General features: G+C 44.5%; 1 protein-coding gene across 4 annotated transcripts; it reads right to left on the bottom strand.

Annotated features, from left to right (window-relative positions):
* Positions 1-4,278: 4,278 nt before the first annotated feature.
* On the bottom strand, positions 4,279-85,241 carry LOC137541170 (agouti-signaling protein-like). 4 transcript variants are annotated; one of them, XM_068262341.1, is made up of 5 exons: positions 65,320-65,479; positions 62,095-62,126; positions 19,712-19,855; positions 15,384-15,445; positions 4,279-5,787 (listed from the first exon to the last, which is right to left on the bottom strand). In XM_068262341.1, the coding sequence occupies exons 3-5, from the start codon at positions 19,851-19,853 to the stop codon at positions 5,617-5,619; spliced, it is 375 nt and encodes a 124-aa protein (XP_068118442.1). In that variant the 5' UTR covers positions 19,854-19,855; positions 62,095-62,126; positions 65,320-65,479; the 3' UTR covers positions 4,279-5,616. The 4 variants fall into 4 exon arrangements, with proteins under 4 accessions (XP_068118442.1, XP_068118440.1, XP_068118441.1 ...); XM_068262339.1 differs by lacking the exons at positions 62,095-62,126; positions 65,320-65,479 and adding an exon at positions 84,980-85,241; XM_068262340.1 differs by lacking the exon at positions 62,095-62,126.
* Between the last annotated feature and the right edge of the window lie 58,938 nt (positions 85,242-144,179).

The following is a 144,179-nucleotide window of genomic DNA, read 5'->3' on the forward strand; positions in this document are numbered from 1 at the left end:
GGAAGAACAGATGTAACTAATGCACTGGCGAATTGATAAGGGGGGGTCTGAGGGCAATCTGAGCGTGTAGGCGGGTGATTGGGTGCCCGCAAGGGGAAGATTAGGGTCTGATCTGATGGGTAACAGTGACAGGTGGTGATAGGGGGTGATTGATGGGTAATTAGTGGGTGTTTAGAGGAGAGAATAGATGTAAACACTGCGTTTGGGTGGTGATCTGATGTCGGATCTGCGGGCGATCTATTGGTGTGGGTGGGTGATCAGATTGCCCGCAAGGGGCAGGTTAGGGGCTGATTGATGGCTGGCAGTGACAGGGGGTGATTGATGGGTGGCAGTGACAGGGGGTGATTGATGGGTGATTGACAGGTGATCAGTGGGTTATTACAGGGAAGAACAGATGTAAATATTGCACTGGCGAATTGATAAGGGGGGGGTCTGAGGGCAATCTGAGCGTATAGGCGGGTGATTGGGTGCCCGCAAGGGGCAGATTAGGGTCTGATCTGATGGGTAACAGTGACAGGTGGTGATAGGGGGTGATTGATGGGTGATTGATGGGTAATTAGTGGGTGTTTAGAGGAGAGAATAGATGTAAACACTGCGTTTGGGTGGTGATCTGATGTCGGATCTGCGGGCGATCTATTGGTGTGGGTGGGTGATCAGATTGCCCGCAAGGGGCAGGTTAGGGGCTGATTGATGGGTGGCAGTGACAGGGGGTGATTGATGGGTGATTGACAGGTGATTGACAGGTGATTGACAGGTGATCAGGGGGGATAGATGCATACAGTACACAGGGGGGGGGGTGGGGGGGGTCTGGGGAGAATCTGAGGGGTGGGGGGGTGATCAGGAGGGGGCAGTGGGCAGGGGGGGAGATAAAAAAAAATAGCGTTGACAGATAGTGACAGGGAGTGATTGATGGGTGATTAGAGGGGTGATTGGGTGCAAACAGGGGTCTGGAGGGTGGGCAGGGGGGGGTCTGAGGGGTGCTGTGGGCTATCTGGGGCAGGGGGGGGGGAATCAGTGTGCTTGGGTGCAGACTAGGGTGGCTGCAGCCTGCCCTGGTGGTCCCTCGGACATTGGGACCACCAGGGCAGGAGGCAGCCAGTATAATACACTTTGTAAACATTACAAAGTGTATTATACACTTTGTATGCGGCGATCGCGGGGTTAACATCCCGCCGGCGCTTCCGTATAGCCGGCGGGATGTTGCAGCGGGCGAGCGGTGACAGGCGCCGGCGGAGGATCGCGTCACGGATGACGCGATCGCTCCGCCCATGCCCTTAGAAGGACCGCCGCCTCTGTGGGTGAGCCGGTCCTTCAGGGCTCCACTTCCCGGCCGCCTCTGTGCGTTAGGCGGTCGGGAAGTGGTTAATAGTTTATGCATAAACCACTTTTTATTTTTTTCCTCATTCGCGAAAGAACTCCTTTAAACGGATTTTAATGATTTTACTCTAGTTTAGCGCCTCTGTTATACCGGTTTTGCAATATGGCCGCTTTAGCCTTGTTTCTCTCATTCCTATTTTTGCAAGTGATTATGGCAGGCTGATACTCATATCTAGCATTTCCTGTTAGGAAGCTTTTCCGAACGTTGAAAAATAATCACTGCTAAAAATCCACACAATGTACAGAACTGCATTTTTCTATTACCTCTCAAGTAAAAATTTCCACAAAGACCACAAAACCTACTGGGCTATAAACGTTACAAAAGTAATTTGAAGTGAAAGAAGGCTTAACAGCCTCCACAGCTATGTACAGTATGTAATGGGGCACCCCCAGCTGTGCAGAACCACATTCTGACATTTATATGGCAGTGAGTGCTCTGTGTGGTTTATGTAGGCTACTGGAAAAAGGCTAAAAGTGATGGCTGATTATACTCGGTGGATGACCTGTACAAGACAGCAGAGACTTGCAAATAGTACCCCCACTGTCATCTGCTAATCTGCTCTAAGTCGCGTATGATCTATGATGTACTTATGAACTCCTTTACATAATACCAGACCTGAACTCGTTTACATAAGACCAGGCTTTTACCGCAGTGACGTCCGTTACCTTTAATGGCCCATTCAATCCGTTTAGGCAGGCTGACAGCTCCCAGCTGTTAGGCTAGGTTCCAACTCGTGTAGAAAACGTACTCATTCAGTACATTCTCTACACCTGGGCCGGTTCTAGACTTTTTAACTCCTGAGGCAAGGTTGTGAGGATGCTACCTCCCCCCCAGACTTTTTAACCCCTGATGCAAAGTTGTAGGGATGCCGACACCCCCCCCCCCCCCCCCCCGGTGAGTAGCCTGGAGGGTGTAGCAGCCAGGAAGGGGGAGCAGTGGGCACAGCGGTCCAACTTCAGTGTACTTCAGTGGGCGGCATTGCAGGAAGTGACACGGCGAGTGGTGGAATGCAAGGAAGTAAGTAGGTAATTGCTTCCCCACTCACTGCTGGCTAATTTAAATTAAGCAAAACTAACTCGAGGGGGCACGGATGGAGGAGCCTCAGGCCACTGCTGTGCCCACTGCTCTCCCTTCCTGGCTGCTACCCCCTCCAGCCCCGCAGCCCCCCCACCCACAGTCAGACGGGCACCGTCCCCCACTTCTGCTGCCTGAGGAACCTCCCTCACCCCGCCTCATGGGCGGCCTGGGGCTAGATCCTATTATTAAAGAGGGATAAGAGGAACACAGTTAAAATAGAATGGGTGATGTGGCTTATCTCAATGAAGACAAGGTCAGATAATGAGCGCCTTCAGCTCTGGCTATAGATATCTCTGGCACTGTATTCAGCCTGAGGAAGTGGGCAGAGACCCATGAAATGTGTTGCTGAGTGCTTATTAAAGGTCTCTGTCATTATTTGATTTTTTTCGTCACTGAGGTAAGCCACCTCACTCTTTCTATTTTTAACTGTTTTAAATGCAGTTTTTTCACCATTTGGGCGCCTCTTACCCCCTCTTACCCCCCTTTTGTGTCATAATCCCTCCTTCGGGAGGGGTAGTCTTTTTGGTTAGGGCCTTCTACCCCTGCAACCATTTAGAGTGATTTGGTACCAAGAGAGCGACCACGTCCAGCCCTGTTGGACACCCGGGTGAAGTCGGGTTTGTGCATCTCCACCCGCCTGCAGTGGTTGGTTGTCAGCCTGCAACCTCCATTCGTGAATACCTATTCTTCTCCACCGTTTGACATACTACACTATTGGGGCTCCCGGTCTCTTTTTTTTTTCCTTTTGTTTTCACTCCAGGGTGCTCTCAGATCACCCTACCTTCCCATATCCTATTATTAAAAATAGTATCCGCTATCATCTGTTTTCCACAAAAGAGTCTCGACCTTCAGCATCTTTCCATAGCAGACCACAAAACACTGTGTGCACAGACACAATGCACACCTATGACAAGACACAGAAAATTTACTTTGTGCTTTTTTCGTGGCGGACTCAAAGCGCTTCAGGGTTGCAGCCACTTAAGGGCGCATTCCACCAGTATCATTAGGGAGACTTGCCCAAAGACTCCTTACTGGGTTTACATACTGGCTTGAGCCAGGATTCAAACACTGGTCCAATTTTTCAAATCCCACATCAGAGGCAACAGCCTTACCAGTACGCTATATGGTCCATTCTCACCAGACTGGTCACCACATGTGAAGTGCAAATACTGACGTGTCCCGTGGATTTGGTTCTGCCTCCGCTGGCACCCACCACTCGGTCCACTGCAAGGGAGAAGTGGTCTAAATAGACTGGAGCCTGGCAGAAGCACAGGGCCGCCAATGGATTGTAAAAAATCAATCCTCCTAAGCAACAGAGAGGATTTTCATTGGTTCATGGGTTTGTAAACAAATAAGCAGCAACAGGCAAAGCAGATGCAAAATGGCAGGGAATGTGACAATGGTGTGGACATGCTGAGTAGGGATGATCATAATCTGCTTATTATGATTGCGCAAAGTTTCTCATTATTTTTCACGCTTATGGCCATACGCAATTACAATTTGGACATGCAATTGATTTTGCATAATATTTTCCTAATTTTGCATAATTTTGTGCAGACTTTAGTCGGTTAATAGCAAAACCCCCATACATGCCGCCACCACCAAAATTGCTATGCAGTTAGTGGGAACAAGGCAAAACTATACTATTTTCAAAGAACTTGTAGTTTTGGAGATATCCATTTTAAAAATGCAAAGGAAAAAACGGTTTTGAAACTGTAATTTTTCAAAATTTAAAAACCCTTTCTTTGCATCTTCAAAATCTATTTTCTCAAAAACTACAAAGTGTTTTTAAAAAATATATATTTTTTTCCCCTTATTCCCGCTATTCCCCTTAACACACCTCACAATTTTGCTCATGATGGCATGTATTATAATTATTATAAATTGGATTTCTAAAGCGCCAACATATTTTGCAGTGCTGTACCCGTGGCGCTCCTATATAGTGCTAATGTAGCATGAACTAATTCCCGCAGGGCGGCGGCTTTGCGGTATTGGTTTTTTGACCCTGCATAGTTTGGCATGCAAAAGCGAATGCATATTTGCATGAGCATTGCCTCATGAATAGCCAATTAGGCCAGATTTGCAAAGCCAGACTTGCTAGGGTTAAACTTGGTGTTTGAGCACACATACATTTTCTCATGGAAAGCATTTTTTGCAGTTGTATCCTTTGGAGGCAGGTGGTGGATGGCTTGCTTTGGTGGTGTGAGCCCTGGAGTGAGTTGTCTGCGCCTGTCCTCCCCCCCCCCCCCCCACCTCTGGAGGGTTGTATGTGAGCCAGCCCTGAGCTCTAAAGCTCAGGGTGACCCATGCTTCACTTCTTTCTCATGTGGTGCCCCCAAGTTAATGCGCATGTAGCAGAATGCAATGGACGTTAAGGTAAGTGCCTGTTTTTAATATTGGGAGGTGGGTGCAGATGGTTCTCCCCGGCACTGGCCACGCTTGGGGGGGGGTCGCCTGCACCACCCAGCCTCCCCCTCCGGGGTGCCGCTGTGGTTCCCAGGCAGTGAGAGAGCCTGGGACCCCGCAGTCCCCCGGTTGTATGGGGGCATTGGGAAGCCTCCCCGTGGCGCTCCTGGATAGTGCTAATGTAGCATGAACTTATTCCCGCAGGGCGACCGCTTTGCAGCATTGGTTTTTTGACTGTGCATAGTTTGGCATGCGAAAGCAAATGCATATTTGCATGAGCATTGCCTCATGAATAGCCAATTAGGCCAGACTTTCTAGGGTTAAACTTGGTGTTTGAGCACGCATACATTTTCTCATGGAAAGTACAATAAATAAGGTTACAGACATTGATAATAGGGGTGACAGTCAACACAACAGACAATAAGCAATCTTTTGCAATAAGCAACAGCAGGGGACCTCTCTTTACAAGGGGGAAGGTTAGGTGAACTGAAAATGATCAGATCAGGTGATGCTGGGTTTTTGTGGTCCCAATTCAGAAAGCCCAAGCTGCCATTGTGTGTAAAGTGGACTGTGTTGGAGCTATATAGCCAAATTTTAAAGAAAAAAACCAGTGCCATGTTACTAATACCTTAGTGGGCGTGTCCCTGCCTATCCTGAAAGTCATGTCAGCAATAATGCTGTGTAATGGCATGAGTAGTAAGTAATTTGAGGATAGCGGTAGTGAACAGAACTCCTCTGTGCAGAGAGGCCTGGGATCAGCAATGCGGGTTACCCATCCTGTAGTAGCAGACCGTCTGGAAAAGGTGGCAGAAACAGAAGGCGCAGGGCTCGCAGCAAGGCGGTGCCGGGGGCTTGCAGCTGGACTGAAGCGGCGCACAGTTCGGTGGTGGTGGTAGGTGTGTTTTCTTTTTAGGAACTTTTTTCATCTGGAAAACACAAAATATAAACAATGTACTTTTAATGATAACATTTTCACTACCTAGAAAATAGTTCTCGAGAGAGAGGGAGAGAGAGAGAGAATATGATACATGTAAGCATTACTAGAAAGACAAAACAAATGGGCAAGCACCGTCCACATTCTCATGGAATCTTAGTAAATAGGTAGATAGATGAGGAGTGTGCAGAAAGGAACCAAAAACCTACAACATTACAAGAACCAGAAGTTCCCTGAAAAACCGCACCACTCAACTCAGAGGTACAAATTTATGACATCTTTATTCAGTACACAAAACCATAAAAACAATTAAGATCAACATCAAGGAGCACTCCGCACAATGTATAATCATGTAGTTAGTAGAGTTGGGCCGAACGGTTCGCCGGCGAACGGGGTTCGCGCGAACTTAGGTGGTTCGCGTGCGGGTACCGCACGCGAACCTTTTGCGGAAGAAGTTCGGTTCGCCCCATAATGCACCTGAGGGTCAACTTTGACCCTCTACATCACAGTCAGCAGGCCCAGTGTAGCCAATTAGGCTACACTAGCCCCTGGAGCCCCACCCCCCCTTATATAAGGCAGGCAGCGGCGGCCATTACGGCCACTCGTGTGCCTGCATTAGTCAGAGTAGGGCGAGCTGCTGCAGACTGTCTCTCAGGGAAAGATTAGTTAGGCTTAACTTCTTCCTGGCTGCATACCTGTTCTGTTCAGTGAGCCCTCAGCCCACTGCATACCTGTACTGTGATCCTGCCACTGCATAGCTGTTCAGTGATCCTGCCACAGCATACCTGTTCTGTTCAGTGAGCCCTCAGCCCACTGCATACCTGTACTGTGATCCTGCCACTGCATAGCTGTTCAGTGATCCTGCCACAGCATACCTGTTCTGTTCAGTGAGCCCTCAGCCCACTGCATACCTGTACTGTGATCCTGCCACTGCATAGCTGTTCAGTGATCCTGCCACAGCATACCTGTTCTGTTCAGTGAGCCCCCAGCCCACTGCATACCTGTACTGTGATCCTGCCACTGCATACCTGTTCAGTGATCCTGCCACAGCATACCTGTTCTGTTCAGTGAGCCCTCAGCCCACTGCATACCTGTACTGTGATCCTGCCACTGCATACCTGTTCAGTGATCCTGCCACAGCATACCTGTTCTGTTCAGTGAGCCCTCAGCCCACTGCATACCTGTACTGTGATCCTGCCACTGCATAGCTGTTCAGTGATCCTGCCACAGCATACCTGTTCTGTTCAGTGAGCCCCCAGCCCACTGCATACCTGTACTGTGATCCTGCCACTGCATACCTGTTCAGTGATCCTGCCACAGCATACCTGTTCTGTTCAGTGAGCCCTCAGCCCACTGCATACCTGTACTGTGATCCTGCCACTGCATACCTGTTCAGTGATCCTGCCACAGCATACCTGTTCTGTTCAGTGAGCCCTCAGCCCACTGCATACCTGTACTGTGATCCTGCCACTGCATAGCTGTTCAGTGATCCTGCCACAGCATACCTGTTCTGTTCAGTGAGCCCTCAGCCCACTGCATACCTGTACTGTGATCCTGCCACTGCATACCTGTTCAGTGATCCTGCCACTGTATACCTGTTCTGTGAACCCGCCACTGTATACCTGTTCTGTTCAGTGGACCCGCCACTGTATACCTGTTCTGTGAACCCGCCACTGTATACCTGTTCTGTTCAGTGGACCCGCCACTGTATACCTGTTCTGTGAACCCGCCACTGTATACCTGTTCTGTTCAGTGGACCTGCCACTGTATACCTGTTTAGTGAACACGCCACTGCATACCTGTTGTGTTCAGTGAACCTGCCACTGCATACCTGTTCTGTGAACCCGCCACTGTATACCTGTTCTGTTCAGTGGACCCGCCACTGTATACCTGTTCTGTGAACCCGCCACTGTATACCTGTTCTGTTCAGTGGACCTGCCACTGTATACCTGTTTAGTGAACACGCCACTGCATACCTGTTGTGTTCAGTGAACCTGCCACTGCATACCTGTTCTGTGAACCCGCCACTGTATACCTGTTCTGTTCAGTGGACCCGCCACTGTATACCTGTTCTGTGAACCCGCCACTGTATACCTGTTCTGTTCAGTGGACCTGCCACTGTATACCTGTTTAGTGAACACGCCACTGCATACCTGTTGTGTTCAGTGAACCTGCCACTGCATACCTGTTCTGTGAACCCGCCACTGTATACCTGTTCTGTTCAGTGGACCCGCCACTGTATACCTGTTCTGTTCAGTGGACCTGCCACTGTATACCTGTTCTGTTCAGTGGACCTGCCACTGTATACCTGTTTAGTGAACACGCCACTGCATACCTGTTGTGTTCAGTGAACCCGCCACTGTATACCTGTACTGTTCAGTGAACCCACCGCATCAGTGCGCATACCTGTGCAGTTAAGTGAACCCACCTACCTACGTGAGTGCACGCAGTGTGATATACCACTCCGTGCATACCCGATATGGACAAAACAGGTAGAGGAAGAGGAAGAGGTAGTGGCAGAGGCAGAGGAAGGCCACCCGGCAGGTCTGCGCGAGGTCGTGTAAATGTAATTTCGTGTGGACCTGGCCCACAGTACAGTGCTCGGAAGAAGGCACGTCCCATCACCTCCCAAGATTGTCAGGACGTGGTTGAGTATTTAGCGACACAGAACACCTCATCTTGCTCAGCCACCAGCGCTACTACTAGCACCACTTCCGCTGCATTTGACACTTCGCAAGAATTATTTAGTGGTGGTGAAATCACTGATGCACAGCCATTGTTACAGCCAGATGAATTTTCACCAGCTCATATGTCTGCGTTACGCGACAACACTATGGATGTAACGTGTAAGGAGGATGAAGGACCTACACATTTGGATTTTTCTGAGGCAAGCGAAGCTGGGCAGGATGATTACGATGATGACGATGATAGGGATCCTCTGTATGTTCCCAATAGAGGAGATGAAGAGGGGGACAGTTCAGAGGGGGAGTCAGAGAGTAGTAGGAGGATAGAAGTTGCTGAAAGAAGCTGGGGCAGCTCTTCGTCAGAAACAGCTGGTGGCAGAGTCCGGCACCATGTATCGCCAGATTCGCCACCTATGTACAGCCAGCCAACTTGCCCTTCAGCATCAGCTGCTGAGGTGCCCACATCCCAGGGTGGCTCAGCGGTGTGGAAATTTTTTAATGTGTGTGCCTCAGATCGGACCAAAGCCATCTGTTCGCTCTGCCAACAAAAATTGAGCCGTGGAAAGGCCAACACTCACGTAGGGACAAGTGCCTTACGAAGGCACCTGCAGAAAAGGCACAAACAGCAATGGGATGGCCACCTGAGCAAAAGCAGCAGCAGCACACAAAAGCAAAGTCACCCTCCTTCTCCTCTTCCTCCTTCAGGTGCATCATCTGCTTATGCCGCTCTCTCCCTTGCACCTTCACAGGCACCCTCCTCCACTCCGCCTCTGCCCTTGAGCGGTTCCTGCTCCTCTGCCCACAGCAGCAGTCAGGTGTCCGTGAAGGAAATGTTTGAGCGGAAGAAGCCACTTTTGGCCAGTCACCCCCTTGCCCGGCGTCTGACAGCTGGCGTGGCGGAACTGTTAGCTCGCCAGCTGTTACCATACCGGCTGGTGGACTCTGAGGCCTTCCGTAAATTTGTGGCCATCGGAACACCGCAGTGGAAGATGCCAGGCCGCACTTATTTTTCCAGAAAGGCCATACCCCAACTGCACCGTGAAGTTGAGAGGCAAGTGGTGTCATCTCTTGCGAAGAGCGTTGGGTCAAGGGTACACCTGACCACGGATGCCTGGTCTGCCAAGCACGGGCAGGGCCGCTACATTACCTACACAGCCCATTGGGTGAACCTGGTGGTGAACGATGGCAAGCAGAAAGCGGCGGACCAAATTGTGACACCTCCACGGCTTGCAGGCAGGCCTCCTGCCACCTCCTCTCCTCCTGCTACATGCTCTTCGCTGTCCTCCTCCTCCTCCTTGGCTGAGTGGCAGTTCTCCTCTCCAGCTACACAGCCCCAGCTCCGCAGGGCCTATGCTGCATGCCAGGTACGACGGTGTCACGCCATCTTAGACATGGCTTGTCTCAAAGCGGAGAGTCACACTGGAGCAGCTCTCCTGGCTGCTCTTAAGAAACAGGTGGATGAGTGGCTGACCCCGCACCACCTGGAGATAGGCAACGTGGTGTGCGACAACGGCAGCAATCTGCTTGCCGCTTTGCATATGGGGAAGCTGACACACATACCCTGCATGGCACATGTCATGAATCTGGTGGTTCAAAGATTTGTGGCAAAGTACCCTGGCTTAGCGGATGTCCTGAAGCAGGCCAGGAAGTTCTGTGGGCATTTGAGGCGCTCTTACACAGCCATGGCACGATTTGCAGAAATTCAGCGTAAAAACAACATGCCGGTGAGACGCCTCATTTGCGATAGCCCCACTCGCTGGAACTCGACCCTCCTCATGTTCTCCCGCCTGCTAGAACAGAAGAAAGCCGTCACCCAGTACCTCTACAACTGGAGTAGAACGAAACAGTCTGGGAAGATGGGGATGTTCTGGCCCGACAACTGGACAATGATGAAAAATGCATGCAGGCTCATGCGGCCGTTTGAGGAGGTGACCAACCTGGTGAGCCGCAGTGAGGGCACCATCAGCGACTTAATTCCCTACGCGTACTTCTTGGAGCGTGCTGTGCGTAGAGTGGCGGATGAAGCTGCGAATGAGCGTGACCAGGAACCGTTACGGCAGGAACAGGCATGGGACCAATTTTCATCAGACCCAGCTGTTTCCTCAACACCTGCGGCAGCACAGAGGGGGGAGGAGGAGGAAGAAGAGAGGTCATGTGCAGAAGATGAGTCAGACTCAGAGGATGATGAGCAAGGTGTTTCTTTGGGGGAGGAGGAGGAGGAGGAGGGGACAGCGGCAGGAGAACAACCGCAGCAGGCGTCGCAGGGGGCTTGTGCTGCGCAACCTTCCCGTGGTATTGTTCGCGGCTGGGGGGAGGAGGTTGACTTACCTGACGTCACTGAGGAAGAGCAAGAGGAGATGGAGGGTACTGGATCCGACTTTGTGCAGATGTCGTCTTTTATGCTGTCCTGCCTGTTGAGGGACCCCCGTATAAAAAACCTCAAGGGGAATGAGCTGTACTGGGTGGCCACACTACTAGACCCTCGGTACAGGCACAAAGTGGCGGACCTGTTACCAACTCACCGGAAGGTGGAAAGGATGCAGCACATGCAGAACCAGCTGTCAACTATGCTTTACAATGCCTTTAAGGGTGATGTGACGGCACAACGCCAGCAAGGTACCACTGCCACTAATCCTCCTCCCGTGTCCACGCAGTCAAAGACAGGACGCTCCAGCGATCTCATGGTGATGTCGGACATGCGGACGTTCTTTAGTCCAACGCCTCGCCGTAGCCCTTCCGGATCCACCCTCCACCAACGCCTGGAACGGCAGGTAGCCGACTACCTGGCCTTAAGTGTGGATGTAGACACTGCTGTGAACAGCGATGAGGAACCCTTGAACTACTGGGTGCGCAGGCTTGACCTGTGGCCAGAGCTGTCCCAATTTGCCATCCAACTTCTCTCCTGCCCTGCCGCAAGCGTCCTCTCAGAAAGGACCTTCAGCGCAGCTGGAGGCATTGTCACAGAGAAGAGAAGTCGCCTAAGTCACAAAAGTGTTAAGTACCTCACCTTTATAAAAATGAATGAGGCATGGATCCCGGAGGGCTGCTGCCCGCCCCAAGACTAAGTCAGTCCCCGCACATACAGCATCTCTGCCTGCACGCCGTGTGACTGGCTGCCTGGCCTGCCCCAAGAAGACTAAGTCGCTCCCAGTCCCTCCACACAGCATGTCTGCCTGCAGGCCGCTTCACTACCTTCTCCGCCACCACCAACAGGGTCCGGGACTCCAGGCGGATTGCTGAATTTTTTAGGCCGCTGCTAGCAGCGGCCGCTGTAATAATTTTTCGGGTGCGTGTACATGACTGCCTAATTTTTCTGGCTGCACTGCGGGCAGCTGCAACAACAAAAGAAAAGGCATGAACATGCGCCCATTCCCCTTCGTGATCATTACCTTGCCGTGGTGAAGGGGCTTGCGTATCACAATGGAGCAATGACCGGCGCCTAGATGAGTGTCTCGGGGGGCACACCCACGATAATAAGGTCGTTGCCTCATTGTGGTCAGACCAAATTTGATCAGCTGGACAGTCACTGTTCTGTCATTCAGCTACATCAGCCAGGTGACTGACCATATGGGCTGTAAAGCCACCAAAACCTGCACTCTCGCCATGGTGCGCACCAGTCCAGCACGGCCGTCACTACACAAACAGCTGTTTGCGGTGCGTTACACGATGAGTTTGGTGCGTCAGTGTGAAGCAGTACCTTAATTACACTACCTGATTGATGTATACACATGCAAGATGTTTGAAAGCACTTTAGGCCTGTCATTTAACATTCAATGTGATTTCTGCCCTTAAAACGCTGCTTTGCGTCAAATCCAGATTTTTCCCGGGGACTTTTGGCATGTATCCCACTCCGCCATCCCCCCCTCCAGGTGTTAGACCCCTTGAAACATCTTTTCCATCACTTTTGTGGCCAGCATAATTAATTTTTTTTTTCAAAGTTCGCATCCCCATTGAAGTCTATTGCGGTTCGCGAACTTTAACGCGAACCGAACCTTTCGCGAAAGTTCGCGAACCCGGTTCGCGAACTGAAAATCGGAGGTTCGGCCCAACTCTAGTAGTTAGTAACAATCAACTCACAAACGTCCTGCAATATTAACATAGTATATATGTATATGATATGTACTCACACCATTGTGAGATATGAATGGTTAAATAAATACATAAATGATTCCCCGGATGATCAGGTACAGCCCCTCAACTAATAAAGTGCAAATGCATATAGTGTATAAAGGGACTGACAAGTCCTATATAAACAATGAAGATGGAGGGTCAATGAAAAGACCTCCACGTAAGACAGTGTGTGAAAGATCTGCAGCCGTGAAAGTGAGAGATGAAAATGAGAGATAAAAACCACTACGTGAAAACAAACCCCCCAAAGAAGAGGGGAGTGAAGAAAGTGTCTGGAGGCTGTAGCTTACCGGGTGGCAGAGCAGTGAGATGGCAAAGAGGAGAGCGCCCCCGTGATAGGCCGTCGCGATTCGCTGCCTGGGATGTGCAGCTTCGTCTGGGCAACATGTAAGGGGGTAACTACAAATCATGGGGCCTCCCAGCAAAACTTTGATAGGGTCCCCCGATGTTGATACCCCTTCCCTTGCCTACTCCTGGTGAGCCTGGGGTTCCATCTTCACAAAGGATTGGACCCCAATATTGGAGGGAGTGAAGTAATAGTTGGAGTCCCCTTACAGCTCTAGGACTCCCTGTGGTCCCTGTAGTCACACCCTGGGCACAGGCACAACACAGTGTCTGATAAGATGATCGATGAAAGGGTTATTTTTCCAATTACAAAGACACCAGAACACCAGGTCAGGATACCATAATCAGCACTGAGTTCTGAGTATGGAAGGCTCTTATAGACCCCCAAGGAATTTCCTTCACATGTGTTGGGGTAGTTATAACAGAGAAGGTTGAGGCACTGTATATTGCAAACTTGTACTTGTATGGCAATCATGCATATGTGCAACGAACCTGTCTGCAACCACACCTGTCTCCAGAGATGTATAGAGTACCTAAGCCAAAGCTCGGGTACAAAATTAGATACTTAAAGAGAGGGAAGCCTCATGATCCAATTGAGGCTCCCCTCCCTACTCTAAAGTCCCCCGTTGCTGAGTGCGCCCCCCAGAAGATTAGCGACAATGCTGTGCAGCTCTTCTTCCTCCAGCGTGGCCACGCAATAGCCGAATCGGCCCTGATGCACAGTAAGCTGGAGCTGTGAGCTCTGTAGTACTGCGCATGAGCGGGCTAGCTCTCGCAGCTACTGCGCGGCCCCGCTTCAGGAAGAAGAGCTGCGCAGCCCTGATGTGAAGGGGGGCAGCGCTCTGCAATGGGGGCTTCAGAGCAGGGAAGCAGGCTCGATAGGATCCTGAGGCTTTCCTCTCTTAAGGTATCTATTTGGTTTTGATCCCAAGCTTCAGCTCAGAATCACTTTAACATGTTCCAGGAACCTAGGGCATAACATTTGGGCGGTTTGATATACAGAAAAGCGACCACTGAAACAGATTATTGCGTATACAACAAATTCAGAGTGGCGATGCAAAACTCCTGTTTAAAAGGTCTTTTCACCCAGCCGGGCGCTTTTACCTATCTTGGGTCACCTGCACACTGCAAATCCGATTTGCGATTCTGATTCGAAATTCCAATTTGTGATTCCAATTTTCCCTGGATGCTATCAAAACAAAAAGAAAAACGCAGAAAAAACACAGCACGCAGTACCGATTAAAAACGCAAATCAGAATTGCATGCAAAACCACGTCAAAATCGCAAATCTGAATCGCATGTAGTGGGCAAGAGGCCTGAAACTGATCACAGTGGTTGCAATTTCTGCATCTAACTTTTCCAATTAGCATATGTCTCTGCAACCAATTCTGATCCTGTATCACTCTAAATTCACTACTAGTGACAATGTCACCAATCGTCCATAGATACTAAAAAAGTTGAGGCCCGAAGGTAACTATTTATATATTTTAAAAAAATGTTACTTATGTGTGTGTGCTTTATTATTATTTTGGTTATTTATTTTGGTAACTATGGGAGAGTGGGGGAGGCAAGGGGTTGATTACTGTGGGAGTTTATGCATTTTTATTCAATTTTACATATGTAGGTGTAGTTTTACCATTTGGCCACTATATCCCCCGCCGCCCTCTCTTGACGCACTTCCGGTTTACATTTGAAGTCGCGTCAAGAGAGCGCAGAAGTACCACGATGACATGAACGAGGGTACGCGTCATCTACATGATGACACGTACCCTGGTACGCATCATCGCGGTACTTCTGCGCTCTCTTGACGCGACTTCAAATGTAAACAGGAAGTGCGTCAAGAGAGGGCGGAAGTACCAGATGGTACTAGCGCCTAGCATCTCTGGCTGCCCGCTTCCTGCCCTCCTCCTCAGGTACTTTTGGGGGGCTTAAATTTAACGTTATAGGGTACCGGCAAAAGGGAGAGCTTAGCGGTGAGGGGTGGGGGGCATTTCCGACCCCCCCGCGCTCGGGGCATGCTCTCCCTTTATGCTGGGACCCTATATGTGTTCGGCCGAACAAAGAAGGCACGTTCGGGCAGCGTGGCCGAGCACCCTCGGGGGGTGCCGAACCAAACCCGAACAGGCCAAAATCCGGGCGAACCCGAACAGTGGCGAACACTGTTCGCCCATCACTACTCTTATTGCCCTGGCAGGGGGAATTTTATTACTGATGTACAAGAACAGACAATCAGTCCTGCCAAAAGAGACTTGAAGCTGCCAGGCCCCCCTTATTGGTGGGTCAAGGGTGTAGAGCACTGTTTAGTTGTATATACTGGAATTCTTGATTACCATGTGAGATAAAATTCTTGTACTGCTTATTTATTAGAGAAATGTTTAATACAAATATTGTAACAGAAGTGGAGATATATTATAGAAACATTTCCAGTTACCTTGGCCAGTTTATTTCGTTCTGCATCCACCCTGCTCACTCGCCGTGATGCCCTTGTTAAATCTGTGAGACGGAGAGAGAGGAGATCACATCGGTTGGCATTTCACAACAATCTTCTTCCTGAAAGACACATCAGATGATAACATCTGTTCCTTGAGAATCAGAGGCGTATATACCAGGGTGCACATACGGCACGTGCCAAGGGTGCTTCCTAAAGAACTGGAGGTGCCTCAATGAAGTGTTTATGGTGGACTTCACAGAATTTCCTCCTCCTTTCCCTCCAAAGATTGGGTCCTTGCAATGGCTCAGCCCCAAGCATCATGTGACATAAGGAGGGAAGCAGAGTCAATATGGAGACTTAAAGGGAATCTGAAGTGAAAATAAACTTATGAGATAATGCATTGTATGTGTAGTACAGCTAAGAAATAGAACATTAGTAGCAAAGATATGAGTATCATATTGATTCCAGTACAGTACTATTTTCTGAAGCACTTATGCATCAAAGAAACAGTGAAAGACAACTCCAAATAAGATTTTACTGCAGGGAAGTTCAAAGGGTCATTAGCGCTGCTCCATTTCATAGTTTAAAATACACAAGTGGGGCTTGCACTCTCTTGGAGGTAGGCACTTATCTGTTTTTAAGTAGCGCTGTTCATTTCCTTGCCATATTAAAATACAGAGGGCCTGATTCACAAAAGCCTGCTAACTTAGTTAGCACACCTAAAATCTTTGGCCGTGCTAACTACAGTGCTAAGTAGTAAGCACGCTCACAGCTTTTACTTATCGTGCGCAAAGGTTAGCGCCACGTGGTGCGTGCGGAACGTCACACCGGGTGTGCCACGTCGCACCGGGGGCGCTCGAAACGTTGCACGGTGCGACGGTTCGGACGCACCCGGTGCAACGTATTTTTGAGGCATCCGGTGCGACGTTTCGCGCACACTGTACTGCGCTAAACTTTGCTCACAATAAATTAGCACATGAAGCTTAAAGTGAACCTCCGGACTAAAAATCTACTCAGCAGAACTTAAAAAGGCTTGGTGTTTTTTTAACAGTTTCACAGCATCAGAACTTTGTTTTTCTTACCAAAGCATCATTTTTAGCTGCATTTTTAGCTAAGCTCCACCCATGAAAGAAGAAAAGCCCAGGCTGTTTTTTTTCCCTGATGCTGTGCAGAGCATGATGGGATTTCCTATGTTGTTAATCACGTTGCCTAGTAACTGGGAGAGGTGCTCAGGACACAGGACAGTTGGAACTGTGTCTCATGCTCCCTGTCACCTCCTTTCAACCAAAAAAGATGGCAGCCATCATGAAATCAAACATTTGCCTGTTCTTTTAAAACAGGGTGGGTAAGAGATTATATAACCTATCTATTTTAATTAACATAACTAATGTAACTTAATGACAGTATGTTTGTTTAGGTTGGAGTTATTCTTTAACGTGACCTAAAGCTCTTTAGGCGTGCTAAGGGCCTTTTCACAGGCGTGCTAACACTTAGCACGCTTTTGTGAATCGAGCCCAGAGTGTCATTTGTAAACTACATATATTAGAGAATGACACAAAAAAGCAATATAACTGAAAATAAAAATATGAGACTCCTCTCTTTGCTACTAATGTTCTATGAATTATCCGTATTACACATACCATTTATTATATCATAAGTTATTTTCCACTTCAGTATCACTGTAATGCTGGACAGCATGGAGGCAGGTAAAGTTATGAGCAGACAGTGGTGTAGCATTAGGGGGTGCATAGGTTGCAACCTCACCAGGGCCCCTGGACCACATGTGGAGGGGTCGCCAGTCACTGCATTAGCTCTGTATTGATGCTGCAGTGGTAATGATCACCTCTGTATGTTCATAAATTATTGGTAATGATTAACAAAGCATTCCTTTTCTTCTGGTTATGTATCTCTCACACACTGGCTGTCCTGGGAAGGTCGGTTTTAGAAGCATGTATCATGTGATTATATAATAATCCCAACTGGGAGAGGGCATAAGATAAGAACACCCCTGCCACGCCTCTAATCACTCCCCCACCCCGAACACAAATGTCACAAAGAATTCATAAGTTAAAGGATACCCAAACTGAAATGTGACATAATGAGATAGACATGTGTCTGTACAGTGCCTAGCACACAAATAACTATGCTGTGCTCCTTTTTTGCTTTCTCTACCTGAAACAGTTAAACATCAGCTATGCAATTGGCTGACTCAGTCCAGACTCAGTCCTGACTCAGACAGGAAGTGACTACAGTGTGACCCTCACTGATAAGAAATTCCAACTATAAAACACTTTCCTAGCAGAAAATGGCTTCTGAGAGCAAGAAAGAGGTAAAAAAGGGGAATTTCTTATCAGTGAGGGTCACACTGTAGTCACTTCCTGTCAGGACTGAATCTGCCACTTACATACCTGATATTTAACTCTTTCAGGGAAAGAAAGAAAAAAAGGAACACAGAATAGTTATTTATGTGCTAGGCACTGTACATACACATGTCTATCTCATTATGTCACATTTCAGTTCAGGTATCCTTTAAAGATTTTAGTTCCCAAAGAACTAGTCCCTTTGAAACTAGTCCCTTTGAAACAATAACAGTTGAGCGCTATCCATAGAGTGGTGCGGGAGAGGGTGTGTGTAAAATTTGGACCCATGGCTCCATAGCTACGCCACTGTTTGCAGATTCCTATAACGAATCAGTTAATTTGGGCGCCGGTGGTCAGCTGGTAAAATGGGCACCACATTTATGTCATAGACCAAAATATAAATTGCGGATATGCCAGTGCCCAGATGTTAATACGGGCACCAGCGTTACCCCTTAATTATCATAATTAGATGCACTTACTGTATATTGGTGAAGATTGCGGAGGACTGAGTCATTTATGGTCAGGCATTGTTACAGGTCATGAAAAACCCAAAATTCCTGTCTCAAAAAATTAGCATATTGCATCCGACCAATAAAAGTAAAGTGTTTTTAAAACAAAAAAAGTCAACCTTCAAATAATTATGTTCAGTTATGCACTCAATACTTGGTCGGGAATCCTTTTGCAGAAATGACTGCTTCAATGCGGCGTGGCATGGAGGCAATCAGCCTGTGGCACTGCTCAGGTGTTATAGAGGCTCAGGATGCTTCGATAGCGGCTTAAGCTCATCCAGAGTGTTGGGTCTTGCGTCTCAACTTTCTCTTCACAATATCAGACAGATTCTCTATGGGTTTCAGGTCAGGAGAGTTGGCAGGCCAATTGAGCACAGTAATACCATGGTCAGTAAACCATTCACCAGTGGTTTTGGCACTGTGAGCAGGTGCCAGGTCGTGCTGAAAAATGAAATCTTCATCTCCATAAAGCTTTTCAGCAGATGGAAGCATGAACCCACTTTTGAACCAGAAACAGCAGCAGAAGCGCCTGACCTGGGCTACAGAGAAGCAGCATTAGACTGTTGCTCAGTGGTCCAAAGTACTTTTTTCGGATGAAAGCAACTTTTACATGTCATTCAGAAATCAAGGTGCCAGAGTCTAGAGGAAGACTGGGGAGAGGGAAATGCCAAAATGCCTGAAGTCCAGTGTCAAGTATCCACAGTCAGTGATGGTCTGGGGTACCATGTCAGCTGCTGGTGTTGGTCCACTGTGTTTTATCAAGGGCAGGGTCAATGCAGCTAGCTATCAGGAGATTTTGGAGCACTTCATGCTTCCATCTGCTGAAAAGCTTTATGGAGATGAAGATTTCATTTTTCAGCACGACCTGGCACCTGCTCACAGTGCCAAAACCACTGGTGAATGGTTTACTGACAATGGTATTACTGTGCTCAATTGGCCTGCCAACTCTCCTGACCTGAAACCCATAGAGAATCTGTGGAATATTGTGAAGAGAAAGTTGAGAGACGCAAGACCCAACACTCTGGATGAGCTTAAGGCCGCTATTGAAGCATCCTGGGCCTCCATAACACCTGAGCAGTGCCACAGGCTGATTGCCTCCATGCCACGCCGCATTGAAGCAGTCATTTCTGCAAAAGGATTCCCTACCAAGTATTGAGTGCATAACTGAACATAATTATTTGAAGGTTGACTTTTTTTGTTTTAAAAACACTTTTCTTTTATTGGTCGGATGAAATATGCTAATTTTTTGAGACAGGAATTTTGGGTTTTCATGAGCTGTATGCCCAAATCATCAATATTAAAACAATAAAAGGATTGAACTACTTCAGTTTTAATGAATCTAAAATATATGAAAGTGTAATGTTTATCAGTACATTACAGAAAATAATGAACTTTATCACAATATGCTAATTTTTTTTAGAAGATCCTGTAGTAATAACTGGACCAGATTCTTACTGACCTACAATGGAAACAGGTGGAAGAAGCTCTGACAGCCGGACAGTGCTCCCGGTATTGTCTCTCTCTCTTTCTTCTTCCAATACAATGTGCGAATAGGCCAGTGCCATGAACCAGCTGAGGACAATCACAATAAGGCCATTCATTTCTGCAAAGGCAAAAAATAAATTAATGTCATGCGTTGTGTACTTTAACCACTTCACCTCCAAGGTTTTTTTTCCCCTTAAACACCCGAGCAATAGCGCTCCTTCCATTCATTGGCCTATAACTTCATTACTACTTATCACAACAAAACAATTTATATCTTGTTTTTTTCGCCACCAATTAGGCTTTCTTTGGGGGGTACTTTTTGCTAAGAATTATTTTATTCTAACTGCATTTTAACTGGAAAAATAAGAAAAAATGTAAAAAATGTATTATTTCTCGGCCATCATACTTTTAAAACCCACACATTTTATTTGCCCATTTGTCCCGGTTATTGCTACGTTTATGATTTTTCCCTAGTACAATGTATGGCGCCGATATTTTATTTGGAAATAAAGGTGCATTTTTTCAGTTTTGTGTCCATCATTAATTACAAGCCCATAGTTATAAAATTAACAGTAATATACTGTCTTGACATACATATTAAAAAAGTTCAGTCCTTAAAGTAACTATTTATGTATTTTTTTTTAAAATTGTATATGTTTTTTTTTAAAAAAAATTTGGGGGGGGGGGGGGGGGGGGTAACTACTGTGGAGTGTGGGTGGGGGGGAGGAGTTAATTTCACATGTAAAAAAAACAAATAAAAAAAAAGGTTGTAGATGTAATTTTACTATTTGGCCACCAGATATCCTCACGCATAACCTCTCTATGCGTAGTAATACTAGGAAGTAATGTGTGCACGTGTAAGTATCAGTTTTTGTGAAAGACGGCACCGCCTCAGTGGCAGTAACAAGCACGGGGGGGGGGGGGGGCACAGGGGGGTGAACGGGATTGCGCGGCAGTAGGGGAGAGGTAGCTTCGTCCCTGCAAGGTAAAGCAGGGATGTAGATATTGGTGCCTGGGGAGGTGAAGTGGTTAAAGGACTACTATCGCGAAAATTTGTAAAATGCAAAACACAAATAAAAAGTACATTCCTCCCAGAGTAAAATAAGACAAATTATTTTTTTCCTATGTTGCTATCACTTACAGTAGGTTGTAGAAATCTGACAGAACTGACAGGTTTTGGACTAGCCCATCTCCTCATAGGGGATTCTTGGGATTTTCTTTATTTTGAAATGCACTTCGTGAATGGCATTTGCTGAGTCCAACTGCCAGCATAGTGTGCAAATAGTGTGAGAATCCCCCATGAAGAGATGGACTAGTCAAAAGCCCGTCAGTTCTGTCTGATTTCTACTAACTACTGTAAGTGGCAGCAACATAGGTATAAAGTAATTCATAGCTCATTTTACTCCAGAGGTAACATACTTCTTATTTGTATGTGTTTACAGGTATTTAAAATTTAAAAAAAAATTGCAACAGCGGTCCTTTAAAGAGAAACTCCGACCAAGAATTGAACTTTATCCCAATCAGTAGCTGATACCCCCTTTTGCATGAGAAATCTATTCCTTTTTACAAACAGACCATCAGGGGGCGCTGTATGGCTGATATTGTGGTGAAACCCCTCCCACAAGAAGCTCTGAGTACGTACTCTTGGCAGTTTCCTGTCTGTGAACCCTGTTGCATTGTGGGAAATAGCTGTTTACAGCTGTTTCCAACTGCCAAAAAAGCATGCAGCAGCTACATCACCTGCCAACAGTAAAAATGGCACCATGTAATAAATGTCAGAATGTAAATCAGGGTTCAAGATTTTACAACGGGCAAACACTGACTAAATCATTTATACATAATTATTGTAAAAATGAAGCACTTTTTTTATCACATTATTTTCACTGGAGTTCCTCTTTAGGGAAACTTTATTTAAAAAAACAAACATCGCCTTATAAGTCAGTGCTGCACAAGCCATAACATAATATAATGCTACTAGTAAAAAACCCCGCCCTTTAAAAAATGGGCGTTAGGCGACGGGCGCTCCCCCTCTCCCCCCCCCCCAGCAACGCGAGCACAGATGCGTCCAGCTAGCTCGTCCTCCATCGCTGACTGCAGTATATGCACACAGGGAGATGTTGCTTGCTTGCCAGTTGGAAAAAGCTGTTATTTCCCACATTGCAATGAGGTTTACAGACAGCAAACTGTCAGGTCTGGAAGCAGGGACACACATACACAGGGACAGGACGCAGAGACACAGGGGATTGATTATATAGGACTAGTTGATCCATGGCCGTTTAAAAACGGGCTCTAGGTCCGTCTTTGCACAGTGTGCATGCGCGCGCACCAACCGCTGAAGCGCGTGATCACACCCACCGCTCGCACGCACCTGCTGCTCGCAGGCGCGCACCTGTCCGCCCGCGCACACGCCTGCCCGGCTCACTGACCCTGTCTTCAAATCCCAATGACTGTCTGGGTTAGTGCTGCGTACATTCGCAGTAGCTGAAAGCACGGACCCAGAGACAGGTGTACGCAGAGACACCTGTCTCTTATTATATAGGATTTGGGATTAACTATAATAATAACAACTTATTTTGTGCTTTTATGCAACCATGGTAACAGAACTCTGGAGTACAAAACAAAAACTCCAACTTTGCTGCATGAGTAATTAGTTGCACACAGCAGAGACAACTGCTAGGTCTCTTATGACACCTGCACTAATACAGTGACGGTTCAAAAACTCTGGACACTTGACAGTTTCTTTTTAAAACATTGTGGAATGTCTGTGTTTTTCAATAATAAATAAACATAGTAGGCAGGTGGAAATAATACTAGACATTAATGCTTGTATTTTATAGTACTGGAATAAATACAGGTGGATATTGGTATTTCTATTTCTGTTAAAGGGTACCTGTGAGGCGTACGTATGCACGAATTGGTGGTGAGTTCGGTGCATGGAGAGCCGAATTATGTCTCGCCCTGCTGCCGCAAAACTTCCCGACGGCGTTGTCACAACTCGAAGGGAGAGGTCCTTCTGGACCCAGCAACTGCCAGAGCCCCGAATTACCGCTGTGTGCCCCGCGCAGCATTACATTGCTACTAAGGGGCGCCTGGTTTCGGTGAGCTCTGTGCGCCGAAACCACCTGTTTCGCCTGTGAGGAAAAAAGTTCCAAGTTAGATACCTCAATAGAGGGAACCCTCTGAATAATCCATATACCCGTCCTGACTCAAACTCATTCAGCTGCTCCTTGTTGTACTTTGCCTGAGGAAGCGGGCATCAGACCAGAAATGCGTTTCAGATGTTATTGGAGTAAGAAATAAATGTTGAATACGTTTTAAAGAGAATCTGTATTCACAAAATGAAGTATAAACAAACATACCTGCCTGTTTGGGGTGATCTCCTAGCCCCCTCTGTAATATTTTTGCTGCTCTCCGCTGCAATAAAGAGGGTAAAAAAACAGTTTTATAAACTGTTTTGTAAACAGAAAAGATGGCCACCAAAACAGGAAGTACATCAGCAGAGCAGTGAACTCAGTTAATACACAGTGAGTACACAGAGAATTCAGTGAGTTACACATTGAATTCAGTCTCCAGAGGTTATGTGCAAGTTTTGAAAGAGCTCTGTGTCAATGAAGCATGACAAGCGGTGTCTGCTCTGCACTGGTGTCAGCCTGACAGGCAGCTTCCTCCAGCTATTCTTTGTTCAGTTTATCAGTCTGTGTTTATCAGCCTCACAGATAGCAGACAAGCTGACAGTGAGAGCAGGGACATTGTCTGTGAGGAATAATCATCACAGGAGCACTGGAGGGGCTTGGAAGGAGTTAACTTGTTCACATTACTGAAGAGTTGGCAGCCTTCCAGACACAGCAGACAAATCTGACAGGGGCAAGATAAGTTGATTTATTACAGAGATGGTGCAAGTAGAAAGTGCTGCAGTAAGCCAGAGCACAATGGAACAGCCTTAAGGCCCATACACACGTCGGATTTTTCTGAACGACGGGTCGTTTGAACGTCCCGTCGTTCAGTCGTTCGCACGCGGAATCAGACATGTGTACGGACTATCGTTTGCGTGATAAGACTGGTTTCCAGCGATCCGCCTGGCGGATTGCTGGAAACCAGTCTTATCACCCGAACGATAGTCTGTACACACGTCGGATTTGACGTGCGAACAACTGAACGACGGAACGTTCAAACGACGGGTCGTTCAGAAAAATCCGACGTGTGTATGGGCCTTTAGGAACTTGTAGGATAGGAGAAATACTGCTAATATTTTTGTTACAGAGTCTCTTTAAAGATACATTATTGTTGTGTCATCTATGGGGAGGTAAGTCCACCAGTACCCTCCATTTTAAACGATTTTTAATATATTTTATACTTTTTGGTGCCTCTGTATACACAAGAATATCCATCTGGTAGATGTGTGTTTCTGCCCTTTTTCTTCCTATCTACAGGTAACAACTTCTTAGCCTGAGTGGGGCCAGGATAATCACCACATCTGCGCATAGAGTGGCTGCCTGTAGCAGCAGCCCATGTTTGTGAGTAAAATTTCTACTATTCCTTGCTACTAATACCAATCAACAGTATTACACTATTCGAGGTTCTCAAATTTTTATTTTTGTCTTACGTAATGGATGTGAAGAAGAATGGGGTCTGGGTGAGTATTGGTGGGGTGAAGAGGGATTGGAGATGCCTCTGGACCATCCATAGGCTTCCCTCTCCTGAAGTAAGTATCTATCTTGAATCTTTCTTCTCCCTACAGGTTTGTTTTAAGGTTCCTGACACACCCCTTTCTCCCATGTGATACCTGCTGGCTCTGGCAATAGGCTGCTTAGGCTCCATGTCTGACAAAGCAAGTCACGACTTGTGAAACAGCTGTCAGGCTCTGACACCCTTACTGTTCTGTACCACTGTGTCAGGCAGGGCCTTTAGGAAGCGGTGCCTTGTTCTCTTTTTTCTCCACATGATGATATCTACATGAGAGCATGCTCCTAGCTGCCTACACTGACTGCTCCTGTCCTTGCTGCATTCTGGTGCCAGTGGGCTTTGCTTCTTTCCACATATTGAATAGTTATTAGATGTTCGTAAACATGCAAACCGCCATAGACTTCAATGGGCAGGCGAGTTTTAAAACCTACAAAAAATGTTTCTAGCCACAAAAGTGATGGAAAAGTTGTTTCAAGGGGTCCAGAACCTGGACTGTGGCATGCCAGAGGGGATCCATGCCAAAAGTCCCAGCAAAAATTACGGAGTTGACGCAAAGTCAGGTTTTAATCCCTAAAGGGAAGAAATCACATTATGCACAGCTCTGGATGTCAGTGGGCTGTGAAGTGTCTCACACAGAGAAATACAATAGTACTATCAGAATACAGTGAAATAATAATGCACAGGAGTGGTACTGTGTCTGCAAGGTAATGTAGCAACAGCAGTATGTGCACACAGCTGTGGGTGTCAGTGGGCTGTGGAGTGTCACACACACACAAAACACAGGAGATCAATGTACTAGACCTCAAAAGGGCTGTTTCGGGTGCTTTCACAGCAAGCGAGGAACAAGAACACAGGCCTAGCTAATGCTTTCCCTACCTATTAGCAGCAAGTCTGACCCTGCTCTCACTAACAGTCAGCAGCCAGCAGAGAATGAATCCAATATGGCCAGGAGGGGGTGCTGCTTAACTGCCATGTGTCTGCTGACTGTGAGGTAAGGGGTCAAAGTTTGGCTCCATGATGATGTATAGGGGGCGGGTCGAACACATCATATGTTCACAGTTCTCCAAGAACGCGAACAGCAGAAAATCGCCGGGAACTGTCTGCCGGTGAACGTCTGTGGCCACCCTAAAGATACTTTGGCCCAGCTTAACACTCCATGCCACTTTGAAGCAAAGAGCAGCACACATAGAAACTGCCCCATGGCTTCCAAAGGAAATTTGTGGCACAAGGTTCAGGGAGCATTTTATGAGGTTCAAAAATGAACACCAAAAGTCTGTATTTGAAGTCCACAAATACTTATCATAATAGTAAACACCACTCTGTTTACATGTCATCTATTGCTGAAAGCAATTTGCACAGTTATGCTTGTCCACTAGGCTGTGCATGTGGACTACAAAAACTTTTTGTCTTCGATTAACTGTAAAGACAAAACACTGCAAAATATTTACTCACTTAAAATGTACCCGATGCATTATGTGACATGCTGAGATAAACATGTGTATGTACAGTGCAAAACATATTAATAACTAGGCTGTTTTACTTGTTTCATTTTGCTGCCTGAAAGGGTTAATTTGGAATGCAAGTGACAGCTTCTGTATTGTCCTTAGCTTGTGGGGAATATAGTAAACCTTGCCCTTAAGCAAATTACAGCCATAAAAGTGTACTTGGCAGAATTCAACTTCTGAGTGCAGGGAGAGCTAGAAAAAGGTCAATAGTTCATGTATTTTCACTCAGGGACACTTAATAGGCTGATATTGAGCAGAGACAACTAAACATTCAATCTACTTTGTAACTGCTTAAATATAAAATAAAGCCATGGGATAAATACAAAATAAAAAAAAAGTCAGGAGGATAAATACAACTGTTTATCTCATCAGTTGAATTTCACCTCAGGTTCACTTTAATAATAATTGTTGCAAACACTGGTGCACATAACAGGTGGGGGCCCCGAGCAATGCCGCTTTTCAGAACCCCCAAATCTGCATGCAACACAAAAAGAGTGGAGGAGCGCATTACCCTCCATTACCCACTTTACATACCAAACACAAAAGGATTGCTCACTCCCTCATAGCATTCTGCCACTTATAAAGTCTGCAAACTGCTAGTCAGCCAATAAGAAGTGCAAATAAATTACACCTAGTCTGCAATACCTAATTAAAGGATACACGAGGTGACATGTGACATGATGAGATAGAAATGGTATGTACAGTGCCAAGCACACAAATAACTATGCTGTGTTCCTTCTTTTCTTTCTCTGCCTGAAAGAGTTAAATATCAGGGCCCATATGCAATTCACTATTTCACCTGTGTTTTCTCCTAGGAGATAATTTTTCATTTTCTATTAAAAGTCATTTTTCAGCACTTTGCAATTGAAAAAGTACCGAAAAGTAGGTGAAAAGGTACTATTAAAATTATTTTAAGTATTTTCTTGCTTGCTGATAGTTTCAAAGACATTTTATTGACAAATTTCAAAATATCACCTAGGAGAAAACAGAGGAGAAAAAGGGAATTGCATATGGGCCCAGGTATCTAAGTGGCTGACTCAGTCCTGACTCAGACAGGAAGTGACTAAAGTGTGACCCTCACTGATAAGAAATTCCGACTATAAAACACTTTCCTAGCAGAATATGGCTTCTGAGAGCAGGAAAGAGATAAATATGATCAATAGTTCATAGATTTTAGCTCTGGCATACATCTATGAATGTGTCATTGAGCAAAAACAATAAAGCAGTTAAAACTTAAAAAGTAGATTTAAACATAAAATAAAACTGTGGAGTATCTTAAAAAGTCATTTTTAGGAGAAGGAAGATAGATACAATTGTTTGTTTCATTAAATTTATTTTTGCCTCGAGTGTCCTTTAAGCAGAGGCTGAGCAATACCACCATATGTTGGAGAGGGTTCAGTCGCACATAGTCATAGACTACATGACCATCAGGGGGCACCTCGTGCAGGAACTTCCCTCTCAATCGCCCCCCCCCATCCTTAACTAAAAGAGAACCCGAGGTGGTTTCTAAGAATGATATCCGCACAAAAACAAAACCCGCTGGTGTCAACGATTTCGATTTTAGATGTGAACAAAACCTCAGTGTGTGGTAAATAATAATTGTTGACCTGAATGCTTCAGCAAGTCCAAAATGCTGACAGTACAGGTAGTCCCCGGTTAACGTACGAGATAGGGACTGTAGGTTCGATATTAACCTGAATCAGAACATTGTGCCATCTCTGTCCCCTGTACCTCCTCTGTGCCCCTCTGTGCCTCCAGTGTCCCCCTCTGTGTCACCTCTGCCCTCTGCACCTACTTATACAAGTTTAAAAGCCACTTTTTCTTTGAATTTTTTTAAAATCGATTTTCTCAAAAACTACAAGTGCAATTTGAAAACTTTTTTTTTACTTGTTCCCATGGAAACACAAAATCCATGCCGTTCATATCGGCTGGTCGTTCGTAAGTCAGCAGCATTACAGCAATCCAGTCATTATTCTCACACTGCTGTGATTAAGATTTTAAAGGGATACTGTATGGGGGTCGGGGGAAAATGAGCTGAACTTACCCGGGGCTTCTAATGATCCCCCGCAGACATCCTGTGTTGGCGCAGTCACTCCCCAATGCTCCGGCCCCGCCTCCGGTTCACTTCTGGAATTTCTGACTTTAAAGTCAGAAAACCACTGCGCCTCTGTTGCCATGTCCTCGCTCCCGCTGATGTCACCAGGAGTGTACTGCGCAGACACAGACCATACTGGGCCTGCGCTGTGCGCTCTTGATGACATCAGCGGGATCGAGGACACGGCAACGCAGGCGCAGTGGTTTTCTGACTTTAAAGTCAGAAATTCCAGAAGTGAACCGGAGGCGGGGCCGGAGCATTGGGGAGTGGCGGCGTGGGCACAGGATGTCTGCGGGGGACCATTAGAAGCCCCGGGTAAGTTCAGCTCATTTTCCCCCGACCCCCCTACAGTATCCCTTTAAAACCAATTTTGAGCAAATAATTTTGGTAAAGATGATAGATGGAATTCCCAAACTTTCATCATATGTTATCATATATCATCTGTTTATACACTTAATTGGAACCACCTGGAAGAAGATTGACTCTTGGATGCTTGCTGTGGTTTCAAAAGTAAATTTTTATTCTATCAAAAAATACCAATAAAATGTGTACACACACACATATGTACACACACACACACTTTACCAAAATAACCCTCAATCCCTAAAAACAGTAGACAAGGTGACCGCAAACAATGCATACCATATTTTTTGCACCATAAAGCAGCAGTTATGAAAAACAGCACAGTCCAGACAGCCCTGGCTGACCCCACTAGCAGATCAGTCCAAGCAATGCAAGGCTGGGATGATGTGCACAACGCATACACAGACACTGCGGGAAGCTGGAATGATGTCAATAGCACATGCAGGATTGCTGAGGCTGCTTAGTAAGCAGTAAGAACAGATAACACATGCAGTTCATTAGTGCTGGAGGCTGCAAGCATAGATGAAACATTCAGTTCACATATAGAGTAGTGGAAACGATTATTACCGCTTGGATGCTCCAGAGGCTCATGCCATGCAGTGAAGATATACGCTAATGGAAAACTGGAACAAGAGAGTAGCAGTGTAAACTCTGGGGTGGGACATGCAACAGGACACCGGTGGGGGCAGCTGCAGGACATGTGACCACGCCTTTCAACCTGGCACAGTCCCAGGCAAGTTGGGAGGTATGATTTTACAAAACCTTGCCAATCGGAGCATCCATCATTTAATTCTCTCCCAGTGCCAAACTCTAACCTCTTCCTAAAGTCCACCTCTTAAAACTAGCCCCTCCCACATGTTCTTTAGATTCCGCCCCCAATGTTAACCCCTTCTTGAGACCAAATCCCACAGTCTTGAGCACACTAGTGCGCTTCTATCCACTTTTCAGCAATACGTAATTGTTACAGTGGCTGAAAAGTGAACAGAAGCAGTCACAAGCGGGTTAGTGTGCTCAGGCCCTAACCTACCCTAATAAAATTTACTCCTTTCTATTCGCCCCTTGCTAGAGATTTTCAATTCCAAGGGATTTCCGCTTTCTGACAAGCAGAGCCGGCTTTACCATGCAGCCACGTGAAGCTATATTTCAGAGCGGCGTTTTTTGTAGTGTCCGTAAAAAGAAAAACTGCTCTCTGTACCATTGTTCTAATGACTACATTTACCTACAACACAAATAAGGAATTATACAAACTTTGAAATTTGTACTCTCCCTACTCAGTCCACTCCCTCCTCCCTTCACTTGAGCTCCCCAGGGATCGTAAAATATACCTGTCTCAGTCTGGAGCAATGTTCTAATGACTGGATGTACAAAGTCACAGGTAAAGTAGACACAGGTTGAAAAACTTGTAGACTGCCCCTACTCAGTTAATCTTCAGAAAACAGTCCTTGGATAATCATAACACACAGGGGAGTGATCTTATGGTGCCTGATTAGGACACAGTGGAGGGTGAGAGCAATCTGTTTTACACATGTCCGCATGCACAGCTATACATATTCTACTGTGATTCTAAATCATTTTAAATATGCAAATTGCCTGGCGGATTAATTAACTCATATGATTTATTGAGCATGCTCCAAACCAACATTGCAGTATTGGGAAAATTGTCTGATCCATTGAGGTTGAATTGGGTTCTTTGCTTGTGTGGTGTAGGCAATTGTGATTGTTAGAGGTTTGTGGTGTGCCTTCGCAGCAGGCTGTGCAGTGATCACCAGCAAGTATGCACTTATGTTTTTAAAGGGGTTCTGTTGAAGGTAAGTGTCACTTACCTGGGACTTCTACCAGCCCCCTGCAGACATCTTGTCCCGGGCCATCACTCAAGGATCATCATGTCCCATGCCGCGAGTCACTTTCCAATTATTCGTCTAACTAGACGAATGCCACTGTGCCTGAGAAAACTTTGTACTGCGCCTGCGCCGGAAGCTCCCGGAGACGAGAGTGGCATGAAGGACGCACGCGGCCATGGCCGTGCAGACACAGTAGCATCTAGTTAGACGAATAATTGGAAAGTGAGCCATGGCACAGGGATGGGAGGATCGTTGCGGACTGGCGCAGGACAAGATGTCTGCAGGGCTGCAGGGCGCCGGCAGAAGCCCCAGGTAAGTGACACTTTTTGTTTTTAATCACCACTACAGAACCCCTTTAAAGAGACACTGGAGCGAAAAAAAATTATGATATTATGATTTGTATGTGTAGCACAGATAAGAAATGAAACATTAAGATCAGATACATCAGTGTAATTGTTTCCAGTACAGCAAGAGTTAAGAAACTCCAGTTGTAATCTCTATGCAAAAAAGCCATTAATCTCTACGACTTTCAAAGTCGCTGAGAGGGCTGTCTTCTGACTTTTATTATCTCAACTGTAAGTGAACAGTTTTCTTTTTATCTGCCAGAGGAGAGGTCATTAGTTTACAGATTGCTCTGAAATAATCATTTTGAATGCAGAGTGTTGTGTAATTTGCACATATTAGAGAATGATGCAATGTTAGAAAACACACTATATACCTAAAAATAAAAATATGAGAATATTTTCTTTGCTGCTAATCTTCTAGTAATTATTCATAGTACACAACCAATTTATTATATCATATTTTTTTTTCGCTTCAGTGTCTCTTTAATGGATTTTATTTACTGTGTTTTTTGCAATGATGTTTAACAAAAAGTGTTATTTGTGAATTGGATCAAAAGTCAAAAATCAAAATCTGACATTTTGTGAATTACATTATCACCTTGGCTTGACCAGTGTGCCCCATAACACATGGAGTGCCACTATCACTATATTTACCCTGAGGCTGGAAGCACACTTTGCAGAATTTAACACTGCACCACAATGCCCCACTGTGAATGTAGCCTAAGGGCCCTTTTACACTTAATCAGTTGCTCTCAGTTAAAACTGAAATAAAACTGAAATGATTTTCAAAGTAATGCCCATGTTTTCCTACTGCACAATTCCCACTATACGCATTTTAACTGAAATCTTTTTCACAATGCACTGCTATGGAAAAATGCATACCAACGTGTACTAACGCGCACTAACACGCACTAACGCATACCAACTGATTAACCTGCTGAGCGTTCTGGATGAGCTGAGCTCGTCCAGAGACGCCGGAGGGTGCCGCTCAGGCCCTGCTGGGCCGCTTTAAACGAAATAAAAAGGAGCACACGCAGCCGGCACTTTGCCAGTCGCGTGTGCTACCTGATCGCCGCCGCAGCGGCGATGCGCCACGTGCAGCGGCGAAAGAGGGTCCCCCCAGCCGCCCGAGCCCAGCGCAGCCGGACCAAACAGTTCCGGCCAGCGCTAAGGGCTGGATCGGAGGCGGCTGACGTCAGGACGTCGGCTGACGTCCATGACGTCACTCCGCTCGTCGCCATGGCGACGAGGAAAGCAAAACAAGAAGGGCCGGCGATCAGAAGTGCGGATTAGGAGCGCCCTCTAGTGGGCTTTCATGCAGCCAACTTTAAGTTGGCTGCATGAAATAGTTTTTTTTTAATTAAAAAAAAAAACGTCCGGTCGCCAGCCTGGCGAACTTAATAGAACGCCAGGCAGGTTAAAGGGACTCTGAAGTTTCTTTTTTTCCCTTCTTTTTTTTAACATTCCCCTTCAGCTTAATGCCAAAGTGAAATCGCCACATCCCTGCGGCAGAGAATTGATTTATTACTTAGAAAACAACCTGCAAAGTTCTACGACTTTGCAGGTCGCAGATCATGCTGCCCTGGGCTTCTCTTCCTGGAGAGGCTGAGCTTTGAGCTATAATTCTGCCTCCTCCGCAGTCAATCTCTGCAGATCTCCGCCTCCTCCCCGCCACTCTCAATGAAAGAAGACTGAGAGGGGCGGGGAGAGGTGGCGATACGCAGAGATTGACTGCAGAGGAAGCAGAGCTACAGCCTAAAGCTCTGCCTCATTGAGGAAGTGAAGCCCTGTAAGTCCCTGGGGCTTTGCAGGGCTTATCTCTAGTAATAAATCACTCCTCTGCCACGGGGATGCGGCGATTTCACTCTGGCATTAAAGCTGAAGAAGAATGTTAAACAAAAGAAGGGAAAAAAAAGAGACTTCAGAGTCTCTTTAAGTGTAAAAGGGACCTTCTTCAGGCAGCAAAAAGTCTACAACCTGCCCCGCTGATATGTGTTTTCTCAATTTCCACAGAAAAACGCCTTTTTTTGTGGATGTAAGCTATGCAGAACCCACATCAGCAACATTGGCAAACTTCCGCATTGGGTCAATGTACGCTATTATGCAGAATCTGTATTATTGATTGGCAACAGCAGTACACTTCTGCATTGGGCCATTGTACGCTATTATACTTCTGAGTCTTCTGATTGTCCTAAAATTTCCCACATAATCCAATTTCTGTGGCAGAATATTGATTCTCTTATTAGTCCAATGCTTCAGAGCCTTGCGATTGGACTGATATTTCCATGTCTCGGTAATGCGGTATTTCCGCGGAAATCAGAAGCTCATCCCTACTCCTTGCTTTACCTTAACCTTTTAACTCTAGCAACTTAATGAGAACCCGTGACTAGAGTTGGGCCGAACGGTTCGCCTGCGAACGGTTCCATGCGAACTTCAGTGGTTCGCGTTCGCGTCCCGCAGGCGAACTTTTGCGGAAGTTCGGTTCGCCCCATAATGCACCATGAGGGTCAACTTTTGACCCTCTACATCACAGTCAGCAGGCCCAGTGTAGCCAATTAGGCTACACTAGCCCCTGGAGCCACTCCCCCCCTAATAAAAGGCAGGCAGCGGCGGCCATTAAGCTCACTCGTGTGCCTGCGTTAGTGAGAGTAGGGCGAGCTGCTGCAGACTGTCTCTCATAGGGAAAGATTAGTTAGGCTTAGCTTGTTCCTGGCTGCATACCTGTTCTGTGAACCCACCACTGCATACCTGTACTGTGAACCCACCACTGCATACCTGTTCAGTGAACCCACCACTGCATACCTGTTCTGTGAACCCACCACTGCATACCTGTTCTGTGAACCCACCACTGCATACCTGTACTGTGAACCCACCACTGCATACCTGTTCTGTGAACCCGCCACTGCATACCTGTTCAGTGAACCCGCCACTGCATACCTGTTCAGTGAACCTGCCACTGCATACCTGTTCAGTGAACCTGCCACTGCATACCTGTTCAGTGAACCCACCACTGCATACCTGTTCAGTGAACCCACCACTGCATACCTGTTCAGTGAACCCGCCACTGCATAGCTGTTCAGTGAACCCGCCACTGCATACCTGTTCTGTGAACCCACCACTGCATACCTGTACTGTTCAGTGAACCCGCCACTGCATACCTGTTCTGTTCAGTGAACCCGCCACTGTATACCTGTTCTGTTCAGTGAACCCGCCACTGTATACCTGTTCAGTGAACCTGCCACTGCATACCTGTTCTGTGAACCCACCACTGCATACCTGTTCTGTTCAGTGAACCCGCCACTGCATACCTGTTCTGTTCAGTGAACCCGCCACTGTATTCCTGTTCAGTGAACCCGCCACTGCATACCTGTTGTGTTCAGTGAACCCGCCACTGTATACCTGTTCTGTCATTCAGCTACATCAGCCAGGCGACCATATGGGCTGTAAAGCCACCAAAACCTGCACTCTCGCCATGGTGCGCACCAGTCCAGCACGGCCGTCACTACACAAACAGCTGTTTGCGGTGCGTTACACGGTGAGTTTGGTGTGTCAGTGTGAAGCAGTACCTTAATTACACTACCTGATTGATGTATACACATGCAAGATGTTTTAAAGCACTTTAGGCCTGTCATTTAGCATTCAATGTGATTTCTGCCCTTAAAACGCTGCTTTGCGTCAAATCCAGATTTTTCCCGGAAACTTTTGGCATGTATCCCACTCCTCCACCTGGGGGTCCAGGTGTTAGACCCCTTGAAACATCTTTTCCATCACTTTTGTGGCCAGCATAATTATTTTTTTCAAAGTTCGCATCCCCATTGAAGTCTATTGCGGTTCGCAAACTTTTACGCGAACCGAACCTTCCGCGGAAGTTCGCGAACCCGGTTCGCGAACCGAAAATCGGAGGTTCGGCCCCACTCTACCCGTGACCAAGAATTTAACTTCATCCTAGTCGGTAGCTGATACCCCCTTTCCCATGAGAAATCTTTTCCTCTTCTCAAACGGACCATTAGGGGGCTCTGTATGGCTGATATTGTGGTGAAAGCCCTTCCACAGTGTGATGTCAGGACCATGGGCCTGACAGTTTCCTGTCTGTGAATCTCATTGCATTGTGGCAAATAACAGCTGTTTTACTGTTTACAGCTGTTTCCAAGTGCCAAAAAAGCAAGCACCGGGGAGGGCCGTCCGCACCCACCTTCCAATATTAAAAACAGGCGCTTACCTTAACGTCCATTGTGTTCTACTACATGAGCATAACTTGGGAGCACCACATGGGAAAGGAGTGAAGCATGGGCCACCCTAAGCTTTAGAGCTCAGGGCTGGCTTACATGCAACACTCCAGGGGGGGGGGGGGGGGGGGGGACAGGGGCAGACAGCTCACTCCAGGGCTCACACCAAGGAAACAACTATGAAAATACTTACCACAAGAAAATGTATGCGTGCATCAATCACCAAGCCGCGGTAGATATCCTCCATTATTTGCCTCATGAAGCGTGATTGTTACCTGCAAAACGCGTTGCACTGTGGAGCTTCCAATAAATGTTATTTTTTAATTAAAATAACGGTCTTATGTCTGTTGATCTACAAGGGAAGTAAGTCCACCATAGCTTCCCACTTTTAAATGGTTTTTAGACGTTTTTATCCTTTTTTAACGCCTCTGCTCAACTTTCTACATATTACATCCAAGTATGTTGCTCTTGCTAGGGCCTGGGGGCTCCGTGAAAATTCCGCTATTGCTCCACCTTGGATCGCATGTACTTGTTGTTGAAATGTTTTCCGTGTTTCACTGATTTACCACTTCTTGTAAAAACACAGCATGTGCAGTCTAACCAGCGAGACCCCGTCTTTGGTTTCTCCAAGAACCTCTGTCCTCGCTGCCAGCGCTTTGATACACATGTTTAATGTAGTGCTCAGCAGGGGTGATATCAGTTAAGCAATACTTCACTCTGTCCTAGCAGATCATAAATACCTTCTTTTATACCTGGGCCAGTAAAATGAATATTGGCGTCCCCTTGTACTGATATATAAAAAAAAAAGTAGTGGGATCTATTGATAGAAACCCTCACTGCGATTTCAGTTTAAAATCTTTGGGGATAAATTGTAAGCAATATTGCATCGTTAAGGCTGTAATGCGTATTGTACTTTTTTGTGATCTTTAAAATTGAGATATGAAAAAAAACACATGTACACTACATATACTAGCTAGATATTTTTGCCAACTCTTAAGAAACACGGTGGGAAACTAAGGTCATCTGTAACCTATAAAGTACACATATAGAGGCAGGGAGCACCTGCATAATGCTTATTGGAGGAAGACACTGGCTTGAGCCCCTGGAAAAAAAATCACTATGGTTGCCCAGATGTCATAGCCATAAAAGTAATCCTTTGTATTGGCAATTCTAGCTTCCCCCTGCAGGAAATTGAGACCTCACCCACATAGAGAGGAAATTGAAGCTGATAAACAGGAGCACAAATCATGTGAGCAAATCTATGGGCTTTGCAGTTGTGACTTTACGTTTAGAGTACTGCTTTAGTGTAGATCCACACTAGAGCCGTTATAGAGCAGATCTGTGTGAAATGATGAAATTTTTCTGATGTATTTAATTTAAAAATGTTGTTCCACTTTAGGTACACTTTAAAGGGAGTCTGAAGCCAACCCCCTCTCCCCCCCCCCCCCCCGAAAAAAACCCCCACTACTCTCCTCATATATACAGAATATTGCACCAATCCTACCTACAACTTGTTCATGTTCACTTTTTAATTTTGTTTCATTGCAAGGACTAATAACCTAGTGCTTTAATTGTGTTGATCAAGTGGCAGCTGCTGCAGCTGTCCACAAGCTATAACACTTTTGTGTAGCTGTACAAACACTCATGATAGTTCAGCCACTTAGTATGTTTAGCATAAAGCAAAACTACAGACTAGCCTCATATATGCCAAAAACATTATCTCCCAACTCCTTATTGTCCTCATAGTTATGCTACCTGCCTTTGGCTTATGGTCTGGGGCGTTTTTAGGCATAGGCATTACCGGCCACTGCCTTGATTGCCATTGGTCCTGGAGGGCACCATTCCCCTGATTAAGCACCCCCAGCTAAGCCCCGCCCCACAAATGAAGCCATGCCTTCTGAGTGAAGCCACACCCCATGGGTGTTTGTTCCTCCTTCTGTCTCCTTGTGCCACGTACAGTCCCCCTGTGCCACCTCTGCCCTCCTGTGTGTTCAGAGATGGATTCAAGTGAAATGGTGCCCTAGGCAAGCAATGACTTTGGGCCCACACTTGATGGCCACTTAGCTTTTTTTGGCAAGATTTGTTGGCGGCTAGCATAAACCGGGCCTCTAGACTCTCTCCAGGGCTTTGGAACCTGCCTAAGTTGCCTTGTGGATGATAGGGCTCTGTGTGCATCCCTCTGTGTCTCCCTCTGTCCCACTGTGCCTCCTTCTGTCCCCCTTTGTGCCTCTCTCTGCCCCTTTGTCCCACTCTTTGCTCCCATCTCCCTCATGCGCTCCCGCAGTCCAACATGTAAAGTTAGAGTATAGCACAGCTTTGAGAAAGGAAGGCGGACCTTCTGAAACATCAGCAATTGGCTACACTACGTGTGACATCACACATTACCGGGAAGGCGGTGTGTCCATCCAGCGTTAGCCGGGAATACCGCAATCTAGATGGAGCTCCATCAATACACTTCATCAGCGGGAGGCGCCCCTTCACACCCAACGGGAGCCGGGAAAGCTGCCTGAAGCTGCAAATTCTCATCCAAACAGCCAGTCTAGTCTTTCCCACTCAGCTGCCCGCCAGAGCGAGTAGGATCGAGCGGCTCCCATAACAACCGTTCTGCAAAAGTGGGCAATGAAGGAGCGTGGGTATTTGTCATTAGAACCAACCAAGTTGACGCGCAGTACTTACTCTTAAAGGGAAGGTTCAGGGAGGGTGGGTTAAAAATAAAAATCAAATTCCACTTACCTGGGGCTTCCTCCAGCCCGTGGCAGGCAGGAGGTGCCCTCGCCGCCGCTCCGCAGGCTCCCGGTGGTCTCCGGTGGCGCGCCCAACCTGGGCAGGCCGGCTGCCAGGTCGGGCTCTTCTGCGCTCCAAGGCCCGGAACTTCTGCGTCCCACGCCGGCGCTCTGACGTCATCGGACGTCCTCCGTGCTCTCCTGCGCATGCGCAGTAGTTCTGAGCATGCGCAGTAGAGCCCGGAGGACGTCCGATGACATCAGAGCGCCGGCGTGGGACGCAGAAGTTCCGGGCCTTGGATCGCAGAAGAGCCCGACCTGGCAGCCGGCCTGGCCAGGTCGGGCGCGCCACCGGAGACCACCGGGAGCCTGCGGAGCGGCGGCGAGGGCACCTCCTGCCTGCCACGGGCTGGAGGAAGCCCCAGGTAAGTGGAATTTGATTTTTATTTTTAACCCACCCTCCCTGAACCTTCCCTTTAAGCAATTGCTACAGATTTAAGAACACCATTGTCATCATGCTGCATGTGAAAACCTAAGAGCAACCATACTAAAATTGCTACAGATTTGAGAATATCAGTGCTATCGTATTGTGTGTGATATTTTAAGAGCAATCACACTAACATAAACGCATTTTGCATCTTTAAGGAGCCGGGTATTATTCTGGCAAGCATTTTTTGCAAAAACATCAAAAATTGCACAAGAGCAGAGCAAGTTAAATAAGGAGTCCTACCACCATTGCACAAGAACTGCATATCTCTTAAAAGAGCTGATCCGATCAATATACAAGGAGCCGGGTATTATCTGGCAAGCATTTTATGCGCAAACACTAAAAACTACACAAGAGCAGAGCCAGTTAAATAAGGAGTCCTATCATGATTGCACAAGAACTGCATATTTCTTAACAGAGCTGATTCGATAAATATTTTTATTTTTATTTTCATTTTTATCATTTTACCTATTTCTACTGGCCATTTTCCCTACTGCAGAGAGGGTCTCGATGTTTTAATGATTATTGCATCTGATTTATAATTTTATATCCATTGATACTTGAATAAAACAGGATTTGCAAAAATCTAGCGCAGTCTGATATTACATGTGCATTAGAGTATAGCACAGCAGAAGCTCTAACCTCCAGTAATGTGCCTATGTGACCATCCTGTGTGTTTACTGCTCCCTCTAGTGCTGGCTCTCCGCATGTAGCGTGTAATCATGCCACATGCGGTAGGAGATGCTGGGCACTAGGCTGATTGGAGAGGCAGACCCGTAGCCACTTAGACTTCACGCCTCGGGAGAGCCCATGCCAACCACTAGTAGCGGAGTCAACAGTATCTCCTCTGAAACTTAACACTAACACTGCTACTGCCTATAGAGCGCACCCTAGTGGCTGCAGCTCTGGTGCTTTGAGTCCACCAGGAGGAGAACGCTATATGAATGTTCTGTGTCTTGTCTGTGTCAGTTCCAGTTTCAATTCATAGCCATGACTCTGTCTGCATGGAAATTGTATGGTTCTCTGGTTTCTTCCACATTCCTGGTAGGTTAATTGACCTTAGACAATAGAAGGGGCTTGATTTGTGGGACTTTTATATTATATTGTTAGAACTTGAAATTCCACATTTGACGCAGAGCCTTGTACTAGATGGTATAGTACAGTGATCTGCAAACTTGGCTCTCCAGCTGTTAAGAAACTACAAGTCCCACAATGCAATGCAGGAGTCTGACAGCCAGAGTCATGATTCATAAAGGCAAATGCATTGTGGGACTTGTAGTACCTTAACAGCTGGAGAGCCAAGTTTGCAGATCACTGGTATAGTACAAGAAAAAGTCTAGAAGACTTTACAATGAATAAAGGTAAGAGAATGTTTTTTATCCGATTTCATTTTAAAGCAATTCATTTTCCAGGAAAAATATGGAATTTGCTTTCAATAATCCTCTTGGCAAGATGAGATCTGCAGACAACTTATCCTTAACAGAACACAATTGCAGCTCTCTGTCCAGTATCTTATAAATGCTTTTACTGGGAAGCAACCAGCACAAAATGTTCATGTAAATAATGACACACAGCTTTTTTGGGGGAAGCTTCTTACAAAGGCGACAGCTACCCAGGGCTGGAACTTCTATAAAGGCCAGGGGGGCAATTGCCCCCAGGCCTCCGAGAGCTGCCAGGCCCCCCATGCTGCCAGACCACTGATCTCCCCCTTAAAGGACAAGTGAAGTGAGAGGTATCTGGAGGCTGTCATATTTACAGTGGGTTGCAAAAGTATTCGGCCCCCTTGAAGTTTTCCACATTTTGTCATATTACTGCCACAAACATGAATCAATTTTATTGGAATTCCACATGAAAGACCAACACAAAGTGGTGTACATGTGAGAAGTGGAACGAAAATCATACATGATTCCAAACATTTTTTACAAATAAATAACTGCAAAGTGGTGTGTGCATAATTATTCGGCCCCCTTTGATCTGAGTGCAGTCAGTTGCCTATAGACATTGCCTGATGAGTGCTAATGACTAAATAGAGTGCACCTGTGTGTAATCTAATGTCAGTACAAATACAGCTGCTCTGTGAGGGCCTCAGAGGTTGTCTAAGAGAATATTGGGAGCAACAACACCGTGAAGTCCAAAGAACACACAAGACAGGTCAGGGATCAAGTTATTGAGAAATTTAAAGCAGGCTTAGGCTACAAAAAGATTTCCAAAGCCTGGAACATGCCATGGAGCACTGTTCAAGCGATCATTCAGAAATGGAAAGAGTATGGCACAACCGTACACCTACCAAGACAAGGCCATCCACCTAAACTCACAGGCCGAACAAGGAGAGCGCTGATCAGAAATGCAGTCAAGAGGCCCATGGTGACTCTGGACGAGCTGCAGAGATCTACAGCTCAGGTGGGAGACTCTGTTCATAGGACAACTATTAGTCATGCACTGTACAAAATTTGCCTTTATGAAAGAGTGGCAAGAAGAAAGGCATTGTTAACAGAAAGCATAAGAAGTCCCATTTGCAGTTTGCCACAAGCCATGTGGGGGACACAGCAACCATGTGGAAGAAGGTGCTCTGGTCAGATGAGACCAAAATGGAACTTTTTGGCCAAAATGCAAAATGCTATGTGTGGCAGAAAACTAACACTGCACATCACTCTAAACACACCATCCCCACTGTCAAATATGGTGGTGGCAGCATCATGCTCGGGGGTGCATCTCTTCAGCAGGGACAGGGAAGCTGGTCAGAGTTGATGGGAAGATGGATGGAGCCAAATACAGGGCAAAATTGGAAGAAAACCTCTTGGAGACTGCAAAAGACTTGAGACTGGGGCGGAGGTTCACCTTCCAGCAGGATAATTGTTAGGCTTGGTGGTGTATTCTCCACGGTCAGCACGCGATGCATAAGCTGACGTGAAGGAGGTACACACACCAGCACAAGGAATCAGGATATCCCCAGTTTAGTGGAGGAGAAGACTGACTCCAATAGGAGATTGTGGCGCACAGAGCCGGTGCAGATCCGAACAGCCACAAACAATACTTTCGTGATAACGTCTCAGCGCAAAGTAGCGCTGAGCGCATAACCAGAACTGAGGAGATCAGGACAGGTAGACAGAATGAACGCTTGCTTAACTAGCCACTAATTAGTGACAGCAAGCGTCCACAATAAAACAGACTGGAATGAGGCAGCCAATGCGTTGCGGCGATGGCGTGCCTCACAAAGACAGGACAGGATAGTCAGGAAATAGCAGGATCAAGATAGATGAACGTAACACAGATAAATATACAATAAGTATGATTTCCTAGCGTATTACAATTACAGCTATCAATGAAACTATTTGTAACGTCTGACTAACATATGTATATATCGGCAATGAACCGATATATGACATAAGCAGGAACACTGACTTAGGACTGGAACGATACAGGGAACAGGACTCAGAAGGATTCGCTATCTCTTCGCAGAGATGAACGCAATCCACAAACGGTAACAGGACAGGATTCAGAAGGATTCGTTATCTCCTCGCAGAGATGAACGCAATTCACAAACAGGACCAGGAACAGGATAACTAGCTCAGCACGGGTGATCACGATACGCGCAACCACCAAAACGTGCTGGAACTGACTAACTGAACACAGGATATAAACAGTTCGTGTACGTATATATCAGCGTCACTGATGTATCAATGCAACACGAATACAAGGAAAATAATAAACGTGCTGGTATGCATATATATGGGCAATGAACCAATATATGATGCAAAACCAGCAAAGTATCTTTAGAACAAGAAACACGGTCTGGGGCTGAGCAACAGCAAGACTAGCTTACACTGAAACTATGATAGCCCGAGGAAACCCTGCAGGAAGCAGATCTTTATACTGAGGTCATCCAATGGGAGCAGACATGCAGATTCCCACACAGGTGAATGATAATCAGTCACAAGCTGACAGCAGGGAAAGGCAGACAAAGCTATGCAGCTTGCATAGAAAGAGATCAGAAATGCCTGAGCTGCAGCACTACTACTGCCAGCAATCCCTGCTGCAGCAGCGATCATAACAATAATGACCCTAAACATAAAGCCAGGGCAACAATGGAATGATTTAAAACAAAACATATATATGTGTTAGAATGGCCCAGTCAAAGTCCAGATCTAAATCCAATCGAGAATCTGTGGCAAGATCTGAAAACTGCTGTTCACAAACGCTGTCCATCTAACCTGACTGAGCTGGAGCTGTTTTGCAAAGAAGAATGGGCAAGGATTTCAGTCTCTAGATGTGCAAAGCTGGTAGAGACATTTCCTAAAAGACTGGCAGCTGCAATTGCAGCAAAAGGTGGTTCTACAAAGTATTGACTCAGGGGGCCGAATAATTACGCACACCCCACTTTACAGTTATTTATTTGTAAAAAAAATGTTTAGAATGATGTATGATTTTCGATCCACTTCTCACATGTACACCACTTTGTATTGGTCTTTCACGTGGAATTCCAATAGAATTGATGCATGTTTGTGCCAGTAATGTGACAAAATGTGGCCGAATACTTTTGCAACCCACTGTATTTCCTTTTAAACAATACCAGTTGTCTGGCAGCCCTGCTGATCTATTTGGTTTATGGCTAAACGTATTAGGGGCCGAGATTCAGCAAGCTAGCCAGGACACTGGTATTGCTTAAAAGGAAATAAATATGGCAGCCTCCATATCCCTCTCACTTCAGTTGTCCTTTAACTCTGATGTGCTCTCAGAGACTCCTGAACTATACCTATACTGGGGGCACCTATGCCTGGCTACCTATAATGTTGGAAAAAGTAAGTTTTGAGGGAGCACGAAGTTTGGAGAGTGACAGATGTGATTGGGAAGGGGATTCCAGAGGAGGGAGATTTTTTTTCTACATGGCACTAAATCAATGCGTTTTTGCTTGCAGAACTTGTTTAACTAAGTTCCTAAGAGTAAAAATTTCCTATGTAAAATCAGTTTTTAGTATTGGACAAATACAACAAAATGGTAGAAAAACAAAACATCAGACGTTCCCCCTTAAAGAGAACCCGAGGTGGGGTTCTAAGAATGATATCCGCACACAGAGGCTGGGTCTGCCTATACAGCCCAGCCTCTGTTGCTATGTAGTGTCCCCCCAGGCCCCCCCTGCGCTCTGCTATGCCCCCATAAATCACAGCTGTGCTGTCGACATGTAGCGTGCCGCAGCGTGCTGTGTTTACCTATGTAGTGTCACTCTCGCCGCTTCCCCCGCCTTTCCTCCGGGAACCCGCCCGCGTCCCTTCCCTCCAATCAGCGGGGAGGGAAGGGACGCTGGCGGGGACCGAAGCTATACAGGAGGCGGGGGGAGCGGCGAGAGTGACACTACATAGGTAAACACAGCCCGTTGCGTGTCGACAGCGCGGCTGTGATTTATGGGGGCATGGCAGTGCGCAGGGGAGCCTGGGGGGACACTACATAGCAACAGAGGCTGGGCTGCATAGGCAGACCCAGCCTCTGTGTCAGGATATCATTCTTAGAACCCCACCTCGGGTTCTCTTTAAAAACAAAAGTTTCCTTTCTTAAAACAGAAAGAATCTGCGATAATTCAGGTTGGAGTGAGCTTGAGATGTCTCCCAGTGCACCACTGCTGAATATATGCAAATTAACCATTCTACCCTTAGAAGCTAAACACACCTCCAGAACCGCTGGAAAGCAATGATGTGTCAGCTTGTTAATTTGTACAGAGCCATAATAATCCAACATGCATAGTCTGTTTCGGAAACAGACCGAAACAGACTGTATGCATGTTGGATTAATATGGTTCTCTTTAACCACTTGAGGACCGCCCCCAGCCGATGGGCGGCGGCAAAGTCCGGGCCCAAACGACCGCAATACGCCCATCGGCGGAGGCGGCTGCGGGAGTGGCTATGCGGCGATCGCGTCATTCGTGACGCGATCAGCCGCCGAGGACTCGCTCCGCCCACCGCTCGTAGTAACCCGCCAGCCGTTCGGAAGCCCCGGCGGGTTACTAGCTCCCGGATCGCCGCTGCACATATGTATAATAGGCTTTGTAATGTATACAAAGCCTATTATACTGGCTGCCTCCTGCCCTGGTGGTCCCAGTGTCCGAGGGACCACCAGGGCAGGCTGCAGCCACCCTAGTCTGCACCCAAGCACACTGATTTCCCCCCCCCTGCCCCCTGATCGCCCACAGCACCCCTCAGACCCCCCCTGCCCACCCCCCAGACCACTGTTTGCACCCAGTCACCCCCCTAATCACCCATCAATCACTCCCTGTCACTATCTGTCAACGCTATTTTTTTTTATCCCCCCCCCTGCCCACTGCCCCCTCCTGATCACCCCCCCACCCCTCAGATTCTCCCCAGACCCCCCCCCCCCCAGACCCCCCCCCCGTGTACTATATGCATCTATCCCCCCTGATCACCTGTCAATCACCTGTCAATCACCCGTCAATCACCCCCTGTCACTGCTACCCATCAATCAGCCCCTAACCTGCCCCTTGCGGGCAATCTGATCACCTACCCACACCAATAGATCGCCCGCAGATCCGACATCAGATCACCTCCCAAGTGCAGTGTTTACATCTCTTCTCTCCTCTAAACACCCACTAATTACCCATCAATCACCCATCAATCACCCCCTATCACCACCTGTCACTGTTACCCATCAGATTAGACCCTAATCTACCCCTTGCGGGCACCCAATCACCCGCCCACATGCTCAGATTGCCCTCAGACCTCCCCTTATCAATTCGCCAGTGCAATATTTACATCTGTTATTCCCTGTAGTAACCCACTGATCACCTGTCAATCACCTATCAATCACCCCCTGTCACTGCCACCCATCAATCACCCCCTGTCACTGCCACCCATCAATCAGCCCCTAACCTGCCCCTTGCGGGCAATCTGATCACCCACCCACACCAATAGATCGCCCGCAGATCCGACATCAGATCACCTCCCAAGTGCAGTGTTTACATCTCTTCTCTCCTCTAAACACCCACTAATTACCCATCAATCACCCCCTATCACCACCTGTCACTGTTACCCATCAGATTAGACCCTAATCTGCCCCTTGCGGGCACCCAATCACCCGCCCACACGCTCAGATTGCCCTCAGACTCCCCCCTTATCAATTCGCCAGTGCAATATTTACATCTGTTATTCCCTGTAATAACCCACTGATCACCTGTCAATCACCTATCAATCACCCCCTGTCACTGCCACCCATCAATCACCCCCTGTCACTGCCACCCATCAATCAGCCCCTAACCTGCCCCTTGCGGGCAATCTGATCACCCACCCACACCAATAGATCGCCCGCAGATCCGACATCAGATCACCTCCCAAGTGCAGTGTTTCCATCTCTTCTCTCCTCTAAACACCCACTAATTACCCATCAATCACCCCCTATCACCACCTGTCACGGTTACCCATCAGATTAGACCCTAATCTGCCCCTTGCGGGCACCCAATCACCCGCCCACACCTCAGAACGTCCTCAGACCCCAGCCCTGATCACCTCGCTAGTGCATTGCTTGCATCTATTTCTCCCCTCTAATCACACCTTGAGACACCCATCAATCACCTCCTGTCACCCCCTAGCACACCTACCCATCAGATCAGGCCCTAATTTGCCCTGTGTGGGCTCCTGATCACTCGGCCCAACCCTCAGATCCCCCTCAGACCCCCTTCCGATCACCTCCCCAGTGCATTGATTGCATCTATTTTCCCCTCTAAACGCCCCCTGAGACACCCATCAATCACCTCCTGTCACCCCCCTAGCACTCCTATCCATCAGATCAGGCCCAAAACATCCTGTCATCTAAGAGGCCACCCTGCTTATGACCGGTTCCACAAAATTTGCCCCCTCATAGACCACCTGTCATCAAAATTTGCAGATGCTTATACCCCTGAACAGTCATTTTGAGAAATTTGGTTTCCAGACTACTCACAGTTTTGGGCCCGTAAAATGCCAGGGCAGTATAGGAACCCCACAAGTGACCCCATTTTAGAAAGAAGACACCCCAAGGTATTCTGTTAGGTGTATGATGAGTTCATAGAAGATTTTATTTTTTGTCAAAAGTTAGCGGAAATTGGATTTTTATTGTTTTTTTCACAAAGTGTCATTTTTCACTAACTTGTGACAAAAAATAAAATCTTCTATGAACTCACCATACCCCTAACGGAATACCTTGGGGTGTCTTCTTTCTAAAATGGGGTCACTTGTGGGGTTCCTATACTGCCCTGGCATTTTAGGGGCCCTAAACCGTGAGGAGTAGTCTAGAAAACAAATGCCTCAAAATGACCTGTGAATAGGACATTGGGCCCCTTAGCGCACCTAGGCTGCAAAAAAGTGTCACACATGTGGTATCGCCATACTCAGGAGAAGTAGTATAATGTGTTTTGTGGTGTATTTTTACACATACCCATGCTGGGTGGGAGAAATCTCTCTGTAAATGGACAATTGTGTGTAAAAAAAATCAAAAATGTGTCATTTACAGAGATATTTCTCCCACCCAGCATGGTTATATGTAAAAATACACCACAAAACACATTATACTACTTCTTCTGAGTACGGCGATACCACATGTGTGACACTTTTTTGCAGCCTAACTGTGCTAAGGGGCCCAAAGTCCAATGAGTACCTTTAGGATTTCACAGGTCATTTTGAGACATTTGGGTTCAAGACTACTCCTCACGGTTTAGGGCCCCTAAAATGCCAGGGCAGTATAGGAACCCCACAAGTGACCCCATTTTAGAAAGAAGACACCCCAAGGTATTCTGTTAGGTGTATGATGAGTTCATAGAAAAAAAAATTTTTGTCACAAGTTTGTGAAAAAAAACACAATACATATCAATTTCCGCTAAGTGTCATTTTCCGCTAACTTGTGACAAAAAAAAAATCTTCTATGAACTCACCATACTCCTAACAGAATACCTTGGGGTGTCTTCTTTCTAAAATGGTGTCACTTGTGGGGTTCCTATACTGCCCTGGCATTTTAGGGGCCCTAAACCGTGAGCAGTAGTCTAGAATCCAAATGCCTCAAAATGACCTGTGAATAGGACGTTAGGCCCCTTAGCGCACCTAGGTTGCAAAAAAGTGTCACACATGTGGTATCGCCGTACTCAGAAGAAGTAGTATTATGTGTTTTGGGGTGTATTTTTACACATACCCATGCTGGGTGGGAGAAATCTCTGTAAATGGACAATTGTGTGTAAAAAAAATCAAACAATTGTCATTTACAGAGATATTTCTCCCACCCAGCATGGGTATGTGTAAAAATACACCCCAAAACACATTATACTACTTCTCCTGAGTACGGCGGTACCACATGTGTGGCACTTTTTTGCACCCTAAGTGCGCTAAGAGGCCCAAAGTCCAATGAGTACCTTTAGGATTTCACAGGTCATTTTGCGACATTTGGTTTCAAGACTACTCCTCACGGTTTAGGGCCCCTAAAATGCCAGGGCAGTATAGGAACCCCACAAATGACCCCATTTTAGAAAGAAGACACCCCAAGGTATTCCGTTAGGAGTATGGTGAGTTCATAGAAGATTTTATTTTTTGGCACAAGTTGGCGGAAAATGACACTTTGTGAAAAAAAAACAATTAAAATCAATTTCCGCTAACTTGTGACAAAAAAAAAAAATCTTCTATGAACTCACCATCCTCCTAACGGAATACCTTGGGGTGTCTTCATTCTAAAATGGGGTAATTTGTGGGGTTCCTATACTGTCCTGGCATTTTAGGGGCCCTAAACCGTGAGGAGTAGTCTTGAAACGAAATTTCTCAAAATGACCTGTGAAATCCTAAAGGTACTCATTGAACTTTGGGCCCCTTAGCGCAGTTAGGGTGCAAAAAAGTGCCACACATGTGGTATCTCCGTACTCAGGAGAAGTAGTATAATGTGTTTTGGGGTGTATTTTTCCACATACCCATGCTGAGTGGGAGAAATATCTCTATAAATAGACAATTGTGTGTAAAAAAAATTAAACAATTGTCATTTACGGAGATATTTCTCCCACCCAGCATGGGTATGTGTAAAAATACACCCCAAAACACATTATACTACTTCTCCTGAGTACGGCAATACCACATGTGTGGCACTTTTTTGCAGCCTAACTGCGCTAAGGGGCCAAAAGTCCAATGAGCATCTTTAGGCTTTACAGGGGTGCTTACAATTAGGCACCCCCCAAAATGCCAGGACAGTGAACACACCCCACAAATGACCCCATTTTGGAAAGTAGACACTTCAAGGTATTCAGAGAGGAGCATAGTGAGTCTGTGGCAGATTTCATTTTTTTTTGTCGCAAGTTAGAAGAAATGGAAACTTTTTTTTTTCTTTTTTTTGTCAGAAAGTGTCATTTTCCGCTAACTTGTGACAAAAAATAAAATCTTCTATGAACTCACCATGCCTCTCACTGAATACGTTGGGATGTCTTCTTTCCAAAATGGGGTCATTTGGGGGGTATTTGTACTATCCTGGAATTTTAGCCCCTCATGAAACCTGACAGGGGCGCAGAAAAGTCAGAGATGCTTGAAAATGGGAAAATTCACTTTTGACACCATAGTTTGTAAACGCTATAACTTTTACCCAATCCAATAAATATACACTGAATGGGTTTTTTTTTATCAAAGACATGTAGCAGAATAACTTTCGCGCTCAAATGTATAGGAAATTTTACTTTATTTGAAAAATGTCAGCACAGCAAGTTAAAAAAGTCATTTTTTTTGCCAAAATTCATGTCTTTTTTGATGAATATAATAAAAACTAAAACTCGCAGCAGCAATCAAATAGCAGCAAAAGAAAGCTGTATTAGTGACAAGAAAAGGAGGTAAAATTCCTTTAGGTGGTAGGTTGTATGACCGAGCAATAAACCGTGAAAGCTGCAGTGGTCTGAATGGAGAAAAAGGCTCTGGTCCTTAAGGGGCGAAAAGACTGTGGTCCTCAAGTGGTTAAACAAAGACATTTCTGAATTGAGGCGGTTTAGTTTACAAAATGTACTGCTGCCAGAAACTCCAAATGAATAAATAAAACAAACCACAGAGTAACAAAATGCAGAGCAGAAATTCTTTCTGAGGGCAATCAGTGTCAGGGGGGACAGCCGTGTGATGCAACAACAAAATGACAGTCCTCCAAGTGCGTGTTTCTAATTATTGCTGCTGGTCTCCCCTCCTTCCCTTCTGTCTTCTTGGCTGGTCCACACTTACAGCTGGGAAGTATATGTAGTCATTTTCTATGAGACCATAAAATTGTATATTAAGTACTTATGGGCCTGATGCACAAAAGGCCGGTAATTTTGCTGTGTACAGGCAGGGTACTGCAATTTTACCAATTCTACGTCAGGGGAGCCACGCCCGTTACACAATGTGCTTTACTGTCGACCTTTACAGGATGGCAATGGGATTACCGTCCATACACAAATACCAAACAGTAAACCATAAACAGTCAGGTCTAAAGCATGGTATCTGTACCATACAGGTGCAACTCTCACAGAAAGATAGAATAATGTCATAAAGAAACATTCTCTAATGCTAAAGACTGATAAATGCCATAGTGCTAACAAACATCAGTAGGGAATAGAGAGCCTAAATAAAATACAGGTATAATAAATATATGATAAAGGCCCAAGCGGGGAGCAAATGCCCCGAAAAAAAAGACCTATTAAGGGCACATCCCCCTGTGCAAGAGGAAGAGAGGAGAAACAGTCGAGAGAGTGAAAGGAAGGAAGGAAGGAACAGGGAGCATCATATCCTATATAACAAAGCCTCTGTGTCCCTGTGTCCTCGCATGTCCCTGTGTCTGTGCGTTTGTGCCAGTGCACTTGTACGGACTTGGGACAGCAGGAGAACGTGTGCAGAGGACTAGCGGCTGTGTGCACATGTCGCAGAGCATGTCCGTGCTCACGCACACATTGAGGCCATGCATGTGCACACGGGAGCACGGCGGTTGCTGCAGTTTTGCATGGGTAAGGTGGGGGAAGGTGGTGAGTGGGTGCGGCTGAGCCCTACTGCCCATTTTTTAATGGGCGGGCTTATTTCTAGTAAGACAATAAAACAGACTGACAACACAATGGGAAACATAGACACATAATATAAAAGGGGGGGGGGGAGCTAACCCCAAAATATCCACCCAGGGGGGACACTCTTGGCCAGAAGGAATAGGTTAAACAACTCAGAAGAGAGGAGAGACTTATCCCCTCAAGCCATGATTATCTTATAATCTGCCCTCTCATTCAAATCTGTCCAAACCACCCCACGTTACACTATTATCGCTAAGTGTGTTACTAGGATAACACATGCATAATAGCAGGGGGTTTACTTGAGAAACTACCATGCCCACCAGCTATGGGGCAGTGCTTTGGAAATAAGCGGAGGCTATGCCACTTTTCTATTTTTAGCCATGCTACCACTGCTGATGGGAGCAGCCCATTATAAGGGGCATATACTCCCTTTTTTACTTTCTACATAGCTGAACATACTCAGCACTATGGACTCTTAGGCCTTTAAAAAACGTGAACGCGTTTTAATGCGTTTATGCGCGTTTTGTGTGCGTTTCTATGCGTTTTTTCTCCTGAATAATGGGAGGGCTGAGGGAGGACAATCAATTATGCATACAAAAATATGCATTACCATGCATTTTTGTGCTCTTCTGCGCACTAAAAAAGTATGGACATTTACTTTAATTACATGCGTTGCTCATCAGCAACGCTCAAAAATGCTGACAACCCTACGTTTCAGCAGTGCTGGCAATCGCAGCGCAATGATCTGAATGGGGTCAATTGATTTAAATATATATTATAAACACCATGCGTTACGCATGGTGTCAGTGTTGCGCTACAGTGCATAAAACGTCCAAGATGTGAATGAGCCCTTAAACTATGGTCACTGAGCAAGTTAGCACTTACAGTTGCAGCAAAGGGTAAGAGGTACTTAGTGCTAACTCAGTAAGTTGTGGTACCTAATAGTAACATGTATGTGCAGGGTCGGCTGACGTCAGAGGATACTCTCGGCAGCTCGGATTGGCTGATGGGCGTGGGCATGGCCGAGGGGTCTCCTCCGCTTCTTAAGCCACCGAGAATCACTTGCAAACTGTCTGCTGTTGCGAATGCTTCGTGTGAGCACTCAGACCTTAGTTAGCTCCGGTGTGCTTTGATCTGGGAGGAAACCAGGGATTTCACACAAGACTAGGAATTGTTATTACTACTGTTATTATTGCTTGATTATCTGTGTACGACTCTGGCTCTCTTCTGACTACTCTTACGCTAAAAGATTCTGTACTTTCGCCCATCTGATCCTGTTGCTGACTTTGCCTGAAATACCTCTATCCTTCTGCCTGCCGATTCTGTACTGTATCCTCCTGTCTGTTGCCGAACCGATCTGTCTGACCACTCTACTCACCAGTGAGCCCTTGACACTGGTGAGGTTCCTTACTGATAGTACCCACCAGCTCCTCTGGTGAGGTTCTGCCAAAACTAATGAGTATTACTGTTGCACCAAGCACTGTACCCTTGCTATTACCTTGTTGGCTATACTTGCATTATTGGTGATTCTGCAGATCACCATATAATCAGGTATAGTGTCTGATTTATTGGTGATACTGCAGATCACACAATAACCAGACTTCTGTTTGCTACACCAATCGTCACATAATCGAATTGCATTTTGTGGGAATCTGCTGCCAATCTAATTGTCCTTTAACTGCATTTTTTGGGGGGGTGGGGGTTGTGGCTCTAGCAAGAACCTTTGGCCCTCCACCATGGGGTCTGAAAAAAAAATGCCTGTGAAGTTGGACAGCACTGTAACAGAGGGTCAGAGGAGAGGGTGAGTGCGCCTTTTGTAGGGTGAGGTGGCTGTACACATTTTTCAAGTCACAAGATTTCCTTTGCCTTGTCACTTGTGTAAACCTGGATTTGCCCTTGAAAGGGTGGTATTCTCTGGATAATGTGGACTGGACTTATGAACTTCTAGTGCGCAGTCTTTCTAGTTGATCTAAGAAACTTATGTCACAGACTCTGTTTGCAGCTAGACAGGAAATTGTGCTAAAGTAGTTACATCCGAATCCGTCCACCAAGGTTGAGTGAGTGAAAAGGATCAGTAGTGCTCTCCCATACAAAAAATAAATCATATATATACACATAGAAATAGGATCTCTAAATTCCACAAAATACGGCATAAGTGGCTAGAACGCAAAAATGGGTTGATATACAATGAATGTATTAAGAGGTCAACTGCATGGACCCTACCTGTTTTCTAGAATAGCTGCTGCAGTCGTGATAGAGCAACATGCTTTCCTGCAATGTACACCCTAGACACACATTCCTTATTCCTTTGATATGACTGAGTTCTAATGATCACTCTGCAATTACTGCCTGACATTGTTCATGTCCCATCAGGCCTCTAAAGTCTTAAAAGTCCTGAAAAAAAACCCTTTGGAGAATACTTAGGGGGGAGCCTCAGGGTCCCAATGAGGCTTCCCCCTCCCCTGTATCTTCAGGGAATCCAGCGCTGGGTATACAGGATGTTAACCCTATGTCTGCTTCCATGAAAGCAGGAAGTAGAGATACTGCAGATTTATTGCAGGATTTGTATCAGCTGTACCAAAGAATTTTTTTTTTTTTAAAGGCTGTTATGCTGTTGCTTATTTTTTAAGCAGAAAGAAAGTTCTGAGTTCTGGTCCGCTTTAAAATCCTTTGGCTTTGTAAATCAGGACCTAACAGCCAATTCTCTGCTCTCAGCAAGGTTAAATAAAACTAAAGCCCCATACACACATCAGACCATAGTCTTTGGAAAATGAAAGATCACAGACCAATCTTACCACCCTTCCTGTAGCATAAGAGCCATACCTACACAGTCTATTCTATTGAGCTGAACTCAACATCAGAAAAAAATCTTTGCAAGATGCTGCACACACAGATGCTGTACAGACACAAAAGATCAGTATCTGCAAAAGATCTGTTCCTGCCAAAGATCCGTCCCTGCAAATTGCATTCATAGTCTATGAGATCTGCAGATCATCATACACATCTTGTTTAACTGACATTCATCTGCAGATCAGACAATCATCTGCAGATCTGAAAACAAATCCTGGTGGATTTGATCTGCAGATGAATGAAAATAAACAAGGTGTGTATGAGGATCTGCAGATATCATAGACTATGAATGCATTTTGCAGGAACTGATCTTTTGCAGATACTGACCTTTTGAATGTCTACAGCATCTTTGTGTGCAGCATCTTGCAAAGATTTCTGTCTGATGGGGAGTTCAGCTCCATAGAATAGACTGTGTAGGTATGGCTCTCATACTACATGGAAGGGGGTAAAATTGGTCTGTGATCTTTCATTTTCCAAAGACTATGGTCTGATGTGTGTATGAGCCTTTAATGATCAGTGTGAAGCTGAATTTCCCCCCCCAGAAACAGACTTGGTAGTTCATTGATGGGTTTAAACTGGTATAGAATCTTCACTTTAAAGTTTAACAGCTGTTTTTGGACACTTGTCTGTTTGCAGATAGAAATCCTCCAACCAACAATAGCAAAACTTTCTCAAAAAGATTTAAAAGTATTTTGTTTCGCTTTTAGCAATCAGTTACGAATGACCAATGCTTTCTTTAAAATCTCTGAAGAACACTGCTTTGTTTAGGGATATTAAGGATTTCATTGTGGGATTTAAAGGAGTCTTTTATTTTCCTTATGCAGATCTTGTTTTTATGGACTGTTTTAGGGCTTCCATCTGCACAACGAGATTTATAAGCCAAAAAAGAAGGGTAGACCTTAAAAAAAATAAAAAAGCTCAAAATTGATGAAGTGAAAGCCTACCCCAAACTGTACAAAAAGCCATATGGAACACATCTTCTCCTTTGTGCGATTCTTCTTACAGAGATATAATTGGGACCAGGACAGCGTCTCTTAGCCTCAAGGTAGTCAGCTGAAAAGATCAATGTGTCTTAAAGCTCCACTCTACCCAAACATTTTCTTTGGATTTAGATAAAGTGAAGAAAAAATGGAACCAATCAAAGCCTGCAGCTTCTGAACAATTACCTAGTAGCTGATTAATTAAACAGAAGCTAGCGGGATTGATACGGTCATTTTTATGACAGAATTTGTGTGCGTTTTCAATTTTTGCAAATTTGCGTTCACCACATATCTAATGCAAGTCAGCAGTAGTAGAACAAAAGCGCTGGGCACCAGGACATTTGCTTGCAGAGTTTATTGAACAGGTTGCACACAGGGTTACAAACAATTAGGGAGAAGCTGGTCTAACAGCCGTTTCGCGGGATAGCCCTCTTCCTCAGAGATCAAAGGAAGAATAAAAAGAATCCAAATCCTTTGGTCTCTGAGGAAGCGGGCTATCCCACGAAACGGCTGTTAGACCAGCTTCTCCCTAATTGTTTGTAACCTGTTCAATAAACACTGGAATCAGATGTCCTGGTGCCCAGCGCTTTTGTTCTACTACTGCTGATTGGAAATTGTCTTGGCTGGAAGCACATCACAGTCCCAGTAACAGGTTGCTGTGCATTAGCCAACATCGAGTGCCAGCCATCTCTCACTCTTCATATTTTTATTTCTAATGCAAGTCAATGGCATGTAATCTGACATGAATTCTAGTATAATTCTGCATCCGATTTTTCTGCAGAAACAAAACGGCCTACCAGTATGCTCTTTTTTTCAGAATGAACACATGAATCCTATACAATGCAAGTCAATAGAGATGTGAATTTTCGCATTCCAAATGAAAAAATTTGAATACGAATGTAAAAAATTAATGATATACAAATTTGTGTAAATTAGCTTAATTGATATGCATGGAACAATCGAAATGTGAAAATTTGCACAAGAAGAAACAGATGTGAACAAAAAACACAAGACACAGAATCGCAAATCCAAATTTAAAAAAAAAATCTGTCAAAAATACAGCGATAAGTGTGAAGGCACCCTCATAGGCAAATTTATCAAGGAAAATAAAGCAAAAATAATAGACTTTCCCCCAGCAACCAATCAGGTTTCAGCTGTAAACCAAAGCAAGGATTCTAATTCGGTACTCTGAGCAACTCCTCCCCTTTTTTCAGTTTTCATGATAATTCAGTCCCACTGGCAGTTTGTTACTTCTGTCTGTGTCTTCCTGTATTACAAGAAGTTTTAAATCAGGATGATACCATTTATTGGCTAACTAAAAAGAATAAGAATAAGCTAGCTTTCGGCCTTGCAGCCTTCGTCGGGCTTAAATCCTGTTTAAATACTGCTCCTTCCTGTATTACATGATAGTCACCAATTCAGCCATGTTCAACCAGATCAGATGATGGTCTAATGTCTATGGAGGAAAATGATACATTCACCCATACATAGACCCAGCTTCCTGAGCTGTCCATGTTGTAGTGAGGTCGTGAGTGCTCTAGCTCCAACAACCAGTGCCCTTTACCTGCCTTACGTACAGGGGAAGGCAAATTATAAACCATGTTAAACACCTAAATAAACCCAAAATTTAAGAAGGGAAATTCTCAAAGCAATCACGCTGATTGCATTTTTACCAAAGCAGACATTACTTCTCATTAACATCAAATTGATTTTGCGAATGTTACCTGCTCTTCCCTAATCAAAGATGTTTCAGTGTTCAGACTGAAGCTCTACTTCAAATGGCCCTCAGAATTCTGTAGGTGTAAGTAGGGACTAGGGAGGCTACAAACAGCAGAGGGCACTGTAGATATGATCCAATCACAAATCAACTGATTGGAGCACTGTTCATTTAGGCGCCACCATAAAGCCAAAGCATGTCATCAATAATATGCAGTTCCTCAGTGCAAGCTGTAATGTTTTGGCACCGACACTAGACTGTTGCAGCTGAGCATCAGACAGAGGCCGCAATATAGCTCATATAGAGCACTTGGCTGAAGAGTAGTTGAACGCCAGTGCCCAACTTGCCAATTGCCAATTAGGAGAATGGCAGGCGAGTATCAGTTAGAGTTAGTGGTTAAGATTACTATTATAGGAGGATTAGTGTTAGGGCATAGGGTGGGGAAGGTTGGATTTAACAATTAGGGTTAGAAGGTTAGATTTAGGCATCATAAAGGGGATTACATTGAAGGGAAGATTAGATTAGGGTTGGGCTTCTGTCTTCCTATTACTGATAACCCACCTAAGTCAAGAACAGTGGTGCAACTAAAAATCATGGGCTGCCTAGCAAAACTTTAATGCTATATCCAGTACTCTTATATTATCAAAAATACTTTTTCTTGGCTATATTAACTACCTGCAGACCGAGCGAGTATAAATCTATGGCGGGCAGGGGGCGCTGCGGTCCTGACCGGACGTAAGCTCTACGTCCCACTGACCGCGTGCCCCCGCCCGTCCCAGTCGCTCGGTCCGCTCTGCCCCCGCCGCAATGTGATGCCCTGCCGCCTCTATGACGGCAGAGCACTGTGAGCCGGGCAGGAGCCGTTTTCATTGGCTCCTGGCCCTGTCATTCATGTAAGCCGTTCCCATTGGCTTACATGAAATGACAGGGTCAGGAGCCAATGAAAGAAGCTCCTGACCGGCGCACAGTGCGTCATAGCGATGGCAGAGAGAGCAGCCTGCGGCGGGGACAGAGCGGCGTGTCCGGCGGGAGCAATGGTAACTTGCGGCGATTCGTTGGGAAGCGGCGGTTTGCTGGACCAGCACCCTCTGGTCCTTAAGGGGGCAGAGGGTGCTGGTCCAGAAAAGGTTAAGTGCCCTTTTATAAACAAAATTACTTTTCTTGGCTACATCCAGCGTCCTTTTATAACCGAAATCATTTTTCTCTGCCATAACCAGTACCCTTTTATAACCAAAATTCCTTTTCTCTGCTATATCCGGTAACCTTTTTATAACCGAAATCACTTTTCTCGACTATATCCAAAACCCTTTTATAACCAAAATCACTTTTCTCTGCTATATCCGGCACCCTTTTATTACCTACTGTAAATCACTTTTCTCTGCTATATTCGGTACACTTTTATAACCAAAATCACTTTCTTGGCTATATCCGGCACCCTTTTATAACCGAAATCACTTTTCTCGTGTATATCCGGCACCCTTTTATAACCGAAATCACTTTTCTCGACTATATCCAGCACGCCTTTATAACTGAAAAGTTATATCCTTTCAGAATAATGGCTAAAACAATCTCACTGAATACTGTTTATAGGAAAATTGTATAAAAAAGTATCTATATACTGTATATAATAATATATAAATCACTCCCTGGACCTATGCATGCTTTCTATACAGGAGCACCTGGACATGGAATTAAAGAGTTTCTAAAGCCAAATTGACAGAGCCTGTAATGACAGGCTCTGTCTGAATGATGGAGGATGAGAGGGGGATGTGGGGTTAAATACTCACCTGTCCTGCATCTTCCCTTCAGGCAGATGATTGCTCTGCCTACCTCTCAGAATGGGCCCTGGCAATGTTTGTTTTTTTCTTTACAAAATCACCTCTGAGGTTTTGGTCATGCCCACCTACATGGCTGCCGACCTGGGAGGCGGGCTACGGTCACGCAGATGGAATCTTCTGAAAACCTTTGTCAGTCTTGGGAAACATGGCTGCCGGAGAGGGGCAAAGCGTCATCTGTGCCCCAAAAACGTCAGGATAAGTATTTATTTAACCCGGTCCCTATATGATCTCATTCAGACAGAGCCAGTCATTGACAGGCTCTGTCGGTTTGATCTCAAGTGCTCTTTAACCTTCCATCTTAACATCAGGACAAGTGTGCTGAGCAAAATGAGGGGAAAGATTTTTCTGACCTAATTTTGCAGATAATCCCCTAATGCTATGGACCATGTGGGCTAGAATTGTTCAGAGGATGGAGCCCAATGCTCATGGGATTCAAAAATAATTTAAAGCCAATGGTTACCAATTTAAAAATAAAAAAGTCAGATACTCACCTAAGGAGAGGGAAGGCTCGGTCCTAATGAGCCTTCCCTCTCCTCTTCTGGTGCCCTCGGTGCTGCGCTGGCTCCCCCGTTCGCGTCCGCCGTCGCAGGGACTTCGGAGGTCTTCGGGAGCACTCGGGCTTCCGAAGACGGGCCGCTCCATACTACGTACGCGCGAGCGCGTCATAGAGGGCGCTTGCGCATGCGTAGTATGGAGCGGCTCCCGAAGGCTTCCGAAAGCTCCCTTCGCCTGCGAAAGTGGCAGTATTTGACCGAACTGGTCGAATACTGCTACGGGGGATCCTGCGCGGGACCGGGCACCGGGAGAGGAGAGGGAAGGCTCATTAGGACCGAGCCTTCCCTCTCCTTAAGTGAGTATCTGACTTTTTTATTTTTAAATTGGTAAACATTCACTTTAAGGAATTCCAGCCAACATGGAGATATGTAATTGGAAGGAGGGACCACGAGCTTGTTGTTTTTCAAATGTTAGGCACTTTACATTTTAAAGTCTTGCCAATTAACTCAAGAAAAAAATATTTTATCAAAAAAAAAAAAAAAGAAATAGAGATGATAATGATTTATCCCCACCCCACCCAATACCAATATACAGCAGTATGTAGTTTTAAAAAGCATTTCCGCTAGGTAGCTAGAAGCAATTTCCCTCAGTATAGGTGCATCTCCAGTATAAATAATCAGAGGTAGCCCACTCAGTATAGGTAGACAAAAGGACCCCCAGTGTATAGTTAACCAGACGTAGCCCCCCATATAGGTAGCCAAAAAGACCCCACGCACACCAGGCCCCCTGTGGCTATGGGCTGCATAGCAGCCGCTATGGCTGCTATGGTGATACCTATGCTGCTGTTTTCAATGCTGAACCCATGATAATTAAAATGCAAAAATTAGTATCCTGAATATTTTTTATGTTCTGCTATGCCACTTTACAAAGAGCAGTATTTATACTTACCTGGGGCTTCCTCCAGCCCCATGTACTCCTTGGGCTCCTTTGCCATCCTCCCGGGCCACTCCGTTCTTCTACAGTGTTGTTCAGTAATATGGTCCAGTCGCTGTCAGTCGTGCTGCACAGTACATGCACGCCCCGGCCATGCGCATGCTCCTGCTGTTACACAGCAGCTGTTACACCGCACTATGAATGTGGCCTCATTGTCTTTGCACTCGTGTTGATAAATCTCCCCCAGTCTCTAATAATATGTTAGGTTCTGACCCAAGTATGCAAATGATGGTTCTGTCTCCACTGATTGCATGCCTGCTCCAGGTAAGTGACTCAATTAGTAGTAAAGCCAACACATCTCATAGCAGCCTGTCAACTGGATTTTTTTTTTTTACAAAGAATAAAGGAAGAGGTTTTCACATTACCCTCAATACACGATGCTTCAGAGATCAACTTTGAAGTGTACCAGAGATGGTACACTAGGCTTAATTTATACTTACTTGTGGCTTCCTCCAGCCCCATGAGCAGCGCTGAGTCAATCGCCGTCCTCCTCGGTAATCCAGTAAGTCACTGCCAGTCGAGGTCTTCTGAGCATGTGCAGCTTGGACGTGTGTTTGCCCCACCGCACCCCTATCCCCTGGAGTGATCTGCACCTGCGCAATGTGTGCGCGGGGCCGAGCAAGCCGAGATTACCAGGAGTCATAGCGGCTTGATGGAGGGGCCGAAGAGGACAGCGAGGAACTCAGCACTGCTCATGGGGCATGAGGAAGCCCAAGGTATGTATAAATAAGCACTAGTGAACCATCTCTGGTTCACGTTAAACAAAAGGGCCCTTATTCAATTTCACTTTTTCTCCTAAGTTTTCTCCTAGGTGATATTTTCATACTTTATCAATAAAATACTTTTTCACCTAAATGTTGGTAATTTTTCAATTGCAGAGTGCTGAAAAGGTATTTTAAAGAAAGGTTGAAAAATTCTTGGAGAAAAAGTGAATTGAATAAGGACCAAGATATGTTTTTTCCAGTAAGGCTTCTTTGTTTGTTTATTATATTCAGTACTTAAAGAGAATCTGTATTGTTAAAATCGCACAAAAGTAAACATACCAGTGTGTTAGGGGACATCTCCTATTACCCTCTGTCACAATTTCGCCGCTCCCCGCCGCATTAAAAGTGGTTAAAAACAGTTTTAAAAAGTTTGTTTATAAACAAACAAAATGGCCACCAAAACAGGAAGTAGGTTGATGTACAGTATGTCCACACATAGAAAATACATCCATACACAAGCAGGCTGTATACAGCCTTCCTTTTGAATCTCAAGAGATCATTTGTGTGTTTCTTTCCCCCTGCAGTTCTCATGCACTGAAGTTTCAGGCTGCTCTTTTCTTCCTGCAAACAGCTTTGCCCTTGTCTGTAATTACTCAGTATGTGAAAGCCCAGCCAGCTCAGAGGACGATTTATCCAGCTTGTAAAAGATAAGAGAGAAGAGAGAAGCTGCCCTAATCTAAATAATACACAGGCAGTGTGCATAGAGAGGCCTGGAAGGGGGAGTTCATAGCAGAGCCACAACACTGAAGAACTTGGCAGCCTTCCAGACACAGGCTGACAAGTCTGACAGGGGAAAGATACATTGATTTATTACAGAGACTGTGATAGCAGAAAGTGCTGCAGTAAGCCAGAACACATTAGAATAGCTTTTGGAACTTGTAGGATGATAAAAAACAGGATGCAATTTTTGTTACGGAGTCTCTTTAAAGTATTTTGACTTTTCTGTTTTCCAGTTCAAATTCCATTCTATTCATTTTTGTGTCCGTTTATGCAAAGGCTGCTGCTCTGAAACAAATCTGAGGACCACTGTGAAGCAAAAGCTCTTACAAAAATGTTATTTTATATAGATTTTGTATAAATAAAGTATAAAACATTGTATAACCATTCTGAGAAAAATTATAGTAAGAAAAGAATTAAATGTTTTTGAAAAAACACATTTTATTAAATAAACCAGTAAGAAAAACACTCTCTGGCTTAAATACATTCTTAAAGCTTACTGAATATCAGTCTCAGCCTCGTCCGACTTAAGAAAAAAAGAACTTAATCGACCACTCGATTGGCTACACATTTCGACAGATAATTGTAAAATTCCTAATTCAGAGCTCCAGCTAATGCAGTTCAGGACAGTTGAGAGATGGTACTAAACACCGCTATACAAAAAAACAATTCTTTCACCAAGGAGATAAATGCTGGAGATGTGAGCAGGAAGGTGTGTCCACAATTCACATGTGGTGATCATGTCCCTTAATGGAACAACTTAAAAGGATTTACCCAACAACAGATTAAAAACTTTAACCTTCCTGCAGCAGAGACAATCTTTAGCTTTGCAGATAGGAAAGATGATATACGGAGTACACTGATTAAAGAATTAGGTACTGTAGGCACTGGCTGGATAGTGTAATGGTTAAGGGCTCTGCCTCTGACACAGGAGACCTGGGTTCAAATCTCGGCTCTGCCTGTTCAGTAAGCCAGCACCTATCCAGTAAGGAGTACTTTGGGCGAGACTCCCTAACACTGCTGCTGCCTACTGAGTGCGCTCTAGTGGCTGTCTCACAAGCGCATTGAATCCGACAGGAGAGAAGTGCTATACAAAAAGGGAATTATTAAAAAAGGAATTAGTTACAAAAAGCATGATTGCTTCCAAATGGAGAGATACAAGGTCCCCTACATTAGAAGAGTGGATTGAATGAATGAATATAATGTGCGAAAGAGAGATAGAGTTTGCTAAGGAAGCAAGAAATAAATTCCATGAGAACTGCTTGGCGTACATTGGTAGATAAGAGACTGAACTTCGCAATATATGTGAATTTTAGAATAAATATTGTAAGTGTGAATGAGGACGTGAATGTAATGAGTAGTATCAATAGAATGTAATGAGTAGTATCAATAGACTTTAGAAAACAAAAATACGTGATGATATGTTTTTACAAATCATAAGAGAAGGCTAATACTAGCCATGATCTACAATTAGACTAAAGTTAACCGGACTATGATGCAATTGTGGCTCAAATGTCACAGGAGCACTGTAATGAAGTGTATTTCTTAGGCTAGACAGTAACTGAGCTGAGGTCCGATAAAAATAAATAAACAAACAAAATGACCCTTATTCAAATCAATTTTTCTCCTAAGTTTTCTATGAGATATTTTCCCACTTTATTAATAAAATACCTTTTAAGCCACCAACAAGCAAGAAATAAACATTTTGACAGTAATTACTCACCTAATTGTTGGTCATGTTTCAATTGCAGAGTACTGAAAGTTATTTGAAAGAAAAGATGAAAAATTATCTGCTTGGAAAAAAGTGAATTGAATAAGGGCCAAGATAAGCATTTTTCTCAATAAGGCTTCTTTGTTTATTATATTCATTACTTAACCACTTTACCCCCGGCGGTACGAATTTCTCTGTCCCTTTTTCCATCCTTTAACCCCCAAGGATGGAGAAATCCGTACCTTCTGCGCTACCGCCGCTGTCCGCGCTCCCGCCGCTCGTGCGCGCGCACCCGCCGCTCGTGCACGACGCTGCCCGCTCGGAGATCAATGAACGGGAAAATCCATTCCCGTTCGTTGATCTAAGCCCCCGCAACGATCCGCTGCTTCTATTAGAAACAGCACGACCATTGTGATTCTCCCAGCCTCCTACTGCTTCCTGTAAGTGTTCTTCCGGACGCTTACAGGTCGCATGTAAACAGACTCACTGTGGCCATCTTGTGTCCAAATAGTAAACTACACCCTAAAGTATTTTACACATACAAATACATTGTATTACACAATAAATTAACTCATTACCTCCCACACTCCCCAATTTTTTTTTTTTTTGTTATTTTTTTAAAAAAAATACAATAAAAAAATAAACAAAATAGTTACCTTAGGGACTGAACTTTTTAAAATATTTATGTCAAGAGGGTATAACACTGTTACTTTATAAACTACGGGCTTGTAATTAGGGATGGATGCAAAACTGAAAAAAATGCAATTTTATTTCCAAATAAAATATTGGCGCCAAACATTGTGATAGGGACATAATTTAAACGGTTTTATAACCGGGACAAATGGTCAAATACATTTCATGGGTTTTAATTACAGTAGCATGCATTATTTAAAAACTATAATGGCCGAAATCTGAAAAATAATATTTTTTCCCACATTTTTTCCTATTCTCCCATTAAAACACATTAAGAATAAAATAATTCTTGGCATAATGTCCCACCTAAAGAAAGCCTAATTGGTGGCGAAAAAAACAAGATATAGTTCATTTCATTGCGATAAGTAATAATAAAGTTAAAGACGAATGAATGGAAGGTGAAAATTGCTCTGGTGTTCAAGGGGTAAAACCCCTCAGTGGTGAAGTGGTTAAAATAGTTTGTCATTTCTATTTTTCAGTTCAAATTCCATGCATTTTGTGTCAGTTTATGCAACATCTGCTGCTCTGAAACAGATCTGAGGACCAGTGTGAAGCAAAAGCTCTCGCAAAAAAGGTTTTTCTATAGATTTAGTATAAACAAAGTATAAAACATTTTTATAACCAATCTGAAAAAAATATTTTCAAAAGTTTAAACAAATCTTGCAACTGAAAAGACATTCCTAATTTTTACAGTAATGCAAACATTTGCTTAAAAAATGTCCATCAGCTCTATTCTAATCAGAACAAAAAGTGCCGTGCAAGTGTGTAGAAATTTCCCATGCTGAGTACTAACCTTTCCTTTACTAGTTTCCACAAATCCCACGATACCCTTGTAATTGATATATATTGCTTTTGTAGCCATATGACTTTGATAAATGTTCTTTTAACTATGGTAACTCCTTACGAGATTTAGTTTCACCCAGTTTACCACCTCATATTACACTTATCTTTTAAATGTGGATTCTACGTACCCAACTTGAAATAATATAAACAAAATTTTCAGTCCTCTATGTTTCTGAACCAAAAAACGTATTTTATTTTGATCTATGCTTTAATTTTTGTTTTCTACAGACAATTTTTTCTGTTCCTAAATTATATTACAGAATGTATGGAATTGAGAATTGAGTAGACTGCATATACAAGATTTAATGCACAAAATTATATAAAAATAATCATATAATAATTTAAAACCAACTTTCGTCTCTGCATGATATATATATATATATATATATATATATATATATATATATATATATATATATATATATATATATATATATATATATACACACACACACACATATACTGCAACTTACAATTTTCTGTCATTACCATGTTCTAGTGCCATAGATATAGATTGTCTGACCAGCGCATTGTATGTATGTAATGTGAGAAGCAGCTGATTAATGTGTGTGTTTGTATAATAATACATGAGGCACAATAAACAAAATATTAAAACCGATTTCATCAGTTTTTTTTTTAAACTGAAATAAAACATTCACATCAGATATCTTTAGTGACAAAATAGAAACAGGAGGCATAGTAAAATTAACTACTATTACTAGTGATTATATACATATTTTATAACTATTAGAGTGTACTTACATATTAACATCATTCATTTTATTTATTATGCTCATGTTATTTTTGTTTGTCCCGTTATGGTTTGTACATCTTACATCTAAGAGTAATGTTGTAATAAGCAAAAACAGCCAACTTAAAGCAGGTGACATGAGTTATTTGTTAGGTAAATTTTGTATGTCAAACTGGGTCAATAAGTCATGTCAGCAGGAATAAGCTTATATATGTTAACCTAAAAATTACCATATTAGACCAAAAAGTAAGGAAAGTAACAAATTGATAAACATGATATTCCCTTACTAAGACAATACATCAATGACATGTATAATTTATGAGAATTTTTATTATAAACAAATATACATGCATTGCTAATAAATATAGATTTTTATATATATATATATATATATATATATATATGTATATATATATATATATATATATATATATATATATATATATATATATATATATATATATATATATACATAGATAGATGACAGATAGATACAATAAATGAACGTAATAGAGAAAGAAAGTGAACAATTAAAAAAAAAACCTAAAAAGTCAAAGTTAGTAAATTCCAATGAAGAATTGCTTTTTAATTTTGTTTTAGTAATAATCAAAATAATAAGGTCAAATACCAGCTAATACTAAAGAAAACTGAGACAGAGTGCGGAAATGAGAAAAGTCAGGCATGGTGATGGAAAGCTTTAAAGGGTATTATTATGAAAAAGGCACTTATATGGTTGTAAAAATCCAATGAGCTCTCCGGGTCTCCAGGGACAGTACAGGAATGTAGAGTGGCATTTCTTCAGCTCTTACAGAGACATCAGCAGAAAAGTATTTACTAAACGATGCAGAGAGTTTAAATGTAAAATCCCTGCAATTATTTACCAGGAAGACTATGCAAATACTAACCAAAACAAATAGAATTGGCTCCCAGAAAACGGCTGTGAACTTTACCTGAATTTAGTAAATGTTATATGAACTTCAACTGCTGGTCTAGCTTCAGGGGTAATTCGATTCTGTAGAGTCCTGTGGTAAAATAAAAGCTCTAGTAATAATGTGCAGAAGGGGATGTAACTGGGCTGCTAGACATGGGAAGCACCAGGCATTGTTACAGCAGAGGCTGTCTCTTGTTCAAAGACTTGGCAGGACTCGTGTTACGATGCTTATAGCTGCAAAGCTAACGGGAAGGGAAGCAACATTGAAGCACAACGATTTATGCTGTTTTTAACTTTCCCCCCCCCCTTGTCTGTATTTTTTTTCCTTTTGGACACCTGTAGCTACATCTAACAGCAAAAGTGAAGGTCAGAAGACTGCCGTCAGGAGTCAAACACTCTCTAAAGCCATGACACTTATGTTCAAAGTGCTACCACGGATGATTGTAATCCTCCAACCTTCTTAACTTTACACCAAAACATATAAGACCTTATCAATTAGCTCTTCTCCTGTGTTGTCTCCCAGGAGATTATATTTTATCTTATTTAAAAATAACTTTTCAACACTTAACAATTTAAAAGCAAGAAGTTTAGAAGTTTTCAGGCTAACTCGTACAACACTCTACTGCTTCTACTTAAAGTGTAACTGTCGGGCATAAAATCAAAAATCAATTATTTATTTTTATCTGGTAAACAAGTATTAAGGATGCTAACCAGGCAATCCAAAAGTTAAAATCACTATTACTATTCTTGTTGATAAACAGGGGCGGACTGACAACTCATGGGGCCCCCGGGCAATAGGAGATTATGGGGCCCCGTACCAGTGTCACCCACATTTTTAATGTTATTTTTTTACAGATTAAGATCTAATAATTTACTGACAACAGATATTTCATACTGATAAAAAAAACTCCTGCGCCGCGCCGGAAAATGGGTGTGGTCACGCAACAGAATGTGGGCGTGGTCATGGGTGGGACAAAATATACATGACCTTAGCAGTGGTGTAAAAGGTCTGCCAGGGAATTTTGAGCTCTGCCTTAGTGTTTTCCCCCAAAACACATGTAATCTGACAGCATTTCACCAAAAATCCACTCCATTTGGCAGAGGTTTCTCCAAAATACAGATAATATGGCAATCGTTCCCCCAAAATGACGTAATCTGGCAAAATCAGTTTCCCTAATATACACATAAATTTGGTTTGGCAGCGGTTGCCCAAAGTATGCATAATCTGGCAGCAGATCACCCAAAATACATGTAACCTTCAGCAGTGGTTCCCCCAAAATACACAATCTGGCAGCGGTTCCTCAAAAATACATATAATCTGGCAGCAGCGGTACCCCAAAAATAGTTAATCTGGCAGCAGTTCCCCCAAAATAGGTGTCCCCAGTATAGGTAACAGGTCTAAAGGTATCCCCAGTGGAAGTAACCAGGTGTACTGGTGTTCCCAGCACAGGTATTCAGGTCTATAGGTGTCACCAGTATAAGTATCCAGGTCTAGAGGCGTCCCCAGAATAGATAACCAGGTCTATAGATGTCCCCAGAATTGGTAGCCAAGACTATAGGTGTCCCCAGAATAGGTAGCCAGGTCTATGGGTGTCCCCAATATAGAAAGCCAGGTCTATAGGTGTTCCCAGAATATGTAGCCAGGTGCATAGGTGTTCGCAGTATATGTAGCAAGGTGTATAGGTGTCTCCAGTATAGCCATGTCTATAGGTGTCCCCAGAATATGCAGCCAAGTCTATAGGTGTTCCCAGCATATGTAGCCAGGTGTATAGGTGCTCCCAGTATATGTAGCAAGGTGTATAGGTTTCCCCAGTATAGCCAGATCTACTGTATAGGTGTCCCCAGTATATGCAGCCAAGTCTATAGGTGTTCCCAGCATATGTAGCCAGGTGTATAGGTGTCCCCAGTATAACCATGTCTATAGTTGTCCCCAGTATGTAGCTAGGTCTATAGGTGTCCTCCATGAAGGGAGGAGCGCAGTGAAGGGGGCAGTGTGCACAGCATGAGGAAGTCTCCCCCCCCCTTCCCTCACCTTGGGGCCCCCCTCCTGGCTCTCCCCTCCAGTATTTTTAAATCTCTGCGGCTAACAGCGGGCGGAGACTTACCGCCGTTCTTCCAGTCGCAAGGGATGCTCTCACTCTACTCTGTGCGGCACTAGTCTGGTCTTCAGCGTCCCTCGTGGCTGGAAGAATGGCGGTAAGTCTCCGCCCACTGTTAGCCCCCGAGATTTAAAAATACTGGAGGGGAGAGCCGGGAGGGGGGCCCCAAGGTGAGGGAGACTTCCCCACCCCTTCCCCACGCTGTGAACACCGCTCCTTTCACTGTGCTTCTCCCCTCCTGCTTAGGGTGCTCTGGCAGGCCCCCTCTGACCACGGGCCCTTGGTCCGTGCCCGAGTGCCCGAATGGTCAGTCTGCCCCTGTTGATAAATGATCATCCCCCAGTTTACCTGACTTATTTGGTACGCACAAAATTTGGTACACAACAAGGAAGTTGCAGGGCGTGCTGTATTGTCCTTTTTTAGTTCTCTAATTCCCCTCAGACTTAACTAATACAGCCTGATTGGCTGAAGCCTCTTTCCCTCCTGTTTTCCCCTCCCACCTCTCCGATTGGCCAATATTTCTCATGCTGAGACAATGCAGTGTCTATAGTGAAGGGCGGGCAAATCAGGAAGAGAGTAAGGGAGGAAATTACATCAGGATTGGCTTCAAAATAGCCACACTTAAAATGGGAAATACTAAGAAAGATTTTATTTTTTTTTACTGTAGAAAAATCACTAAAATCAAAACATGGACAGTGCAATACATATGTTATGTAAGTAGAGCAAGTATTTATCTACTTATATATATATGTGTTTTTTTCTGAGATAGCATTGCTGACAGCTCCTCTTTAACAATTTTAAAAAAAATTATAAAAAGTAATATAAATAGGGACTAGCTTCCGAAATCCATGGAAGTCCGATTTCCGATCGGAAATTGGCTTTCCATTTTAAGAAAATCCCAAGACTTGGAAGCATAGGACCAATCAGAGCATTAGGAAGTTTTACTGTGGAAATTTGAATACCGCAGAATTTTCAGATCAATCACAAGACTCGGATGTATTAGGCCAATCAGAGAATGTGGCAGTTTACCACGGGTGCAGAAATGTGAATTATGCATAATAGCACATTTAATACAATTAACTAACTTTATTGACACAAATAACAAAAAACACATTCCATGGAAATTGGAAAGACTCTTCTCGGAATGTATAATTCCGTTGGAATCAGAAATTACAACCATCCCTAAATCCAAAACACAGAATTTCTTGCTTGGCGGGAGTTTTAAAACTATGGTAAGGTGTGAAAATATCTCCTTAGAGAAAGCTCAGGAGAATGGTTAATTTAATATGGGCCATAGCATTGCATAGAGCACATGATAGTGCTGCTCATGTTTTTGCAGCTCTTTAGAGTATGTTGAACAGTTCCTGCAACAACCTGTACCTTTGCAGAGTTCACTATGTAATGCCTCTACCATTGCCACAGTTTGGCCCAGTTAACCTAAAAGATTTGGTTTCAGATGGGAAAGACACTTCCTTTTCAGAAATGTAAAAATGAAATAAAATAATTAAAAACAGTTAAAAAAAGAGAGGTAGATATGAACGTTCCTCCTCTCAGAGAAATCACTCAAGAGTGAGATAAATAATTAGCTTTAATATTCCAAATACAACTCGTATAGTATGCATTTCTCGGATCTAGGTTCCTGCTTCATCAGGCAAATATCGAGAGCAACATTTAAAAAAAACTGTAAGCAAGCCCAGCACCTCATCTTCCAGCCGTTCACAGTCCATGGTCTATACTGTTTCATTGGCCAAGTTAGGAAAATCTAATGAAAGATTCTGGTAGTCTGTGGTGTGACAATCAAGGCTGAAGACATCAAGCAGATGGGGTGTTTTTGGTGAAAGATCCATCTATCTATAGCAATCTACAGCCATTTTAAGAAATTATATAACAAAAAGTCAAACTTAGTTACTTAAGAAGAGGGAAGCCTCTGGATCCCGTATAGGCTTCCTGTGTTCTCCTTGAGCCAACTGCACTCACCAGGCCCCTCCAGAAGAGTCAGCTCATGCATGAAGAGGAGACTGCCCGGATCTTATGTTCAACAAGCTCTTGTCAGATTTCTTTGAGGAGTCCATGAGTGGCAGCGGAGGTCTCAAGGACAGCATGTAAAACCTCTACTGAGTCTAGAGGCTTCCCTCTGTTTAGGTAAGGCTGTGCTTTTTGACCCAAGGTTTGCCTTGGGTTCACTTTAAGTTCTGAGTCAAAGATTGAAAGCTGTTGGCACAATTTTTTAGCAAGAAAAATAAAGTAATGTGTGATTGCCTTTAACGTATGAAGAAGGTTAAGCTCTTATCCTAAGTAAATGGCTTGTACCCTTACAGGTGGAGAATCACCTTAGTACATGATGAAAGCAGGACTTCACACTGATTAAGGCCACATGTTAGGTTTTAAAAAAGTGAAGTACCTAGAAATTATAGACATGTACAGTATTTCTTTCAACGCAAGGAAAGCATCTAAGCCCCCCTTAAAGGCAGATATAGAATTTGCCATAACAACTTCCTGTGGTAATACATTTCACATTTCCTGTAAAGAGCCCTTTCCTAAATAAATGGCTAAAACATTTTCTTTGATGTGCAGATCATGTCCCCTAGTGCTTTGCAAACGCCTAGGGACAAAAAGCTCATCCACCAAGCTTTTATATTACCCTCTGATGTATTTATACATGTTAATTAGATCCCCTCTAAGGCGTCTTTTCTCTAGACTAAAAAAACCCAGTTTATCTAACCTTTCTTGGTAAGTGAGACCTTCCATCCCACGTAGCAATTTTGTTGCTTGTTTCTGCACCTGCTCTAAAACTGCAATCTCTTTCCTGCAATGTAATGCCCAGAACTGAATTCCATATTCCAGATGCGGCCTTACTAGAGAATTAAACAAGGGAAATATTATGCCATTTCCCTTTTAATGCATCCTAAAATTGTATTTGCTTTAGCTGCAGTGGTTTGGCATTGAATACGATTATTTAACTTGGTGTCGATGAGTACTCCTAAGTCCTTCTCCAAGCTTGATGTCCCCATCTGTATCCCGTTTATTTTGTATGGTGCAAGACCATTGGTACGATCAAAATGCATGACTTTTTATTTTTCAATATTGAATTTAATCTGCCATTTTTGTGCCCATATAGTCATCCTATCCAGATCCTTTTGCAATATGTCACTATCATCCTGAGGCCTCTTGCACACTGCAAGTGATTCAGATTCAGATTCCGCTTGCTTTTTAATCAATTTTTTACATCTAATTCAGATTCCGATTTGCAGTGTGCAGGGAGCAAACTGAAAATCGGAATCTGAATCGGATGTAAAAACTGATTAAAAAGTGGAATTTGAATCGGAATCACTTGGTGTGCAAGAGGCCTAAGAGTTGATGATTCTGCCCAATTTTGTGTCATTTAAAAAAAAATAGAAACAATGCTTTCTCCTTCATCTACTACGTCATTAATAAATAAATTGAAGAGTACTGGATCAGGACTGACCCCTGTGGGACCCCACTGCTAACAGTCACCAATTTTGAATATGATCAATTAACCCCAATTTGTAACAACTTTTGAAGAGCCAGCTGCGGCGAACCACGCCGCCACCGCAGCTGCCTCCATCTCCCTACCCTGCAGCGATCCCGTGCTTCGGGCGTCTAGCACGCCGAGGACGGGTCTCTCTGTTGCACATAAGGCCGCATTGACGCGTGCGCGCGCACACCATCATGATCTTTATGCGGCCAGAAGACGTGTCAGCTGACTGCGGGTCGGCTGACGTCTCGCCGTGCGCCCGCCGCTGCGGATTGGCTGGCATCAGGGGGGCGTGCCTCAGGATCTTGTCGGGCTCTTAAGCCCAGAGGAGTCATTCGCAACTTGTCTGCTGTTGCGATCACTATGTGTTAGCGCTCAGACCTTAGTTAGATCCGGTGTGCTTTGATCCGGGAGGAAACTTGGGGATTTCACACAGTGATAGGATTGTTCATTATATTGTTTATTACCTGTTTATGACTCTGGCTCGTTTCTGACTATTCTTTCTCTCTAGTGATTCTGTACCTTTGCCCATCTGATCTTGTTGCCGACTCTGTCTGAAAATCATTACCTCTCTCTGCTCAGTGATTCTGTACTTTAGCCCTTCTGATATTGCTGCCGACTCTGCCTGTTAACTGTTACTTCTCTGCCTTCCGATTTTGTACTGCATCTGCCTGTCTGTTACTGACTCGATTAGTCTGACCTTTCTACTCACCAGTGAGCCCTTGTCACTGGTGAGGTGTTCGCTGTACTGACAGTGCCCACCAGCTCCTCTGGTGAGGTATAGTCAAATCTGCCAGTATTTACTTTTTGCACCAATCACTACACTTAGTACAATAAAGTGTGACTAAGGTCTTGATATTTCTCAGTGTTGCTATATTTGTATTATTGGTGATTCTGCAGATCACCATATAATCAGATATAGTATCTGCATTATTGGTGATACTGCAGATCACCAAATAATCAGAACTTTGTTATTGCTGACACCAATCGTTACACAATTCTTTGCTTTCTGTCGATTAGTCAGTTCCCTATCCATGCACACAGACTTTTCCCTAGTCCTTGCATCCTTAACTTCTGCAGCAGACTGTTGTGGGGAACAGTATGAAAGGCCTTATGCAAAGTCCAAGTATATCACATCCACTGCATTCCCAATATCCACATTAGCGTTCACCACCTCATAAAAGCTAAGCATGTTAGTCAAACAGGACCTGTCTTTAGTAAACCCATGCTGATGCTGAGAAAGAAGATTATTTTCTACTATGAAGTCATGTATAGCATCTCTCAGTAACCTTTCAAATATTTTTCACGCAACTGAGGTTAAGCTTAGAGGCTTATAATTTCCTGGATCTGACTTTTTACCCTTCTTAAATAATAGGAAAATGTGGGCTGTACGCCAATCTACCAGAACTCTGCCAGTTGAAAGAGTCACAAAAGAAAAGATAAAGGAGTTTATCAATAACTGAACTTAATTCCCTAGGACCCGAGGATGCATGCCATCCGGGCCAGGTGCCTTATCTATTTTTTATTTATTTAGTCTTCACTTCTTCCTGTGTTAAATAGTTAATATTAAAATTTAAATAGGAAGACTTGGATCCTTCCGCATCTGTAATTTGCAACAACGATGTTTCCCATGTGAAGACAGAAGCAAAGCAAGCATTCAATAGCTCCCCCCTACTTTGGTCACCCACCATTGAGTTCCCTCCCTCATCCTTTAGGAGTCCAATACAGTCTACCTTTTTTTTTTTTTGGAGTTGATGCACTTCTAAGACTTCTTTGCGTTTTATATCCCTAGCGATTTGATTTTCAGCTTCAATCTTTGCCAGCATAATTTATTTTTTGCAACTTTTATTGCACGCCTTATAATTGCTTAATGCAGCCTCAGCCCCCACCCCTCCTACCCCCGTTTTAGGACCATATAGGCATTTTATCTCTAAACTTTCTATTTATCCATAGAGGCCTTTTTTATCTCTAGACGTTTTGTTTCCATATGGGAGATATTTACTACAATATTCATTGCGAATAACTGTGTTTTATCATAAATGCCTTGAGAACTTCAAAACAGCACGTTATCTTAGAAGTATAACGTATTGTTGACAGGCCCGGCTCCACTTCTCTCCTATCAGCAAAAAAGGAACAGAAAGCTACCTTCCCTTCTCTCGGAAGAGCAATGGGACACAGTTTGTCTTAAAATGAACCTGGAGTGAAAATAACAAAAATCTATTAACCCTTCGCACTCTCGCATGCAAATGTTCAAACAAATGCATTCACAGATTCACTCATCCAGGCACAACTGTTATCCCTACAGCTAAGTTAAAAGCCGGGGTTTTAGTTCACAGAAGAATGCATTCTTATGCTTAGTCACCTATACTGCGCAGAAGTACCCAGGTAAACATAGGTGTCCCAACTCTGGCCCTGTAACATGCATATTGCAGACATGCAAACACATTCATTGCATCAAACCTATCAATGGATCAGGAGCACACATCCTGATGTCCTCTCCTGGGACAGATAGTGCATCTTACCAATCGCACAAGGGAGCTAACGTAATGTATCCATGTGCACCATGCACATACACCAGCATAAGCTGTGTGCATGCTGACCAACACATACAGAGGAAGGAGGGAGTGCACTGAATTAGACCCTAGCCACATATCTTCTGTGAACTAAGACCCCGGCTTTTAACTTAGCTGTAGGGATAACAGTGGTGCCTGGATGAGTGAATCTGTGAATGCATTTGTTTGAACATTTGCATGCGAGAGTGCGAAGGGTTAATAGATTTTTGCTGTTTTCTAGCCACACCCCCTTCAGCACCTCCCTTTCCTTAACTTATTTAATGTCCTAACTAGATGCGATGTGCCTGGATATATGTATTTTTATTTTGGAGTGAAAATAAGCCTATAAGATAATGTACTGCATTTGTAGAATGAATTATAAATAGAACATTAGTAGTATAGAAACAGTCTCATGTTTTTATTTTCAGTTTATAGCTTTATTTTTTAAGATTGCATCAGACTGCTATAGCTGCAGTTTAGAATCTCTGCCTTTTAAGCTGAAAAAGAAGCAGAAGTAATGACCCTTTGAACCTTCCGGCAGTCAGGGCTCATTTCCACTATAGCGAATCTGCATGCGTTGTCCGCATGCGGATTCGCACAGCCAATACAAGTGGATGGGCCTGTTTCCACTTGTGCGTTGTGCCGAGCGTTTTTGTGTGCGGGGAAAATCTGCACGGCAGAATTCGCTCCCCGCACACCGCTAAGCGAATCGCATACAACGTATCTTAATAGGGAAATCGCATGCGGTTTTGGCATGCGTTTTCCCCCGCGATTTCGCATAGGAGGTAATGTTAATTTACACAGGCAGTGACATGGTTAAAATCGCCCACCTACTACCCTATGCGAAATCGCATGCGAAATCGTGGGAAAAACGCATGCAGAATCGCACCCACATGCGATTTCGTCTGCGGAGATTTCCCGGCGATTCCGCACCGCACAAGTGGAAATGCAGCCTCAAACTGTATTGTCTCCTTACTACCAGACAGATATCAGCCTTTTAGCTTCTATTTACTTTAAGGAAACTTAATTTGACAAGCTGTTGACAAGCTCTTTTGCATAGATGGAATATCATGGATCCTTTTAGCAAATGTTTTTCATTTTATTTTGCTCTACACCAGCAATAGGTACAGCAGAATTGACAATGGCCTCAATTCACTAAGATCATGCTAGAGATAATAAGGCAAGAGAAAACTTACCTCCACACGCGAGAGAGTTATCTTACCTCTTCATTCCTTAAGTTACCTCTCCTGTAGTTAATTTACCTCCTCTGTAGTTAATTTACCTCCTCTGTAGTTAATTTACCTCCTCTGTAGTTATTTTCACATGCAGCTAATTAACAGCCTGTCTTTAACTCTGGAGTTATTTTAAGGATTGGAGAGTTAATTTAAAGACAGAAGAGTTAACTTTAGGCTTGCCTGAGGTAAAATGTTTCCTGAATACTACATGCCTTATCACCATGGTAACAACTCTAGAAACGTTATTAAAGACAAGAGATAAGTTTAGTGAATTGAGGCCATTGTCTCATGCAAAAAGACCTCCTAGCAAGAGGAATTGCCTCAGATCATGCACTATTTAGTATTACCATCCACAGAGGTACATCTAAGAATAAAATTTGGAACTGGATATTAACCTCAGAATTACTTGCTACTAAAAATAGGGAAGCTACGGTTACAAAAAAACCCTCAAATCATACTTTGAGCTTAAAGGACAACAGAAGTGAGAGGGATATGGACTCTGCCAAATTTCCCTTTAAGCAATACCAGTTGCTTGGTAGCCCTGCTGATCCTCTCCCTCTAATACGTTTAGCCATAGACCCTGAACAAGCATGCAGCAGATCAGGTGTTTCTGACACTATTGTCAGATCTGACAAGATTAGCTCCATGCATGTTTCTGGTGTGATTCAGACAGTTCTGCAGTCAAAAAGACCAGCGAGGCTGCCAGGCAACTGGTATTGCTTAAAAGGAAATAAAATCTCCATATACCTATTGTTTCAGTTGTCCTTTAAAGTGAACCAGAGATCAAAATAAATAAAGGTTTGATACTTACCCGGGGCGTCCTCCAGCCCCATAAACTCGTCTGAGTCCTTCGCCGTCCTTCTGCAGTTCAGCCGCGATCAGCCCTGGGTAAGTATCAAATCCTTAGTTATTTTGATCTCTGGTATGCTTTAATGATTCCTCAGAGAATAAACTAATGACATTATAAGAAGCCCAAAAGGCTACAACTTCATTAAAAAGGCTTCACAACTAAAAAAAAAAAAAAAGAGACAGAAACTTTCATTCAAGCATGCATAACTGAGGTTAAAAAACTGCTAGCTGGTAAAGGCTATATTTATGGTTCTTTTGTATTGAGTTCTTATTATAGGTACAACTTTATTTTCATAACATAGCTGAATTCACTACCTTTTTCTTACGTCTGTTGTTGATAGAAGGCATTTTTTTTCTCCCTGATAGAGGAACTAGTTACTTATGGTATTGTGATATTATAACATTGTATCCCACTGTAAGCAATTGTATTATTTTATATGTGCTTTGTTAGTATTTCTTTATTACCACTGTGTATACCTCTACAATACTATGCATGTGGTATCTGCATGATGTGGTGGTATGTAAATGAAAAACCTAATAAAAACGAATTAAAAAAAAAAATAAATAAAAATAAAAAATCTGGAGCTAGAGTATCAGGCAAAGTCTACACCATATGGATTACAGACTCTACAAAAAGCTAGAGAGAACCTACAAAGGACTCTGTTTTGGAAGGTCCAAACGCCCATACTCACACGTAGATGCTTGTTTTATGAATGTTCTAAATCTGAATACTTACCTGAAGATGAACTGCGGAACCTCACAGCAGCACCAAGAAAACAAAAGGTTAAACATTTGTGGTACTTTGCACGGGAGTGGTCAGGGATCTTAAAGGTTTATTCCGTTGTGATGGTTGTAATCGCTGCTTGTTGCAAAATGTTGAACGTTTAATCAAGCGCATGTACCCAAATCAGGAGATCAATGAAACGATCACTCATCAGTCAAAAAGTTGTCGGTCATCAGAACAATTGCCCAAAAAATCGTGATGTGGGTACGAGCCTTAAGAGGCTGGAAACTAGATCTGCAAGTTAAAAAGCTGATTGATCAGAAAGGAAGAAAGATATAAGTAGAATAAGATAGCAGAGCATTTTAGAACATTTTATGAGCAGCTTTAACATCCACCCCCAGCTCCCCGTAGAGAGCAAAACAAGAACATTTCAGGAATTTTTGACACCGATCAAATTTCCCTCCCTCTCCTTAGTAGAAATAATTTCATTAGAAGAGCCATTTTCATAAGATGCATTCTGCTGACTTTGAAGCACATGAAGAAAGGCAAGTGTCCGGGACCAAGTGGATTCTGTATCCAATACTTTAACCTCCTTGGCGATAACCCTGTGTGTGACACGGGGTAAGCCGCCGGAGGGTGCCGCTCAGGCCCTGCTGAGCCGATTTACATAATTTTTTTTCTTGCTATACGCAGCTAGCACTTTGCTAGCTGCGTGTGCATAACGATCGCCGCCGCTACCCGCCAATTCACCGCGGCGTGCCGCCCCCCCCCCCCCGACCCCTTTCGCTGCATGGCCAATCAGTGCCAGGCAGCGCTGAGGGGTGGATCGGAACACCCGCTGACGTCACGATGTTGATGACGTTGGTGATATCATCACGATCATCACCATGGCGACGGGGAAGCCCATACAGGGAATCCCGTTCAGAACGGGATTCCCTGCAGGGTAAAAGCGCTGGCGCCGATCGGAGGGGTGGGAGGGATAGCGAAGAGAGGGGAGGAAGCATGTAGCTAGTGCTAGGCTAGCTACATGCTTTAAAAAAATTAAAAAAAAAAAGGGCTGCGCTGCCCCCTGGCGGATTTATTGTACCACCAGGGGGATTAAAGACTTTCAATAACATTCCCAGTAATAGTGCACTGCACACTCACCCTCACTCCTGGAAGCTCACATCTCCCTAATTCACAAAGAGAGTATGTACCAACAAAATTGCTCAAGCTGCTCCCTAATTTCTTTGTTGAATAAAGACTTGAAGGTGTTTTTGATGATGTTGAGCAATAGGCTAACCCTTTTCATCCATAGATGATTTTGTCCTGGGAGGGAAGGCTGGGATAACACCACCAAACTCAAATAATTCAGTAATGGCTCTTACGGGGACAGGTCGAGGGTTTCCTTCTCTCTACTGATGCTAAGAAAACCTTTGATAGGGTTTCCTGGCCATATCTCATGTCAATTCTGGATCACCTTGGTTTGAGAGATCATTTTAAAGCATAGATAGCACTATTATATAGCGACCCAAAAGGCAGGGTCAAGGTTAATGACACCTTACATCTGAACATTTTGCTTATTATAAAGGACATCTGTAACCACCAGGTGTTTGGGGGGAAGTTACATACTCACCTAAAAAGAGGGACGGCTCTGGATCCCTTCGAGAATTCATGGTCTTCTGTGCGTTCCCTCGTTCCATTACCAGGCCTCCATTTATATTTCCCACCGACTACATCTTCGGGTCTCCTCAGAAGTACTCATGTCTTTGAGTACATTCAAAGACAAGCGGCTCAGTACTGCGCACACATGAGTCCAGAGCCGTTTGTCTGCGGAGTTTGTCTTCAGAGTCCCGAGTACTGGAGTAGGGGGAGGAAGATACACGTAGCGATGAGCCAAAAGTTTGCATATCGGTAATTTTACATGTTAATTTGCAATTATGATGTGAAATCCTAATGCATAATTTTGGGAAAAATTTTAATTACATTTTGCATATTTTCATAATTTGGCACTGTAATTTCTCATGAACTCACAATTACCAACCATTTTAAAATTGTGCGTAATTTTGCAGTAAATTGTAATTAGGCACAATTTCACATAATTGTATAAAAATCATGTGTTATTGCTCATAATAACGCAATTTTTTTCATAATTTACTCAATTTATGCCTAACTTTTGTGATTACAAATTAGCTATTAAGTTCATAATCCCAATTACAAAAATGGTGTGTAATTACACTGGTAATTAATTACATGAAATTTCACGCAATGTGTGTATTTTTCGTAATTACAAATAATCTATTCAGCAAAATTATGTTTAATCAAAATTCCAATTGTGATCATCACTGGACACAAAGCGACAATGTCCCAATGTCCCAATCTCTGCATGTAGACATCCCATGTAGGAGATCCATTATGTTTTTTAAAGCACTTGGAGGGCTTATTAACCTCCCCGGCGTTCTATTGAGATCGCCAGGGAGGCTGCGGGAGGGTTTTTTTTTAATTAAAAAAAAACTATTTCATGCAGCCAACTGAAAGTTGGCTGCATGAAAGCCCACTAGAGGGCGCTCCGGAGGCGTTCTTCCGATCGCCTCCGGCGCCCAGAATAAACAAGGAAGGCCGCAATGAGCGGCCTTCCTTGTTTTGCTTAGATCGTCGCCATAGCGACGAGCGGAGTGACGTCATGGACGTCAGCCGACGTCCTGACGTCAGCCGCCTCCGATCCAGCCCTTAGCGCTGGCCGGAACTTTTTGTTCCGGCTGCGCAGGGCTCAGGCGGCTAGGGGGGCCCTCTTTCGCCGCTGCTCGCGGTGAATCGCCGCAGAGCGGCGGCGATCAGGCAGCACACGCGGCTGGCAAAGTGCCGGCTGCGTGTGCTGCACTTTATTTGAAGAAAATCGGCCCAGCAGGGCCTGAGCGGCAGCCTCCGGCGGTGATGGACGAGCTGAGCTCGTCCATACCGCTCAGGAGGTTAAAGGGCGATAATTATACTTATTTGTGTAGATATTGTGGTAGTTAAAACAGAATCAAAATTTACAGGAACTTGGAATAGTACCAGTCACCAGGCAGTCATGACTTCAGCTCGTCTGGAACAATCAAGCAGTCAGTGGAATGAGGAAGATGTGAAAACACTGATCGACAGTACATACTAATCTGGGTCAAGGACTCACAGTAATAACAACAGAGGATCAGTGACATTTTTAAAAGGTTGCCAACAATTGCTCCTTCCATTTTCCACTGAGGTCTGTTCAGGATCCCTTTACATATTTTCCTTCTCCCATCTCCTTCTCCTGATGCTTTCAAGAATTTAGGAGACACAGTCACATAGTATACATTCTTCTTCCAAATAGCATTACACAATCAAAATCTACTGGAACTAAACACCATGCAGCTCTCTGATTTTGCTGTCTTAACCTTATTTACTTATTTGTCAAGCTGCTGACAGTACTTGATGTAATTTCAAAGTTTACAAAAGTCTTCATTAGACGAGGTTAATCACTACTGCTCTAGATACCGGTCTACAATCAGGGAATTACCACACTGAGATAGTCTGCATCTTGAACTGGTTACAGAATTAAGCAAGTGTAGTCATTTGGCAGACAGTCTGAGATGAAACTGATTTCCTTACATCATACACAAGCCAAGTTTATTTGTTAAATCTTAAAATTTTACAACAAAAATTAGTAATTAATGATTAAAAAAAAAATCAGGACCACATATGCAAATATTCTAGTCTTTTTATAAAGTTATGCAAACATTTAGATATTTTAAAGTATTGCATGGAGATGTCTGCGGTGGCCAACACCCCCCCCCCTTCCTTCCCAACAAATACCCAGAAAAAAAAGACTTACTGTTGCAGTAACTACACTTTTATGTACATTTATACAGCTTGAAAGTGGACCAGTGAAATGTTGGAGTGAAGATTTTCAAGCTGTGTAGCTTTGCATAAAATTAGCATATACATGTGCATTAATTATTTGGATCTCTTTACAGTATAATTTCAGCTTACTTAAATTCTGTCAATCCTTAATGTTTACTTGTCAGTTTTTCCAGTAAGAAGAAATATGTAAAAACTTTAATCAAAGGGATACTTCTAGTCAAAAGAAATAAAACGGCATTTGTACAGCGTGCAGAAAGTTGACCATATTAGCATGCCAGGTATCGTAAGGTATGTATCACATAGAAATAATTATATGATATCAACGTAATGGAGGTGTACAATGCATAGCAAAGAGGTTAAGCTTTATGCACTTCAAACATCCAACCAGGTGCAGGTAATTAAAATACTCCCTACTTATGTTTAAATGCTTGAAATGAACCAATGACTTTTAGACCTTACTTTAATTCCCAACCGTTAAAAATCTCCTTTAATGTTATGTAGAAAAACAATAACAATTAAATCACCCTGCTGTTTTTTTTTAACTCTTTATTGTAATGTAGTCTGTCAGTGTAGTGGGAATAATAATTAATTATAGATCTTTTTCTCCTATTTAAAAAACGCAAAATAATATTGGGAATGGATGTTTCAGTTTATTTTCAGATAAAATTTTTATCTCAAGCTAATTTTTGAGATAATATTTACCAAGTTTTAATGTTCATGTGACTTTTACACTTGCTGCTCTATAATTCCATTATTGTATTTAATATACGCATTTGTAAAAAAAAAAAAAAAAAAAAAAAAATATATATATATATATATATATATATATATATATATATATATATATATATATATATATCTGAGAGATCTGTATTCCACTTAAGTGCTGTATAAGGTTTCAAATTCTTTTTATTAATACCAGAAAATAAACACCAATACATTATGATATGATAATGAGAATTACAGTATCAGGTCATTATTTTTACAACTTTTAATTTTGAAAATCAACTGCAGAGATAAGAGATCATCCACACTACTATTGTAGTACTGAGAGTGAGACAAACATGACCAATAAACTTACACAGCCACTGTGAAGCTATACAAAATAAGTACAGTGAATAAATATGGCATGGTAGTTATTAGTTAAAGAGGAACTTCAGCCTAAACAAACATACTGTCATTCAGTTACATTAGTTATGTTAATTAAAATAGATAGGTAATATAATCTCTTACCCACCCTGTTTTAAAAAAAAACAGGCAAATGTTTGATTTCATGAGGGCAGCCATCTTTTTGGTTGACAGAGAGCATGAGACACAGTTCCAACTGTCCTGTGTGCTGATCAACCCTCCCAGTTGCTAAGCAACGTGAACAACAACATAGGAAATCCCATCATGCTTTGCACAGCATCAGGGGAAAAAAGCCTGGGCAGTTTTCTTTGATGGGTGGAGCTTAGCTAAAAATGCAGCTAAAAATGATGCTTTGGTAAGAAAAACTAAGTTCTGATGCTGTGAAACTGTTAAAGATACACCAAGCCTTTTCAGTTCTGCTGAGTAGATTTTTAGTCCGGAGGTTCACTTTAAGACATTACCATGCTTTGATAAAAATTATTTACAATGAGCTGATTTGCTCTCTCCTTTATGTTACATCTGAAAATTGCAAAGAATATTTTTTTCTATAATACAGTAGCTTCATTCTCCCTGACATTAAATTGAACTCTCCCAAAGATGCTCAAAATGGTTTAGTTTTTTTAAACATGTTGCAAATATTAGCAAATTATGTATGGCATAATGGATGATAAAATAATTAAATTTTAAAGTGATTCAATGTTGCTACTCCCATTTTTCTTGAAATTGAATTATAGTGTAAGGATTTAGGCAGGGAACACACTAGACAGAAACGCTAGCATTGCAGAAAATGCAGTGAAAACGCACGTAATGCAAGTCAATAGGCCGCATGAAAAAACTTGCATTCTGCAATGTGCGTTTTTAAAAACGCTGGTTTTGTTCCATATTTTTCAAGAACGCATTAAAAACGTACATAACAAAAGTCAATGGTGACGCAGAGGTATTGCGTTTTAGTGCGTTTTGTATGCATTTTTTGTATGCGTCTTTCTTAAAAAAACAAGTTTGATGATGTATTTCCGCTTCCTGTTGACTTCCTAGGGATTTGCATAAAACACATTAAAAAACGCATACAAAGTGCATATGTGTTTTGTATATGCAAACCACAAACGCATTAAAACATAAACAAACCCATGTGCGGGAAAAACGCAAACGCACAGAATACGCACGTAAAATGTACTAAAAATGCACAAACGCATATGCATCAAAATGCTACGTTTCCCGCACTGCCAAGTGTGCACCCAGCCTTAATCAAATTCGTTTTCCTTTTTAAGCCAGGCAATCTGAAATGCTACGTATAAACCTGTTTATATTTCTAGTGTATCCAGTAGATGGCGTGCTCCTTTACATTTCAGAATAGCAAAAATTTGATGGATATATCGCAAAAGCCAAGTCTGTAAATTGGCTGATGCATCATTCTTTCATTGTAAAAGTAATCTGATCTCACTACATGCATTGAACAGTGACAGGGTTCCACCTGCTGGTGGCAAATGTTACTCATAAAATAATCATAGGCACAATTTCATATTTAGTTCAGCAAAATTATATACTCTTTACCTTCTAGGCGACCGCCCCATGCCATTGGGCTTGGCTGCGGCGGTAGCCCCAAGACCGCCTAACGCCAATTGGCGTCAAGGCCTGGGGCTGCAGTTTGCAAAAGATCTCATGCAGGCTGCACACGCATCTCCTGCTCGGGGGGGATGGAGCTCCGCCCCGCCGTCAGTCTACAAGCGTCGACGCCGCTCGGGAGATTGTTGGACGGCTAAACCGCCATCTTTCCACATAGTACAGCGCTGCGATCAGCAGCAGCGCTTTACTGGGGACAGCCGTGTCACACGGCTGTCCCCCTCGGGCAGAAGAGAGTGATTGGCTCTCATAGGCAGAAGACTATGACAGCCGATCGCTAGGATTGGCCGGCTGGGGGGGGGGGGGGAAGGAGGAATTGTAAAAAAAAAATTAATAAACAAGAAAATAGTAAAAATATTTTTTAAAAAAGCACATAAAATTTATTTAAAAAAATAAACACGGGGGGCATCAGACTCCACCAACAGAGAGCTCTGTTGGTGGGGAGAAAAGAGGGGGGGGGGGGGGGGGTGATCACTAGTGTGCTGTGTTGTGCAGCCCTGCAGCTTGGCCTTAAAGCTGCAGTGGCCAATTATGAAAAAAATAGCTTGGTCTTTAGGGGGGGGGGGGGGTTACCACTGTGGTCCTCAAGTGGTTAAATCTGCTCAGGCCTGGAACCCACTACAAATCGCAAATCGTTATCGCAATCACTAGCGTTTTTAATGAGCGTTTTGTAAGCGATTTCATGAGCATTTTCTGGCAATTTTGGTAGCAATTTTAAAAAGTGTAAGCTTTTTGTCAGAGATTGTGTTGCGATTGTATAGCAATTTTCGATTAGCAATTTTAATTCTAATTGGTCCTTTCAATTAATTTTCCTTTTTTTACAGTGTGCAGTAATTAAAAAATGCTAGCAAATCGCTTTCTGTAGGTTTTGACGAGCGATTACCGCCAGTGTTATATACTTTACATTGCAGAAACGCTAACGCTCAAAAATGCTGCACGTCCTGCATTTGCGATTTTGGTAATCGCAAACGCTCCAGTGGAATTTGGCCCATCCATTAACAGTAGCTGAGCATTTAGGGAAATCACTACCATTTTGAAAACCTCCCTAAACGCTCAAAAAAAAAAAATCGCTCTAGTGGGTTCCAGTCATCACTGTTGATCAGGATAAACAAAAAAAAACAAACTGACAGTTCCCTTAAAATAAGCTTTATGAACTTTAACTAATTTAAGGGTTAACCAGTTCAAAAACAGGTAACAATTTTTTTGCAGTGATCATACACAACAAATGATTTTAATGTGATACAGTTGTAGTGACAGACAGGTTTTATAAATACAGCTCTAACATCTGCTTTCATTAGCACCACTGTTTTGTATTTGAAAAGGAGAATATATCATTTAGAGTTGTAGCTGTAGATCAGAAAATAAATATGAATGCACAACGTTGTGAATGAATTAAAAAATAATACAAAACAAATGTAGGGAGTGACCTTGATGTGAAAAAAGATACACGAGAAGGACAGGAACCGAATATGGTGTAGTAGATCTTGGTAATGGAGGAAAGAATGGTATGTAATAAAGAGGTACTCACAAACCCAGGTTGCCTCATGGCAACCACCTCCACACGTGTGGGGAACGCCCATCCCACACTAGTGTCTGGCCCCCCCATCAGGGGAAGATAGCACAGATGTGGACAATGAAGTAGGAGGTGCCCAATATAGTATAAAATGATAAACAAAACAGTATAAAAAGGAAAAATGTCTAAGCTTCTCTTCTAAAAAATAGAAAGTGAAAATGAACTATAAGCTCACAAATGGACTTGTAAATTATTTTGCGTTATTTTAGGGCAATCTGAAAATACCAGAGCATTAGGACATCTGCCATTTGGTATACATTGAAACAACTCATAGTACTAAAAGCCCACATATAAACGGGCAGCTGCCAGTGTTGCTTTGAGTAAAAGCCTTTGTGCAGCTGAAACAAATTCACACTTCAGTACATCTTTCTCGAATCAATCATTTTGCATTTTCCACCTGGTATTAACCACATTTGCTTTTAGGTCACCAGAGCAAAAAACCCCTTAAAAGCCTTTTTTTTGCAAATCCTTGAAGGCGCACGTGAGGTTAACCAAACACAGTCCCTCTAAAGTCGATATTTTAAAATAATGAAATAGACACCTACCTGGTAACACGTAAAGAAATGAACGGCTCTGTTTCTCTTTCTGGAAACCCGAGGAACTCTTAGAGGCTAAAATGAAGATCTGAAAGCAATTTTCAAAGGAAGATGAAAAAAAGGCAGCGTGGATCGCACAAGCAGTAAAACAAGCAAAGTGAAAATGATTGGCGATTTAACGTCCTCTCAGGCCAGATTCTCTCTGCTGTAAAATGCAATGATTTTTTTTTCTGTGAGAGAAACAACATGTTTCATCACAGCGCTACTGGAGCTGAAGGTCGTAGGAGTTGTCTCCGTCCCTAGTATACCTTAGAGGCAAACTTTAAGGCCTCAGAGAGGAAGGAGGCTTGTGAAAAAAAGAAAAGGATATTTTGTTTTTCTCACCAATCCTTGCGGGAATAAAAACATGTATGTTTTTGAAATAAGCCATTGCGCCATCACCAGGAAGGCTTACCATATCAATGTATGTAGATAGTGCTCAGAAATCTATAATGCTGTACAACTGAGAGCTTAGAGAAGGCAATGGCTTAACTAGTTAGCTGCCAGAGCGGTGTGTTACATATTCATCTAAGGTCTTATGTCTTGCCATGAACTAACACTGAAAATGTGACACACAGGGCAGTTAGATGGAAAGACATAATTAACCTCTTGGCGGCCGCGTCACGCCGATGGGCGTGAATGCGGCGGCAGACCAGGACCCCCTAACACTGATCATGGTAAAGTCCTGAGGTGGGGATTTGCAGGAGATTGCGCGCGCTGATGCGTGCGCATCTCCGATTGGATGACGGGGCTCAGCTCTGTCGTCAGTCTCCCAGTGGCGATCCCCGCTAGGAGACTGTTAGACGGCGAAACCCAATCTATTTACATAGTACAGCGCTGCGATCTAAGGCAGCGCTGTCCCCCAGGGATGCAAGAGAGCAATCAGCTCTCATTGGCTGAAGCCTATGACAGCCGATCGCTGTCATAGGCTCAGGCGTCATCGCCCTGAGCAACCAAGGTCTCTTGTTCACTAAACAGCCAGCCTGTCTGTCTGTCTGTCATTTGTCTTGTTACGCAGATCAGAAGCTCAGCGTCGCACTGAGCAGCAATTGTGTCTTGTTTATTGTGGCGGTATTGGAAGCCCAAAGCTGTGGTTGCTCTGGGCAATCTTGCTCCTTGTTCATTACTCCTGTGATAACTTGTGTAGCCTCTTCCATCACCCAGCTACATAGTCCTGTTTATCTGGTGATACTGTGGCTTTCTTGACCTCAGCTGCTTTACCTTGCACCTCCAAGGCCTGGGTGTAACCAAAGACGGGCAGGTGTTGCTCTTAACCTCTCATTCAAGCGGGGACGGACCACATAGGGTGAAGAAGGTGGTGGCAGATTGGGGCATAGCGGCTGAAAAGAAAGCAGGAGATCTGCCAGGCATTACAATGCCATCTTCATTCTCTAGTAAACAATGCCAGTTGCCTGACTATGCTGATACTTTGCCTCTAACACTATAAAGGGAACCAAACACTGATAACAAAAATGTTTTTAAATTAACCTCCCCATAAGGGAGGCTCTAAACTGACACTGCTGTTAGTGGGTTGGGGGAGCACTGATACTTACCCACAGGGTGTTGCTCTTCTGATCCCTTGTCACTATCTTTGCTTTACACTGGCCACAGCAGCTGCAGATGTCTTTCAGCAGTGTTGTGCGTGTGTGCGCACATGTGCACGCTGAAATACATGCCGGGAGATACAAACTGCAGCGGCTGTGGCCAGGATGAAGAGAAGATGGTGTATCCCAAGCGGAGAGTTGACCAGAGGAGCAGCACTCTGTAGGTAAGGAATGGTCCTCCGCCCCCCCCCCCCCCCCCCAAACCCGCCTTACAAAGGAAATAATAAAGGAATGGATGGTAGCCTCTGTATTCCTCTCATTTCAGGTTCCCTTTAAAGAGACACTGAAGTCTCTTTTTTACCTTATTTTCTTATAAAGTCCTCTTCAGCATTAAATTCGAAGCAGATCGCTGCATTCCCATGGCAGAACGAGTGATTTATTGCCCAGAAATAGCCCTGCAAAGTTTCTGGTCTCGCAGATTTTGCTGCCCGGGGGAGGCAGAGCTTTGCGCAGTAGCTCTGCCTCCTTTCCAGTCAAACTCAGCCTCTCTACACCCCTCTCAGTCTTCTTTCATTGAGATGGGTGGGGAGAGGCGGAGATCGGTGGAGATTGCCCTGGGAGGAGGCAGAGAAACTGTGCAAAGATCTGCCTTCTCCGGGCAGCAAAATCTGCAACCTGCAAAGTCGTGGAACTTTGCAGGGCTATTTCTGGGCAATAAATCACTCGTTCTGCCATGGGAATGCGGAGAAGCCACTTAGAATTTAATGCTGAAGAGGACTTCATAAGTAAATAAGGTAAGCAAAGAGACAACTTCAGTGTCTCTTTAAATATGGCAAAGTGTAATAGCAATCAGCGAATATATTACAAACAATGTATAGAAGCGAAGTGGTGGACAAAATACCTGTTTTGGAAGCAGGAATTTGGGCTCCCATGGCTAATGGTCAATTTGGGTGCCGCCATAGGCGCTAATGCTAATATCGGCTATTGGGAGTCGAAAGCAGAAATTTGGGAACCCGATAAATATTTTTTTGAAAATTAGAACATTATAGGTTTTGAAAGGTTTATGGTTTTGAAAATTAGAAGGGAATGGAAGGGCTAGAGTAAGTAGTGTAAGGTTAGGGTTAAAGCAACCTAAAGCGTAAAAATTAGGGATGGGACCTCGAATCTGGCGAATCCACGAATCCCGCGAATCTTAAGAAAGATTCGAGATTCGTGGATTCAAATCCCCATGCCATTTTAGGGCATACGAATCCGACGAATCCGCCGCATCCGCCGCAACGTTTCACCGCCGCGATCGCTGTGTATACATTACCTGCGCCGCTTGTGACGTCATCGCGACCTCCGCCGACCTCGCGTTCCATCGCAGTGTGATGCGCCGCCACGTCATCGCGACCACTGACGACCTCGCGTTCCGTCGCCGCGTGATGACGTTGACGCCGCTCCGCCTATAGTTCAGTGAAGGCCCGAGGTGTGGACGGTGTGGACGTCGCTCTCGCGTAGAAGACCTGGCTGAGACTGAAGACGGACGGACGGACGGACTGAGGGAGAGAGAACAACAGACAGGTACAGTATGGGGGCAGGGGGGGGGGCTCGGGCACTGAACTACCTATGCGTCACTAAACTACCTATGCTGGGGGGCACTAAACTACCTATGCAGGTGGGGGGGCACTAAACTAACTATCCTGGGGGGCACTAGATTACCTACCTATGCTGGGGGGCACTAGATTACCTACCTATGCTGGGGGGCACTAGATTACCTACCTATGCTGGGGGGCACTAGATTACCTACCTATGCTGGGGGCACTAGATTACCTACCTATGCTGGGGGGAACTAGATTACCTACCTATGCTGGGGGGCACTAGATTACCTACCTATGCTGGGGGGCACTAGACTACCTACCTATGCTGCTGGGGGGCACTAGACTACCTACCTATGCTGGGGGGCACTAGACTACCTACCTAAAGGCCCCTCTACCTACCTACATACCTACCTATACATAAGGCCCTATACCCTGCTACCTATACTGAAGGTCCCTCTACCTACCTACCCACCTACCTAAAGGCCCCCCTGTACGTACCTACCTACCTAAAGGCCCCTATACCTACCTACCTACCTACCTATACTTAAGGCCCTATACCCTGCTACCTATACTGAAGGTCCCTTTATCTACCTACCTAAAGGCCCCTATACCTACCTACATACCTACCTATACATAAGGCCCTATACCCTGCTACCTATACTGAAGGTCCCTCTACCTACCTACCCACCTACCTAAAGGCCCCCCTGTACGTACCTACCTACCTAAAGGCCCCTATACCTACCTACCTATACTTAAGGCCCTATACCCTGCTACCTATACTGAAGGTCCCTTTATCTACCTACCTAAAGGCCCCTATACCTACCTAAAGGCCCCTATACCTTCCTACCTACCTACATACCTACCTATACTTAAGGCACTATACCCTGCTACCTATACTGAAGGTCCCTTTACCTACCTATACTGAAGCCACATGTACCTTACTACCTATACTGAAGGCCCCTATACCTAGCTACCTACCTATACTGAAGGCCCATATACCCTGCTACCTATACTGAAGGCCCATATACCCTGCTACCTATACTGAAGGCCCATATACCTTGCTACCTATACTGCAGGCCCCTATACCTTGCTACCTATACTGAAAGCTACCAATATTGAAGGCACCCATACCTAGCTACCTATACTGCGGGCACCTATGCCTGGGTACCTATACTGCGGGCAACTATACCACGGATCACACAATTCTTATGTGCAGGATTCGTTAGATTCGGGATTCGAAAGGTTCGAGATATTCGAGAACCTTTTTAGATTCGGATCCGGATTCGGATTCGAAGAAATTGTGGATTCGTCCCATCCCTAGTAAAAATGAACTTATGAACTAGTGAATTGTATGTGTAGTACGGATAATAAATAAACATTAGTAACAAAGAAAAGAGTCTCATTTTGTTTTCCAGCACAGGAAGAGTTAAAAAAAACTTCAGTTGCTATCTATGCAAAAGAGCTTCTCTGAGCTATTCGGCCCACTGGGTCAAAGTTCTGTTTTTTGATGCACTTAAACAGCCAAGAAACAGTGAGAGACAGCTTGAGATAAAGTTTTACTGCAGGAGAGTTCAAAGGGTCATTATTTCTGCTTTGTTTTAAAACTTAAAAGACAGAGTGTGGTTTAAAACTGCAACTGTGAAAGTATGATGCAATGTTATAAAAAATAGCTATATAACTGAAAATAAAAATATGAGACTTTTTTTCACTTTTAATGTTATATTCATTATCCGTGCTACATGTACAAATCATATCATGAGTTTGTTCTGCTTCAGGTTTTCTTTAAAGAGACACTGAAGCGAAAAAAAAATATGATATAATAAATTGGTTGTGTACTATGAATAATTACTAAAAGATTAGCAGCAAAGAAAATATTCTCATATTTTTATTTTCAGGTATATAGTGTTTTTTCTAACATTGCATCATTCTCTAATATCTGCAGATTACACAACACTAAGCTTTCAAAATGAGTCTTTCAGAGCAGTCTGTAAAGTAATGACTTCACCTCTAGCAGATAAAAAGAAAACAGTTCACTTACAGTTGAGATAATAAAAGTCAGATAACAGCCCTCTCCACGACTAACTAATGCTGGGAATACACGATGCGTTTTTGCGTTCGTTTTTGCCGTCGTTTTCGCTTTCGTTCGATTCTACTCTCGATTCACTGCTCGATTCTCCTCTCGATTCCTTATCTTTTCTTATCAATTACATTCACTTGAATGAGGAGAATCGAAACGAAAGTAGAATCGACCAGATCCAACAGGTTGGAATTTATCTATCGAACCCATCTATCTAAAGTAAAAACTTAACGTGTATTCCCAGCATTAGTCGTAGAGATTAATGGCTTTTTTGCATAGAGATAACAACTGGAGTTTCTTAGCTCTTCCTGTACTGGAAACAATTACACTGATGTATCTGATCTTAATGTTTTATTTCTTAGCTGTACTACACATACAAATCATAATATCATAATTTTTTTTTTGCTTCAGTGTCTCTTTAAGGCTGGTTTCACAGTGGGACGTTACAGGCGCACGTTAGAGCAGCCTGTAACGCACCCCACCGCACAGCAATGAAAAATCAATGGGCTGTTCACAGTGCCCATGTTGCGTTACAGTGTAACGCAGCGCCATAATATAACGTACTGCATGCACTGTTTGCACATGCTCAGTAACGTTGGTGAGGAGCGGAGAGCGGCAAGGCACATGGCTAATTAATATTCACTGCACTCAGTGACGTGCAGTGTTTACTTCCTGGAGTGGCTGCTCTGTGCGGCGATTGGCCGGCGGGACCATGTGATGCCGCATGCGTCCAAGAGTGCGCATCACGGACGCCAGAGTGAGCTGCACAACGCGGCTCACTCTGACGTCCAAAGCAGAGAACACCAGGCGTTGCGTTAGGGGCACGTTGTGCGATCATAACGTCCCCTAAAACGCAACGTCCTGGTGTGAAACCAGCCTAAGTCATAGTAAAATATTAATAACCCACTTCAGCCTTCAGTCGTTTTCACTTTATGCATCTGAGCAATGTTCACCTCCCATTCATTAGCCTATAACTTTATCACTACTTATCACAATGAACTGATCTATGTCTTGTTTTTTCCGCCACCAATTAGGCTTTGTTTGGGGGGTACATTTTGCTAAGAGCTACCTTACTGTAAATGCATTTTAACAGGAAGAATAAGAAAAAAATGGAAACTATTCATTATTTCTCAGTTTTTGGCCATTATAATTTTAAAATAATACATGCCTCCATAATTAAAACCCACGTATTGTATTTGCCTAATAGTCCCGGGTATTACACCGTTTAAATTATGTCAATGTATGGCGACAATATTTTATTTGGAAATAAAAGTGAATTTTTTTCGCATCCATAACTATTTACAAGCTTATAATAAAAAATTAGAAATATTTCATCTTTACATTGATATTTAAAAAGTTTAGACCCTTAGGTAAATATTTACATGTTTTTTTTATTGTAACGTTTTTTGTTTTTTTTACTAAACATTTTATTTGGGTATTTTTGGAAGGGTGGGATGTAAATCGTAATTTTTTTTTATGTAAATATGTGTTTATTTTTTTTACATGTAGATGTAGTTCTACTTTTTGGCCACAAGATGGCAACCTTGAGTTTGTTTACATGGCATCACTCTAAGCGTAAAATGTGTGCCTAGAGGAACGTAAGAGACAGAAAAAGCTAGGCTGCCGAGGGAAGCGGTCGCTTTTTCTACCGGGGAAAGGGATCAATGATTGGGCACCATGTGCCGATTCATTGATTCCTGGGCTAACAATCTGCACGTGGCGCGCATGCGGACTTTTGGCTTCTACGTCCAAAAGTCTAAAATGGTTAAAGTGGTCTAACACCCAGCATTTACACTTTGCTTTAAAAGATTTCTTACAGCTTAGAAACTATTATGCCAGATTTTCTTTTTTTTGCAGAAATTCACTGAATGGATTAAACATGACATTTTAGTGTTGCATTTAGCTAGAAATCCTCCTCCATGCTGAGGTTATTAGATACAAATGTATCTATTTACAATGTAAATTAACAAACACCTCTCTCAGAGCACAGAGGGCTTCCCAGACAGGCTTTTCAGAGGTCTATTTGCATTCCAAACAAAGATACATTTGTAACTAAACCTCAGCACTGGTGCGGATTTCTAGCTGAATGCAAAACTAAAATGTCCATGTTTAACCCATTCAGTTAATTTCTGCTTAAAAAAAAATCTGGCATAATAGTTTCTAAGCTGTAAGCAATCTTTTAAAGCAAAGTTGTAATGCTGGGTGTTAGGCCACTTTAATAGAATATCAATAATTTTACCAATATTACATTAGCAGCTATGCCCTTTTTACTGGGGGGCCCTTACTAAATGTATACGACTGCGGAATCTACATGGCAAACTTAGGAACCATGAGAAATGGTTCCTGGCTTGGACATAATTCACACAGCTAAAGCTGTCAGTTCAGCATGCTCTGTGTAAGTATTTTCAGTAGCATGCTGGGCCGCTTATTGAAATAGCTAATTCCTGAGAGCTGCATTGCCAGGGATGTGTTTGCTGCTACTGTTCAGCACCCCACTGACAAATAGTCAATGTTGTCCTTTGGTGAAATTATTTAATATTGGTTTGTCCTGTTCCCATTGATTCCCCGGCCTGAGCATATTTTACTATGATAAAATGGAAAAGATCTCCAGATGTGTGTAGAAAATGAAGACAGAGAGTTTTGAGGTAAGACAGCATGTCGGCTACATCCAACCGAGATTTAAACTCTTTTCTGTCTACATTAAAGGACAGCTGAAGTGAGAGGGATATGGGAGCTGCCATATTTATTTCCTTTTAAGCAATGCCAGTTGCTCGGCTGTCCTGCTGATCCTCTGCCCCTAATACTTCTAGCCATAGACCCTTAACACGAACACGGTAAATCCAGCGCTGGACACTTGGGCGCAGCAGCGCAGGAGACTTGGCCGCAGCCGGCGCCACCATAGGCCGTAATAGGAACTATGGCTATCGCAGGCACAGGGAGTAACTTCAGCGCCGTCAGAAGACGGATCTGAAGTTGCTTTTAAAACAATAATGCGGCTTCCAGCATTTGCTGGAAGCCAAATTATTTCATTCCTCCACTATCCATGTCGGCCTGGAGGGGGAATAGTAATTAACACGGCCCGGACTTGTGCGGCAGCAGGATCAGCCATATACTGGCTGTGTCCTGCGCCCAAGTCTCCGGCGCCGTTCTCTCTCGTACGCCCTTAACAAGCATATGCAGAGCAGGTGTTTCTGACATTATTAGCTGCATGCTTGTTTCTGGTGTTCAGACACTACTGCAGCCAAATAGACCAACAGGGATGTCAAGCAACTGGTCATATCCTACGACTTAAAGGGACTGAGCTGAGATATAAGAATAAATTATACATCCCTGGGGCTTCCCCCAGCCCCATCCGCTCAGATCGCTCCCACGCCACTGTCCTATGCTGTCTGCAGCTTTGGGAACCGGGTCCTGTCACTGCCGTCAGTCGGCTCCAGTCTACACACGAGAAGTGCGCGTATCTCTTCAGCAGCCGCACTTACTCCTGTGGCTGGAATACATACTGCATGTTTAAAAGCAGTCTGGGAGTTTTTTAAAAGGGAGTGGTTCGGGACCTGGAGTTTTTCCACCTTGCTGCTGCCTGGGTCCGTTGTCTGTGCAGGTACAGGCTGTGTGGAGTCCACTGCTGCTAACCAGAAGGTGAGGGTTCCACTGAGTTCGGAAGACACCCCGCACCAATTTGGACACCTTCGGCATCGCTGGATGGCAGCCCCATCCATCCATTCGACTGCTGTTGCTCCATTACAGCAGGGAGACCTTTGGATCAGGCCCTCCATGATGCCAGCCACTAATCCGGAAGCTTCTGTGACAGCCACATTTTCGACGCAGATATCGCAATGTAAGGAGGTGGTGGGGTCATCTCTTCCTTGAGGAGGGGCCAGAAAAAGGGTACTTTGACACTCATTTCCCCGATTTATTGCGAAATCTAGACAAGTTTCTGGAATACATGGAGGATTCCTAGGTAAGTTCCAGTAGCCAAACTTCATTAATATGTGTTAACTAATTGTAATTTTTATTATGCAATTGTTGTACAAACCAGTGTTTTTTTTTCTACACAGATTTTTTTGAGTTACTCAACCTAATCAGAGTTGATATAACACAAGGATACACAATTCAGAGTGTATTAGCCCATAGGAGAGCTTATTGGTTACTCTCAGATATTTTGCATAATTTATTGTTCTTAAATTAACATTTTAATATTTTTCTCCCAAGTGTACCTAATAAATAGTGCTTACATTTTTTTCTTTAGTTTGCCATAATGTAGAACTTTAAGCAAAGTTTTTGGCCTCAAAAAATGTCTTAATTGCACTAATTTTAAAGACTCATCATTTAATTTTTGTTAATGACATTAGGCTTATATATTGGCCTCCTTTTGTTATGTATAATCTTTTTAAATATGTTTAAGTACTTAATTTTAAAATGTAATCGTATGCACCTCATGTTATGATGTCAATACACGTTTTTTATGCAACCTCTACTTTCCAAACCACAGATGGTCACACATGTGGAATTAATACTGTATTGTGAAATTTGTGTGAATCGATATTTAGACTACTTTTTTTTGGAGAAGAAGATACAGCCGGCACCATCATATGCTCTTTCAAAGATTTATTGACAGACTGTCATATGGTACAGAAGTACAACATGTGACGTTTCGGAACGATGGTGTGTTCCTTTATCAAGCCATGTCAGTCACAAGTGTACACAGAGATATCAGCGCTTTTATACTACATCATAAAATTTAAAACAACCAATTACGGTCCTCAACACATCAGAGACCAATCCCTGTCCGTTGTATCAAAAGCGGACCTGATGGGGAACAGTTTTACAAAGAATTGAGCCAATGGAAATATCTCACTCACCTAAACATGTCTTCCTAAGTCCGCGCGCCTGGTGTGACAGCCCCATGCCCAACGTCACACTTGATGTTACCTCCCATCGGTCAGGCGGACCTGATGGGGAACAGTGTGCACAGTGGGCGGTGCTAGTAACATAAAGACGTTACCTGGGAGACGCGATGGACGCAGGCGGAGAACCACCTGTCTCCAGGAAGCAGGACGCATAGCGCCACTGCTGAACGCTGGCTGGTCACGTGGGAAATCCACGAATCAGTCGGCCCTCCGTCCCTCAGACAGACAACAGCGGCAAAGAGTCGCGGGCAGACTAAAGGGAGACTCTAAATGTATATAAAAATACATATATGGTAATATATATGGTTCTGTATCTACAGCACAAGCGGGGTCTAGAGAAGTACATTAACAGACAAAAATAATACTATAATAGCAATGAAAAAAGTATGAAATATAAAGTCAATGGAATGGAAAAATAAAGATATAAAAATAAATATAGAAATTAAAAATAAAAAGCATACAAAAAAAAAAAATAATAAAGAATAATAAGGCTATGTATGTAATAAAGACAAAATTACAAAAGTGGCAATAAATTATATTCTCGGTTCATACCCCTGGGTTCTAGAGTGTCTAATGTTTTTATCCAGAACGCCTCCCGGGGCCTCAGGGGGCCTCACCAATGTTCGCATCTCAGCATGAGTGAGTTTGTCCCTAAGGGTAGGACCCTTGATCAATTTGTTGGCCAGTTGCATGATCAGTGTGCAACAATCAAACTTACCTCTCATTTTGATAAGAAAGAAGTCAATTTTTTGGATACTATGGTCTTGTTGACCAATGATTGCCTGCACACTGACCTTTATGTCAAACCAACTGACAAGAATGCAATTCTGTCTTATCATAGTTTCCATCCCACCAACACATTAAACTCTATTCCTAAGTCACAATTTAGGAGGGTTGGCCGGATAGTGGGTGATGGGGATCTACGGCAGATTAGGTTTAATGAAATGTCACAGAAGTTTTTAGAGACACTACCCTGGTCATCTGATTGCAGAGGCGCGCGGTGGGGCAATGGATGTAACCTGTAGATCTGGGGGCAATACTGGCAATCGTGTACCTTTTGTGACACAATATAATGTTTTGAGCAATGATATTGAAAAAAATTATTAAAAAACGTTGGCTTACGCTTGCACAGTCACTCCCTCAGGTCCATGAGTTCCATTATCCTCCACTTATTTCTTATCAAAAGAGCCCCTACCCTTAGGGACAAACTCACTCATGCTGAGATGAGAACATTGGTGAGACCCCCTGAGGGGTCCAGGAGAGGTATGTATCCATGCCTCAACTGCGTCCACTGCAATTCGCTGGTCAGGAGTGATGTCTTTACCCACCCAAGATCAGGTAAAAGATTTTACATCAAAGGTACTTATAATTGTGATTCCCAATATGTTGTTTACATTCTTAAATGCCCATGTGGTCTATTGTGTGTAGGTGAGACCACTCAAAAGTTTAAAGTGAGGATCTCTGCACATAAACATGCTATCCGTGAACGTCTCGTTGAGCAGCCTGTTGCATGTCATTTTGTACAAAAGAAACATCATGTTAGCCAGTTACGCTGTCAAATTATTGACAGCGTACCATTATTAAAAAGAGGAGGTGATAGACAAACGACTGCTGCTCGGAGAGGCGTTCTGGATAAAAACATTAGACACTCTAGAACCCAGGGGTATGAACCTAGAATATAAATTATTGCCACTTTTGTAATTTTGTCTTTATTACATACATAGCCTTTTTATTCTTTATTGAATACATTTTATTTTTTTATACTTTATTTTTTTTTTTAATTTCTATATTTTTTTTATTTTTCTCTTTATTTTTCCATTCCATTGACTTTACATTTTATACTTTTTTTTATTGCTATTATAGTATTATTTTTGTCTGCTAATGTACTTCTCTAGACCCCGCTTGTGCTGTAGATACAGAACCTTTATATATTACCATATATGTATTTTTATATACATTTAGAGTCTCCCTTTAGTCCGCCCACTGTGACAGCCTCTATTGCTATGACAACGCGACTCTTTGCCGCTGTTGTCTGTCTGGGGGACGGAGGGTCAGCTGATTCGTGAATTTCCCACGTGACCAGCCGGCGTTCAGCAGTGATGCTATGCGTCCTGCTTCCTGGAGGCGTGCGGTTCTCCGCCTGCGTCCATCGCGTCTCCCAGGTAACTTCTTTTGACGTTACTAGCACCGCCCACTGTGCACACTGTTCCCCATCAGGTCTGCCTGACCGATGGGAGGTAACATCAAGTGTGACGTTGGGAGTGGGGCTGTCACACCAGGCACGCGGACTTAGGAAGACATGTTTAGGTGAGTGAGATATTTCCATTGGCTCAATTCTTTGTAAAACTGTTCCCCATCAGGCCCGCTTTTGATACACCAGACAGGGATTGGTCTCTGATGTGTTGAGGACCGTAATTTGTTGTTTTGAATTTTATGATGTAGTATAAAAGCGCCGATATCTCTGTGTACACTTGTGACTGTCATGACTTGATAAAGTAACACACCATCGTTCCAAAATGTCGCATGTTGTACTTCTGTACCATATGACAGTCTGTCAATAAATCTTTGAAAGAGCATATGATGGTGCCGGCTGTATCTTCTGCTTTTATGCTGGGTTGGTGACCGGGCTTGCCATGGCACATCAGCTGCGATACACACAGGAGTGCACAACTCTACACGTTTACATTGGACTCTTTTTTTGGTACATAAAATACAATTCAAACACATTTCTCAACTTAAAAATTGGACATGTTTAAACTTGTGATGGGCGAGTGTTCCACAAAATTGGATCGTGTATTGACGTCATATTGTTTTAGAAAGTATGTGTCACAATCCTATACTATTTTTCTTTTGACTCTTTCAGATTCTTGGCTACAGCCAGGAGAGTATTTCTCATTATTACATTTCGATTTTTGCCTGGGAAAGTCAACTTTTTCCGTTATAGTCCATGAAACTTGTAGAGCAATATGGAAAAGACTAGCTCCAATAGGCATGCCTCTTCCCACCACTCAACGTTGGAAGGATATTGATGATGAAATTTGGAACAAATATTTTCCAAATTGATTGGGGGGCCATTGACGGCAAACATGTCCATCTTATGCCTTAAACAGTGGCAGTAGGCATTTTAATTACTGTAAATTTTTCTCTTCAAATTTTGTTAGCAGTGACGGATGCTGACTATAAGTTTATATACCGTATTTTTCAGACTGTGGGGAGAAAAAGTCCCTGCGTCATATAGTCTAAATGTGTTCCCTAACGCCAAAAAAAGGAGAAGCCTTCAATCCAAAGAACACCATTCCCACTGTCAAACATGGTGGTGGGAACCTAATGCTTTGGGGGTGGTTTCAGCCAATTGACCAGGGAACTTAATCACAGTAAATGGCACCATGAAAAAAGAGCAATACATGAGGATTCTCAACAACAAAATCAGGCAGTATGCAGAGAAACTTGGCCTTGGGCAACAGCGGACATTTCAGCATGACAATGACCTAAAACAAACAGCAAAAGTGGTGAAAAAATGGTTAGCAGACAACAACATTAATGTTTTGGAGTCCTGACTTGAATCCAATTGAGAATATATGGAGGGAGCTAAAGATCAGGTGATGGCAAAGATTTGGACTCCTTGCTAAAGATGAATGGGCAAAAATACCTGTGGAGACATGCAAAAGGCAGGTCTGTAATTATAGGAAGCGTTTGAATGCTGTAATAGCCAATAAAGGCTTTTTATATTGATTATTGAGAAGGGTATGAATAATTTTGGACTGGACACTTTTTGCTCAAATGTAAATAAAAGCTGATAATTTTTTTTCCCCTCTTGTGCATCTTTTGAAAGACACCTATGTCATCTCCCATCAAAAAAATACTTGCTGGTTGAATAAAAGTAACTTTAAGTCAAAATTTGCCAGGGGTATGAATAATTATGGGCAGCACTGTAGATTGTCATTTAATTGTTTGTGAAGTAATTTCATCAATAAATGAGGATTCTTTCATTATTCTTGATTGCATATATAATAAGTTTGAATAATAAAGTTTGTGTTCAAAGTTCTACATTACAGCACACCTTTTTTTACGTATGTAACACACTAAACTTTATAAATAGTCTTTCCTATGTCCTATGTACATCACATATATTTACAGCATACATACAGGAAGCTAGTATTCTAACTAGGAAACATAGAGAGCCGGATAGCTGGAAAGTAGAGTACAGTTCCCTTTTCCCTCCGTGCTCCCTCTTTATGTGAACATCAAAGAGTTAAATTCTGACATCTAAGCCCTACCTCCACACGGACAATTGGCTCAGACCCCTTATGGTGTCATGATACACACCTACTTGATTAATATTCTATGAGTTCCTTTCACCTAGTCGCAAAGAATCCCATGTTGATAATTATGGCCTATGTTTAATGTTCCCGTGGTCTGCCTGTCGGGGACAATTAGACCTGTGGCCTTCTACAAAGGAACATATTCCCAGTACATGACTGTATCATTTCTCTCCGAGAAACTCTGCTTAAAGAGACCCTGTATCTCAAGTCTTTAGACTTCAGTACCTGAGGCCTAGAATGCAAGTATACTTACAATCTAACAAGAATGATACTATATTTTTTTGTTTGGATTATCAAATTGATATGTTGGTCATTTTTTGCATTTTACAGGTTTGACTTATGTATGTAGCTGTAGTTTTACTTTGCATGCAAATATATGCATGATAGAAAGGTTACTATGATGTGGTTGTGCTGTAAATTTCTTGTGTAAGTACAGTGAATTTTTCATATGAATGCATTCAAATTGATTCAATTTTTACATCAACACTTAAATACAATGGTTTTGTAGCGGTTGAAAAATACTATAGATGTAGTAAAATTAACAACGTTACTTCAATAACATAACACAGTACCACTTCAGTGTCAATTTAAGTCAACAATATTTTTGTACACTAGAAGTACTGTAAATTTACTTGCAACTGGTATAAAAATAATTATTTGGAGTTCAATCATCCATTGTGACTCTCTTGCAACTGGCAGAGTCCCAGTGGATTGGCGTACAGCCCACGTTTTCCCATTATTTAAGAAGGGCAAAAAATCAGATCCAGGAAATTATAGACCTGTAAGCTTAACATCAGTTGTATGCAAACTATTTGAGGGGTTACTAAGAGATACTATACATGATTTCATAGTAGAAAATAATCTTATTTCTCAGCATCAACATGGGTTTACTAAAGACAGGTCCTGTTTGACTAACATGCTCAGCTTTTATGAGGTAGTGAATGCTAATATGGATATTGGGAATGCTGTAGATGTGATATAGATGTAGATGTGATATACTTAGACTTTGCTAAGGCATTCGACACTGTTCCCCACAAAAGTCTGGTGCAAAAGATGAGGATGCAAGGACTGGGGAAGAGTCTGTGTGCTTGGATAGGGAACTGGCTAATGGACAGAAAACAAAGAGTTGTGGTCAATGGATCATACTCAAAATGGGAGACTGTTAGCAGTGGGGTCCCACAGGGGTCTGTACTGGGTCCAGTGCTCTTCAATTTATTTATTAATGACCTAGTGGATACAGTAGTGAGCAATGTTGCTATTTTTGCAGATGATACAAAATTGTGCAGAATCATCAACTCTAAGGAAGATAGTGTTATATTGCAACAGGATCTGGATAGGATGGCTATATGGGCACATACATGGCAGATGAAATTCAATGTTGACAAATGTAAAGTCATGCATTTTGGTCGTACCAATGGTCTAACACCATACAAAATAAATGGGATACAGTTGGGGACATCAAACTTGGAGAAGGACTTAGGAGTACTCATCGACAACAAGTTAAATAATCGTACTCAATGCCAAGCCGCTGCAGCTAAAGCTAACAAAATTTTGGGATGCATTAAAAGGGAAATAAAAACTCGAGATGCTAGCATAATATTGCCCCTGTTTAACTCTCTAGTAAGGCCACATCTGGAATATGGAATTCAGTTCTGGGCACCACATTACAAAAAAGATATTGCAGTTTTAGAGCAGGTGCAGAGACGAGCAACAAAATTGATACGTGGGATGGAAGGTCTCACTTACCAAGAAAGGTTAGATAAACTGGGTTTATTTAGTCTAGAGAAAAGACGCCTTAGAGGAGATCTAATTAACATGTATAAATACATCAGAGGGCAATATAATAGCTTGGCGGATGAGCTTTTTGTCCCTAGGCCTTCTCAAAGGACTAGAGGACATGATCTGCGCATGGAGGAAAAACGTTTTAGCCATTTATTTAGGAAAGGGTTCTTTACAGTAAGAGTGATTAAGATGTGGAATGCATTGCCACAGGAAGTCGTTATGGCAAACTCTATACCTGCATTTAAAGGGGGCTTAGATGCTTTCCTTGCGTTGAATGACATCCATGGCTACAATTACTAGGTAATGCCAATGATGTTAATCCAGGGATTTTATGATCAACAGGGATATGTGAGGGAGCAGGCTGGAGTTGTACTTTGTACTGGTTGAACTCGATGGACGTATGTCTTTTTTCAACCAAAGTAACTATGTAACTATGTAACTATGTAACTATGTAATTGTGTATGTGCAGACTTCAAATCCACTCGTTCTTTAAAAGGATACCTATGTAAGAAATATGTAAAAAAAATACTGTGTTATAATCACTCTTACATGTTGCAGATATTATACAATCAGTCAACACATAGCAAATGAACACAAATTACATACATAAGAAAGCATTACTAGTATTCATGAGATAATTCATGGGTTGGTGGAGTTTGGCTGAAATCTGATAGAAGTTCTGGACTATATGAAAGGCTGTTTTTTTTTCTTTTTACTTTTAATTTTGGTGGTGGTTTCTCAGCATTTTTAACAACATTTGGATTATTGGAAATTTGTGTTGTGTTGGTTTGGGCCAAGGCTTGCGCAGAACTAAGTGTTGGTTACATAGGTTATGAACTTGATTGGAAGTGGTCTAAATGGTTGAAGCCATGGTGGGTCTCTACACCATGACATATTTGGTTGGCTTGAGGTTTGTAGTAGTTGAGAACTTTTTTGGTAAGGATACGGCATTCCTTGTGAAGGGTTGGAATTGGGCATACAATCAGACCTTTGGTTTAATTGTGCAAGGTATGATTGATTGGGGTTCCAATATTGTGGCTCTTGGTTTGGTTTATAACGTAGTGTGTATTGTGTCTGACAGCTATTAGGATACATGACATTAAGGGTGAGGTTGTGTATCCTCGGCATTGCATGGATGTTGTGGTAAAGAAAATGCTGGTGTACAGTCCTCAGACATTGGTAATGTTTTTTCTGATGATGTGGCTGTGTCATTGTTTTGATATGGAATGATATGTTCAATTAATTTTTCATGTAGTCTGGGCAATAAAGTAGTGGATACTAGTTCTAGATATGGACATATGCTCAAAGCTATCTTTTCTTGTCCACTTAACACATCTTTGGATTCTGCCCATTGTCACAGACCGCGAGGCCGGTCTGCGGATGGGTCAATCGATCAGAGTCAGAAATCCTCTCACACTCCTTTTGCCCATCACGAAGCGTAAACCTGACTTCGCAGTTTGATGAACTGACTAATGGAGGGAGCGTTCAGACGCCAAAGGATTCACCACACACATACAATTCAAAGATCTGCCACCAAGCGGGTTACACAGCCCGCTACTGTAATTATGCTAATACTTCGAGAACGTTCTGTTAACCCTTTGCAGTATGCAGGAATCTGGGTCAGCTCTGACTATCTGAGTCGGATTTACGCATACGGGTTATAAATGTACACTTCTATTAAACACAGGGTAGCGGTTTCAGGAGAATAGGTACGATTGTGTATGTTCAGCAACAGGTCATAACCGCTAAACGATTTTTAAAACGTTTAATAGCAAAAATGCATTACATACAGTTATATACACCAATTACCATATGCACACAAAGCTTAAAAATAAAAGTGATAAAATTAGAAAGTTCTTACTTAGTTACGGCTGAGCAGTCCAGTTTAAAATAGGCATTAATGTTAAGAGTCCTTGAAACACAGCATGAGTTCGCTCCTCCTTGAACCCATGCTCCAAGCTCTTCTTTAGCAGATGAAATTATGAAAGACGGGGCGGGCTCTGCTGGCCCCATATTTATACCATCTTAGAATTGGGGCTGGGTTACCTCCAAACTAGGTGGAGGGAAGGCGGGGTTATCTCCTGGCAGCAAGGTTGCCACCCCAGACCAAGAAAATGTAAGCTTTATTAATAATTGGTGCGACTCCGCCCCAGAGTGGCGCATCACAAATCCGAGGCTATATTCATAAACGGCCTGCGACCCTGTATCAATTGAGGCTACACGTGCCTATTCTATCGCATTCGCTCTACGCAGGTTGAATAAAGCAGCTTCCTGACTGACCCCTGACAGTTGGGAAACTGTAATTCGCATGAATGATAGAAATGCTTTATGGGTATCAGAATATGTATTTTTTTGTCTTTCCGTGACAAGCCTATTTTGAAATACAAATACATTAAAGTTTCCTTTGTCTGAGTGTAAGGTTTTGGAGGGAGCTCTTATCTGGCCAGTTCGATCTGGCTTGTTGGGAGAGGGGCTGATTGTTATCTGCTGAGTCTGCTGAAGCTACTCCATGGGCACCATTTGGTCCTAGCTCGTAATACCTATGTGTCACCAGTTACGTGTGAAAAGCTGGAGGAAGTGGAGGGGGTGAAGGGCTCTGCTTTTAAGAGAAGAGAGGTAAAAGACATCTATTGTACATTTACACAGGACTGACAGTAATGGTGCTGGACCATACGAAAATCGTTGGCGATTACGCACGACTTTCCGTAATGTTCACCACACCCATCTTTTTTAGCAATGGATTAAATGCACTTAGCATGCTATCACCTGCATTATTTAAAGCAGCAGCTCTACCCCTTTATGAGGGTCCACGTTTAGGTCTGGAGGTGCTTTCACTTGAGGATGTTGATGGTTCTGCATTAAGCTCTGTGGTAGTTTCTTTGGTGTTAAGCGGCCAAATATTATTTCTTACCTCGACCATCAAAATCTGGACGTAGAAACGATAATGCCTCTGAATGGACATACAAAGATGTAGACGAAGCCCCAGATGCGCTACGTTTACATTTTTTTCTTCCAAATTGCCCGTACAAAGTTGTCTCTGACAGCCCTCCATTTATCTTTAACTTCCCAAACTGAAAAATAGAAAAAAAAGCATTTGAAAATTAAATGCCTAACAATGTAATATAATATGCAATTTCCAAAATGACCACAAGATGCCACTAAACCAAATACATTATATTTTGAGCAGAATAGATCATATTTGTCCCTTCATGACATTCTATCAAACAATAAGGGCTGGCGCACACTGGAGCGGCTCTGGAGCGGTTTTTAAAACTCTTGCAGGGGGGAAACCGCTTGGCTAATGAAAGTGAAGGTGCACACCAGAGCGGTTCGTTTTTTTTCCACAAATGCAAACTCGGGGGCTGCAGCATTTTTTTTAGATATCTGAGGCGTTTCTGTCTCAATGTTAAAGTATAGGAAAGTGGAAAACCGCTCTGAAAAACGCTAGATCAGAGCGGTTTTCCAGGTGTTTTTGTTACAGAAGCTGTTCAGTAACAGCTTTTACCGTAACAGTATTTGTAATATGCTACACAAAAACGGTCCAAAAAATGCTACGCATGATTAGAAAACGTCTCTAAACATGCCTAGAATCGCTCTGAAATCTGCTTCAAAAACCTCTAGCGTTTTGAGGATCTGCTAGAGGTTTTTGGTGTGCACTGGACCAAACTAACAAAAGGAACTGGAACTTTCCTGCCACACCCAAGCAGAAGCTAAGATGCCTGCACCACGCTTCTCCGATGATAAACGGGGTTTTTTCTCAAAGTAAGTCAGATTCACAACACATACATACACTATTCACACATCTACCGAAATTTGAGTAAGGGCATGTTCATTCATAGGGCTTCATTCACAAAAGCCTAATAACTGCTATTACGGCAGTTATCACACGATCTGCCGTGCGCAAAGGTTTGCGCGCGTAAAGGATTACTCCGCGTGATAAACAAACGTTTGCGCACGATCACGTGCGTGTTTCATGCAAGTCATCGAGGGCAAACGTGCGTTTATCACACGGAGTAATCCTTTACGCGCACAAACCTTCACGCGCGGCAGATCGCGTGATAACAGTTATCACGCTTTTGTGACTCAAGCCCAGAGAGAATTTTCAGGGGTTTTTAAGCACCAGCGATTTTTAAAATCGTCCTAAAAGCGCTTGTGCAATGATTCCCTATGAGAGTGTTCACATATGAGCGGTTCGATGCTAATCTGCTCACAGTGGCGTAGCTACAAACCTCTGGGCCCCGATGCGGAATCTGGATGTGGGCCCCCCCCGGCAACAACAGCCCCCCCACGGCAACAACAGCTCCCCCCCTCCCCCGGCAACACCCGACGCACACACATATCCGAATCCCTATAGCCAGCTATAGGTCCCCCCTGTATAGGTAGCCAGGCATAGGTAAGCCAGTATAGTTGCCCCCGGTATAGGTTAGCCAGGTAGGTGCCTCCAGCATAGGTAGCCAGTATAGTTGTCCCCAGTATAGGTTAGATAGGCAGGCGCCACCGGTATAAGTTAGATAGGTAGGTGCCCCCAGTACAGGTTAGCTAGGTGGGTGCCTCTAATATATGTAGCCAGAATAGTTGCCCCCAGCATAGGTTAGATAGGTAGGTGCCCCCAGCATAGGTTAGATAAGTAGGTGCCCCCAGTATAGGTTAGTTAGGTAGGTGCCTCCAATATAGGTAGCCAGTATAGTTGCCACCTGTATATGCTAGCTAGGTGCCCCCAATACAGGTTAGATAAGTAAGTGCCCCCCAGTATAGGTTAGATAGGTAGGTGCCCCCCAGTATAGGTTAGATTAGGTAGGTGCCCCCCAGTATAAGGTTAGATTAGGTAGGTGCCCCCCAGTATAAGGTTAGATTAGGTAGATGCCCCCCAGTATAGGTTAGATTAGGTAGGTGCCCCCCAGTATAGGTTAGATTAGGTAGCTGCCCCCAGTATAGGTTAGATTAGGTAGCTGCCCCCTAGGATAGGTTAGATTAGTTAGCTGCCCCCCAGGATAGATTAGTTAGCTGCCCCCCAGGATAGATTAGTTAGCTGCCCCCCAGTATAGGATAGATTAGGTAGCTGCCCCCCAGGATAGGTTAGGTAGCTGCCCCCCAGGATAGGTTAGATTAGTTAGCTGCCCCCAGGATAGATTAGTTAGCTGCCCCCCAGGATAGATTAGTTAGCTGCCCCCCAGTATAGAATAGATTAGGTAGCTTCCCCCCAGGATAGGTTAGGTAGCTGCCCCCCAGGATAGGTTAGATTAGGTAGCTATCCCCCAGGATAGATTAGGTAGCTGACCCCCAGGATAGATTAGGTAGCTGCCCCCCCAGGATAGATTAGGTAGCTGCCCCCCCCCAGGATAGGTTAGATTAGGTAGCTGCCCCCCCAGGATAGATTAGGTAGCTGCCCCCCCAGGATAGATTAGGTAGCTGACCCCCCTAGGATAGGTTAGATTAGGTAGCTGCCCCCCCCAGGATAGATTAGGTAGCTGACTCCCCCAGGATAGGTTAGATTAGGTAGCTGCCCCCCCAGGATAGATTAGGTAGCTGCCCCCCCAGGATAGATTAGGTAGCTGACCCCCCTAGGATAGGTTAGATTAGGTAGCTGCCCCCCCAGGATAGATTAGGGAGCTGCCCCCCAGGATAGATTAGGTAGCTGCCCCCCCAGGATAGATTAGGTAGCTGCCCCCCCAGGATAGATTAGGTAGCTGACCCCCCCCAGGATAGGTTAGATTAGGTAGCTGACCCCCCCAGTATAGGTTAGATTAGGTAGCTGCCACCCCAGGATAGATTAGGTAGCTGCCCCCCAGGATAGATTAGGTAGCTGACCCCCCCAGGATAGGTTAGATTAGGTAGCTGCCCCCCAGGATAGATTAGGTAGCTGCCCCCCAGGATAGATTAGGTAGCTGCCCCCCAGGATAGATTAGGTAGCTGCCCCCCCAGGATCGATTAGGTAGCTGCCCCCCCATGATAGATTAGGTAGCTGACCCCCCCAGGATAGGTTAGATTAGGTAGCTGCCCCCCCCCAGGATAGATTAGGTAGCTGCCCCCCAGGATAGATTAGGTAGCTGCCCCCCAGGATAGGTTAGGTAGCTGCCCCCCAGGATAGGTTAGGTAGCTGCCCCCCAGGATAGGTTAGGTAGCTGCCCCCCAGGATAGATTAGGTAGCTGCCCCCCAGGATAGATTAAGTAGCTGCCCCCCAGGATAGATTTGGTAGGTAGCTGCCCCCCAGGATAGATTAGGTAGCTGCCCCCCAGGATAGATTAGGTAGCTGCCCCCCCAGGATAGATTAGGTAGCTGCCCCCCCAGGATAGATTAGGAAGGTAGCTGCCCCCCAGGATAGATTAGGTAGCTGCCCCCCAGGATAGATTAGGTAGCTGCCCCCCAGGATAGATTAGGTAGGTAGCTGCCCCCCAGGATAGATTAGGTAGCTGCCCCCCCAGGATAGATTAGGTAGCTGCCCCCCCAGGATAGATTAGGTAGGTAGCTGCCCCCCAGGATAGATTAGGTAGCTGCCCCCCCCCAGGATAGATTAGGTAGCTGCCCCCCCCCGGATAGATTAGGTAGGTAGCTGCCCCCACATAATGGAGGGGGGAGCCGCAGCCGCGGGTAGGGCAGCCCGACCTCTCCTTCCCTTCCTCTCCCCGGAGCCCCCCCCCCCCTCAGATGCAGAGTGAGCGGCGCACGGAAGCGCTGTAGGCAGAACTCACCTCCGTCCCTGGTTCCAATCGCCGCTGATCTCCTCCCGCTGTATAGATGCTGATACTGATACACACTGCTTCCTATTTAGCCGGAAGCAATGTGTATCAGTATCAGCTTCTATGCAGAGCGGGAGGAGATCAGCGGCGATTGGAACCAGGGACGGAGGTGAGTTCTGCCTACAGCGCTTCCGTGCGCCGCTCACTCTGCATCTGAGGGGGGGGCTCCGGGGAGAGGAAGGGAGGGAGAGGTCGGGCTGCCCTCCCCGCAGCTCCCCCCTCCCAATAGTGCGCACGGCCCTCCGAACGGACATGGGCCCCCCGGGCCCCTCCCCCGCTTCTTCAGGAGCCGGGCCCGGTCGCCACGGCGACCGTTGAGACCCCGGTCCCTACGCCACTGTCCGCTCACCAGAGCGCTGCCTGTACTGTTTTCGAGGCGATTTACCTCAATGGAAGGTATAGTATAGGAAAATAGCAAAATGCTTGAATCGCTTTGTATAGCGATTTCCCCAGCGCTTTCATGAATAAATACATTGTATTTATTCTTTTTCGGGTGAAAGAGTTTACTTCCTAACGTCAGGAAGTGAAAAAACGAATCGCTCTGCAAAAGCGCTTAGAAAAGCGCTTTACAAAAAATCCCCAACTTGCAAGTGTGTACAAAAATGCAAAACGCAATCGCTCACGCTTGCGATTTATGATTTGAACAAGGCCTAATTGCACAGACTATATAAGAAAAAATTACCAATCATTGATAAAGAATTACTCAAAAACACTGTACGACTACACAGTAGTGATCCAAAAAGGCACATCACAAAGTGTAGGCACCAACACACACCTACAAAAAAGTTTAATATGTACCATCTGCAAATGCATTCTTAGTAAAATACTAAAATCTATAGTGTTTTGTAGTGAGTCATGAAAATATTATAATCATGCAAGAATAGTATTGCAAACAGGTTTATATATAAAGCTAAAATATTTAAAAGGCCAGTACATAATTATAAATATATATATATATATTAAATTTAGATAATAGTATAAAAATGGCACATTAAAAAACATGAAATGCTGAGATGTACCATGCATTCATTTTTTCATAATTATTTTATTTCAGAAACTGTTTGAGCAAAACTCGTTCAGACTATACGCGCTGCCGTCCGCATTTTGGCAGCGCGTATAGTGTGCGACACGCAAGAACGGTAGAAGGGCATAGACAGCCCTTCTACCGTTCCCATCATATGCGCTGCGTGGCAGCGCGATTGCGCTATCGCGTGCTGCACGCATTTTTGGGAATCGCAGCGCAGATCCCATTCATGGGATCTGCAGCGCAGCGCATAGGAGCGCAGATGGCGTGCGATCGGACGCGTTGCGTTCCAATCGCACAGCCATCTGCGCTAAATGATGTGAACGAGGCCTAAGGGTTTGTATAGAAATTAACACAAGAGGCTGATTTTGGAAGCACACCAGTGGGATCCCACAGTTGTTTTGGGACAAGGCTCTTTTTTTAGGCCTACAAAATTCTCTTTTGTAGGCCTAAACCGATGGCGGAGTCAAGGTGGACCAAATCGGCCTCCAGTGGAGGACCACACAAACCCTCCAGACCGCCCCCCCAACAACAAACCAGACAACCCCACCACCAACCAGACAACACCCACCAACAACCAACCAGGCAACACCCCCCGACAACCAACCAGACAACCCCCCGACAACCAATCAGACAGCCACAAAGAGCAACAACCGGCCCATCACAGCCATATTCCCAGAGAGAGGCAGAGGATGCTGAGTGTAACTAAAAAAAACACATTGGAAATACATTATAAACGTGTTTTATATTTTACTAATGACATGCACATTATGTCTTCACAACTAATCTAACACCAGAAGAGATTGCAGCAAGAGGCTTGGAGGATGTGGGGACTCTGCAGGACCTGCACCTCTTTCGTAAGATACTTTTATTGTATATGCAGATGTATGTCTAAGTCACATAGCATACACAATTCAATTTCAGTGCATGTTAAATATAATAAAAAATACAGTAACATAAGTACGTTACCTTTATCAAGTTGATCTGTTAGTTCATCCCAATTGGAAGAAAAAGTCTTTGCAATCTTCTCCTAGATGTGTGCCATGCTGCTTGTCTTCTTGTAGAACTTGTGTCGTGCATCGTAGAGCACAGGATAAGCCTGTACTTTAACCACTTAAGCCCGAAGGGTTGATTATTTTTTGCATCTGAGCAACTTTCACCTCCCATTCATTTTCCAATAACTTTATCACTACTCATCACAATGAATTGGTCTATATCTTCTTTTTTTCCGCCACCAGATAAGCTTTCTTTGGGTGATACATTTTGCTAAGAATTATTTTATTCTAAATCCATTTTAACAGGAATATTAAGAACGAAATGGAGAAAAAAATTATTATTTCTCAGTTTTTGGCCATTATAGTTTGAAATTAATACATGCTACCGTAATTAAAACCAATGTATTTTATTTGCCCATTTGTCCCGCTTATTACACCATTTAAATTATGTCCCTATCACAATGTATGGCGCCGATATTTTATTTGGAAATAAAGGTGCATTTTTTGCAATTTGCATCCATCACTATTTACAAGCACATAATTTAAAAAATTATATTAATATACTCCTTTGACATGCATGTTAAAAAAGTTCAGACCCTTAGGTAACTAGTTATGTTTTTTTTATTGTACTTTTTTTTAATTAAAAATTGTATGTGGGTAATTTTTGGTGTGGGAGGTAAACAGCTAATTATAAATGTAAAAAAATGTATTTATTTATTAAAAAATGGATGTGTGTGTAGTTTTACTAGTTGGCCACAAGATGGCCACGGTGAAAAAGTCCTGGAAGCGTGATCGTACGCTTCCAGGAAGAAGAATGAAGACAGGAAACTTTTTGAAACTCCGAAAAACCGCAGCGTCTAATGAGACGCTGTCGGCTTTTCTGCGGGGGGCTTCAATCAATGAAAGGGATCTATAATCCCTTTCATTGATCAATGGGCTAAAAACGTAAACACCATCCACACATATCCCAGGCGAAAAACCATACAAGACCTGGGCCACCCTGCTGCCCACAGCCCACCCCTTGCTTTCCTGGTGCCCTAGGCCATTGCCTTTGTGGCCTTGCCAGAAATTCGGTAATGGAGACGGTCATAGTAAATGAGTAGGGTTGATCAATGAGGCACAAATAGTTTGTCCTTGCATTCACAATTTGGACCAATAAAAATTGACAGGAAGTTATTCTGATTGGTCCAATTTCAAACTGCATATTATTTACATTCAATTTACATGCAAGGATAAATTATTTGCAATTCATTGCTCATCCCTATCAATGAGACACTAATAATTGCAGAGTGTTTAATGCAAAATGTGTGCAGCTTTACATGAATTGGTTCAATCAAATGTACTTTCAGAAAGGGAGGCCTCTTTTCCATGGACAGTTGAACTGTGTGCCCCACAAACAGTTACCAGGCAGCAGTGAGCAGTTACCAGGCAGCAGCCAGCAGTTGAGAGTTTAACCACTTAAGGACCACAGTCTTTTCGCCCCTTAACCTCCCCGGCGTTCTATTGAGATCGCCAGGGAGGCTGCGGGAGGGTTTTTTTTTAATTAAAAAAAAACTATTTCATGCAGCCAACTGAAAGTTGGCTGCATGAAAGCCCACTAGAGGGCGCTCCGGAGGCGTTCTTCCGATCGCCTCCGGCGCCCATAATAAACAAGGAAGGCCGCAATGAGCGGCCTTCCTTGTTTTGCTTAGATCGTCGCCATGGCGACGAGCGGAGTGACGTCATGGACGTCAGCCGACGTCCTGACGTCAGCCGCCTCCGATCCAGCCCTTAGCGCTGGCCGGAACTTTTTGTTCCGGCTGCGCAGGGCTCAGGCGGCTAGGGGGGCCCTCTTTCGCCGCTGCTCGCGGCGAATCGCCGCAGAGCGCCGGCGATCAGGCAGCACACGCGGCTGGCAAAGTGCCGGCTGCGTGTGCTGCACTTTATTTGATAAAAATCGGCCCAGCAGGGCCTGAGCGGCAGCCTCCGGCGGTGATGGACGAGCTGAGCTCGTCCATACCGCTCAGGAGGTTAAGGACCAGAGCCTTTTTCTCCATTCAGACCACTGCAGCTTTCGCGGTTTATTGCTCGGTCATACAACCTACCACGTAAATGAATTTTACCTCCTTTTCTTGTCACTAATACAGCTTTCTTTTGGTGATATTTGATTGCTGCTGCGAGTTTTAGTTTTTATTATATTCATCAAAAAAATGATTTTTACTTTCTGTGCTGACATTTTTCAAATAAAGTAAAATTTCTGTATACATTTTTGTCCAAATTTATTGTGCTACATGTCTTTGATAAAAAAAAAAAGAAAAACAGTGTATATTTATTGGTTTGGGTAAAAGTTATAGCGTTTACAAACTATGGTGCCAAAAGTGAATTTTCCCATTTTGAAGCATCTCTGACTTTTCTGAGCACCTGTCAGGTTTCATGAGGTGCTAAATTTCCAGAATAGTATAAATACCCCACAAATGACCCCATTTTGGAAAGAAGACATCCCAAAGTATTCACTGAGAGGCATGGTGAGTTCATAGAAGATTTTATTTTTTGTCACAAGTTAGCGGAAAATGACACTTTGAGACACAAAAAAAAAGAAAAGAAGTTTCCATTTCTGCTAACTTGTGACCAAACAAAAAAAAAAATGAAATCTGCCACGGACTCACCATGCCCCTCTCTAAATACCTTGAAGTGTCTACTTTCCAAAATGGGGTCATTTGTGGGGTGAGTTTACTGTCCTGGCATTTTGGGGGGTGCTAAATTGTAAGCACCCCTGTAAAGCTTAAAGGTGCTCATTGGACTTTGGGCCCCTTAGCACAGTTAGGCTGCAAAAAAGTGCCACACATGTGGTATTGCCGTACTCAGGAGAAGTAGTATAATGTGTTTTAGGGTGTATTTTTACACATACCCATGCTGGGTGGGAGAAATATCTCTGTAAATGACAAGGTTTTGATTTATTTTTTTTTACACACAATTGTCCATTTACAGAGAGATTTCTCCCACCCAGCATGGGTATGTGTAAAAATACACCCCAAAACACATTATACTACTTCTCCTGAGTACGGCGATACCACATGTGTGGCACTTTTTTGCACCCTAACTGCGCTAAGGGGCTCAAAGTCCAATGAGTACCTTTAGGATTTCACAGGTCATTTTGAGACATTTGGGTTCAAGACTACTCCTCACGGTTTAGGGCCCCTAAAATGCCAGGACAGTATAGGAACCCCACAAATGACCACATTTTAGAAAGAAGACACCCCAAGGTATTCCGTTAGGAGTATGATGAGTTCATAGAAGATTTTATTTTTTGGCACAAGTTAGCAGAAATTGATTTTTATTGTTTTTTTCCACAAACTTGTGCCAAAAAATAAAATCTTCTATGAACTCACCATACTCCTAACGGAATACCATGGGGTGTCTTTTTTCTAAAATGGGGTCACTTGTTGGGTTCCTATACTGCCTTGGCATTTTAGGGGCCCTAATCCCCCCATACCATCCATCAAATCCTCCACACTCCTATTGACTGTATACCTATATCCTTCCCTTATTCCCACAATCCTCCCCATGTTAATGTTTTTTTTGCTTTGGCAATGCTAAATGTATTTGGCCCTGCCAATACAGCTTTTTTGGATTTGGAGTTAGTATAAAGGAGGCAGCCCCAGCATCCCTTTACATGCACATTCTTTTTAAAACTGCCTCTCCTTGCCCTGAATCTTTTTTGAATCTGTTTAATAGTCTTTCTAAACAATCTATTTAATTGATGCAGCTTAGAAGAACTTCAAGAAATGTTACACATGCAGGCTTTCTGATGTGAAATATATCTGAAAATAGGTACCCAAGGGGTTAAAAAACACAGCCTTGGTATTCCGGGATGCATTTTTTGTTCTGTTCTCACTGCAGCTGCCTGGGAGGTCTGTCTCTCCATTAGCTTTGCTGTTATCCACTGGCTTATCGCAATATCTAAAGGTGCGTACACACATGCGACTATAGTCGTTTGTAACGATCGTTCCCCGATCTTTACCAACGACGATCGTTACAAAAAACGAACCACCGACTATTAAGGCAAACGACGAACGAGCCAAATCGCTACAAAAGAAAGTTCTGTCTCTGCGGATTTTAACCAACGACGATCGTTTGCAAAAGTAGTACATCGTTGGAAACGATCGTTCGTACTAGGCTTGACATGCGCATTTCACTATTTCTCTGTGAAACTTCTCATTTTTATGCGCAGGCGCAATAGTTGCTTTACGTGATGTAACGTTCGTTCTAATGATCAGATCGTTACACACCTTTTAAAGCTATCTTTACTTAGGTCGTTCTTTCATCAATTAAAAGTTCGTTCGTCGTTCTTAACGAACGATCATTGTCGCATGTGTGTACGTAGCATTAGGGCCCATTTCCACTATCACGAATCTGCATGCGTTTCCTGCATGCAGATTCGCATAGCCAATACAAGTGAATGGGCCTGTTTCCACTTGTCAGTTTTCCTGTGCGTTTTTCTGTGCAGGATTTTTCTGCACGGCAGAGCCAACAGAATTCGCTTGCGTGTGGAATGCAGGCGAATCGCCGCTAATGTATTTAATAGGGAATTCGCATGATGTTTTGGTATGCGAATTTGCATGCGAATTCGCATTAAATCAATGGAAAAGCACACCGGCATTACCATGGTTAAATTCGCATACATCGTCATCCATGCGAATTTTCATGAAAATTCGCATGCACACGCATGCAAAATTCGCATCCGCATGCAAATTTTGTTGCAGCAATTTCGCAACGCAATAGTGGAAACGGGCCGTAAACAGCCGGGTTTCTCCGCTCACATTCCGACACGCATTAAGTTTCTTCTGAGCCAATAACCTCTTTATGAGGTGGAAACTTATTTCATTAGTGAGGTGCTAGGACAAATGTCAGACAGGTGAGGAGCTTTGTAGATCCCAGTGTCCCCCTCACATGTCAGTCCTGAGAGACCGCTGTACTTGCTTTACAAAGTGTGTCTTGTAGAATAAATGTCTTTGGCCCATATGCAATTCACTTTTTCTCCATAGTTTTCTCCTAGGTGATATTTTTAAACTTGTCAATAAAATGCATTTTAAGCCACCAGAAATTAAGAAAATACTCAAAATAATTTTGATAGTACTTATTCACCTACTTTTCAGTACTTTTTTAGTTGAAAAGTGCTGGAAAGTTAATTAAAATTAAAGATGAAAAATTATCTCCTAGGAGAAAACTCAGGTGAAAAAGAGAATTGCATATGGCCCTTTATGATGAATTGAGCACCATGGGAAGTTAAAAAAGATCCTCCATCTTTATTGAATTAAATCATTTTCTCACACAATACAATATTTTCATCCAATGAACCCTATACCAGCTAAGGCCCAGTGCACACCAAAAAGCACTAGCGTAATCGCAAACGCTCAGCGCTTTTTGAAATGATTTTTCTAGGCAATTCTAGGCATGTGCCTAGTGATTTTCTAGGTACTTATCCGTTAGCCGGGCGCATCCGGCAGGTGGCGCTAATTACTATTCCCCCTCCAGGCCGCCATGGATAGTAGGGAAAGATGTAACTCTGGTGGAGTTTTGTCGCCACCTGCCGGATGTGCCCGGCTAACGGATAAGTACCATTTTCTAATCATGCCTAGCAATTTTTGGAGCGTTTTGGTGGAGCGTTTTTTATTTTTTGTTACAGTACAGCTGTAACTGAACAGCTTCTGTAACAAAAACGCTTGGAAAATCGCTCTGATCTAGTGTTTTTCAGAGCGATTTTCCACTTTCCTATACTTAACACTGAGGCTGATTTGCCTCAGAAATCAACAGAAATGCTGCAGGAACCGCGTTTGCGCTTGGGAGAAAATCACATCGCTCTGGTGTGATCCATCCCATTCCAATACATTAGCCAAGCGCTTATCAAAGCACGTGTCAATGGTGTGCACCAGCTCTAAGGCCTGGAAACCACTACAAACGCGAACGCTAATCGGAATCGCTAGTGTTTTTAATGAGCGTTTAGTAGGCAATTTCATGAGTGTTTTCTGGTGATTTTGGAAGCGATTTTAAAAAGTGCAAGCTTTTTGTCAGCGATTGTGTAGCAATTTGCGATTAGCGATTTTAATTCTAATTGGACCTTTCAATTAATTTTCATTTTTTTTACAGTGTGCAGTAATTTAAAAACATTAGCAAGCCTCTCTGTGTAGGTTTTGACGAGCGATTACACCGGAGTTTATATACTTTACATTGCAGAAATGCTAACGCAAAACGCTAATGCTCAAAAATGCTGCATGTCCTGCGTTTGCGATTTTGGTAATCGCAATCGCTCCAGTGGAATTTGGCCCATCCATTAACATCAGCTAAACGTTTAGAGAAATCTCTAGCATTTTGAAAACCTCCCTAAACGTTAAAAAATTGCTCTAGTGGGTTCCAGCCCTTCCACGTTTATGCAAATTTATGTACATTTTTTATATATGCAGCCTGAAAATGGACCAATTAATTTAAACCTGGGTGAGACTTGATTGGTAAATTTTCAAGCTGCATATATTTGCATAAAAATGTACTTAAATTTGCATATCATTGATCATCCCTACGTGCTCACTGCTGCCTTGTAACTGCTTGCTAAGCACACAGTTCAACTGCCCGTGGAAATGAGCCCTCAGGGAATATGTTACGTTTATTTACATTGGCAGAGCGTTTAGGGCCTAAGCTCACTGACGCAGTTGTGTCCGCCTTTCAGTTACACATCAATGTTACAGATGCTGAAAAGTGGACAGAAGCGGACATAACTGCGTTAGTGGGCTCAGCCCCTTAGGGAAATTGCTAGCGATTGAAAGCGCTCCCTAAACACTCAATAAAACGCTCTAGTGGGTTCCAGGCCTCAGCCACTACTGTAGCCAAAGAGATCAGCAGGACAGCCAGGCAACTGGTATTGTTTAAAAGAAACATCCATATACCTCTCAGTTAAGGTTCTCTTTAATACAAAGCCTGCATGAAGCGAGTTAGAATTATGTGATCCATTACAACACAGAGATGTGACCAGGCCCACAGAATTGTATGGACATTGGCATGCAGAATTATTTTGCTACGCAACAGACATAGTGTGAAAGGGTACTTAAAGAGACTCCGTAACAAAAATTGCATCCTGTTTTTTATCATCCTACAAGTTCCAAAAGCTATTCTAATGTGTTCTGGCTTACTACAGCACTTTCTACTATAACAGTCTCTGTAATAAATCAATGTATCTTTCCCCTGTCAGACTTGTCGGCCTGTGTCTGGAAGGCTGCCAAGTTCTTCAGTGTTGTGGTTCTGTGATGAATCTCCCCCCTTCAGGCACCTCTATGCACACTGCCTGTGTGTTATTTAGATTATGGCAGATTCTCTCTTCTCTCTTATCTTTTACAAGCTGGATAAATCGTCCTCTGAGCTGGCTGGGCTTTCACATACTGAGGATTACAGACAAGGGCAAAGCTGTTTGCAAGAAGAAAAGAGCAGCCTGAAACTTCAGTGCATGAGAGCAGAAGCGGGAAAGAAACACACAAATGATCTCTTGAGATACAAAAGGAAGGGTGTATACAGCCTGCTTGTGTATGGATGTATTTTCTATGTATTTTCTATAACCTACTTCCTGTTTTGGTGGCCATTTTGTTTGTTTATAAACAAACTTTTTAAAACTGTTTTTAACCACTTTTAATGCGGCGAGGAGCGGCGAAATTGTGACAGAGGGTAATAGGAGATGTCCCCTAACGCACTGGTATGTTTACTTTTGTGCGATTTTAACAATACAGATTCTCTTTAACCATTTCCGCCGCCCGGACGTGAAGTTCACATCCGGGCGGCAGCTCTGCAGCACTCCTGCGCCCCCTTTGTGTGCCCCGGTAGCCCTGGGATCAGTGGAAGAGAACATGGTTCCCGATCACCGACCCCTTTCCCCCACAGAAAAACCGAAGCGCTCACCTGTGAGGCTTCAGTTGTTCTGCCCGGGCAGGTTTCCGCATCCCCCTTGTACTTCCGCTTAGCGAGAAGTACAAGGAGGGTAAACAAAAATCAAGGTGGCCATCTTGTGGCCAAATAGTAAAACTACATCTACAAATTTTTTACATTCCAATTTACACATATAGCAACATTAAAAATTTACTGTTTATGTCCCACACCAAAATATTCCCCAAATAAAATTTTTAATAGAAAAAAAATACAATTAAAAAAATAAAATAAAATACATAAATAGTTACCTAAGGGTCTGAACTTTTTAAATATGCATTTGAAGGGGTTATACCACAAACATTTTTTAAATTATAAGCTTGTAAATAGTGATGGATGCAAAACGGAAAAAATGCACCTTTATTTCCAAATAAAATATTGGCGCCATACATTGTAATAGGGACAAAATTTAAATGGTATAATAACCGAGTCATACGGGCAAATAAAATACATAGGTTTTAATTATGGTAGCGCGGATTATTTTAAAGCAATAATTGACGAAAACTGAGAAATAATGGATTTTTTCCATTTGTTTCTTATTAATGCTGTTAAAATGCATTTACGGTAAAGTGGCTCTTAGCAAAATGTACCACCCACAGAAAGCCTAATTAGTGGCGGAAAAAACAAGATATAGATCAATAAATTGTGATAAGTAGTGATAAAGTTATTAGCGAATGAATGGGAGGTGAAAATTGCTCCGATGCATAAGGTGAAAAATCCCCGCGGGCTGAAATGGTTAAGCTAGCCATATGTGGGTCAATATTATTATTATTATTATTATTATTATTATTTAGTATTTATAAAGCGCCGACATATTACGCAGCGCTGTACAGTGTATATATATATATATTGTCTTGTCACTAACTGTCCCTCAAAGGAGCTCACAATCTAATCCCTACCATTGCCATATGTCTATATTGTGTAGTGTAAGTACTGTAGTCTAGGGCCAATTTTTTAGGGGGAGCCAATTAACTTATCCGTATGTTTTTGGAATGTGGGAGGAAACCGGAGTGCCCGGAGGAAACCCACGCAGACACGGAGAGAACATACAAACTCTTTGCAGATAGTGCCCTGGCTGGGATTCGAACCAGGGACCCAGCGCTGCAAGGCGAGAGAGCTAACCACTACGCCACCGTGCTGCTGGCTCTTTTCTGAATTTGAACCTCAGTCACTCAATTACTGACTGGCTGTACCACGTTTGAGACCTCTGCTATTAAAGTGGAATGAAACCCGGCATTTCTAATTTGCTCTAAAAGATTATTTACAGCATATAATATACTAACGCAATTTTTTTGGTAAAACAGCATTCAGGGCTGGTGCACACCGAGCGGCTTTTTCAGCGTTTCTGCAGCCGCTTGCGGCTGCGGATCCGCTTGGTCAATGTATCTCAATGGGGTGGTTCACACCAGAGCGGGAGGCGTTTTGCAGAAAAACGCATACTCCTGGGGTGAGGCATTTTTTGGATTGTGGATGCGTTTCTGCCTCAATGTTAAGTATAGGAAAAACGCAAACCGCTCTGAAAAACGGCAGTTCAGAGCGGTTTTGCAGGCGTTTTTGTTACAGAAGCTGTTCAGTAACAGCTTTACTGTAACAATACCAGAAATCTACTACACCAAAAATGCTTCACAAAACCGCAAAATGCTAGCTGAAACGCTACAGAAAAATAACAAAAAGGGTTTCAAAATCTGCTAGCATTTTGCGGATCTGCTAGCTGTTTTTGGTGTGCACCAGGCCTCAAAGGGCTAAACTACAGGACTGACTTTTTCTCTTGCAGTGGCAGCCGCATCCGAACTGGTGATAACCTTATCTTGTGTTTACATTCTTCACTTGATACAATTAAGTAAACATTCTCTGACTGTGCAGAAAATTCTGCGAATGAGTCCTGAACTGTAACACTGCTCAGAAATCTTTACTGGGTACATTTACAATAGAAATACAACAGCTATGAATAAAATGCACCAGCAGCTTTCAAAGTAAATAAAGTGAACTTTGGGAACTTAGAATCTCTAAATGAATAGTAATACTTGTGCACAAAAACAAATATGATAATTGTATGGGTTATAAAAAGTAGCACACATTTTTATTGAATATTTTGTCAGAGTTTAAAACAGCTTTAACAGTGAAAAAATGGCAGCAATTTAAATATTCCCCTTGAAAATCAATAGGTGAATTCTGATTGGCTGTTGTAGGCTCCACCCACTTTCCTGAATATTAATTCCAGGCAACCAAGGACCAACTGTGCGAAGTTTAAGAAACCTGCCATTAAAAGGGTACGAATGGCTGCAGTTTACATTGTTCCAGTAAGATGTTTTTTTTGGCTCTGCCCACTTTTTGTAACCTTGACACACAGTCACTCAATTACCAAGTTTGTGAGCTTTCGGGTTCCTGGCATCAAAAATATGTGAATGTAAGCAGTTTATTCAGCAAAGATTGTGTTTGTGGCTCTGCCTCTTTTAGTGAATTTGAACACCAGTCACTCAATGACCGACTGAACCAGGTTTTAGGCCTCTGCCATTAACAGTGTAAGAATGGCAGCCGTTTAACCACTTCACAACTGAGGAGTTTTACCCCTTTAGCAACAGAGCAATTTTCACCTTTCAGTGCTCCTTCCATTCATTCGTCTATAACTTTATCATTACTTATCACAATGAAATGAACTATATCTTGTTTTTTTCGCCACCAATTAGGCTTTCTTTAGGTGGGACATTATGCCAAGAATTATTTTATTCTAAATCTGTTTTAATGGGAAAATAGGAAAAAATGTGGGAGAAATTTATAATGTTTCAGTTTTCTGCCTTTATAGTTTTTAAATAATGCATGCTACTGTAATTAAAGGGAAGCAGAGACGCCGGACTTATAAAAAGAAAAAAGATTTTATACATACCTGGGGCTTCTTCCAACCCCATACGCACGGATCGCTCCCACGCCGCCATCCTCCGTTTCCTGGATCCGCCGGTACCGGGTCCCGTCACTTCCGGCGGACGCGGCCAATTGTCCGCATGAGCAGGGGCTCCCTCCATACCCTTACGCGTGTGGCTGCGCAGTATGCAGCCGCACGCGTAAGGGTATGCCGGGAGCCCCTGTGATGCAGACAATTGGCCGCGTGCTGCCGCCGACTGGCCGAAACTATGGGACCCGGTACCGCCGGATACAGGAAGCGGAGGACGGCGGCGTGGGAGCGATCCGTGCATATGGGGCTGGAGGAAGCCCCAGGTATGTATAAAATCATTTTTCTGGGGCCTCTGGTTCCCTTTAAAACCCATGAAATATATTTGCCCTTTTTTCCCGGTTATAAAACCGTTTAAATTATGTCCCTATCACAATGTTTGGCGCCAATATTTTATATGGAAATAAAGGTGCATTTTTTTCAGTTTTGCGTCCATCCCTAATTACAAGCCCATAGTTTATAAAGTAACAGTGTTATACCCTCTTGACATAAATATTTAAAAAGTTCAGTCCCTAAGGTAACTATTTATGTATTTTTTTTTAATTGTAATTTTTTTTTTTAAAAATTTAATTACAAAAAAAAAAAAAGGGGAGTGTAGGAGGTAATGAGTTAATTTTTAGTGTAAAAGTAATGTATTTGTATATGAAAAATGCTTTAGGGTGTAGTTTTACTATTTGGCCACAAAATGGCCACAGTGAGTTTTTATTTATGCGACCTGCAAGCGTACAGGAAGTACGCTTGCAGGAAGAGTTAGGAGGCTGGGACACTGTTTTTTTCTTACAATGATCGCTGCTTCTTGTAGAAGCAGCTGATCATTGCGGGGGGCAGAGATCAACGAACGCGAAAGGTTTTTCCCATTCATTGATCTCCGGGCGAGCAGACGGCGGCATGCACGAGCGCGGTGGCGCGCGGACAGGTGAGCGGGAGCGCGGACAGCGGCGGGAGCGGCGCCAGGTACGGATTTCTCCGTCCCTTGGTGGTAATGGTGGAAAAAGGGACGGAGAAATCCGTACCGCTGGGGGTAAAGTAGTTAAATGTTCCCCGTAAAAATCAATAGGTGAAATTTGATCTGGCAAACAACCTGTTATTAGTTGGTTAATGGTCATCTGGTTGTTTGTCAGCCATACACATGCCCAACTTATCTTCTAACAGACAAGTTTGGAAGATAGCTAGACAGATTGTTGGTAGATTTGTATGAGCCTTTAGAATGGCTGCACTTTACATTTTTCTATTGAAAATGAATTGCTCAAATTTGATTCGCTGTTTTATGCTCCCCCCACATTCCCCAAGTGATTAGCTGTGCCAAGTTTGGGGACTCTGGCTTTATTGCTGTGAGAATGGCAACTGATTGGCTGTTTGTGGTTCCACCCATGCGAGACCCTCAGAGCATATCATCCAGGTAGTAAGGTATCTGTGTACCAAGTTTCGTTGAAATTGGTTGAGGCTTTTTCGAATGATCGCAGCACACACATACATAGATACACACATCCGATTATATATATATAGATAAATAGGCCTTTAATAGTTACTTACCTCTTTGAAATTACCTACCCATATGTACCTACCCATACCTTCTCTCTCCATAGCATTTCTAATAGCTATCCCCCAACACCTTCAGCATCTTTTTTTCACTCCCCCACCACCATCGTTGGATTGTAGGGGAGGGCTCTTGTCATGTTTTTGTCATTGTCTCATGTTTATAATCCTTTACTTACTTATTCTTCAGTGCATACGTGGGCATCAGGACAGCTGCCAGTACATGCTTGCTCCCCATTGTTCGTTGTACTTTGTTCACATCTGGTATCCTTTAAACATTATTCAGTTGATCATACTGATACCACCATCTACAGTATTGCTAGTACACTCAAAGCACCTCATAAGTGTTTTCATGCTATGTACAGTACTATCTTACAGCAATCTCCTTCTGTAAATACCACATGACACTGACTGACTGTCTGCCCGGAAAGCCATTAATCATTTTTGTCAAAAACTTGGGGCTGTTTTTAGGCATAGGCCAACCAGGCAATTTACATTCATTACATGGTGGCACTTACAGTGGAAGAAATCTGAATCGACTTCAGGTTCTCTTTAAAGGGAACCTTACCCGAAAGTAAAACAAAAAGTTTCACCTACCTGGGGCTTACACCAGCCCCTTGCAGCTACCCCGTGCCTGGGCCATCACTCACCGATCATCCGGTACCCTGGAGTGGCTCAGTTTTGTTTTCGGCGACTGGCCAGTCACCGAGTCAGTGCGCCTGCACAGCCCTGGCTGTCCAAGTCCTTCGATCACCCTCCCGTCCATGTGGCTGTACTGCACGTGTGCAGTATGCATACCATGCATACGTAAACGTACTGCGCATGCGCAGGACAGCCACAGTGTGGGAGCGCGATTGAGGACGCGCCTGGCCAAAGCCGCGCGGGCGCACTGGCTTGGCGACTGAAAATGAGCCACGGCGGGGGACCAGATGATCGGTGATAGACGGCATGGACACAGGGCGGCTGCAGGGCTCTGGTGGAAGCCCCAGGTAAGCGAAACATTTTTTTTTTACATTCGGTTAAGGATCCCTTTAACCCATATCTGCATAAGACAGGTTTGGAAACTTTTGTACTGTATATAAATGAAATATAGCAGTGTTTATTAACCTGCACAATATGTTTTTTACTTCGCAAAAAAAGTTTATAGGCTTAATAAAGATCATTGCGTCTTGACCTTGTTATCCTAACAAGGAATTCAACCAAGCAGCTGAGCTGTGTGAGCAATTTACTGGTCCGCTTGAATGACTGGGCAGACTCTGATAATTGCAAGTAATATTTCAAAGTACAATGCCCATGTTCTATGTTAGCTAATGATTGAAATGATGCTAGTCTGGACAATACTGAACAAAGTTAAATCCAAATAAATAAATCAAGACTATCACACTTCTTTAAAAATGATCCAAGCGCTCCAAGCCCCAAACACACTGCATGTGCTTCAATAAAATAATCGAACGCATAAATTTGGACGATCACAAGGGCACTGTGACTGACATAGGTGCCCTGTTCATAGTGGTGCGATTCGGTTTTCACTCAATCACAAATGTATGCTTGCAGCATTCTTACTCCACTTGCAATTGGGATAAATCTATTGGACTGTAAGAAGATTGCATGGCAAGTGTCAGTCTATGCAATTTTTTTTGGCAATCTCCCATTTTGTCCACAAGTAATATTGTCTGTCTACAAATTACAAGTTCCCAAAGTACAGTTTATCTGCTCTGAAAGCTGCCATTGCATTTTAATGCATAGCTGCTGTATTTATATATTAACATCTATCTAGTAATCACTTCTCATCTATCTGCTTCTACAGCAGAGAGAGCTCCTTTTTAGCACAGCTAAGAATGTATACTAATTGGAAAACTGCAGACAAAGGAATGAAAACAAAAGATAATGTCATCACCTCTTTGGATCCAGCAGCAAGCTTGCCATTGAAGAAGCAAGAGCTGTGTTTAACTGTTTGAATGTTGCTCTGCTACATTTTTTTGTGGTAGTAGATTTGATGCTGTAAATAATCTTTTAGAGCAAAGAAGAAATGTTGAGTTTTATACCACCTTAATCATTGCAATTTGTATTGTATTATATTTCACCAGTTGTGTTTTCAAATGCGTCCCATTCCACCCATTATCTTGGTGGCATGTGATTATACAAAGTAGTAAAAATTGCGTTTGCATCACACTACAGTAGTGATTGCAATTTTGAGGTTTGTACAAGCCAACAAAATGCATTCCCCTTCACTACAAGAACAATTTTACATACTTCAGCAGTAGCTGTGCAACATCAATTAACAATTTTTATTAACTGTCTTTATCAACACTTTTAGTGCCCATACATGGTACAATTTTTTTCATCCAATCTTACCATTTCTATGGTGTATATATATATTTTTTTAACCACCCTGGCGTTCTATTAAGATCGCCAGGGCGGCTGCGGGAGGGTTTTTTTTAAATTTAAAAAAAACTATTTCATGCAGCCAACTGAAAGTTGGCTGCATGAAAGCCCACTAGAGGGCGCTCCGGAGGCGTTCTTCCGATCGCCTCCGGCGCCCAGAATAAACAAGGAAGGCCGCAATGAGCGGCCTTCCTTGTTTTGTTTAGATCGTCGCCATAGCGACGAGCGGAGTGACGTCATGGACGTCAGCCGACGTCCTGACGTCAGCCGCCTCCGATCCAGCCCTTAGCGCTGGCCGGAACTTTTTGTTCCGGCTACGCTGGGCTCAGGCGGCTGGGGGGACCCTCTTTCGCCGCTGCTCGCGGCGAATCGCCGCAGAGCGGCGGCGATCGGGCAGCACACGCGGCTGGCAAAGTGCCGGCTGCGTGTGCTGCTCTTTATTTGAACAAAATCGGCCCAGCAGGGCCTGAGCGGCAGCCATCGGCGGTGATGGACGAGCTGAGCTCGTCCATACCGCTAAGATGGTTAATTTCTCTGTAGCATCCCCTAACCAACATGGCCACCTCGGTCCTTTCTATATCAGAACGCCTGCGCACTCCATACAGGATTCCCTCAGAGCCGCACGTACTGCGCACGAGGGAATCCCTCCTATGCACATGCGCACAAGTAACTGGGGGTGCGACGTCATCGGCGCACCGCCCACGATGTCGGCCCCAGCACCGCCCACCGCTCCGGCGTACAGCATGATTCCTGAGCGGCGCCACACGTGCATCTGACTGACAGGATGCACACCACCCACTTCTCCTCCCCATAGGCTAGTAGGCTTCGCTTGCCCACACCCACTCCCACACTTATCCAGCCCACCATCACCAATTATTGAATAATGATCCCGGCCCTACCTTTTTAACACACTCATTTTCCACAAGACAGCACAGAGGTGCCAAGCATAGTCTGGACCCCTAGCTGGTAAGTGACTTCTCCTTTCTTACTTTTTGCTCTCTATGCTGCCCCTGCTCACACGTGTTCTATATCACTACCTTTTGCTTAATTTATGTCCCCTAGTATTTTTATAAACCACCCCTCTAGCTATTCCTTTTGTATAGTACTTCTTCCCCCACTCTAGCCATACTCCACACGCTATTTTACACCCTCATTCCTACACTTGACTTGGGTACCTAGGAATTGTCATTTACTTGTCGGGTTGCCACATATTACAGTCCACTATTGCTGGCCATGGCAGTTTACGCTCATCATTGTCTATACTAAGGTTTATTTGGAGTATTTGTGTCATCCAGCCTACATATTATTTTTCACAGTCATAGATATTTGTAACTTGCTTCCTGCACGTCCTTTTACGTCCCACCCACAACACCCAAGGATATGTTTTCCTACACTAAGATAACACCATAAAGAGAACAAACTGGCAGGCACACTGGGCTTAAAAGTCTCACCACATTTATTAGCTCAAGCATAAAGTGCATGAAATGCATCCAAGCCACTCTGGCGACATATGTTAGCATTAGAATGCAAAGCCTTGCATGCAGACTAAATGCATATCTGTGTAAGCTAGCTCAAAGCAAAGCAAAAGAAGCATGCAAGGAGCCTTAGAGTTGGCAGTGCAGGATACTTGCGTGACCTAGTGCAGGCTGATGCGGACTGGGTGGAGGCATGAAGTGCTGGGGTGTTGTGGTAGATCCAGGTTGGCCGCCCTAACAGCCGTTTCGCCCTCGGTTTCTGCGGGCCTCATCAGAGGGGCTTTTCGCTATGCTGGTCACCTTAGCCTTATGTGCCGCCGGGCCTTACTCTGCCCGCTATGTGCGCCGCCATCGTTGGCTTCTAGTGGCGTGGGGACAGCGTCTTCCGCCTTATCAGGCACGCCGCCGTGCCCTCGCTCCCATCCTCTTCCGCCGACGTCACCACTGCCGTCATGCATATCTGTGGTCGCTAAGCGACCCACTATGCGTACATGTCGGAGTGGAGTGCGCGCTGTGGCCATCTTGTGGCCATTTAGAAAAAAGCGCTCTCTATGTAATAGAAACTTAGGGAGGTAAATAAGATAAACTCCCTAAAATTGCCTCCATCCAGTCCCACCGGCAGACAGAAAAGGGAAAGGAGCCACATACCAAGACTGGAGATATTCATCAAACTTCAATATTCTAAGTTTTTTTTAAAATACATAATTACTTAATATATTTATTAGCCATCAGTTTTATGATTATCTAGTTTTTACATTTTATACATATTTTACAGGGCACTCTGTGCAAGAACAAGAAACAAGCAAAATTATTAGCAAAATTATGACTAAATCTAACTATAACGTCATGATCAACCGACTTTTTTTTTACCCCTCTATATAGCAATGTTTATCCATTATTATTGTTTACTTATTACTCTTTACTCTCAAAGGGGGAAGAGGAAGGGGAGAAGAGGGGGGCACTAAGATAACCCCCGGTATATACGCAAACACTATGTCTACATGATATTTTTCAATCCCAATATGTTGTACATAAGAATATGTTGTACATATGTTGTACATAAGAATACCATACACCGTGTTCTGATTATGTTCTTTTTCATCTCTGTTAATTACAGTGTGTTACTCCTGTTGTTTTATTGCCTGATGAAGCGGGATTGTGCCCGTGAAACGCGTTGCCAGTTGTCACTAGGAGTATGTGAATAAATTTCATTAACTATATTGACAGCATCGTGTCTGTTTGGAGTGTCTGGTCCACCACCGCCTCCTGAACGTTTTTAGATGATTTTAGCGTATTTTACTCTTTTGGCGCCTCTGTACACCTCTACATCGCAAGTTATCCACCCTTGGTGGAAGGGTGATACACCCTCCATTTTTCTTCTATCCACAGAGAACGACATCTTAACCTTGAGTGGGGACAGGTCTAATCTCCCCACCTGCTTCTTCAGTGGTTGCCTATGCGATAACCCTGGTTTGTAGTATAAATACTTACACTACATAATATCTTTCCTCTTCCAAAACATACTACACTATATTGGGCTCTCGGTTTTCTGTTTTTCTAATCCTCACATTCTCACAAAAATCTGTACATTTCCGGTCCGATTCAGTCCTGTCAGTTTTGTATCAGTTTTGCATGTATTTATATGGGTGTGTTCACTCTTAAAAGATCTACATTTCCGGTCCTGGATCAGTGAATAATGGCGCACAGAGCCTATGCATAAAAATGGCGCCACATTAAAAAGATACGCTTATCGCTATTTATCATTAGTACTGCATAATAATGGCGCACAGGGAAAAAAGAAGAAAGACGGCACACAGTAACATTGTTTATCAATAGCGCCATTCATATGCCAAACAGCAGACGTTATTGTGCACAGTAACGTTATTCATCAATAGCTCCCTACATAAGCCAAACTGCAGAAGTTTTTTAACTGCAAAACGGTGAATGGATTTAATGTAACACTGTCAAGGTTACAGTTAGGCACCACCAGGGGAGATTTAGGGTTAGGCACCACCAGGGGGGTCTTAGGGTTAGGCACCACCAGGGGGGTCTTAGGGTTAGGCACCACCAGGGGGGTCTTAGGGTTAGGCACCACCAGGGGGCTGCTTAGGGTTAGGCACCTCCAGGGGTGGTTAGGGTTAGGCACCACCAGGGGGGTGGTTAGGGTTAGGCACCACCAGGGGGTGGTTAGGGTTAGGAACCACCGGGGGGGGGGTCTTAGGGTTAGGCACCACCATGTGGGGGTCTAAGGGCTAGGCACCACCAGGGAGGTCTTAGGGTTAGGCACCACCAGGGGGGTGGTTATGGTTAGGCACCACCAGGGGGGTGGTTATGGTTAGGCACCACCAGAAGGGTGGTTAGGGTTAGGCACCACCGGGGGGGGGGGTTAGGGTTAGGCACCACCAGGAGGGGTTTAGGGGTTAGGGATAGGTACAGAGGTGGTTCTGTGTGTTAACGCTAAACAACAATAAGGCTTTAACGCTAAACAACAATAAGGCTTTAACGCTAAATAACGATAAGGCTTTAACGTTAAATAGCGATAAGCGACAAACGGATTAGTGGCAACACCGTGCGCCATTATTTGCAGGCGCCATTTTCAGATGGATCCTTCCAGGCCAGTCAGGTAAAACTGATAGAAAAATTATGCAAAACTGATGCATAACTGACAGGACAGACGAGTACTGGACCTCACTGGAAATGTACAGATTTATGTGTGAGCCAGGTCTAATACAGTTGGTGCAAAACATTCATTACAGTTTTAATGAAATGAACAACAGGGAAGGGGTGGAATGAAAACCGAGAGCCTTCTAGTGTAGCAAATTGATATTAATAAGCGGTGTTTGAGTAAATGAATTATACTCACACCAGTGGCCACACAGTAGGTGAGGAAAACAAACCCGGCCCCACTCGGGTTAATAGGTCCCAATCTCACTACAGTCCGGGTCCAGCAATGGGTCTCCGCCTTCGGGGGTCAATACCGACAAGATATTATAATTACAAGAGCATCCAACTAAACGGAAACACTTTCAGTGAAATTACAGTCCAATTTCCGCTCTGGTCCAATAGATTACCATTAGGTGCCCTTAAAGGTTACCGAAGTGACATGTGACATGATGTGTATGTACAGTGCCTAGCACACAAATAACTATGATGTGTTAAATATCAGGTATGATGTGTTCCTTTTTTTCTTTCTCTGTCTGAAAGAGTGAAATATCAGGTATGTAAGTGGCTGACTCAGTCTTGACTCAGACAAGAAGTGACTACAGTGTGACCCTCACTGATAAGAAATTGCAACTATAAAACACTTTCCTAGCAGAAAATGGCTTCTGAGAGCAAGAAAGAGATAAAAAGGGGAATTACAATTACAGAATCTGCGGCGGGGCACCATTTACAGAATAAACACTGTTTTTGAACAAAAACAGTGTTTATTCACGGTGGACATGTACGGATTTTCCCATGCAGCCAATCCCCCCCTGCTAGCAGCAACAGCGCGATCACGGGCATCTGCCCGCAAGATTGCCTGCAGACCCACCAAACTGCAGGGACGTGACTAGCGCGTCCCTGCGGCTCTAGCACCTGCCGCTGCAGACGTATAGCTCATGTCCGCGCGGCTGAAATGGTTAAGCTGCGATGCTGTAGCAGTGCAGTTTTGTGAATCAAGTGCATAGTGTTTTATATGTTTGTTTTGGGCTTTGATCTTTAGGATTTTTTTTTGTAGCAATATGGAAAATAGGAAAGCAGTACAGTCATATTCTTTAGTTTACATCACAATACACAGACAGGGCGATGTTCCTTTAACCCATTAGCAACTTCAACAATAGAGTTATCTTGTTTGAGATAAGTGCACTGCTGTAAATTCTTGGAATGCTTTGTTCTCTCTCTACTAGCAGAAAATATAGAAACTGAAAGCAAAAGTGATATATCTGCTACTTGGTTATCTAGTTCTACTTTAGTACATAACAGTCTTTTGTTGTAACGCTATTTATTGTTTTTCCAAATTAAAGAAAGTATAACAAAGTAGAATCAAAAGCGATGCCCTTGGACCTGGATTCTTTGAGGAGTCCTGGTGTCTGTAGACAGCGGCGTTTCACCCACCAGGCAAGTTAAGGCAGTGGCCTGGAGTGCTGGGGGAGGGGTGAGCGCAATGCGGGGGACCAATCGGCCGCTACTACTACAGTTGTTTTAACTTACTTTCCCATCCCCATCCATGTGTTCCGCCCGCCGCCGCACCTCTATGCATGCAGTGCCTCCTGCCGGGCTGCCCCTTCTCCTCTATCACAGGCACAGCAAGCAGCCGCACGGGTACTTTGTTTACCTCGTGCGGTGCCGCCTCAACTCCGCCCCCCGCCTGTCAAACACGTGGGTGACGTCACCAGTAGTGGTCGTCGCAGGAGCAGTGTGTCCGCAGGAGTATGCGTGGTTTCTCGTAGGAAGACGTAGCTGGCATGCGTGCACTGGACTAGAGGTTGGCAGGGAGCATAGTCATCAGGTGCTCAAGCGGACATACTGTGCATACACGCTGTATGTCAGAGTCAGAGGGTACGCGCCTCCTATGTCTTACCGCAGGAAAATGCACGGACATACTGTGCCTACGCCGACCACTACTTAGGAATGGAACCTTTTACAGGTCAATGGAAACAGACTCCGGGCCACGGGAGGTGCGATAAGCCTATGCGCACTTCGCCACACACATACATTACGCATTAATTACAGAATTCATTAAAGAGATCCTAAACCAAGACAAAAAATAGTTTCACTTTCTTGGGGCCGCCCTGGGGCAGCCCCCTGCAGCCGCCCTGTGTCACAAATCGAGTCTGCGGTCCCCCACTGCCAATTAGTTTAGTTCTTGCCAACTGTCCAGTCGATGGCCACTGCACCTGTGCAGCCCTGGCTGTGTGCTTCCTGGAATATGCTCCTGTCGCCGGAAGCGTCCTGTGCATGCGCAGTATGAGATTTTCTCATTCTGTGCATGCTCCTGGTGGCTGAAGCGTGATTGAGGATGCGCTCGGCCAATGACTGGCCAGACAGCATAAACGAAACTAAGTGGCGGCCGGGAACCGGAGACTCGATCTGTAACGGTGCTAGCAGAGGCACAGGGAGGCTGCAGGGGGCTGGTAGAAGCCCCAAGAAAGTGAAACTTTTTTTTGTTTGTTTCAATTTAGGTTCCTTTTAAGGACTAAGGTATCATTTAAAGTGATCCCGAGCTTTGATAAATCTGAGCATAAGATATTAACCTTAACATAGGAAAGCCTCAGGAGCCTATGAAGGCTTTAGGCTCACCTCGGTGGTCCGATGTCCCCCCATAGCTGAACGCTGCCCCCCCCCACCACATTGGGACGCACATGCGTAGCAGCATGAAGTCCGTGGCTTGAGCTTACTGCATAGGTGTGCTTGTGCAGCCAAACTGAAGGAAGAGGATGTGCGTGGCCCTGATATGATTAGCAACAGTGTCTTGACAATAATCTTCAGGAGGGGCGTGCCCAGCGACGGGGGTCATCAGAGCCCCGAAGGAAGCCTCAATAGGATCCTGAGGCTTCCCTTCTCTATATCCTAGCCAGGGCACCATCTGCACCATCTACGCGAAGTTTGTATGTTCTCCCTGTGTCTGCGTGGGTTTCCTCTGGGCACTATAGTTTCCTCCCACATTCCAAAAAAACAGAAAAGTTTATTGGCTTCCCCCTAAATTGTTCTTAGACTTTAATATATACATTACACAATATATACATACGTAGACATATGACTATGGTAGGGATTGTGAGCACCTCCGAGGGGCAGTTAAATGTCAAGACAATATACTCTGTACATTGCTGCAGAAGATGTTGGCGCTATATACATACTAAGTAATAATAGCAGTGACATCTTCTGTAGCACTTTACAGAGTACATAGTCATGTCACTGACTGTCCTCTGAGTGTCACACTCACCATGGCGGCCGGTCACGACATTCGGGGATGCCTTCCCTGGTGCGCACGCGCAGGGGCTCATTCGCTGTCCTGTGTTCACTTCAGCTGCGGCGCGCGGCGCGGCGCGCAGTGCGCATGCGCGCAAAGTATTGCGCGCGCATGAAGTTGCGCGCGCATGCGCGTGTGCCGCTGTGCGCGTGTACGCGTGCGCATGCGCATGCGCAGAGCACTGCGCACGTCACGCGCATGCGCAGGGCGTTAATTTCGGCGCCAATTTCAACTATATAAGCAGCACTGCCCTTTACTGCAGTGCTGCTCGTTCTGACAGTTTGGCTAGCCTGTTTGGTGAACCGTGTTCCTGCATTTCTGATTCTGATTTGATTCCCTGTTGTGACCTTGGCCTGTGACCCCGACTTCCGCTGATCTCTGCCTGCCCTGACCTCTGGCTTGTTCCTGGATTCCCGCTGTCTGCCGCCTGCCCCGACCTTTGGCCTGTGTACCCGATACCGCTGATACCCGCCTGCCCTGACCTTTGGCTTGTGACCTCGACCTCTGTTGCACTCTGCCTGGCCTGGATTTACAATCATCGTTTGACCCAGCATACTCCACAATTAGTGTCACCTGTTCTCCTGACCACTCGCTGAGGCTATCCCAGTAGTGACCTGGTAGGGCACTAGGCAGCTAAGTTCCACTTCCCCCTCCTGGGGTTGTGGTCCTGCACTCCCCTCAAGGGGGTGTGGGTGAAGACCCGTGGTCACCTAGACTCCACTACTGGGTAACGCCTCTTCCTTCGTGGGAGGGTCAACAGGGACTGAAGAGAAACCTAACCAGGACCTAACAGTAACGAGCAGCCAGGATGGACACTAGTGGAGCTCGTTCTCCTGTGGAGATTTTGTATGAACTGGTCACGCAACTGCGTGTCTCCATCGATGAAGTCCAGAAGGGTTATCAGGAGATCCGGGACCAACTTCGCGGCACTCTTCCCGCTGCTGACGGAGCGTCGGCTCCTGCCTCGGCCCCTGTCCCTGCTCCTGCGATGCTTCCTCCAGCCGGTGATGGGACAGCCCCAGTAGAGGGGGCTGCTGTCCTTCTGCCCGAACCCAGACTACCTTTACCTGAGCGGTTCTCGGGAGATCGCTCCAAGTTCAGGTGGTTTCAGAGCGCCTGTCGTCTCCATTTCTCACTGATGCCTCGTACCTACGCGAATGAGGAGATAAAAGTTGGAGCTGTCATTTCACTTCTCCAAGGGGAACCCCAAGCTTGGGCCCTTCGGTTGGTGGAGCAACGTCATCCTTCTCTCAGCAGTCTCAATACCTTTTTTGAAACTATGGCGGAGATTTATGACGACCCTGGGAGGGCAGCTTCGGCTGAGACTGCTCTTCAATCTCTGAAGCAAGGTAGGAGACCGGTGGAAGAGTATGTTATGGATTTCCGCCGCTGGGAAGCAGACACCACCTGGAACGACTCCGCGCTCCGATTCCAGTTTCGCCAAGGCCTCTCAGATACACTCAAGGATGAGCTTGCCAGGGTCGGAGTTCCTGAATCGTTAAAGGATCTGATCCAGTTATCTATCCAGATAGACAGGCGTCTAAGGGAGAGAAGGGCCGAGAGATCAGGAGCTGTCAGACCAGCCTGGAGCCTGCCTGCTCCTAAAGTATCTTCTGCCCCTGTGCCTTTTACTCCTACAGTCCAAGACGAACCTGAACCAATGCAGATAGGCCTGGCTCGCCCGGCCATTTCACAGGAAGAAAGACAACGCCGGAGGTCGTCCATTCTATGCTTATACTGCGGGGCGTCCGGTCACTTCCGCATCAACTGCCCGGTCAGACCCACTGGTGAGCCTGAGATTCTAATATGTGCTAGTGGTTTTCCTTCTCCTCCGCTTATTTCCTCTCATATACCACTCACCCTCTCGTTACAGGGCCCGCAAGGAAGAACCGTTACGATTAAGGCCATCGTGGACTCAGGAGCCTGTTCTTGTTTTCTGGACTGTCAAGTGGCTCAACAACTTATGCTTCCCACTTGCCGGAAACGCCTACCTCTAGCCATCCAGCTGGCAGATGGATCAGCTATCGGCTCCGGCCCTATCACTATGGAAACTTTGCCACTTCTGGTCACCATCCAAGGGGAGCATCAGGAATATCTAAGCTTTGATCTGCTGCCCTCTCCTTTGTTTCCTGCGATCCTAGGCATGCCCTGGTTAAAGACCCATAATCCTACCATCGATTGGGTTTCTCACGAGGTATCCTTTCCCTCTGACTACTGCCGACGCTCTTGCTTTCCACGAGCGGGGACTCTGTTCTGTTTGAACTCTCCTAAGAAAGACATCATCCCCGCAGCATACCATGATTTCTTGGATGTCTTTGACAAATCTAAAGCAGACTCTCTTCCTCCTCATCGTCCGTACGATTGTCCTGTCGAACTCCAACCGGGAGCTCCCATTCCTTACGGAAGAACATATCCACTCTCGGAACCTGAGACTCTAGTACTTAAAGACTATATTGAAGAGAATCTTAGGAAGGGATTCATTCGGCCATCTACTTCTCCTGCTGGGGCTGGAATCTTCTTTGTTGAGAAAAAAGATGGCTCCCTTCGACCGTGTATAGATTACCGGGAACTCAACAAGATTACCATCAAGAACCGGTACCCTCTACCTCTCATGCCTGACTTGTTTCAGAGACTCCGTTCCGCTTGCATCTTCTCTAAGTTGGACTTGCGAGGAGCCTACAACTTGATCCGAATCCGCGAGGGAGATGAGTGGAAAACTGCCTTCCGGTCCCGGTTTGGGCATTTTGAGTACTTGGTGATGCCCTTTGGGCTGTGCAACGCCCCGGCAACTTTCCAACACTTTGTAAACGATATTTTCAGAGACTATATCGATAATTTCATGGTAGTCTATTTAGACGACATCCTGATCTTTTCTCCATCCCAAGAAGAACACCAGAAGCATGTGAGGAAAGTTTTAAGTCGTCTTCGCACGCACGGACTCTATGCCAAGCCTGAAAAGTGCGAATTTAATAGGGAGAATATTCAGTTTCTAGGCCTCAAGATATCCCCGGGAGGAGTGGAGATGGACCCTCAGAAGGTCTCAGCTATCCTCGATTGGCCTGTCCCCGTGGATCGAAGGTCTGTACAGCGTTTTATTGGCTTTGCCAATTTCTACAGAAAGTTCATCCAGAACTTCTCACGGATAGTAGCTCCTATCACTCAGCTGACCAGTACTCGTCAGACCTTTCGGTGGACTCCTGAAGCTCAATCCGCGTTTGAGAAGCTGAAAGCCCGCTTTACCTCCGCACCCATACTGAAACACCCTGATCCCTCCAAAGCCTTTGTGTTGGAGGTGGACGCCTCTGAAGTGGCCGTGGGTGCTATCTTGTCCCAGCGTTTCGGCCCGAAGGCTGTTCTTCATCCAGTAGCTTTCTTTTCTAGGAAGTTGAGCACAGCTGAAAAGAACTATGATGTGGCTGACCGGGAACTCTTGGCGATTAAAGCAGCTCTCGAGGAGTGGCGTTATCTCCTGGAGGGTGCGGAGCAACCTATTCTGATACTCACCGATCACAAGAACCTGGAGTATCTCCGGACTGCGAAGAGGTTGAGACCCCGACAAGCCCGGTGGTCCCTCTTCTTCTCCAGATTTAACTTTCATCTGACTTATCGTCCTGGGGCTAAGAACTCTAAACCTGATGCCCTGTCCAGAATGTACCAACCAGAAGCTACTGCTGATCCCACTCCTGAGAACATCTTGTCCTCTCAACATTTTCTTCTCCTGCAGTCTAGCTTGCTGGATCATCTCAGACAAGTCTCCTCCTGTCTCAGCACGGTTCCAGAGTTACCGCTAAAGGAGGGGCTTTACTACTTCCAGGACAAGATCTATGTGCCCGCTGACGCTCGTTTGGCTGTTCTTCAATCCTGTCACGACAACCGTCTAGCCGGACACTTTGGGGTCACTCGAACTCGAGAACTTCTCCAGAGAAATTTCTGGTGGCCGGAACTTTCCAAGGATTGCAACTCCTTTGTTTCTTCATGTGAGATCTGTGCCCGTTCCAAGAGCACCCGTACTCGACCCTGGGGCCTTTTGAATCCCTTGCCTGTTCCAACTCGACCATGGAAGGACATTGCCTTGGATTTTGTGGTGGAATTGCCTCCTTCTGAAGGGTTTACCACTATCCTGGTGGTCGTAGACCGGTTCTCAAAGATGGCCCATTTCTTACCTTTCAAACAGATTCCCTCTGCCGCAGAGACTGCTCAGGTGTTCATCCGAGAAATTGTCCGTCTCCACGGATTGCCGTCGGATATTGTTTCCGATCGTGGGTCGCAGTTCACCTCTAAGTTTTGGCAAGAACTCTGCAAGGGCCTGGGAATTAATCTTTCCCTCTCATCTGGGTATCATCCTCAGTCCAATGGGCAAACGGAGCGGACGAACCAGACCTTGGAGCAATACATCAGGTGCTTTACCTCCGCCTCCCAAGACGATTGGTTTCCGCTGTTGGCGTCGGCTGAATTTGCCTTTAATAATTCCGCACATGCATCCACGCATAAGTCTCCATTCTTTATCAACTATGGCTTCCATCCTTCGTTCTTGCCTGGGTTGGATATTTCCTCACCCTGTCCTGGGGTACAGGAGAGGCTCTCATCGCTCCAAAAGAACTTTGATATTGTTCACCAAGCTCTGAAAGCAGCACAAGAGAGCGGAAAAAGATTTGCTGACAGACGCAGAAGAGAAACTCCAGCTCTTATCCCGGGGGATCTAGTCTGGTTATCGACTATCAATCTCAAACTTCACTGCCCCTCTAAAAAGTTAGCACCAAAATTCATTGGTCCGTTTCCTATCCTGCAGCAAATTAATCCGGTGGCATTCAAGATATCTCTTCCCGCATCCTTACGAATTCACCCGGTCTTTCACGTTTCCTGCCTGAAGAAGGTGGTGCCTAATAGCTTTCCGGGCCGGTCTTCTCTTCCTCCTCCGCCAGTTCTAGTTGATGGCTCAGAAGAATTCGAGATAGAAAAGATTCTGGACAGCAGGAGAGTGAGAAATTCCCTTCAATATCTCATTAAATGGAAAGGGTATGGAATGGAGGAGAATTCCTGGGAACCTGCAAACAATGTACATGCTCCTGGACTGGTGAGAAGGTACCATTTAAGATTCCCTGATAGGCCAGGTCCTAGGGGCACCCGGAGGTTGCCCCTGGGGGGGGGGCAATGTCACACTCACCATGGCGGCCGGTCACGACATTCGGGGATGCCTTCCCTGGTGCGCACGCGCAGGGGCTCATTCGCTGTCCTGTGTTCACTTCAGCTGCGGCGCGCGGCGCGGCGCGCAGTGCGCATGCGCGCAAAGTATTGCGCGCGCATGAAGTTGCGCGCGCATGCGCGTGTGCCGCTGCGCGCGTGTACGCGTGCGCATGCGCATGCGCAGAGCACTGCGCACGTCACGCGCATGCGCAGGGCGTTAATTTCGGCGCCAATTTCAACTATATAAGCAGCACTGCCCTTTACTGCAGTGCTGCTCGTTCTGACAGTTTGGCTAGCCTGTTTGGTGAACCGTGTTCCTGCATTTCTGATTCTGATTTGATTCCCTGTTGTGACCTTGGCCTGTGACCCCGACTTCCGCTGATCTCTGCCTGCCCTGACCTCTGGCTTGTTCCTGGATTCCCGCTGTCTGCCGCCTGCCCCGACCTTTGGCCTGTGTACCCGATACCGCTGATACCCGCCTGCCCTGACCTTTGGCTTGTGACCTCGACCTCTGTTGCACTCTGCCTGGCCTGGATTTACAATCATCGTTTGACCCAGCATACTCCACAATTAGTGTCACCTGTTCTCCTGACCACTCGCTGAGGCTATCCCAGTAGTGACCTGGTAGGGCACTAGGCAGCTAAGTTCCACTTCCCCCTCCTGGGGTTGTGGTCCTGCACTCCCCTCAAGGGGGTGTGGGTGAAGACCCGTGGTCACCTAGACTCCACTACTGGGTAACGCCTCTTCCTTCGTGGGAGGGTCAACAGGGACTGAAGAGAAACCTAACCAGGACCTAACAGTAACGAGCAGCCAGGATGGACACTAGTGGAGCTCGTTCTCCTGTGGAGATTTTGTATGAACTGGTCACGCAACTGCGTGTCTCCATCGATGAAGTCCAGAAGGGTTATCAGGAGATCCGGGACCAACTTCGCGGCACTCTTCCCGCTGCTGACGGAGCGTCGGCTCCTGCCTCGGCCCCTGTCCCTGCTCCTGCGATGCTTCCTCCAGCCGGTGATGGGACAGCCCCAGTAGAGGGGGCTGCTGTCCTTCTGCCCGAACCCAGACTACCTTTACCTGAGCGGTTCTCGGGAGATCGCTCCAAGTTCAGGTGGTTTCAGAGCGCCTGTCGTCTCCATTTCTCACTGATGCCTCGTACCTACGCGAATGAGGAGATAAAAGTTGGAGCTGTCATTTCACTTCTCCAAGGGGAACCCCAAGCTTGGGCCCTTCGGTTGGTGGAGCAACGTCATCCTTCTCTCAGCAGTCTCAATACCTTTTTTGAAACTATGGCGGAGATTTATGACGACCCTGGGAGGGCAGCTTCGGCTGAGACTGCTCTTCAATCTCTGAAGCAAGGTAGGAGACCGGTGGAAGAGTATGTTATGGATTTCCGCCGCTGGGAAGCAGACACCACCTGGAACGACTCCGCGCTCCGATTCCAGTTTCGCCAAGGCCTCTCAGATACACTCAAGAATGAGCTTGCCAGGGTCGGAGTTCCTGAATCGTTAAAGGATCTGATCCAGTTATCTATCCAGATAGACAGGCGTCTAAGGGAGAGAAGGGCCGAGAGATCAGGAGCTGTCAGACCAGCCTGGAGCCTGCCTGCTCCTAAAGTATCTTCTGCCCCTGTGCCTTTTACTCCTACAGTCCAAGACGAACCTGAACCAATGCAGATAGGCCTGGCTCGCCCGGCCATTTCACAGGAAGAAAGACAACGCCGGAGGTCGTCCAATCTATGCTTATACTGCGGGGCGTCCGGTCACTTCCGCATCAACTGCCCGGTCAGACCCACTGGTGAGCCTGAGATTCTAATATGTGCTAGTGGTTTTCCTTCTCCTCCGCTTATTTCCTCTCATATACCACTCACCCTCTCGTTACAGGGCCCGCAAGGAAGAACCGTTACGATTAAGGCCATCGTGGACTCAGGAGCCTGTTCTTGTTTTCTGGACTGTCAAGTGGCTCAACAACTTATGCTTCCCACTTGCCGGAAACGCCTACCTCTAGCCATCCAGCTGGCAGATGGATCAGCTATCGGCTCCGGCCCTATCACTATGGAAACTTTGCCACTTCTGGTCACCATCCAAGGGGAGCATCAGGAATATCTAAGCTTTGATCTGCTGCCCTCTCCTTTGTTTCCTGCGATCCTAGGCATGCCCTGGTTAAAGACCCATAATCCTACCATCGATTGGGTTTCTCACGAGGTATCCTTTCCCTCTGACTACTGCCGACGCTCTTGCTTTCCACGAGCGGGGACTCTGTTCTGTTTGAACTCTCCTAAGAAAGACATCATCCCCGCAGCATACCATGATTTCTTGGATGTCTTTGACAAATCTAAAGCAGACTCTCTTCCTCCTCATCGTCCGTACGATTGTCCTGTCGAACTCCAACCGGGAGCTCCCATTCCTTACGGAAGAACATATCCACTCTCGGAACCTGAGACTCTAGTACTTAAAGACTATATTGAAGAGAATCTTAGGAAGGGATTCATTCGGCCATCTACTTCTCCTGCTGGGGCTGGAATCTTCTTTGTTGAGAAAAAAGATGGCTCCCTTCGACCGTGTATAGATTACCGGGAACTCAACAAGATTACCATCAAGAACCGGTACCCTCTACCTCTCATGCCTGACTTGTTTCAGAGACTCCGTTCCGCTTGCATCTTCTCTAAGTTGGACTTGCGAGGAGCCTACAACTTGATCCGAATCCGCGAGGGAGATGAGTGGAAAACTGCCTTCCGGTCCCGGTTTGGGCATTTTGAGTACTTGGTGATGCCCTTTGGGCTGTGCAACGCCCCGGCAACTTTCCAACACTTTGTAAACGATATTTTCAGAGACTATATCGATAATTTCATGGTAGTCTATTTAGACGACATCCTGATCTTTTCTCCATCCCAAGAAGAACACCAGAAGCATGTGAGGAAAGTTTTAAGTCGTCTTCGCACGCACGGACTCTATGCCAAGCCTGAAAAGTGCGAATTTAATAGGGAGAATATTCAGTTTCTAGGCCTCAAGATATCCCCGGGAGGAGTGGAGATGGACCCTCAGAAGGTCTCAGCTATCCTCGATTGGCCTGTCCCCGTGGATCGAAGGTCTGTACAGCGTTTTATTGGCTTTGCCAATTTCTACAGAAAGTTCATCCAGAACTTCTCACGGATAGTAGCTCCTATCACTCAGCTGACCAGTACTCGTCAGACCTTTCGGTGGACTCCTGAAGCTCAATCCGCGTTTGAGAAGCTGAAAGCCCGCTTTACCTCCGCACCCATACTGAAACACCCTGATCCCTCCAAAGCCTTTGTGTTGGAGGTGGACGCCTCTGAAGTGGCCGTGGGTGCTATCTTGTCCCAGCGTTTCGGCCCGAAGGCTGTTCTTCATCCAGTAGCTTTCTTTTCTAGGAAGTTGAGCACAGCTGAAAAGAACTATGATGTGGCTGACCGGGAACTCTTGGCGATTAAAGCAGCTCTCGAGGAGTGGCGTTATCTCCTGGAGGGTGCGGAGCAACCTATTCTGATACTCACCGATCACAAGAACCTGGAGTATCTCCGGACTGCGAAGAGGTTGAGACCCCGACAAGCCCGGTGGTCCCTCTTCTTCTCCAGATTTAACTTTCATCTGACTTATCGTCCTGGGGCTAAGAACTCTAAACCTGATGCCCTGTCCAGAATGTACCAACCAGAAGCTACTGCTGATCCCACTCCTGAGAACATCTTGTCCTCTCAACATTTTCTTCTCCTGCAGTCTAGCTTGCTGGATCATCTCAGACAAGTCTCCTCCTGTCTCAGCACGGTTCCAGAGTTACCGCTAAAGGAGGGGCTTTACTACTTCCAGGACAAGATCTATGTGCCCGCTGACGCTCGTTTGGCTGTTCTTCAATCCTGTCACGACAACCGTCTAGCCGGACACTTTGGGGTCACTCGAACTCGAGAACTTCTCCAGAGAAATTTCTGGTGGCCGGAACTTTCCAAGGATTGCAACTCCTTTGTTTCTTCATGTGAGATCTGTGCCCGTTCCAAGAGCACCCGTACTCGACCCTGGGGCCTTTTGAATCCCTTGCCTGTTCCAACTCGACCATGGAAGGACATTGCCTTGGATTTTGTGGTGGAATTGCCTCCTTCTGAAGGGTTTACCACTATCCTGGTGGTCGTAGACCGGTTCTCAAAGATGGCCCATTTCTTACCTTTCAAACAGATTCCCTCTGCCGCAGAGACTGCTCAGGTGTTCATCCGAGAAATTGTCCGTCTCCACGGATTGCCGTCGGATATTGTTTCCGATCGTGGGTCGCAGTTCACCTCTAAGTTTTGGCAAGAACTCTGCAAGGGCCTGGGAATTAATCTTTCCCTCTCATCTGGGTATCATCCTCAGTCCAATGGGCAAACGGAGCGGACGAACCAGACCTTGGAGCAATACATCAGGTGCTTTACCTCCGCCTCCCAAGACGATTGGTTTCCGCTGTTGGCGTCGGCTGAATTTGCCTTTAATAATTCCGCACATGCATCCACGCATAAGTCTCCATTCTTTATCAACTATGGCTTCCATCCTTCGTTCTTGCCTGGGTTGGATATTTCCTCACCCTGTCCTGGGGTACAGGAGAGGCTCTCATCGCTCCAAAAGAACTTTGATATTGTTCACCAAGCTCTGAAAGCAGCACAAGAGAGCGGAAAAAGATTTGCTGACAGACGCAGAAGAGAAACTCCAGCTCTTATCCCGAGGGATCTAGTCTGGTTATCGACTATCAATCTCAAACTTCACTGCCCCTCTAAAAAGTTAGCACCAAAATTCATCGGTCCGTTTCCTATCCTGCAGCAAATTAATCCGGTGGCATTCAAGATATCTCTTCCCGCATCCTTACGAATTCACCCGGTCTTTCACGTTTCCTGCCTGAAGAAGGTGGTGCCTAATAGCTTTCCGGGCCGGTCTTCTCTTCCTCCTCCGCCAGTTCTAGTTAATGGCTCAGAAGAATTCGAGATAGAAAAGATTCTGGACAGCAGGAGAGTGAGAAATTCCCTTCAATATCTCATTAAATGGAAAGGGTATGGAATGGAGGAGAATTCCTGGGAACCTGCAAACAATGTACATGCTCCTGGACTGGTGAGAAGGTACCATTTAAGATTCCCTGATAGGCCAGGTCCTAGGGGCACCCGGAGGTTGCCCCTGGGGGGGGGGCAATGTCACACTCACCATGGCGGCCGGTCACGACATTCGGGGATGCCTTCCCTGGTGCGCACGCGCAGGGGCTCATTCGCTGTCCTGTGTTCACTTCAGCTGCGGCGCGCGGCGCGGCGCGCAGTGCGCATGCGCGCAAAGTATTGCGCGCGCATGAAGTTGCGCGCGCATGCGCGTGTGCCGCTGCGCGCGTGTACGCGTGCGCATGCGCATGCGCAGAGCACTGCGCACGTCACGCGCATGCGCAGGGCGTTAATTTCGGCGCCAATTTCAACTATATAAGCAGCACTGCCCTTTACTGCAGTGCTGCTCGTTCTGACAGTTTGGCTAGCCTGTTTGGTGAACCGTGTTCCTGCATTTCTGATTCTGATTTGATTCCCTGTTGTGACCTTGGCCTGTGACCCCGACTTCCGCTGATCTCTGCCTGCCCTGACCTCTGGCTTGTTCCTGGATTCCCGCTGTCTGCCGCCTGCCCCGACCTTTGGCCTGTGTACCCGATACCGCTGATACCCGCCTGCCCTGACCTTTGGCTTGTGACCTCGACCTCTGTTGCACTCTGCCTGGCCTGGATTTACAATCATCGTTTGACCCAGCATACTCCACAATTAGTGTCACCTGTTCTCCTGACCACTCGCTGAGGCTATCCCAGTAGTGACCTGGTAGGGCACTAGGCAGCTAAGTTCCACTTCCCCCTCCTGGGGTTGTGGTCCTGCACTCCCCTCAAGGGGGTGTGGGTGAAGACCCGTGGTCACCTAGACTCCACTACTGGGTAACGCCTCTTCCTTCGTGGGAGGGTCAACAGGGACTGAAGAGAAACCTAACCAGGACCTAACAGTAACGAGCAGCCAGGATGGACACTAGTGGAGCTCGTTCTCCTGTGGAGATTTTGTATGAACTGGTCACGCAACTGCGTGTCTCCATCGATGAAGTCCAGAAGGGTTATCAGGAGATCCGGGACCAACTTCGCGGCACTCTTCCCGCTGCTGACGGAGCGTCGGCTCCTGCCTCGGCCCCTGTCCCTGCTCCTGCGATGCTTCCTCCAGCCGGTGATGGGACAGCCCCAGTAGAGGGGGCTGCTGTCCTTCTGCCCGAACCCAGACTACCTTTACCTGAGCGGTTCTCGGGAGATCGCTCCAAGTTCAGGTGGTTTCAGAGCGCCTGTCGTCTCCATTTCTCACTGATGCCTCGTACCTACGCGAATGAGGAGATAAAAGTTGGAGCTGTCATTTCACTTCTCCAAGGGGAACCCCAAGCTTGGGCCCTTCGGTTGGTGGAGCAACGTCATCCTTCTCTCAGCAGTCTCAATACCTTTTTTGAAACTATGGCGGAGATTTATGACGACCCTGGGAGGGCAGCTTCGGCTGAGACTGCTCTTCAATCTCTGAAGCAAGGTAGGAGACCGGTGGAAGAGTATGTTATGGATTTCCGCCGCTGGGAAGCAGACACCACCTGGAACGACTCCGCGCTCCGATTCCAGTTTCGCCAAGGCCTCTCAGATACACTCAAGGATGAGCTTGCCAGGGTCGGAGTTCCTGAATCGTTAAAGGATCTGATCCAGTTATCTATCCAGATAGACAGGCGTCTAAGGGAGAGAAGGGCCGAGAGATCAGGAGCTGTCAGACCA

This window comes from Hyperolius riggenbachi, chromosome 12 (assembly GCF_040937935.1).
Source record: "Hyperolius riggenbachi isolate aHypRig1 chromosome 12, aHypRig1.pri, whole genome shotgun sequence".
Lineage (NCBI taxonomy): Eukaryota > Metazoa > Chordata > Amphibia > Anura > Hyperoliidae > Hyperolius > Hyperolius riggenbachi.

Bases quoted from the DNA above. Each gene is read 5' to 3' on its own strand.
- LOC137541170 (XM_068262339.1), bottom strand. From the start codon at position 19,853: ATGAATGGCCTTATTGTGATTGTCCTCAGCTGGTTCATGGCACTGGCC. The intron at 15,446-19,711 runs GTCAGTAAGAAT...TCCGTCTCACAG, and splicing joins TCCACCTGTTTCCATTGTAG to ATTTAACAAGGGCATCACGG. The intron at 5,788-15,383 runs GTAACTGGAAAT...TGTGTTTTCCAG, and splicing joins AACGAAATAAACTGGCCAAG to ATGAAAAAAGTTCCTAAAAA.